This window comes from Lissotriton helveticus, chromosome 1_1 (genome assembly GCF_964261635.1).
Source record: "Lissotriton helveticus chromosome 1_1, aLisHel1.1, whole genome shotgun sequence".
NCBI lineage: Eukaryota > Metazoa > Chordata > Amphibia > Caudata > Salamandridae > Lissotriton > Lissotriton helveticus.
This window is the reverse complement of record NC_136057.1, coordinates 647,486,057-647,597,088: the sequence shown is the minus strand read 5'-3', so window position 1 is coordinate 647,597,088 and position 111,032 is coordinate 647,486,057. Positions and strand designations below refer to the sequence as shown.

The window sequence follows — 111,032 nt, the reverse complement described above, 5'->3', positions numbered from 1 at the left end:
GAGTCAGCCCTCACGGTCGTATTGAATAACATCCGCATGGAGGTAGACCAGGGACATTCCACCGTCCTGGTCCTTCTGGACCTCACAGCCGCCTTCGATACCCTTTCTCCCTCGGTTTTAACATCTCGCCTGAGGGAGATAGGGGTGGAAGGGGCGGCTTTGAATCTACTGGCCTCCTTCCTAGACCAGAGGGTGCAGAGGGTTAAGCTGGGAGATTTTCTATCTCCATCCCTACCTGTGCAATGTGGGGTCCCACAGGGGTCGGCATTAAGTCCGACCCTGTTCAACATCTACATGACCCCTCTTGCCAGGTTAATTAGATCGTTTGGGATGGAGGTAGTCTCCTACGCAGATGACACACAGATCTTGGTGTCCCTTTCCCACTCTGGTGACCCGCCCCCGGTCAACTTTAGGAACTGCATGCACGCAGTGTCCCAGTGGATGATTTACAATTCTCTAAAGTTGAACGGGGAAAAGACCGAGATCTTGGTGTTTGGGTCTAATAGTAACATCTGGTCTCCTGAATGGTGGCCACCATCGTTGGGGTCATGTCCCACTCCTGCGGGATCAGCGCGGAACCTGGGGGTGCTGATCGAGCCAGCCCTTTCCATGACCTTGCAGGTTAACAGAACTGTCGCCACCTGCTGGGGCATTATCAAAATACTCCGCAAAATAAAACACTATCTGTCCCCTCAGGCACGGAAGCAGGTGGTGGTGGCACTTATCGCGTCGCGTTTGGATTATTGTAACGCCCTATACATTGGCATGAACAAGAGCTTAATCCAACGTCTTCAGACTGCCCAAAATGCGGCAGCTAAATTTGTGCTTGACGCTCCTAGACTGGCTTCATCAACGGCAGCCAGGAAAGCCTTACACTGGCTTCCCATTGAAGCTAGGATCACCTTCAAGACGCTCTGTATGACCCAAAGTGCTCTTTCTGGGAGGGGTGCGGGAGGGGTCAAGAAGCTCCTGTTACCTTATGTTTCAAGCAGACTTTTACGTTCCTCCACTAAGAATCTGCTGGTGGTCCCTCGCTTTCGTAAGAGCAAATGGGGTGGAAGGGCTTTTTCTTCAATTGCCCCTAGGCTATGGAACTCTCTTCCATATGACATAAAATCTCAGGTTTCCGTCCTCGCTTTTCGAGAGGCATTGAAAACCTGGTTGTTCGCGAAGGCGTACCCGTAGATACTCTTCTTTTGTTTATATTTTTTAGGCGCCTTGACGCCTTCGGGCTTAGTCGCGCAATACAAGACTCTTTTCATTTCATTTCATTTCATTTATCCATTCATCTTTGCAGTATGTGTAGCAACAATCTATCTATAAGTATTTTAAAACCTTTGCCCACAAGTACGTTTTTACTTTGGGAAAGAACAATCACAGCCAGTGCAGTGAATATGAGTTTTATTTTGGAAACAGCGTTTACAATGCTGTCTCCACAACGCAGTACCTTTTATAACATACTAGCTTACCCGTGGCGCGTGGCTGCGATTTCCAAAGAAAGGAAATTCAAGGAAACTCGTTATGATAACTTTCATTTACCTTTTGTCATTTTTATTGAAACGTATTTATTTTAATATGGAAAACATTTCAAAGTGTTGTTTTAATTCTATTTATTTATTTGAGTGCTTGTGGATACACGATTTGTTGTTTTTCCATCTGGTGCGTACATCAGTATTCAAAAGATTATGAGGGCCCTTGGGGGGCCAATATTTAAAAAACATTTTATGCCAGAAACCTTTACGGGAGTGTACTCAACAACTTACCAAATTTTCATGGCGATCGGATGAATGGTGTTTTAATTCTATTTATTTATTCGAGTGCTTGTGGATACACGATTTGTTGTTTTTCCGTCTGGTGCCTACATCAGTATTCGAAAGATTATGAGGGCCCTGGTGGGGCGATATTTAAAAAAAATGTATGCCAGAAACCTTCTCGGTAGTGTACTCAACAACTTCCCAAAGTTTCATGGCGATTGGACGAATGGTGTAGTAATGCATAAAGGACAGACAGACAGACCTCCTTTCGTTTTCATATATATAGATAAGTCACCCCCTAAGGGCTTCCCTAGGTGACCCAGGGTAGGGTGCCTTGTTATAAAATTCATTGAAAAATATTTTGTATATGCTGCGCTGAGGTATAAACTGCCAATTTCATTTTGCCCATTGTAGTGCTGCTAGCTCCATTGGCTAACATGGTAGGGCTTTATTAAGCTATAACATCTAACTTTTGACAGGAGAGAGCTAGAACAATAACTCCATGTTTCAAAATAACAGTTGCAATAAATTGAGCAACTTGCCAAGGTTAGATTTATTATAATTATTGCAGGAAAGCAGTTTTAGAACTTGTTTTTCATGGAGTTACCTAAAGCAGCCCTGTAGCAGACTATTCTGATTGGCCAGTCTTTGATAGCCTGAGCCAAGCTACTCCTGATTAGATATGATGTGGCCTGGACTGAGACAATGCAAACATCTGGTGGGAGGAGATCTGCTGCCTTTAGATGTCAGTAATAAAAGTGGCTGGGTAGCCAAATTGGTCTTGAAAGAGAAAAGCACTGTTAGCACAGGAACCAGGTCCACCCCCGCTTCCTGGACCCTCTAATTCTTTTAGGATAAGGGCTTGAAGGGAAGTGTAAGGAAAGGGTAGCCACACCTGTGAGTTGGGTTTGACAGACCTGAACTTCCAGTAAAGAATTTCTCCATTTTTATTTTTGTTGAGATGTGCATTTTGGACAGAACTTTACCACACATCTCAGGAAGTAGTCATCACAGAGGATGGCAACTTGAACCCAATTAGTTGGGGGGGCCTCAGTTCTTCACATTTGAAGAAGAAAGACTGCCCTACTGAACCCTTGCACTGCAGAAAGAGATGGCTGCAACCAGAAGGATTTCACACGCTGTACTCTTAAGGCTTTACAAAAAAGGACTTTGCCTGTCTTAAAAGATCAAGGAGTGGACTTCTTGATCAGAAACAGGAATATAAGTGTCGGAACAAGTTATCTGCATCAACTACGAAAGGACAAGCCCAGTTCACCAGCTTCACCTAGACTTTACTTGAATTAACCAGGTACATTGTGGGAACTGTAGTCCTCACACTCCGAGAGACAAATCAGAGTGAATGAACCATTGGCTTGTGTACCCTTCAAGACTCTCATAGGACTCTTTGTAAATGTTGGAGAACTTTTTTGAAAAAGCTCCATAATTTGACCGACCTCGATGACAAGCGTTAAGCCAGCAACGTCTAACTGTGACTCGGTCTGACCATGCAGGTTTGCTACACTGACAGCTCCAGAGCTCTTCAACATCAACGACAAATACAAAGACTCCAACATTTACAGAGGCATTGCGCTTCAGCAGGCTGCTATAGTCAAACTAAAATCTGGATTGACAAAGCCGATCAATCAAAGTTGAGAGAAAAAGCTCAAAAAAGTGACCAATTGAGAAGTTGAAAATTTGACCAGCCTCAACCATGTCATGCACTCACCTGGTCCTAAACATGGAGATGATCTGGAACATCTATCCCTCTAAGAGCAGCACAAGATTAACTGACCAAACTCCTTAGATCACATACGGCCCCCGGGGGGGGGAGGGATGATGGGATACAATAGGAAAAGCGAGATGTGCGGTATTGGATCGGCTCAGTGGCTGTTCTACACTGCGTAACAGGATTTGTCACTACTGAGACCTTCTGCATTTGTGAGTTAGATGTTCACTGGACCAGAACCTCTAGTTACTGTGATGATGCAATACACTGAAAATAACAAGAGGAGGCAGTTACCCTCATTACACTAACAGGTCTCTACATATGATGATGATGCACTAACATCAGTGACATACACTTACAGGTTTCATCAGCAGCATGACATGAGAACAGAAGACTAAAAGCACAGATTGGAGTGTTTCACTCCCAGGGATCAACTCGGAACACAGATTGGAGTTACTTGCACTCCCAAGGATATACTCGGAACACAGGTTGGGGTAAAACCTTCATGTAGAATCTGAAGTGCTATCTTTTGGCACTACTGTTCATCAGAAAAACACTGAGCTGAAGTCTTTAATTCTTGTGCAGTAACAATCCTAGTGCCAAGGTTGCAGGAAGGGTCTGGAGCATAAATACACCAAAAGAATTTAATAAATCACAGAGAGTGCATGGAGGAAAAGTCTATAGTCTTTGAAGACGCTGAAACTCAGTCCTGCTTACTACTATAGGAGGATTAGTGCGCACTAACCTGATATCAAGTACTTAGCCTAGTTCTTCCACTTGACTGAAGTTCTAAAGTATTTGAACCAGGTAGTTTGGGGGCTCCATAGTAACTGTGCAGGAGGGAGAGTGGATGAAGATGTCAAGTGGGCTGGAGCCACTGGAATGACTTGTTCACATGGATTTGAAGGAGTCTAGAGTCTAGTGTGGTTCCAGTTGGATTCTTCAGGTGAGTGGGAAGGGTGAAGCTTGTTTCCCAGGGAGCAAGACCAAGCAAAAACTCGGGGTTAGAGGGGTTTATTTACCCTATCAAAGGCTCAACAGATGTAGGTAAATCACGTGTGGCACAGGACCATCTGGAAGGTTCCAGAATGTTGAAAAAAACATGTATTAGTACACTTGCTTTGACCTTACAGAATGGGTAGGTGCAACTTGGTGATTGGAACCAAATAGCAGGAAACAAATGTATTGTTTTTGCTTGAACATGCTCAATGGAAAACACCAAGGCCCCAAAAAAATCAGGAACAAGGCTAGCCATTGCTCACCGGATGTTGGGGGCAGCTTGCAGGGATTCAATGGAAAACCACACCAAGGTTCTAGTAAAAGCAAGTGCAAATATTCTATTGGTTCATGGGTTTTGGGGGACACTTGCAAGGATTCAAGCGCAATGGAATTAACAGTCTTGGTGAACATCAGCCAAGGTAACTTTGAGTTGGTCCCAGTCCAGGGCGACTAGATAGCCTCAATGGACACTTTTCACTTTTAGGTACCAGAAAGCACAATTTTGCATTTAATCTTTAAATATTCACAGCTCGAGTTCCTCACATTGGAGTTTTGTCACTCTGGTGTAATTGTAAAGATAAAAATATTCTCCATTTTTATAAATTGTTGTTGGGTTTTTATTGTGTTTTGTGTCTTACTTATTTATTGTTTTGCTGATATTAAATGCTTTACAAACCTGCCTCCTAAACCAAGCCTGACTGCTCATCAGCCAAGCTACCAAGCGTTGACAAGGATTCATTTATTGAGACTTGACGGAACCTTATTTTTGATTGTGGTGTTATTATGAGCTGTAGATACCAATCTACCCTAACAAACCAGCTTCCAACACATGTGGGCTGCAGCCTTATTCACTAAAGTAAACACAAAAATATACAAAAAAGTAATGAATTAATCTCAGTCATTGGTAACCACTCTGGGTTGCATTCCAGTCCATCGTTATTTTGCAAACCATGCACCTCAGTTTTGACTCAGCCATATGCAAAACAGTCTTGACCCTGCTCCAATGGGAAGAGTCTAGACCAAACTGGCATGCCAGGTCCTTCCTGAACTGGAACACAAGCAAATCAGAACAGGATTCACCCTAGTTAGGGCCTATCATTCAGGTATAGCTTGATTCCAGTGACACGGTGTGCACAGGACCCACATCTGGGCATGCTTTTCCCACTTAGGGGGACACCTTAAAGTATACAAAATGTTATGAATGGAATGCTTGAATTAATTACAACCACTGGTAATTACTCTAAGCTGCATCCCAGTCCATTGTTATTTTCCACACCATGCTACCTCAGTTTGGACCCATACATTTGCAAACCAGCTTGACCCTGCTTCAATAGGAATACTGCAGTCCGAACTGCCAGGCCAGGCTCTCCTTAAACTGTAACACAAGTAAGCCAGGACTGGTTTTGCCCTAGCATGGGAACATCAGCCAGGTAGAGATGGGTTCCTAGAGTGCTTGTTTTTCGGTTTAGGCAGGCCCTGGCTTGACAGTTTGGTCTATTGTTCCTATTGGAGAAGGGTCAAGACTGATTTGCATATAGCTGCGTACACACTGAGATGGCATGGTGTGCAGAGTAATGATTGACTGGGTTAGCGCCTGAGTAATTACCAGCGGATGAGACTAATTCAAGTATAGTGTGCAGTCTTGTTCACAGCAGTTCAGAATCCCATTGGAAGGACTGAAGTCATGCTATTAAAGCACTCATGCAGGTGGAGTAACACAACACTCCAACCCACATGTGGCATTTAACTTTATACCAGTGGTGTTATCAATGCACCTTTGCACTATGGCCTTACCTAAAATGTATTCAGCTTAGTCTTTCACCATCTTTATGTGTCAGGGTATATGTTCTGGGAGGCCAGTAGCAAATATGATGGGACCCCCTCAAGATTCAATCAGGCCAGGGAAAGGAGGGGAATGAAATATCACAATGAAGAGAACAAATTTCCCTTAATGGCCACACAATTCTAATTCAATTGTATCTCTATTCAATAATAGGACATTGGTGACAAAAGCACAACAATCTCTTTCATTCTTTAACACACATCAATTTTATTTCATTTTCTCTAAATTATCATTCCTTTTTTCGGTGCATTGAAATCTCTTTACCAATTTTTTCACAAGTAAAGAATTACCATTTTTTTAATAAGAAGATTTTTTTATATACATGGAATTTTTTTTAAACATTGTGATATGTTCTGGGAGGCTCAATAACATTCTCACAGTTCCCAAAGCCAAAACATGGCAGTAAAGCCACTATCCCGAAATTAAACCTTTATGAGATCTTGCTATAAACTAAATTTCCTTCACTAACAAAAAATAAGCTACCTCAGCCCAAGCTTTGAGTTAACTAAAATCAATCTCATGTTGCTGTACTGCAATAGGACCACAGATGGATGTTGATTTTACAACTAACTCATCAAAGGGCTAATGTTAGTCTTGGCCCTCTATGCAGTGTCCTCCCCAAACCTTCTGCCTTCACAGCCCTCTTTTTGTAACCTGTTTTCATTGGTTTTGGACTGTGTGCACTTTACCACTGTTAACCCATGCTAAAGTGTTTGTCCTCTCCCACTTAAACATGGAAAAGTTGACCTCCATCCAATTGGCATATTTAATTTACTTATAAGTCCTTAACCGCATGCGTGCGGGCGGAATTCCGCCCGTACGCTGAGATTTTGAAAAGCGCACTTTACGTGACGAGCTGGGCTCGTCATGAGCGTGCGAGGAGGCTACCTCATGACGAGCCCAGCTCGTCATCAGCGTCGAAGGGGTTAATAGAGTGGTACTGCACATACCCAGGACCTATTCATTTACTGCTACTAGTGGTCCTGCAGCACTCACTGTACCACCCACTTAACTAGCCCTTTAAATATGTATCAGGCCTGTTATTGCTGCCTGTGTGGGCGGTTTTAAATTGCCACTTCGACCTGGCAAACTAAACCTGTTGCCAGTTCTAACCTTGCCTTTTCAATATACATGCATAATTCCTAGGGTAGGCCTTTGAAAGTCTATAGGGCGAAAGTCATGGGGAAGTGTGATATAAAACCTGGCAAAGTTGGATTTTAAGTCACAATTCTGAAAAGCTCCTTTTGAAAGTTGGCATTATCATGTCATATCCAGTTATTGACTTTAGCCTGTTCCTGGGTCACATGACTGGGTGTAGTTATCAGTTGGCCTTTCTGTATTTCTCCCAGACAGCTTATCAATAGATGGCCTGGGAGTTGGCAGGATGAGCCATCTCTGACAGGATGGGCCGCCACCTATCACACTTGCATTTCAAAGGCACTGGCTCAGCTCACACACAAATGACTTCACACTAGCCTATGGTGCCCCAAAGACAGAATGAGACCAGGCAGGGAGGCAGGAAATTCCAGATACCTCTATCAGGGAAAACTCCAGAAGGTTGTCCCACTTCAAAGATGACACTAGATTTACCAAGGAAACCCTCAGACTCTGAAGAAAGACTGCTCTGCTGCCCTGCTACTCTGCTGCAAAAGGGGCTCTGGACATCCTCTGCTGGTCTGCTGCCTTGATGCCTTGCCTGCAAGAGGGGCTACTATGCTACCCTGCTACCGGAAGAAAAAGGCTGGGCCTGCACCTTGAAATTAGGACCACCAAAGTTTCTTCAAGTTGTCCGGCCTCCTCTTTGAGCTACAGGGACACAACAAACTCCAACACCTTTGAATGCTGTACCTAGAGTCGACCTGATGCGAGTCCTAATCCCCAAGTGTTGCATACTCATTTCTTTACCCTTGGAAGCGGTGCTAAAGGTGCTCTGCCAGCCCAGGTATGTTCCCATCAGAATTGACACAACCCAACGCAGCCCATGTAGCTTCTCATCAGAACCAATGCAGTGCAATGCAACTCAATGTGGAATTAACATTGCAGACATCGCAGATCCTCTTTCGGAGTAGATGCACCTTAATGTGGAACCAATGTAGACCCATGCAACTCAACACAGGCTTTCCATTGCTCATCAGCATTGATGCTGCATGGCGCATCTAGACGCAGGACCCCCCATCGCTCCTCGGAAGTGCCGCTGCAGGGTGCAAAGCTATGCATCAAGGACATAAGGTGCAACTCACAGTGTGTCTAACCAGGTCTCTGTATCTAGCCCGCACTCTATCAGGTAAATTCGCAGGAGAGAAAAGCTCTTGATTATTAGCAGGCATGAGTAGAAATCACCATTGGCTGAACTATTCTAAATACCAAGTTCATCTGTAGATACATCACTTTGCTTGCATATCGATTCCTACTACTGCAGCACTTTCCATGATGTGGCATGGTTCTCCTCCACATCGGTATAAGTATAGCATTACTAGAACGGGGTTTATCTCTAAGCTCTGTGCTTTGAGCCAAGATGTGAGAAAACGTCACTCACCCAGTCCAAATCTCTATGGGTCTGCTATGTTTTTGCATGTGGGTCCAGCTGCCCCTGCTGAGGTGTGGGAACTGCAAAGAGCATTTTGCCTCCTCTACTCTGGAAACATGAGAATGCTCTTCTTATTTTTCATTACCACCTACTTCTTATTACCTTTCCTCCTCTACAATGGCCCTCCTTAAATGCCGATATGTCAGCTGACAGAGATCTTCAGTGTTCCTACAGATATCATAATTCCTAGAGGAGGTACTTTGGAAATAAGATGATTCTTGTAATGACAGTCTTTGTATCAACATATGAGCTTTACAACAGAATACCGCCACAAGCCACAACACAATTTCATCTGAGGATGGCAAGTCCAGGTCTGAGTCTGTCTACGGGACATCGTTTTCACTTTTCATTTATTATTTTTGCATTGTGATGCAGTGAATCTCAGTATGCTGAAGGGGATTGTCTCCTGCAATCAGGCAAATATACTCATTTTCAAGTTCAAAGATTCGCCATAATATATTATTCTTAACATGTAGTACAATCAGAAAGTATACATGATATTTGGAGAATTGCTCTTTTTCACTATTAATAATTTTCTAGGGAATGGTATGCATCGATTTATGCTGCTGCGAACAGACAATGAGCCCCCTTTGTTGGCAACAAGACAAAATTTCCAGTACAATGCTTTTGAGGGAATTCAAGATCCCACAGTGTTTCAACTCCTGATAGAAGTAACTGATGAGCAGGGAGGAAATACAGCTTCACAGCTGACCACCACAGCAACCATCATAGTACATGTAACTCCCTGGACAACAACAGTGCCAACTAAACCCTCCGCAACAGCTACAACCCCGGTAAGTACCTAAGGGAGGTATGTTTTCTATGAGTTGTTATGTGAGCTAATATTGCAATTATTGTTTACAGTAAATAGACGAATAAAACCTATGTAGCCCCTGAATACTCGAGTGCTACTGCTGGTCAATGCCCTAAACTCCTGCAGCTGGATGGTGGTAATGTCCCACTCCATGGCCTCTCAGAATCCACACTGGCAACCCCTTAAGTGCCTCCTACATGCTGCAGCACATCTCAACCAAGGCCTGAAGAAGTATGGTCACATCATCACCCACCCTGAAGGAACTCCGTTGACTCCCCTTGCCTGCCCGCACCATCTTCAAAACTATTAGCATCACAACACATTAACTATGCACAATTCAACTTCCTCTCCTATCAATCATGGACCTTTAGCTTGCTTTAGTCCATGTAACGTGTTCTGCTGCCTTTTGCTCGAGCTAAAGAATTACTATCTACATACATACCTACATATATTCTCCCCAAGTTTGAATAACATTGGCGATGCTAATAAAATGGTTATCTCATGTATCTCAATATCTGCATGGAGGTTAGACCTTATCAAAATGGAAAAAGGTCAATTCAGAACTGTTTGCTGTTCATGTACCTACAAGCATAAAAAACCTTCAGCCAGTATGTTCTATAAAATGACAATCAGTGATAATAGCAACATATTTACAGGTGTGTGAATTCATCTGATGCACTAGCAATCCGAATGGAGCCAAGCAATCCCTTTACAAATCTTAGGTATTGTATTTGCACATGAGCTCTGCTATATACTAAACAGAGTTTGATATGATCTATTATATGTTCCCAGCAAAGCAGAAGTATTGGCTGCACTAAATGCAGCGACACACTGAGCACATTGCTTATGATCTACCACAGTGACATGAATACTTTGGTCATTTGATGCAGCTTAACAGGATAGGGAAAAGATCAATAGTTTCAGTTGACTTTTGAGGTCATCACTAAACTGAGTGTTAGATTCATTCGATGGAAAAATGAGTTTTGCTATGTAGCCTGAATATTTTTTCTGGTTTTAAAAGATTTAGCCGAAGCTAGCCTCACACAGGATTTCGTATTAGACTACAACAAACCATAAACACAATGAATAATTAGTAAGTAAGCCTCTAAGCTCAAGGCTAAATAATATTGAAGTTTTGTTATACCTAGGATACCAAAATCGAAATATTTAGAGATAAGATGTTTTGCTAATGTTTCCTTTAAAGTGGCAAAATCTTGAAGCCATCAGTATGGCAAGTTTGGTTAATTCAGCCTCTGGTCACCAATGTGTAGGTATATAGTAATAGTTAGGTCAGAATTTCAATAGGAAAGGCATTTTCTAGTTGTTTAATCACGTTGGTGCAGTTTCACAAATCTACACAAAACGTATAGGGTAGGCTTTATAGTGTTTAAAGAGAGGTTCAGTGAGGCATGAATATGTATACCCTCAGAAAAAAAGTTAGAGATATCTGAATGGTTACTGCTACTTGAGTGCAGCAGAACTCAAAACATTAATAAAAATAAGTGCTTGTGAATTGGCCTTTGGAGCTTTTTCTCCCTTTGGCCATTAAGGTACTGTGGTACTGGTACCTCAGTACTAAAACGATCTCATTCGCTGGCCGCAACAGCTGAGGAACTGTTGCAGCCTCCATTACAGGGCTCAGAAATTCGTCCCCTTAGTCTTGGAAAAAACCCAGAAAGGGCACATAAGGGAATAGGGCTAGTATACCTTGACCCCAGGGGTCATGTGGGAGGAACCCAATGGGACCATACCTTAAGTTAGATTTAAAAAATAATTATTTTTTACGGTCATGGGCACCATAGTTCCAGCTACTGAAAATACTGTGGGGCAGATGTACAAGCCCCTTGCGCCACGTTTACGCCGCCTTGCGTCACGCAACAGCGGCGTAAACGTGGTGCATCCCTGCGAGGCATTTACAACGTGACGCATCTAGGGAGATGCGTCACGTTATAAAGCCCAGCACCACCACGCAGGGGGGGCGTTCCGGCGCCTGTGTGCCTCACAAAAGTGCCTGCGTGAAATCTACAAGATTTCACGCAGGCACTTCTGCGACGCTGCTACGTCAATTCCTTACGCCTGCTTGAAGCAGGCGTAAGAACTGACGCAGCATGTTAAGTATTGGGCGGCCCTGAGCATTGCTGGAGTTGCGTCGTGCTTGCGACGCGACTCCAGCAATGCGCCGCCCGTACACCACATGATGCGTCACGCATCTGCCCTTCCTTGCACCATGGTGCGCCGCATTGTAAATGCGGCGCATCTGTGGTGGCCCAAGGAGGGAATTGCATGACGCATCGGTGCTGGCGCATCCCTGCTGATTTGCAGAGATGCGCCAGAAGACGTAAATATGCCCCTGAACTCAGAAAAGCTGCAGTGTGGTTACCAAGGTGGGGATCAGGGCAATCCCACTGCTGTGCATGGCCTGAAGGCTGTGTGCAGTGAGAAGCTGACTGTCTGAGGGAGGCAGGCTAGCTGTCCATGGGGGATGGGCGCAGGATCTTTCTCTGCTGCCAACATCCGCTTCGTTTGGCCAAAGGCTGTGCACATCAGGCATTTCGCTGCCTGCAGAAGATTGGACAAAGGGCACTCCACTGCACCTGGCTAAAGACAATTCTTTCCAAATTGAAAATGCAGATTTTCTGAAAATCGGAGACAGTAGCCAGAAGTATATATATAGCCCTGAATAGACAAGAGTGTGCTCTTGCAAAATATGTACTGACAAAAAAAAATGTGAAAATGGCAGGCATTTTGCTGCCCAGACAGTTATTTGTTGTCATTACCATCCTTTTTCCTTTGACAGCTCAGAGATATATAAGAAAATAGAAAGTTGACAATGGACACTTCTCCAGGCAGAGACAATTTCATAACGCTGTTGACTAACCTAGCTCCATTATATCCCAAATTACTAATAGTTGTCTTTAGTTCTAGAAAGAAGAATTTTACTAAGAGTGTTAGGACGATGAGGCCAGTAACTCATCGATGTAACACAATCCCTTCAAAGCATTTCATAGTTTCTCTTCAGTACTAATCGACCTCACTAATTAGCCTTACTTCTAAATATGTGATTTTCTGAGTTTGGGCAATATTTAAATTATACTCTGATATTCTGCCAAGGGTTTCGGCCCCATGCTCACTGGCGTGTAGAGCCTCTTGAGCTGATAAAGTATAAATAACATTCTTCCCACAATCTTTGCCCAAATACCCACGAATTGAATAGATTGTATGGTTTCATTCCAAATAATTAAATATTAATAAGGCACACCATATATAGTAAGCAAAACGTGTGAGACAGAGCACACCTGACGTGTCTTTCTGGAGATCTGATCAGGCGTTGAAGCCAAATCTGTCATCACGATTCATGCCTCTCCATCTAGCGACTGCATCCAACATGAACTCAGTGCACACTTTGATAACAAGCATTGGCCATGCCAATTGGTCTCGGCATATTAATGAGTTTAGTGATTTAGTTGCTATTATAAATATATTAATATACTGTGTTTAGTATCAGATGAATAAGTTAGCAGGTTAGCAATGACTTCAGAAGTAGCAGAATAGTAATGCAGCAGTTTTAGTAGTAAAGCAGTTACAGTAGGAGCAATAAAGTAGTGATAGCAGTTAACATTAGTGCATTGCTAGTAGTGTTAGCAGTATGAGCAAAGTTAGTATGACAGCAGTGTCAGCAGATTGAGCAGTTTAGCAATAACAGTAATATAAGAACAAATACAATTTTAACAGGAGAATAGTAATAGGAGTAAGATCACAGAAGTAACAGTGGGACAGTATTGTGAGCAGCATTATTAGAGTAGAACTGCACTAACAGGAGTGACAGTATGCGCTTTATAAGTTCCTATTCAATTCAATTCAATTTTGAAAATTACGACACCGTTTTGATGGAAAATAATAGGAAATAAGCAGATAATCCGCAGGGAACTATTTTGACTTAGTAATATTACAAGAAAGAACTTACTAGGCGGTACATCTTTCAAACATTATGGAGCAGATATATAGCTTCTGTCAAAAGGACAGTTTTGGGTAAAGCGCTTTTTTTATGGCAGCACTCCAAAGCAGAAAAAAAACATGCATGTTGTTCACTGGAAGAGGTAAACTGCTAAGGGTAGCCTATTTTAAATTGCCCAACATCCTACATGTGCTGTGGCGGGAGTACCGGAACCTTTGACACTCTGTAAGCTGCACAACGTAGATATATGTGAGACTGGTGAAAAGCAGAATCTGAGAACCAAATGAAGACACATAGACCACATTATGGCAGGTGCGCTCACAATAGAAATTGCCATGGGTCAAAAGAATGGACAGAGATGAAGCAGATATAATAGCATTAACCATGAGGTAAACTAGGAGCGTTTGGGATGAGGTCAGGAGGTCCCCAAAATGTCCCTCACACACCAACAGGCCCCTTGGTGTCATGCTTCATCATTGGGGTCCTTGCACCCCTCTAACGGGATGCGGCGTGCTACGACCTACGACTACGCGGGAGCACTGAAAGTATAGACTATGTGTGGTGTGTGTGGTGCAAGTGATAGGGTATTTTAATGTGAGTGGTGGGATATAGTGAAGGTTTAAAAAGTACCTGGCTCGTAGGTATTCAGGAAAAAATTTGCATTCACAACCCCGGGCTGGTACTGTTAAAAGAAGTGCAGTTTGAGGTAGTTAACTGTCGTAACTATGGACAGTACCTCTGGTGACCGTCCGGATTCCATCGGATGCGGTCGCTCCTCCACGCTACTCCCTGCCCTGCGAGACTGTTTGATATCGTAGCGCCCACAGCCTGCCAGATTCTTGCCTGCATTGACTAATATTGCATTGCTCGTTGTGCCAGATCGAGTCAGAACGCCTTAATTAATTGCTCTATTGTTTTGCGCTGCTCTGCCGATTTCACGAGCGCTCATTAGCATAATATCGCGGCGCTAGTCTGCCAAAACGCGCTGCAACGCTCTGAATAATTGTGCTGCCTGTGTATTGGATTTTTGTGCCTCATTGTGCCTTGTGCCGGTTCCACTGACTTAGAGATCGCGTTTTGATGCTCATAGTGTGCCCCAACCCAATTTCGCTTTTGGGCTGACTGCCATTTTGTGTCTTCTTCTTGTTGTTGTTTTTGCCTCCCTGACCTGATCTCCGCCCCGCTCCCGCCTCCCAGCTGCTCCCCCCTCGCGCCTCCCCCTCTACGATCCACTTATGTCAGATGCTTTTACGCGCAGCGTTCACGCGCAGCAATCGTGCCGAAGGTGCGCCAAAGGTAAGCCCGTCTACGCCCGTCCGCGCCTGGCCTGCGCCCAGCGCCTGTCCGCCTGGCCCGCACCCAACCCACTAGATTAACATATGATGCCGCCACCCTCCTCGCCCTCAACCCCGAACGCACACCACAATGCTGCGAAGCCATCCCAGGACGTACCCACGGCCCATTCGCCTGTCTCTCCTGCAAGTTCAACTGCTTCAGGACCCTCACCAAATCCACCTCCTCCATTCACAGCTCAAACTCCAACCGCCTGAAGTGCATCCTGCTTAACACCCGCTCGGTCCACAGACACGCTACTGAACTCTGGGACCTACTCGACACTGCGTCACCGGACATCGCCTTCCTCACAGAAACTTGGATGAACACATCATCAGCACCCGACATCGCCATAGCCATACCGGACGCTTACAAGATCATCCGAAAAGACCACACCAATCAAACAGGAGGAGGCATCGCCATCATCCATAGAAACACCATCAAAATCTCGGCCAGCTCCGACGATAATCTTGCAACCGCCGAACATCTCCACTTTCAGATCCACACCGACCCCAGGACCACACTTAGAGGCACCCTCATTTACTGGCCTCCAGGTTCCCGCACTCAATTCATCGATGACATCACGGACTTCGACTGCCCACATGCCCTCGCCTCCGAAAACGACATTCTTTTAGGAGACCTCAACTACCACCTTGTAAACAAACACGACAGCAACACCTCCACCCTTCTGGATAACCTGGCCAATCTCGGACTTAAACAACTTGTTGACACCCCCACCCATGTAGCCGGACATACGCTCGACCCTATCTTCACCTCCAGCAAGCACATCTCCTTCGATCGCACCACAGCTCTCCACTGGACGGACCACAGCTGCGTCCACTTCAGCTACAAAACTACCCTGACCCACAACCGCCCACAACCTATCCCTCGGAGAAACTGGAACAAAATCACCTCCCACCAACTCCTCACATCACTCAACCAAAACCCTCCCACCTCTCACTGGACCCAAATCAAGCGGCCACCAATCTCAAGCAATGGATCACCCACAGTGCTGACGAATTAGCACCCCTAAAAAAGCACCAGATCAAATCAGCCAGCAAAAAGGCTCCCTGGTTCAATGATGACCTTAAAAATTCCAAGAAGCTATGCCGCACCCTGGAGAAAACATGGAGAAAAAACCCTACCACCAACAACATGGCCACCCTCAAGGCAGCCACCCGCAAACACCACCAACTGATCAGATCCGCCAAGAAATCAGCACTCAAGGATCATCTCGACAACAACATTCACAACAGCAAGGAACTTTTCAACATCGTCAAAGAATTCACCAACCCCACCGCAGCATCCAACGACATCACTCCCTCCCAAGACCTCTGTGATGAGCTATCCTCCTTCTTCCACAACAAAATTGCCAACATCCACAACAGCTCCGAGAATACTCCCAGCGATCAACCCTCCCCACCACCCTCAGATCCCATTCCACCAACTAACACCCTTAGCGCCTGGAACCCAATCACCACCAAAGACACCATCCGCCTAATGAACTCAATCCACTCTGGCTCACCTACCGACCCCTGCCCCCACCACATCTTCAACAAAGCTGACTCCATCATCGCACCCCACCTCCGTGATGTCATCAACTGCTCGTTCAACTCTGCCACCTTCCCAGAAAGCTGGAAACACGCCGAACTTAGCGCCCTTTTGAAGAAACCCACAGCAGACCCCTCTGAACTTAAAAACTACCGACCCATATCCCTCCTCCCATTCCCGGCCAAAGTCATTGAAAAAGCCGTCAACAGACAGCTCGCCGCCTTCCTTGAATCCAACAACTCCCTCAATCCCTCTCAATCCAGATTTCGAACCAAACACAGCACCGAAACCGCCCTCATTGCAGCAACAGACGACATCCGAACACTACTGGATAACGGAGAAACAGCGGCCCTCATTCTACTCGACCTCTCCGCCGCTTTCGACACAGTCTGCCACAGCACCCTCATACAACGCCTCAGCAACATCGGCATACAAGGAAAAGCCTTGGACTGGATCACCTCGTTCCTAGCTGGGAGAACTCAGAGAGTCCGACTCCCCCCATTCAACTCAAAGGCCACTGAAGTCATCTGTGGTGTACCACAAGGATCATCACTCAGTCCCACCCTCTTCAACGTTTACATGAGCCCACTTGCATCCATCGCGCGCCAACACAACCTCAACATCATCTCTTACGCCGACGACACCCAATTAATCCTTTCCCTCACCAAAGACCCTAACACCGCCAAAACCAATCTTCACAAAGGCATGAAAGAAGTAGCCGAATGGATGAAACATAGCCGCCTAAAACTCAACTCAGACAAAACGGAGGTGCTCATCCTAGGATCTTCCCCCTCTGCCTGGGACGACTCTTGGTTGCCTCCCGCTCTGGGCACAGCACCCACACCCACAGACCATGCACGTAACCTTGGCTTCATCCTAGACTCCTCTCTCTCGATGTCCAGACAAGTCAACGCAGTCTCATCCTCCTGCTTCAACGTACTATGTATTCTCAAAAAGATTTTCCGCTGGATCCCCCTTGGGACAAGAAAGACTGTCACTCACGCACTGGTCACGAGTCGACTGGATTATGGTAACACACTATACGCCGGAATCACAGCAAAATTACAGAAAAAACTACAACGCATCCAAAACGCATCAGCGAGACTCATATTGGACATCCCTCGCCAAGATCACATCACCGGACACCTAAAAGACCTTCACTGGCTTCCCGTCAACAAAAGAATTACATTCCGTCTCCTCACCCACGCACACAAGGCCCTCTACAATCAAGGACCCGAATGCCTCAACACTCGACTGTCCTTCTACAAACCTACTCGCCAACTAAGATCGTCCAATCCAGCCCTTGCCGCAGTCCCGCGCATCCGAAAATCCACCATGGGTGGCAGATCCTTCTCCTTCCTGGCTGCCAAGACCTGGAACTCACTCCCCACTCACCTCCGCCTTACTCAAAACCACATCTCCTTCAGAAAAGAACTTAAAACCTGGCTATTCGACAAATAAGGAACCCCTTCCCCAAGCGCCTTGAGACCCTCGGGGTGAGTAGTGCGCTATACAAATGCTTGAACTTGAACTTGAACTTCGTATGCGTCGACATGTTTCGGAGCTTGTGCTCCTTCAAACTGCACTTCTTTTAACAGTACCAGCCTGGGGTTGTGAATAAAAAAAAAATCCTGAATACCTACGAGCCAGGTACTTTTTAAACCTTCACTATATCCCACCACTCACATTAAAATACCCTATCACTTGCACCACACACACCACACATAGTCAATACTTTCAGTGCTCCCGCGTAGTCGTAGGTCGTAGCACGCCGCATCCCGTTAGAGGGGTGCGAAGACCCCAATGATGAAGCATGACACCAAGGGGCCTGTTGGTGTGTGAGGGGTATTTTACAAAACACTGAGTGTTCCCACATCTGTGGTCAACACTATCGTTGTCCACTTTGAGTAGGATTCCTTTTGTTTATGTAAACAGTGCCCGTGGAGTAAGAATCCTATCTCTGTACTCTACCTCCCCTCTGTTGTTATTTTCGGTCCCCAAAATGTAGCAGCAATTCGGAGCCTTTGATGGTGTTATTTTGGGAACCCATATTTTCACACTATCTTCTTTTGTGGAATCGGTAAAACGCGGCCTGAAGGAACACACGGCGCGCGCACTCTTTGTGTGCGAGTGCCTCATCCGTTATGTTGTGAGCCATGGTGTGCAAAGCAATAGGTCTCGCATTTACACGATTTTGAGCTATTGGCATTGTTAATGACAATGCCTTTTATTTACGTTTTGGTTTTTAAAACATAAATAAAAGGCATTGTCGTTTACAATGCCAAGTGGTACCTAATGGCTTTGCCAGTGCGAGTCAGTATTAGCAACAAGCACTGGCAAACCAAAAAGGATGCCTAACATCTTTCAAAGTTGAGAACTTGTTTGCTTGCCTAGCATTTTCTCCAAGTGCACCAGAAATAACAACCTGTACCCCCCTAACTGCATCCACAACCTGAAAAATTGCCCGCTCTGTGCTTGGAACTGCCGGGCACAAGATCAGATCGGTTCCTTGTGCTGGTGGGCACATAAGCAGCCATGTATGCCACGCATCCCCCTAGCAGCACCAGCCCTGTGTTTAATATTGTGGTGGGCAAAGTTGGCTACAGTAATATGACCCCTTGCAGCTCGCTTCGCAGTGAGTAACAAAGTGATGGGTAAAGATATGGCCAGAGGGGAACCCAGAGGCCTGGGGTTGATGGCAATGGAGAGTAGCGGGACATTGGGTAGGGTGCGGAGTTTGGAGTCAGAAGCTCTATGTTCGAAAACCAGCTCCCCCAAGTGAACACATTGTGTGATCCTGGGCTAATCACTTTATACACCAAACACCGGAGAGCTGTGTTTGTTGCTGGAGAGTCTAGGAGGACAGGCACATTCAGGTTAGTGGACACACAAGGGTAGCCACATCAGCACCTCCGCCCGGGTTGTGCTTTATAGTGGTAGGCACAATGGCAGGTCATCTTGCTCCCACTTGAAGCACAGATGCCCAATAGGATGATCATAAAAACAGCATAAAAAATACAAATACACATTGTCCCGTAATACATAAATAAGACATTTCATCAAATTTTGATTTTGAGACCCTGCCTAAAACAGATTCAATGTTATAAAATGTTTACTATTTACAGTTCTATATATATATATACACACACACAGACACAAAGTAATTTAAAGTTTTAAAGCAGACTGAACCAAGGCAGACTCTAGCCTATGGAACTGGCAATGTCTTTGGAGTTTCTCAATCATTCCCATTCACCTCTTTACAGCTCTCACTCGGATGTATGACATTACAACGCATGCTTTTACCATGCATGCTGTTACGACGCATAGCGCTTTGGGGTGCTGGATAGTGAATAGTTTAATTTACTATTCCAACTCCAGTCCCCGTGGATAGTAGGGAAGGTGTTGGATAGTAAATTAAATCTATTCCCTATCCTAGAGCGCCCCCCCAGCGCAATGCGTTGTAATGACATGCGTTGTAATGGTTGCGTCGTAAAGGCACTGAGTGGTAAAAGTTGCGTTGTGAAGGATGTTTCCCCTCTCACTGATTTCTGTTGTCCCTCTGTTAGATTTTTATGCTAATTTCTTCATTATCTTTCTGAAAATCTCCCACCCAATTTCTTTCCTCTAGATCACCATCTTCTCACTTTTTCTTGCGTCTTCCTTTACATAACTAATCCTCCCCCACACACAATGCGCCCACTCACCTGAATGCACGGAATTCTGTTTAACATTCGCACTGTCAGTATTTTGACAGCTGCGTACACCTTTCATGCGCATTCATATATATTCACAATTACAATATGCACCCTTGTCCATTGCGCGGTGTGCTCAGCAGAGAGGCCGAGCATTGGATGAGCATGTGTTCTGACTCCTTTATGACCCACAAGCAGCCACTCTGAGAAATTCCACTTTATTGGGCCTCAACTCCACAGCTCTACGTCATGACATACCCCGAACTCGCTCAATTTCATAAAGGCAATTCTGCATACTCCACAGCTCGTCATTGCACACCCTGAACTCGCACAACTTCATAAGGGCAATTTTGCATACTCCGCAGCTCTCAGTCAAGGCATACCCTGAACTCGCACAACTTCATAAGGGCAATTCTGCATACTCCACAGCTCTAAGTCATGACACACCCTGAACTCGCACAACTTCATAAGGGCAACTCTGCATACGCCACAGCTCTCAGACATGGCACTCGCACAACTTCATAAGGGCAACCCTGCATAAAAACTATGGAAGCACGCCATGCTGAAATGCGCAAGTACTCCTGGGATATGCAATAAAACGTGTAATGTAAACGGGAACAACAATGCTCTTCCTTCCCAGCCACAGTGGCTGGTCTTTATTTGGCTGTGGATGTCACTGGCAGTAAGACACATGGGGGTGCGGGACATTTACAGGTAGTGGACCGTCCCCATTAGTGCCCACCCCCTTCCATCGCCACCATTGTATTAAAGCAGTCGCTCTGTTGAGTCAGATGTTTAGCGCTTCACATGTCCCTAAATCACGCTACTCCTGTGATTCCGGCCAGGGTGAAAGCAATATGAGGGCGGGGAAACAAGCATTACGGGCCCCTTATTGATTGAACAGGGCACTGCAATTACTGCTCGATGCTATTTGGGAGGTGGGAGGGGTGTTATTCATTATTTAGTACGCACATTTTCGAAACAAGAGAGACTTGCCGAGGAAAAAAAGTTGTAGGATGCCTACTCACAGCATACCGCTTCTTATGCCCTGCAAGATTAAACACCAGCGCTGGTTTACTGAAAGACAATCTATGGTCTCTCTTTTAGATTAACAACACGGGTGCACGTGAACCTGCTGCCACTCCCGCTGCACTTTAATTTAAGTTAAACAATGCACCGTGCGCCTGTGTTAATCTAAGAGGGTGATTTTGTGGAGGTCTCACTCCAGCAGTAGAAAAAGAACTCGGAATTGTCATCTGATGCAAAATTAAACACGAACAGCATACGGGCGCCTTATTAAATAAGTAACTAAAAGGCCATGGCGCAGGCAAGCATTTCGGGTGCCTTATTAATTAAATAATTAAATAACAGGGTACGGCAAATACTGCTCAATGCTATTTGGGAGGTGGGAGGGGTGTTCTTAATTATTATTTAGTATGCACCTTTAAAAAACGGGACCCATGTGCGGCCGGTGCCTTTATTTCAGCAGCTGATGCGTGTGTCCCAACGCAGGGCCCGGAGATAAAACGGCGTGGAGAAAATGGATTTTGCGCTGTTGTTATTGGCTGTGTGCGTGGGAGAGGGCCCGTACCTGTTACCAGGCGAGTCGGGAGGAGGGATGTCTGCGTGCGGAGGAGGCTCTGCAGCTGCCAGGCGCTGTGTGTCAGATGCGTCTGAAGTTATCACACGCTCCTCTACCTATGCACACCAGGAAGAGAGCACGTCATGGCGTGCCTGCTATTGTGATTAGGCTACGCACCAGAAGAAAGGCGACGAAGCTACGCACCAGAAGAAAGGCGGCGAGTAAAGGGGCCACTAGCCTTGGAAGGATACATATGACGATGTAATCGTCATGAGGAGGGACTAACAAGCCTTAAACCAATGGAAAGCCAGCATTTACTAACCGAAGCAAATGACAAATATGGGCGGAAAGTGGGTGGAGCTTCCCCCACTATACTGTATACAGCATCTCTCTGACGAGACAGCGCATGCGCTGCCTAGTCCGAGACCTAAAAATGAAGGAACTATTCCAGTATTGGCAGTAGATCAGAGGCCAGCTGTCCAGTGTCATCTTTCATAGATAAAGGCCTACCAGAATAATTTTTTTCCTATGATTTAAAAGTATCTCTGACCTACGGACTATGTGTACAGTATGAAATGGCGACCCTCTGTCACATACATTAGTGCATATGTGTCTTCTTACCAGTGGTTAGGAGATAGGTTTTGTTCTGCCTAGTCATTTACAAACATATTGAATTAGCATGATCTGCCTCAAGTGTGGGATTTCATAGTGGTATCTCCCGCCCCAACCAAACTATTTATTCCTGCTCACTGTACACTGTAATGTTGCCCCTCAATAGAAGACTTCAGTGAAATCACAGACCAATAGTATGCATGTCACCCAGTGTTTACATCTAAAAATGAGTTTATATGTTGCACCATAGTACTCCTGATCTTTAAGCAGTGCTTTCGTCAGTGTCCACAGACGCATCATATTTTGAACGTAAGGTAGTTGAATAGAAAAACTTAATGGAATATGGATGAAGGAAATCTTGAAAAATATCCACTGAAAAATCTTGGAAAAATATCTATATATGATCTCTGCCAAAACTAAAAACATTGATGTGTGAATATAGTTGATAGGCACAAGAGTAGCAGATACATCCCAAATCTTTGCCCCTACTACACCTCTAAACGAAAAGTTCTGTAAGCCTACAAGAGCCCTGCGAACAGTTGGCTTTCGTTTGGAGCTGAGAGTTGGTGGTATTTAATTTGGACTCAAAAAGAAACAGAAAATCCCCACAAAGGATAATTTGCCCTGCCCTCAATGAAAGTTCAAAAGCAAATCTATTGAGCATAGTGGGGTAATCAGTTTGCACCATACATTGAACATATCCTGGGATTCTAGCCACTCTTGTGCTATAGCATCACACACTGACCAAGTTTATTCTGCAGCTGTCTTGGTAACATTTTCTATGTGAGGCCAAATCTTAATTGCTACTTCCCCTGTAGATACTAACTAAGTAGAGCATCCCACTACTTTGTACTCATTCTGTCCCAAGCACCAGATATCTCTTAAAGCATATGAGTCAATTAGTCAGCTGATTAAACTGGCCTCATTTTCACAGAGTTCTGCTCTTATCACCCACTGTTTAGAGGACCTCTTCAAACTTTGTATATTCCAGCTTAGAATATGAACATTACTCACAATTTCTATTATTATTTATTAATATAATTGTTACTTGTTATTTGAATTTGAATTTTTGAATTTAAAAACATTTATACAGCACACTTTTACCCAGCGGTTTCATGGCGCTATTTAGGTTGCGATGGACGGCAGCAGTTAGAGGGGGTTTAGATGGGGTAGGCTTGCGCAAATAAGAGGGTTTTGAGTTCCCTCCGAAACTGAGTGTAGGAGGGCGTTGTGCAAAGGCCAACAGGAAGAGAGTTCCAGAATGCTGGAGCCATGACAGCGAACCTCGCTCCACCTGCCTTCTGTTTTTTAAAACGGGGGGTGACTAGGAGGGCCGAGAGGGAGGAACGTAATTCTCTGCCTGGAAGGTAGGGCACAATGGCAGAGCAAAGAAATTCAGGGGCGGTGCCTGACCTAGCCTGAAAAGTGAGGCAGCCAAGCTTGAAAAGGGCACGCTCTCGCACCGGCAGCCAGTGTAAAGCTTTAAGTAGTGGGCTGGCCCGATGGTATTTAGGGAGGCCATGAATCAGGCGGGCAGCCTGATTCTGCACCAGCTGCAGACGATGGATCGCGTAAGCTGGGGCCCCATTGTATATAGCATTGCCATAATCAATACGGGACAGTACCATGGCCATGACAATGATTTTCAAAGCCGGGAGGGAGAAAAAGCGGGAGACTTTCCTAATTGTTCTTAGGGAGAAGAAGCAAGAAGAGACAACCGAACCAATGTGTGAATGGATAGAAAGTTGTGAATCCAAGAAAATCCCTAGGGTTTTAACTTTGGAAACGGGAAGTGGAGGGACACCGAGTGAGGGGGGCCAGAAGGAAGGGGACCATGGACTGCAACCACCTCCGGTCAAGACCAACTCGGTCTTGTCTGGATTGAGTTTGAGGTGGTTGCAGTTCATCCAATCTTGGATAAATGTCATGACTGACTGGACATTCTGGGCAGATGAAGGGGAGTGGGAGAGGTTAAAGATTAGCTGGAGGTCATCAGCATAATTAAACACTGTGACCTCCAGCTGCTGTAACATAAAAATGAGGGGGTAGATGTATAAATTAAACAAAAGGGGGGAAAGTGACGATCCCTGAGGAACCCCGCACTCCACCTTGCGGGAGGCCGCGGCGAAGCCGGCCAGATGGACCACTTGAGTTCTCCCCACCAGGAAGGACTCGAGCCACGAGAGGGCCAAGCCCTCTATGCCCGCCGCCCTGACACGGCTGAGGAGGATGGAATGGTCCACCGTGTCAAAAGCGGCGGACAGATCTAAGAGTATCAGGGCTTGAGGTACGTTGGTATCAATACCCTCCCGCAGCTTGTCCATCACAGAGATTACCACCTTCTCCGTGGAATACAGGGGCCTAAACCCAGCTTGGCAGGAGGAGAGGCAATGGTTTGCCTCTACGTGGGTACTCAGGGTGGTTGTGATGTGAGTCTCAAGGACTTTAGCTAGGTAGGGCAGAAGGGAAATAGGACGGTAGTGGGAAGGGGAAGATGAATCGGCGCCGTTTTTTTTTAGGATTGGGACGACAACTGCTGATTTTTTTAGGCTGGGAACGGTGCCGTTAGTGAGTGAATCATTGAGAAGGGTCAAAGGCGGGATAGGGCAGTTTAAATAAATTTCCCTAAGAATGTGGGCTGGGGCGAAATCCAGGGGAGATCCTGATTTGACTCGGTCCAACAGCGGTGAGAGAGTATTAGTGGTCAACAGAGGAAAGGAAGACAGTTTGGAAACCGTGAGGGGAGGGGAGGGGTTTGTAAATGCAGGGGAAGGGAGGGGGATGTTAAGTTTAATTTTTGCAACTTTGTCGATAAAGAACTTGTTGAGTGAGTTGCAGAGGGACTGGGAGGGAGGAATTGACGCTGTGGCTCTGCCGGATGATGCGAGTTCATGGACAGTCGAGAAAATTTCTTTAGAGTGAGACTCGGCTGCCATTCCTCTGCTCGTGTAGAACTCAGTTTTAGCATCCAGAATGCCCTTTTTGTAAGTTTGTAGTACAGACAGGTAAACTGCCTTTAACCCTCCGTGCAGCCAGTTTCTTAGCTTTTAGATCCGAGGTGAACCAACGGTTGGCTGCATGGGCTCGCCTGACTGTGAGTCGCCTTAAAGGGGCAAACTCGTCGCCTGCCAAAGTCAGCCAGTTGTCGATGGCGGACAGCTGGGAATTGGCTGTAAGGCCAGATAGCTCGGGGCAGGTTTTGGCCAGAGTAGAGCAAAGGGACGGCATGTCAGTTTTTCCCCATTTCCTGACCCAGGTGTTCTTGGGAAGTTGGGGTTTGGTCAGAGGGGCTAAGGCGAGGGAAAAAGTGATGGTAAAGTGGTCCGACCAGGAACAAGGGGCTATTATGGGGGGTGTGAACGGGATGTTTAAAGCCCAGATTTGATCTAGTACGTGGCCATGCGATTGAGTCGGGCTGTGAACCAGAGGTGAAAAGTTTAAGCTGGTCATAAGGTTGGTAAACTCCCTAGATTGAAGGCTCTCAGCAGGATCATTGGGCCAAAAGTTGAAATCCCCCAGGACCAATACTGAAGAATTATTGATCACCAGGGTGGCCAGGAGAGTCTGAATACTGGGAAGGAAAGAAGGGGTAAGCTGGGGGGGACGGTAAATTAAAACAAAAGTGAAGGGGGCCTGATGTGAAGTCGAGCGGGCTAGAAGGTAATCTATGTCAGGAATGGGAGGGGAAGGGAGAATCTGAAAATTAAAATTAGTGCGAGCGATTAAAACCACTCCTCCTCCTCGCCTGCCGTCAGAGTGATGCGCTCGGATAACCGAGTGGGTAGGTGGCCTCCAGGTTCCCGCACTCAATTCATCGATGACATCACGGACTTCGACTGCCCACATGCCCTCGCCTCCGAAAACGACATTCTTTTAGGAGACCTCAACTACCACCTTGTAAACAAACACGACAGCAACACCTCCACCCTTCTGGATAACCTGGCCAATCTCGGACATAAACAACTTGTTGACACCCCCACCCATGTAGCCGGACATACGCTCGACCCTATCTTCACCTCCAGCAAGCACATCTCCTTCGATCGCACCACAGCTCTCCACTGGACGGACCACAGCTGCGTCCACTTCAGCTACAAAACTACCCTGACCCACAACCGCCCACAACCTATCCCTCGGAGAAACTGGAACAAAATCACCTCCGACCAACTCCTCACATCACTCAACCAAAACCCTCCCACCTCTCACTGGACCCAAATCAAGCGGCCACCAATCTCAAGCAATGGATCACCCACAGTGCTGACGAATTAGCACCCCTAAAAAAGCACCAGATCAAATCAGCCAGCAAAAAGGCTCCCTGGTTCAATGATGACCTTAAAAATTCCAAGAAGCTATGCCGCACCCTGGAGAAAACATGGAGAAAAAACCCTACCACCAACAACATGGCCACCCTCAAGGCAGCCACCCGCAAACACCACCAACTGATCAGATCCGCCAAGAAATCAGCACTCAAGGATCATCTCGACAACAACATTCACAACAGCAAGGAACTTTTCAACATCGTCAAAGAATTCACCAACCCCACCGCAGCATCCAACGACATCACTCCCTCCCAAGACCTCTGCGATGAGCTATTGTCCTTCTTCCACAACAAAATTGCCAACATCCACAACAGCTCCGAGAATACTCCCAGCGATCAACCCTCCCCACCACCCTCAGATCCCATTCCACCAACTAACACCCTTAGCGCCTGGAACCCAATCACCACCAAAGACACCATCCGCCTAATGAACTCAATCCACTCTGGCTCACCTACCGACCCCTGCCCCCACCACATCTTCAACAAAGCTGACTCCATCATCGCACCCCACCTCCGTGATGTCATCAACTGCTCGTTCAACTCTGCCACCTTCCCAGAAAGCTGGAAACACGCCGAACTTAGCGCCCTTTTGAAGAAACCCACAGCAGACCCCTCTGAACTTAAAAACTACCGACCCATATCCCTCCTCCCATTCCCGGCCAAAGTCATTGAAAAAGCCGTCAACAGACAGCTCGCCACCTTCCTTGAATCCAACAACTCCCTCAATCCCTCTCAATCCGGATTTCGAACCAAACACAGCACCGAAACCGCCCTCATTGCAGCAACAGACGACATCCGAACACTACTGGATAACGGAGAAACAGCGGCCCTCATTCTACTCGACCTCTCCGCCGCTTTCGACACAGTCTGCCACAGCACCCTCATACAACGCCTCAGCAACATCGGCATACAAGGAAAAGCCTTGGACTGGATCACCTCGTTCCTAGCTGGGAGAACTCAGAGAGTCCGACTCCCCCCATTCAACTCAAAGGCCACTGAAGTCATCTGTGGTGTACCACAAGGATCATCACTCAGTCCCACCCTCTTCAACGTTTACATGAGCCCACTTGCATCCATCGCGCGCCAACACAACCTCAACATCATCTCTTACGCCGACGACACCCAATTAATCCTTTCCCTCACCAAAGACCCTAACACCGCCAAAACCAATCTTCACAAAGGCATGAAAGAAGTAGCCGAATGGATGAAACAAAGCCGCCTAAAACTCAACTCAGACAAAACGGAGGTGCTCATCCTAGGATCTTCCCCCTCTGCCTGGGACGACTCTTGGTTGCCTCCCGCTCTGGGCACAGCACCCACACCCACAGACCATGCACGTAACCTTGGCTTCATCCTAGACTCCTCTCTCTCGATGTCCAGACAAGTCAACGCAGTCTCATCCTCCTGCTTCAACGTACTATGTATTCTCAAAAAGATTTTCCGCTGGATCCCCCTTGGGACAAGAAAGACTGTCACTCACGCACTGGTCACGAGTCGACTGGATTATGGTAACACACTATACGCCGGAATCACAGCAAAATTACAGAAAAAACTACAACGCATCCAAAACGCATCAGCGAGACTCATATTGGACATCCCTCGCCAAGATCACATCACCGGACACCTAAAAGACCTTCACTGGCTTCCCGTCAACAAAAGAATTACATTCCGTCTCCTCACCCACGCACACAAGGCCCTCTACAATCAAGGACCCGAATGCCTCAACACTCGACTGTCCTTCTACAAACCCTCTCGCCAACTAAGATCGTCCAATCAAGCCCTTGCCGCAGTCCTGCGCATCCGAAAATCCACCATGGGTGGCAGATCCTTCTCCTTCCTGGCTGCCAAGACCTGGAACTCACTCCCCACTCACCTCCGCCTTACTCAAAACCACATCTCCTTCAGAAAAGAACTTAAAACCTGGCTATTCGACAAATAAGGAACCCCTTCCCCAAGCGCCTTGAGACCCTCGGGGTGAGTAGTGCGCTATACAAATGCTTGAACTTGAACTTGAACTTGGTATGCGTCGACATGTTTCGGAGCTTGTGCTCCTTCAAACTGCACTTCTTTTAACAGTACCAGCCTGGGGTTGTGAATAAAAAAAAAATCCTGAATACCTACGAGCCAGGTACTTTTTAAACCTTCACTATATCCCACCACTCACATTAAAATACCCTATCACTTGCACCACACACACCACACATAGTCTATACTTTCAGTGCTCCCGCGTAGTCGTAGGTCGTAGCACGCCGCATCCCGTTAGAGGGGTGCGAAGACCCAAATGATGAAGGATGACACCAAGGGGCCTGTTGGTGTGTGAGGGGTATTTTACAAAACACTGAGTGTTCCCACATCTGTGGTCAACACTATCGTTGTCCACTTTGAGTAGGATTCCTTTTGTTTATGTAAACAGTGCCCGTGGAGTAAGAATCCTATCTCTGTACTCTACCTCCCCTCTGTTGTTATTTTCGGTCCCCAAAATGTAGCAGCAATTCGGGGGCCTTTGATGGTGTTATTTTGGGAACCCATATTTTCACTCTATCTTCTTTTGTGGAATCGGTAAAACGCGGCCTGAAGGAACACACGGCGCGCGCACTCTTTGTGTGCGAGTGCCTCATCCGTTATGTTGTGAGCCATGGTGTGCAAAGCAATAGGTCTCGCATTTACACGATTTTGAGCTATTGGCATTGTTAATGACAATGCCTTTTATTTACGTTTTGGTTTTTAAAACATAAATAAAAGGCATTGTCGTTTACAATGCCAAGTGGTACCTAATGGCTTTGCCAGTGCGAGTCAGTATTAGCAACAAGCACTGGCAAACCAAAAAGGATGCCTAACATCTTTCAAAGTTGAGAACTTGTTTGCTTGCCTAGCATTTTCTCCAAGTGCACCAGAAATAACAACCTGTACCCCCCTAACCGCATCCACAACCTGAAAAATTGCCCGCTCTGTGCTTGGAACTGCCGGGCACAGGATCAGATCGGTTCCTTGTGCTGGTGGGCACAGAAGCAGCCATGTATGCCACGCATCCCCCTAGCAGCACCAGCCCTGTGTTTAATATTGTGGTGGGCAAAGTTGACTACAGTAATATGACCCCTTGCAGCTCGCTTCGCAGTGAGTAACAAAGTGATGGGTAAAGATATGGCCAGAGAGGAACCCAGAGGCCTGGGGTTAATGGCAATGGAGAGTAGCGGGACATTGGGTAGGGTGCGGAGTTTGGAGTCAGAAGCTCTATGTTCGAAAACCAGCTCCCCCAAGTGAACACATTGTGTGATCCTGGGCTAATCACTTTATACACCAAACACCGGAGAGCTGTGTTTGTTGCTGGAGAGTCTAGGAGGACAGGCACATTCAGGTTAGTGGACACACAAGGGTAGCCACATCAGCACCTCCGCCCGGGTTGTGCTTTATAGTGGTAGGCACAATGGCAGGTCATCTTGCTCCCACTTGAAGCACAGATGCCCAATAGGATGATCATAAAAACAGCATAAAAAATACAAATACACATTGTCCCGTAATACATAAATAAGACATTTCATCAAATTTTAATTTTGAGACCCTGCCTAAAACAGATTCAATGTTATAAAATTTTGACTATTTACAGTTCTATATATATATATACACACACACAGACACAAAGTAATTTAAAGTTTTAAAGCAGACTGAACCAAGGCAGACTCTAGCCTATGGAACTGGCAATGTCTTTGGAGTTTCTCAATCATTCCCATTCACCTCTTTACAGCTCTCACTCGGATGTATGACATTACAACGCATGCTTTTACCATGCATGCTGTTACGACGCATAGCGCTTTGGGGTGCTGGATAGTGAATAGTTTAATTCACTATTCCAACTCCAGTCCCCGTGGATAGTAGGGAAGGTGTTGGATAGTAAATTAAATCTATTCCCTATCCTAGAGCGCCCCCCCAGCGCAATGCGTTGTAATGACATGCGTTGTAATGGTTGCGTCGTAAAGGCACTGAGTGGTAAAAGTTGCGTTGTGAAGGATGTTTCCCCTCTCACTGATTTCTGTTGTCCCTCTGTTAGATTTTTATGCTAATTTCTTCATTATCTTTCTGAAAATCTCCCACCCAATTTCTTTCCTCTAGATCACCATCTTCTCACTTTTTCTTGCGTCTTCCTTTACATAACTAATCCTCCCCCACACACAATGCGCCCACTCACCTGAATGCACGGAATTCTGTTTAACATTCGCACTGTCAGTATTTTGACAGCTGCGTACACCTTTCATGCGCATTCATATATATTCACAATTACAATATGCACCCTTGTCCATTGCGCGGTGTGCTCAGCAGAGAGGCCGAGCATTGGATGAGCATGTGTTCTGACTCCTTTATGACCCACAAGCAGCCACTCTGAGAAATTCCCACTTTATTGGGCCTCAACTCCACAGCTCTACGTCATGACATACCCCGAACTCGCTCAATTTCATAAAGGCAACTCTGCATACTCCACAGCTCTCTGTCATTGCACACCCTGAACTCGCACAACTTCATAAGGGCAATTTTGCATACTCCGCAGCTCGCAGTCAAGGCATACCCTGAACTCGCACAACTTCATAAGGGCAATTCTGCATACTCCACAGCTCTAAGTCATGACACACCCTGAACTCGCACAACTTCATAAGGGCAACTCTGCATACGCCACAGCTCTCAGACATGGCACTCGCACAACTTCATAAGGGCAACCCTGCATAAAAACTATGGAAGCACGCCATGCTGAAATGCGCAAGTACTCCTGGGAAATGCAATAAAACGTGTAATGTAAACGGGAACAACAATGCTCTTCCTTCCCTGCCACAGTGGCTGGTCTTTATTTGGCTGTGGATGTCACTGGCAGTAAGACACATGGGGGTGCGGGACATTTACAGGTAGTGGACCGTCCCCATTAGTGCCCACCCCCTTCCATCGCCACCATTGTATTAAAGCAGTCGCTCTGTTGAGTCAGATGTTTAGCGCTTCACATGTCCCTAAATCACGCTACTCCTGTGATTCCGGCCAGGGTGAAAGCAATATGAGGGCGGGGAAACAAGCATTACGGGCCCCTTATTGATTGAACAGGGCACTGCAATTACTGCTCGATGCTATTTGGGAGGTGGGAGGGGTGTTATTCATTATTTAGTACGCACATTTTCGAAACAAGAGAGACTTGCCGAGGAAAAAAAGTTGTAGGATGCCTACTCACAGCATACCGCTTCTTATGCCCTGCAAGATTAAACACCAGCACTGGTTTACTGAAAGACAATCTATGGTCGCTCTTTTAGATTAACAACACGGGTGCACGTGAACCTGCTGCCACTCCCACTGCACTTTAATTTAAGTTAAACAATGCACCGTGCGCCTGTGTTAATCTAAGAGGGTGATTTTGTGGAGGTCTCACTCCAGCAGTAGAAAAAGAACTCGGAATTGTCATCTGATGCAAAATTAAACACGAACAGCATACGGGCGCCTTATTAAATAAGTAACTAAAAGGCCATGGCGCAGGCAAGCATTTCGGGTGCCTTATTAATTAAATAATTAAATAACACGGTACGGCAAATACTGCTCGATGCTATTTGGGAGGTGGGAGGGGTGTTCTTAATTATTATTTAGTATGCACCTTTAAAAAACGGGACCCATGTGCGGCCGGTGCCTTTATTTCAGCAGCTGATGCGTGTGTCCCAACGCAGGGCCCGGAGATAAAACGGCGTGGAGAAAATGGATTTTGCGCTGTTGTTATTGGCTGTGTGCGAGGGAGAGGGCCCTTACCTGTTACCAGGTGAGGCAGCCGGCGGGATGGGGATGCCATCGTGCGGAGGAGGCTCTGCAGCTGCCTGGTGCTGTGTGTCAGATAGGTGTTCTTCATTATTATTTAGTATGCACCTTTAAAAAAAACGGGACCCATGTGCGGCCGGTGCCTTTATTTCAGCAGCTGATGCGTGTTTCCCGCCGCAGCGCCCAGAGATAAAACGGCGTGGGGAACATGCATTTCGCGCTGTTGTTATTGGCTGTGTGCGCGGGAGAGGGCCCGTACCTGTTACCAGGCGAGTCGGGAGGAGGGATGTCTGCGTGCGGAGGAGGCTCTGCAGCTGCCAGGCGCTGTGTGTCAGATGCGTCTGAAGTTATCACACGCTCCTCTACCTATGCACACCAGGAAGAGAGCACGTCATGGCGTGCCTGCTATTGTGATTAGGCTACGCACCAGAAGAAAGGCAACGAAGCTACGCACCAGAAGAAAGGCGGCGAGTAAAGGGGCCACTAGCCTTGGAAGGATACATATGACGATGTAATCGTCATGAGGAGGGACTAACAAGCCTTAAACCAATGGAAAGCCAGCATTTACTAACCGAAGCAAATGACAAATATGGGCGGAAAGTGGGTGGAGCTTCCCCCACTATACTGTATACAGCATCTCTCTGACGAGACAGCGCATGCGCTGCCTAGTCCGAGACCTAAAAATGAAGGAACTATTCCAGTATTGGCAGTAGATCAGAGGCCAGCTGTCCAGTGTCATCTTTCATAGATAAAGGCCTACCAGAATAATTTTTTTCCTATGATTTAAAAGTATCTCTGACCTACGGACTATGTGTACAGTATGAAATGGCGACCCTCTGTCACATACATTAGTGCATATGTGTCTTCTTACCAGTGGTTAGGAGATAGGTTTTGTTCTGCCTAGTCATTTACAAACATATTGAATTAGCATGATCTGCCTCAAGTGTGGGATTTCATAGTGGTATCTCCCGCCCCAACCAAACTATTTATTCCTGCTCACTGTACACTGTAATGTTGCCCCTCAATAGAAGACTTCAGTGAAATCACAGACCAATAGTATGCATGTCACCCAGTGTTTACATCTAAAAATGAGTTTATATGTTGCACCATAGTACTCCTGATCTTTAAGCAGTGCTTTCGTCAGTGTCCACAGACGCATCATATTTTGAACGTAAGGTAGTTGAATAGAAAAACTTAATGGAATATGGATGAAGGAAATCTTGAAAAATATCCACTGAAAAATCTTGGAAAAATATCTATATATGATCTCTGCCATTGATGTGTGAATATAGTTGATAGGCACAAGAGTAGCAGATACATCCCAAATCTTTGCCCCTACTACACCTCTAAACGAAAAGTTCTGTAAGCCTACAAGAGCCCTGCGAACAGTTGGCTTTCGTTTGGAGCTGAGAGTTGGTGGTATTTAATTTGGACTCAAAAAGAAACAGAAAATCCCCACAAAGGATAATTTGCCCTGCCCTCAATGAAAGTTCAAAAGCAAATCTATTGAGCATAGTGGGGTAATCAGTTTGCATCATACATTGAACATATCCTGGGATTCTAGCCACTCTTGTGCTATAGCATCACACACTGACCAAGTTTATTCTGCAGCTGTCTTGGTAACATTTTCTATGTGAGGCCAAATCTTAATTGCTACTTCCCCTGTAGATACTAACTAAGTAGAGCATCCCACTACTTTGTACTCATTCTGTCCAAAGCACCAGATATCTCTTAAAGCATATGAGTCAATTAGTCAGCTGATTAAACTGGCCTCATTTTCACAGAGTTCTGCTCTTATCACCCACTGTTTAGAGGACCTCTTCAAACTTTGTATATTCCAGCTTAGAATATGAACATTACTCACAATTTCTATTCTTATGTATTAATATAATTGTTACTTGTTATTTGAATTTGAATTTTTGAATTTAAAAACATTTATACAGCACACTTTTACCCAGCGGTTTCATGGCGCTATTTAGGTTGCGATGGACGGCAGCAGTTAGAGGGGGTTTAGACGGGGTAGGCTTGCGCAAATAAGAGGGTTTTGAGTTCCCTCCGAAACTGAGTGTAGGAGGGCGTTGTGCAAAGGCCAACAGGAAGAGAGTTCCAGAATGCTGGAGCCAGGACAGCGAACCTCGCTCCACCTGCCTTCTGTTTTTTAAAACGGGGGGTGACTAGGAGGGCCGAGAGGGAGGAACGTAATTCTCTGCCTGGAAGGTAGGGCACAATGGCAGAGCAAAGAAATTCAGGGGCGGTGCCTGACCTAGCCTGAAAAGTGAGGCAGCCAAGCTTGAAAAGGGCACGCTCTTGCACCGGCAGCCAGTGTAAAGCTTTAAGTAGTGGGCTGGCCCGATGGTATTTAGGGAGGCCATGAATCAGGCGGGCAGCCTGATTCTGCACCAGCTGCAGACGATGGATCGCGTAAGCTGGGGCCCCATTGTATATAGCATTGCCATAATCAATACGGGACAGTACCATGGCCATGACAATGATTTTCAAAGCCGGGAGGGAGAAAAAGCGGGAGACTTTCCTAATTGTTCTTAGGGAGAAGAAGCAAGAAGAGACAACCGAACCAATGTGTGAATGGATAGAAAGTTGTGAATCCAAGAAAATCCCTAGGGTTTTAACTTTGGAAACGGGAAGTGGAGGGACACCGAGTGAGGGGGGCCAGAAGGAAGGGGACCATGGACTGCAACCACCTCCGGTCAAGACCAACTCGTTCTTGTCTGGATTGAGTTTGAGGTGGTTGCAGTTCATCCAATCTTGGATAAATGTCATGACTGACTGGACATTCTGGGCAGATGAAGGGGAGTGGGAGAGGTTAAAGATTAGCTGGAGGTCATCAGCATAATTAAACACTGTGACCTCCAGCTGCTGTAACATAAAAATGAGGGGGTAGATGTATAAATTAAACAAAAGGGGGGAAAGTGACGATCCCTGAGGAACCCCGCACTCCAACTTGCGGGAGGCCGCGGCGAAGCCGGCCAGATGGACCACTTGAGTTCTCCCCACCAGGAAGGACTCGAGCCACGAGAGGGCCAAGCCCTCTATGCCCGCCGCCCTGACACGGCTGAGGAGGATGGAATGGTCCACCGTGTCAAAAGCGGCGGACAGATCTAAGAGTATCAGGGCTTGAGGTACGTTGGTATCAATACCCTCCCGCAGCTTGTCCATCACAGAGATTACCACCTTCTCCGTGGAATGCAGGGGCCTAAACCCAGCTTGGCAGGAGGAGAGGCAATGGTTTGCCTCTACGTGGGTACTCAGGGTGGTCGTGATGTGAGTCTCAAGGACTTTAGCTAGGTAGGGCAGAAGGGAAATAGGACGGTAGTGGGAAGGGGAAGATGAATCGGCGCCGTTTTTTTTAGGATTGGGACGACAACTGCTGATTTATGTAGGCTGGGAACGGTGCCGTTAGTGAGTGAATCATTGAGAAGGGTCAAAGGCGGGATAGGGCAGTTTAAATAAATTTCCCTAAGAATGTGGGCTGGGGCGAAATCCAGGGGAGATCCTGATTTGACTCGGTCCAACAGCGGTGAGAGAGTATTAGTGGTCAACAGAGGAAAGGAAGACAGTTTGGAAACCGTGAGGGGAGGGGAGGGGTTTGTAAATGCAGGGGAAGGGAGGGGGATGTTAAGTTTAATTTTTGCAACTTTGTCGATAAAGAACTTGTTGAGTGAGTTGCAGAGGGACTGGGAGGGAGGAATTGACGCTGTGGCTCTGCCGGATGATGCGAGTTCATGGACAGACGAGAACATTTCTTTAGAGTGAGACTCGGCTGCCATTCCTCTGCTCGTGTAGAACTCAGTTTTAGCATCCAGAATGCCCTTTTTGTAAGTTTGTAGTACAGACAGGTAAACTGCCTTTAGCCCTCCGTGCAGCCAGTTTCTTAGCTTTTAGATCCGAGGTGAACCAACGGTTGGCTGCATGGGCTCGCCTGACTGTGAGTCGCCTTAAAGGGGCAAACTCGTCGCCTGCCAAAGTCAGCCAGTTGTCGATGGCGGACAGCTGGGAATTGGCTGTAAGGCCAGATAGCTCGGGGCAGGTTTTGGCCAGAGTAGAGCAAAGGGAGGGCATGTCAGTTTTTCCCCATTTCCTGACCCAGGTGTTCTTGGGAAGTTGGGGTTTGGTCAGAGGGGCTAAGGCAAGGGAAAAAGTGATGGTAAAGTGGTCCGACCAGGAACAAGGGGCTATTATGGGGGGTGTGAACGGGATGTTTAAAGCCCAGATTTGATCTAGTACGTGGCCATGTGAGTGAGTCGGGCTGTGAACCAGAGGTGAAAAGTTTAAGCTGGTCATAAGGTTGGTAAACTCCCTAGATTGAAGGCTCTCAGCAGGATCATTGGGCCAAAAGTTGAAATCCCCTAGGACCAATACTGAAGAATTATTGATCACCAGGGTGGCCAGGAGAGTCTGAATACTGGGAAGGAAAGAAGGGGTAAGCTGGGGGGGACGGTAAATTAAAACAAAAGTGAAGGGGGCCTGATGTGAAGTCGAGCGGGCTAGAAGGTAATCTATGTCAGGAATGGGAGGGGAAGGGAGAATCTGAAAATTAAAATTAGTGCGAGCGATTAAAACCACTCCTCCTCCTCGCCTGCCGTCAGAGTGATCCGCTCGGATAACCGAGTGGGTAGGTGGTAAAGCGGCTAACACGTTAGGTAGGGAGTCGTCCTTGAACCAAGTTTCGGTTAAAAATAAAAGGTCTGGATCATAAGAATCGATATAGTCGAAAAGTTCATACTGGTGAGTGACCGCAGACCTGGTGTTTAAAAGCGTAGCAGAGGTACTGAATACCGGGTCAGGGGAAACCAGAGGTAATGAGGGGGCAGGCAAGGTCGTGTTGGGAGGTAAAGCTAGAGAGACTGCTCTCTCAGGAGCTGATCCGGAAGAGGTAGAGGACACACCTAGATGCTTTAGACGGGCTGATGTAAGGGGATCGATGTTCCCATGTACCCAGTAGGAACAGAGCTGGGAGGGGGAATATGTGATTAAACGGACAGCGTCCAGTGCCCCTAGCCCCGGCCGGCCGCGGACGGGCGCAGACAGGCTTAACTCTGGCGCAACTCCGGCACGCAGCCGGCGCTTCGCTGCGCTCGTCCGCTGCGCTGACGCATGAGGAGCGTTTAAGTAGGCGGATGACGATGGTGGGGGGCGGAGTCAGCAGGGCGGGTTGGGAGGCGATTTTTAAAAGTAAAGAACAAGCCAGCCGCTCATAATCAGCGGGGCGAGGGACTGCTTGTCTTCAGCAGGAAGGAGGTAAGTTAAAAACAAATGCGCCAGCAGTCTCGCGCTAGCCCTCTGCCACCGGGCTCCACGCAACACTGAGGCACAGGGAAGAGAAGCCTAAGTAGGCGGATGACAAGGGTGGGGGGCGGAGTCAGCAGGGCGGGTTGGGAGGCGATTTTAAAAGTAAAGAACAAGCCAGCCGCTCGTAATCAGCAGGGCGAGGGACTGCTTGTCTTCAGCAGGAAGGAGGTAAGTTAAAAACAAATGCGCCAGCAGTCTCGCGCTAGCCCTCTGCCACCGGGCTCCACGCAACACTGAGGCACAGGGAAGAGAAGCCTAAGTAGGCGGATGACGAGGGTGGGAGGCGGAGTCAGCAGGGCGGGTTGGGAGGCGATTTTAAAAGTAAAGAACAAGCCAGCCGCTCGTAATCAGCGGGGCAAGGGACTGCTTGTCTTCAGCAGGAAGGAGGTAAGTTAAAAACAAATGCGCCAGCAGTCTCGCGCTAGCCCTCTGCCACCGGGCTCCACGCAAAACTGAGGCACAGGGAAGAGAAGCCTAAGTAGGCGGATGACGAGGGTGGGGGGCGGAGTCAGCAGGGCGGGTTGGGAGGCGATTTTAAAAGTAAAGAACAAGCCAGCCGCTCGTAATCAGCGGGGCGAGGGACTGCTTGTCTTCAGCAGGAAGGAGGTAAGTTAAAAACAAATGCGCCAGCAGTCTCGCGCTAGCCCTCTGCCACCGGGCTCCACGCAACACTGAGGCACAGGGAAGAGAAGCCTAAGTAGGCGGATGACGAGGGTGGGGGGCGGAGTCAGCAGGGCGGGTTGGGAGGCGATTTTAAAAGTAAAGAACAAGCCAGCCGCTCGTAATCAGCGGGGCGAGGGACTGCTTGTCTTCAGCAGGAAGGAGGTAAGTTAAAAACAAATGCGCCAGCAGTCTCGCAGTTACGCTCCAATGATTCATCCTCTGCGCTGTTTCACACCACAAAAACTCATATCAGAATTAAAATGTACAAAAATTCAAATCTAGAAAAGCCAGGTTTTCAGGGATTTTTTTTAAAGGAACTAGATCAGAACATGAGTGTAGAAGCATGGGTAGCTGGTTCCAATATTGGGGGGCCAAAAATGAACAAGAATGGCCCCTGTGCCTGGCTGTGCATATACATCAAGGGTGCAAATAAAAATTGATTACCAGACCTAAGGTTGTGTATTGTAACGTAAAGGTGTGGCCTGTTTTTCAGGTAGGGTGGACCACTTCTGTGTACCTCTTTGTGTACCAAATCTCGAAACCTAAAGACGGCATGCTTTTTTATGGGTAGCAAGTGCAAGGATTTGAGCTTCAGTTCTGCAGAGGCTCAGGGTGGCAGATTACAGACCAGATGGGCATCCGGATTCTGTACAACATGTAGTTTGGCGAAAAGACACTCATTCATTGCTACAATTAAGGCATCACCATAATCTAGGTGACTAACAATGAGTACCTGGGTAAGTGATTTCCTGGTCTGCAGAGGTAGCCATTGAAAGACTTTCCTAAGGAGGCGCATCAGGACAAATCAGTATCCAAAGCTCAACTGTACATGTTTTTTCATAGTGAGATTCTCATGAGTCAAAACTCACAGGTTTCTGACTACCTTTTCTGGAGTAGGGAATCAACCCCACTTCCATGGGCCACCAATTTACATTTCTACTATTTTCTCAATACTTTTTGGTTTTGATTGATATGGCACCCCTGCCTGTGACCTCCCTTCCACTCTGACCTTCCTCTTAAACAAAATAAATTTGCTCTTTGGCATCAAACATGAAGATATTCTATTTCTTCTAGTGAGAGTCCAATGCTACACACTTTCCCTCCAACTAATTTGATGGCTAAGCATAAATCATGTCGGAAAACATCAACTATAGTTCCTGATTTGCAACAGCTCTCCTTAAATCTAGGGACTAGGATCCAACAATGCTGATTTTCCACAATTTTAATCAGAAGAAAATCATGATTTTATTAAAGACCTGGAGGCTACTATTATTTAACCCTGGGCAGAGTTCGCGAAGTAGAGCTACGCGAAACTATGCGAAGTGCACTTCGCACTACGCGAACTTCACGTAGCACTACACGAGCTGCGTAGTAGCATGTTCGCACTGTGCAAGATGCATTTTCAATGATTGCACAGTGCGAACAAGCATCCGGCACTGTGCAATCATTGAAAACGGCATCTTTCACAGTGGGAGCTGTAGTTTTCTGCCGCTCGAGTTGATTTTTACTCGAGCGGCAGCTTTCTCAACGCGAACTGGTAGTTTCTCATCGCGAGAGGTCGCGAGCATGCACGACCACTCGCAATGAGAAACCTGACCTCCCCGCGTTGAGAGTCTCGCCGGGATGTCATTTTGCTTGCTCGCCGTCGCGAACAAGCAAAAAATGACCGCTGCACTACGCTACGCTGCGCTACGCATGTTCGCATTGTGCTACGTGCAGCTCGCGTAGTGCGAAGTTGCGCAAACTTTGCAAAGTACGCGAGCGCAGCGTAGTGCTTCGCCCAGGGTTACTATTATTGACTACCCTTTTATTACCCTCATACACAGCAACAACAAAGAATTTGGAATTAGAATAAAACATCCTTAAAATTCTGGAACTCTTTAGACATGCATAATAACATAGAACACATAGTCATCTTCCTTCAAACTTCATCCATTGCCATCCAAGCATATCTCTTCTGATGCCAAAACTCTTTTCCACTGTTTTCTCCTCAGTTCTGTCCTGGAAAAAAACAATAGAAATCAAACACATCAAAAGGGTAGGGTACTCACTCGAAGGATAATATTAGCCTCCATGTCGTCAAGAAAATGTTGTTTTTCTTCCCATTAGAACTGTGGAAAATCTGCATTTTATGGCAAGGCATAGAGGCCAAAATTATGCATGTTTAAAGCTCATCCATAACTCTATGAACAATATTTTTCACAGTTTTAAAGTAAAAACGCATAAACATTGATTCACTTAACCAATCTGCTGCCTTCATAACAGAACTTAAAACTTCCACCTATCACATAGGTTTTTCTTTCCATTGCACCCCTCAAAGAATGCACTCCAAACACACTCACATCTCCTCCTGCCAACTTCATAAACTCCTTCATCCACCTTGCCAATGTGGGCACAGATACTACTCTGAAAGATTGCATATAAGACATTAACAGATGTGACCATCTTTGCTCTCTCAACCTCATCGTTCTATACTCATATTGTTTAAGACATCATACCACACAGCAAGTCATGCCCCTCCATCCTTGGATAGAAAATAATCCTTGACATAGTTTTGGTGCACTTATGTAACTCAAAACATACACCCTCAGGCTGACAATTTCTAGAAGTCACCTCCAATGCTCTTATATCTGATTCCCTCCTAAAAGACACCAAACACACTTCCATGAGAATATCGTCAATACATCACCTCCTTATTTCCCCATCCTGCGACTCATTTCAACATCTTCGACACATCTCATAAAGATTAATACTTCACCTATGGAGGAAACTCCATTCCTACCCCATATTCTTTTAACCAAAGTATGCTACCCTGTTGGAATTCCATCCACTAACTCATGCCCTGTTGAAATAGCTAATCCACACAAATTCATGGAATTGTACGCTAAACCCTTCCTAAACTATTCTGATAAATGAGTTACCACCTCTACCACAGCTGCTGGTACGGGATCCAAATTCCTTGCAGCACACCAACATGACCTTCTTTTCTAAACCTACCTGTACGCCTTTGAAGTTCCTGGTGCCCATGACTCCACAATAGGCTCTGATGCCTCCTACGATAACCCAGACACTTGCCAGAGTCTCCGGAAATCAGCCATCCCATCATAACCAGCTGACTGCCTGTTCCCAACTCATGATAATTCCCTTGGGTATCCACCGTAAGCTGTGGAAACTAGGTAACAGCACTGTATTGTCCATCAACATACTCATCACATCCAGAAACCACACCCATGACTGTCAAAATATAGTCATTAACACTTACTCCAAACTCTCTCGTCTGACCTTCATGAAAACCCACTGAATTAATGAGAAAGGTGGGCATGCATACAGCCTTCCTTTCCCCAAATCATTAAGGAAAGCACCCACTCCGTATGCCTCTGGATCTTGTCTGAAAGTGTAAAACTTCTGAAGTTGTGTATTCAGTCTCTGCGAATAAGCCCATCTCTAGTGGACTCCATTTCTGATCCAAACTTACAAATACCTCCCTGGTTCATCCTCCATTTGCTTGCATCCTGAAGATTCCTTGAATACCAGTCTGCCTCTACAATGATCTTTTCAGGAATATGTGGAGCCTGATCCACAATATCCCTGTCCAGGCACTAACTCGTAAGCTCTTGTTCCAACTCTGCTAAACACCTCGATCATGGTCCTACTCTAGTGGTACACTATGTCCAACTTGTGGACATAGTGTACCACTGAAATATTGTCAATTTTTAGAAGCACAGAACAGCTTACCAGATTCTTCACAAAACTACACACAGTTAACACACCTGCTGGCAACTCCAAACAATTGATAAGTATCTCCTTCTCTTTCTCTGACCAAAGGCCTCCCGTTATCACCGTTCTGCACCTTGCCCCCGAAACATACAGACTTGCATCTGACTCTAGCATGACCACTGGGACTTCCCCAAAAATAGCCCTTCCGTTCCATGCCTCCATGTTCATTAACCACCAATAAACCTCATGCAATCCCTCCTGACTCATCTCTATCTTCTGTGAATACATTACTCCCATGTGTAAATTATAACCTTTCAATCTTTTAGGAGCCCAATAATGCAGGTGTGCTAGAAAAATCTCCTGAATGGAAACAGACAAGAGACCCAACAACCTTGTCATCTGACGCACAGATGTTTAAACTGATTGCCTCACTCTACTCAATTCCTCGTGTATCTTCTTCACTTTTCTATAGGTATTTTTGACACACCCTCCAAGGTCTATATCTGGAAATCTAAAAATCTTATCTCTTGCACTGGTACTAAATGAGATTTCTCCTTGTTTATCACAAATCCCAGATCCTCTAACATCCTCATAGTCAACTCCATCTGATTCACTGCAGTGCCAACTTCCTTTTTTCTGCCATTATTAGCAAATCGTCCAAATAAACAATCAACCGTACCCCTCTCTATCTCAGCCAAGCCATCACAGGTTTCATGACCTATGTACAATCTGAATGGTAGACTTTTGAATCTCCATTGTTTCCCTTCCCATCTGAACTCTAGGTCATCTCTGAGCTCTACACACACCGGGATTGTAAGATGAACATCATTTAAGTCCAACACTGTTAACAACACTTTTCGTAACAAGTCTCTCAACATGTGTATCCCTTCCATCTTGAAGTGATTGTAACATACCTGATCATTTTGATCTCTCAGATTTATTACCAGCTTTATGCTTTTGTCCTTTTTCTCCACTAAAAGATATTGCTTGTAAAGTGAGTCCACCACCTGTTTTACAAACCTCTTCTGCTCATTTGAGAAACACAGAAGCTTTGGAAAGCTTTCCTGTACTGATATCCCTACAAAGGATGTAAGACATTACAACGCATGCTTTTACCACGCATGCCTTTACAACGTGGTTTTTACAACGCATGCCTTTACAACGCATAGGAGCTTTGGGGCGCTGGATAGTGAATAGTTTAATTTACTATTCCAACTCCAGTCCCCGCGGATAGTAGGGAAGGTGTTGGATAGTAAATTAAACCTATTCCCTATCCTAGAGCGCCCCCCAGCGCAATGCGTTGTAATGGTTTGCGTTGTAAAAGTTGCGTCGTAAAGGCACGGCGTGGTAAAAGTTGCCTTGTAAAGGATGTTTCCCCCCTACAGAATATATATGACACCCTTAAACAGTCCTTATCATCCAAGCATGCTGTGTAATATTTCTCCATCTCGTAAAAAACTGAGCTAGTCTGTCACCCAGTTCTACAAGGGTAGATGAAAGGTCATCTATTAAACTCAACCCTCTCTTGCTCTCTTAAACTCCACCTCTTCCCCTTCTATCACTCCATGATCCATGCATCCTGGCTCTCTTTCGCTGAGGGTAACAACTTTCTTGCTCAGATCTATACTCATACCCATACCCATACCCACATCCACATTAACACCCATACCCACACACACATCCACAGGATCTGAAACCTCATGTGAATGAACCACGAGTGATCTATTGACCCCAGCCAAGAAATCAACCCTGCATCCTCCCAGCTCCACCAAAAACTTAATAAGCCCTTATTCGTATCCCAAGGTCTGACTCTGCCACCTTTTACCATAAAATGGTTACTCACCAAAAAAATCCTTTCAAAACCTGCATTCATACCCATATTCTTCATGGGGAAAATGTAAAAATCCTTCCTAAGCATTGCCTTCCCATAACTAATTTAATCACCATAACGAAGTGCGACGCACCCGGAACTACAATCCCTGATGCGCTTGACACTCCCTCAAAGCCCCCATCAACCAGGGACTTGTACCATATTTCCTTTTACTCACTTGCTAAACTCTGATAAAAAACAGTCCTATGTTTACTCTGTTAAAACGCTCCTCTCCGTAACTCCATGTTATATGAATAAACTATAAACCCATACCACATGCTCCACCTGAGTACATCAACAACATACCAAGATTTAACTCTCTAACCAAATGCTTTCCCTTATTCAGCCATTTAAAACACAACTCCTCTTACATCCTAGAAGTAACTTGAATTGGTACTTGTACTTTGTGGCTAAAGTTCCCTAAGCTTTTAGCTTTCTTCCTCTGCCATTTTCCTGTCATAAGAGTGCCACTTTAAATACTTTGGGTACTTTGTCACTGCTGATCAGTGTCAAAGTACAAGTGTTTCCTGTGTAAAGTGGAATGGTAATTGGTTGACTATGATTGGTATGTTTGCCTTACTGGTAAAGCCCTAGTGATGTGCACTGTGTTGTGACGGGGCTAGTAATGCAAAGGTGTGCAGAGAAGGAAACTCTGGCTTGAAGTGCAGTTTGCTAAGTTAGCATGTTGTCCTGACAAGTGCAACCTCTTGTCAGGCCTAACTTTCCCTTTTTCATACACTTTGGGCACCCCTGTGGTAGGTCCCGGGTAATCCCTGGGCAGGGTGCAGTGTAAGTAAAAGGCAGGATATATACTATGGTGTGTGTCATGTCCTGACAGTGAAAAACACTCCATTTCGTATTTCACTGCTGAAAGGCCATCCTGCCTATAGGACAAAATGGGGGAGACAGAGTGTTGTGTTTGTTAGCCTAGTTTCCTAGAAGTTTAAAATGGAGAAGTGAAGTTTAGTATGTATGAACTCATAGTGTCATAACATATCTTTCTATGAAAGTGTTTTTGTCACGATGTGTTCAGAAACCACTCTTTGAGAAAGTGGCTGAGTTTTGTGTTTTAAGCATTTCTGTGTGTCTCTGCTGAATGTGGATTGACTGTCTGGATCTGAGAGTTGAGAGGAGCTGAGAGAGGACTTGACCCAGGGAGGGGTTGAGTTGGCAGCAGGTGGCCCTGCATCTGGAGAGTATGAGGAGGAGAAGCCTGGGCGGTGAAAAGGCCTGGGCTGGTACTTTAAACCAACTGACCCATCTCCTGCTGAGTGATTAAGGATCCAGCCCCTGGTATCAAAGTGAGAAAGGTGACTGTTCAAGTAGGTGACAAACAGAAGTCAAATTTGAAGGTAAAAATTGCTTTATTGTAGTTTTTTCATCAGACTGTGCTCCTACACACCTGCCTCAGCAACCGCCACTCCTAGAATGAGCGGAGAGCCTGGAACAAACTAAAGTTCCAAGGATGACCTGTCAACCTCGCGCGGCAGGTCAATGAGGAAAGAGAGAGAACCATCATAACATATCTTCTTTTCTTACAAAAAACAAAAAGAAACAAAAATAAAATAAAATTAATGCATAGTACATAAAATATTGTAATAATCAAAACATGCAAAAGAGAACAAAGCAGTATACCAAATGTGAAAAGATAACATTTTATATCAATAAAACAATATAAGTAAAAATATAGAATAAACAGTTTATGATAAATTTATCATGAATATATGAAACATCTTCATCCCTAAAGAACTAGAAAAATGAGAAGGCAATACCTAACAAAATCATCATATTTCCTCGGAAAACTACTCTCTCATACTGGTTTCGCTTGTTTAATCTCATAAAAGTTTTTGCAAGACATAGATTGTTGCAAAGGAGGCCCTTCAAAACAAGTACCAGCATCCTTCTTGCAATAAAGAGCAATCCTCCGAATATTCAAACATTGGCCGTTTTCTAAAACAGCACCTGTGAACCTCTTTAACTCTAAAAGGATCAGAAAATGTATTCAACCGATGCTCTCTTCTACCTAATTTGACTTTGACAAGATCACCCACTTTCACTCTTCCAGTTTTACTAGTAGGACTTTCGATAGGAAAAGCGGTGTTCTCTTCATGCAGCCAATGAGGAATTACCTTGGTTTTTGCCACTCTACCCCGCATTTTCTCAAAAGGTGCAACATTGGTCACACTATGGACAGTGGCAATATATGACCACAACATATCATCCACAGCTCTTAGAATTCGACGTCCACCCTGAACAGCTAAATGAATAGTACCTTTCACCATTATATTCATGTGTTCCACTATGCCGTTACCTTGTGGATTATTCAGTGAAGTACACATGTACCTGATTCCATGATTGGAGAGGAAGTTACACATGGCCAATGAAGACTAAGTCTTGCAAATCCAAAATGCTTGAATTTAGTTTTCATCATGTTCCCCTAAACTTTGGAATGCTCTGCAAACGTTTAGACACTAATTGAAAACCAGACTGTTCAACCACGTTTTGATTTCTTTATTACTTCAGCCTGAACTTGGGTGTCAGTTTTTCTTTCCTATGTGTGGTGATGATCTAGCAATCTATTGGTGACAACAAAAATATCTCTTAATGTAGCATAAGACAACCCTCAACCCAGATGGACTCCCAACCTACAACCACTCAATATTGCCTCTTCTGGGTGCCTCTGAGCACTCAACAAGCTTGGCACTTTAAGCCTATCTGTAAAGATCAGTTTTATTAATACCAGCTAAGCCTTGAAGCATGCAGTGCTATCAATTGCCTCTTATCTCACTACAACTCCATGCAGCTGGCCTAACCAAGATATGGGTTGAGAGAGCTCTAAAGTTTCCCTTGACAACCCCTCTTCTGTGTCACAATATTCATCTAACGAGAAGAGAGAGGGCAAGAAAGTATGAGTGGCTCCCTTAACCCATACATCATAGAAACGCTTTTGCCAAAACATCAATCAACCACCACTGCTCTCTTAGAGCAGGACACTACTGTTGTTGCATAAGTTATGATGGTGGCATAACTATACAATGCGTGCTTTCCCACACATGAGTGACATGGGTGAACTTGCGCTAACGTGCAAGACAAGTGATTGTAGCCCCACAAAACACTATTCAATGTGTAATTGACCTGCAAGTACTACTTTCAGGTTACTTACAACACCATTAAGGAATCAAGGGCATCATAGAAACAGCAACTAACTTTATTTTGTTATTCACATTATCACACACAGTGTACTAAGAAAAATGAACACCTTTAAGTTAAATGTATTTATCAATACAGGGACAATCTGTTTCTTAGGGCCATATGTATCAAGATACCAATTAGCGATTCTGTAATAGCGATTTTTAAGAAATCGCTATTTCAGAATCGCTCATTGGTATGTATCAAGAAAATCGCAATTTTTTAGCGATTTCTTGATATTCCTTAATTGCGAATTCGCAAATTACAAATTCGCAATTAAGGAATACTTTCCCATTCATTTCTATGGGCCTCCTGGCCCATAGGAAGGAATGGGAATTGTTTCGCATTTTGCGCTTCGCAATTTGCAAATCGCAAATTGAGAATAATTTCAAGGGTGCAGGGGTGTCCAAAGGACACCCTGTTGCACCCCTGAAATAAGTATGGGTGCACATGTGGTGCACATACATGCCCCATGGCACTTTGGAAAATGCTGAAATGTGCATTTTTCAAGGAAATCGCAACTTACCACCAACTAGCAGTTGGTGGTAATTTGCGATTCCTTAAGGGCATTTTGGAATTCTTTTTTTGCTTAATACATTGCATTTAAGGAATCGAAAAATGTGCCATTCCTTAAATGCAATCGCAAAATAAGGAATCACACATTTTGCGATTCCTTATTTTGCACCCAAATTCCTTCATACATACCATTTTGCGAAAATGAGTTCGCAAACGCCGAAATTCTGCGAATTTCGGCGTCTGCGAACCCATTTTGCCTTGATACATATGGCCCTTAGTATGTCTAAATCAACTACACAGAATATTATAAAAACAGCAACAAGACAATAATGAGAACAAAATGGACATTTCCGGCACTGTTAACCCCTTCGCTGCTAGGCCTTTTCCCCTCCTGTGCTGAGGCTTTTTTTGGCGTTTTGGAGTAGTGCGCGCTTAGGCCCTTGTAACTTTTTGACCACATAAGGTATCCACGCCAAATTTGCGTCCTTTTCTTCCAACATCATGTGGATTCTAAAGGTGCCCTGGGTTTGTGGATTCCCTTGGAGGGGGCCCAGAAATTTAGCAAAATATAGTGATTTTTTTGTTTTTTTCAGAAAAATGGGAAAAACGGGCTGCAAATGAAAGCCTCTGGGTGTTTCCCTGAAAATGGTATCACAAAAAGGTTTGTGGGGCTGAAATCTCCATTTTCTCAGCTTTCAGGGAATGACAGACTTTTGTCAGAGAAACGAAATTTTTCACTCAGTTTTGGCATTTTTCTGGGACATAGCCTATTTTTGCTATTTTTAGAGCTTTCCACCTCCTTCCAGTTAATGGTAGAAATGAGTTTGAAAGCAATAATGGATCCTGGAAAGCTTTACATTTTCGAACAGTAGACAAAATTCTGAATTCAGAAAGGGGTCATTTGTCTAAATCCATGAAGGTTTCGTTATAGAAACTAACAGTTGAAAAAAACAGCCTTTTGTCTCAACGTTTTCACCTATAACTTTTTCTAATTTTGACAGCTCTTGGAAAGCAATATACCGTTACATCCGTTAGACCTTCCTGGTTGTGGGGACATATAGGACTTGTAGTTTCACCAAGAACCCGACGAACCCAGATCCAAAAACTGAGCAGCAACTTGCAATGGTATTTTTTCATTTACTGGGTATAGTGCACTTTGTCTTGGAAAATGTATACATGGAATAATCTGTATGAAAGACACCTATGTATTTCTGAATTGGGTACAAATTATAGACTTCAGAAACAGTATATAATTGCACATTTTCAAAGTTGGGAATACTCATACTAGCATGAGAATTATTGGTCATTTTTCATAAAAATTTTTTTTTTACTCAATGTCTTTCATTCAAAGGGAGAAATGCATGAAAGCTCAATTGGTAATAACAGTTGATTTACAAATCTGAATTACCCCAAGTGTCCCGATAAAAACGGTACCTCACTTGTGTGGGTCAGCCTTGTGCCTGCGACAGGAAACGGCGGAAAATGCAACGTGGTCACACCTAAATTTAGCAGTTACAAATTGACCCTTTTTTGGCAAAGTGCCTACCTGTAGTTTTTGCACCCTAGCTCTGCCGGAACCTAGGGAAACCTTGCAAACCTATACATTTTTGAAAAGTAGACACCCAGGGGAATTCAGGATGGGGTGACTCGACTGCCTACCACCAGGTTTTGTTACCCAGAATCCCTTGCAAAGCTAAGTTTTTCACAAAATAAACACATTTTCCTCACATTTCTGTGGTGGAAAGTTCTGGAATCTGCGTGGATCAACAAATTTCCACCCACCCAGCGTGCCCCCAGGTCTCCCGAAAAAAATGGTACCTCACTTGCGTGGGTAGGCATAGTGGCTGCGACATGAAACAGCGCAAAACGCAGCATGGTCGCACCTCAATTTCCCAGTGAAATTTAGCATGATTCGGACAAAAAGACTACCTTTTGTTTTTGCGCCGTAGCTCTGCCAGCACCTAGGGAAACCTAGCAAACCTATACATTTTTGAAAACTAGACACCCAGGGCAATTCAGGATGGGGTGACTTGCCTGCCTACCCCCAGGTTTTGTTACCCAGAATCCCTTGAAAACATAAAAATTTGACCAAAAAAACACATTTTCCTCACATTTCTGTGGTGGAAAGTTCTGGAATCTGCGTGGATCAACAAATTTCCACCCACCCAGCGTGCCCCCAGGTCTCCCAAAAAAAATGGTACCTCACTTGCGTGGGTAGGCATAGTGGCTGCGACATGAAACAGCGCAAAACGCAGCATGGTCGCACCTCAATTTCCCAGTGAAATTTAGCACGATTCGGACAAAAAGACTACCTTTTGTTTTTGCGCCGTAGCTCTGCCAGCACCTAGGGAAACCTAGCAAACCTATACATTTTTGAAAACTAGACACCCAGGGGAATTCAGGATGGGGTGACTCGCCTGCCCACCCCCAGGTTTTGTTACCCAGAATCCCTTGCAAACATAAGAATTTGACCAAAAAAACACATTTTCCTCACATTTCTGTGGTGGAAAGTTCTGGAATCTGCGTGGATCAACAAATTTCCACCCACCCAGCGTGCCCCCAGGTCTCCCAAAAAAAATGGTACCTCACTTGCGTGGGTAGGCATAGTGGCTGCGACATGAAACAGCGCAAAACGCAGCATGGTCGCACCTTAATTTCCCAGTGAAATTTAGCACGATTCGGACAAAAAGACTACCTTTTGTTTTTGCGCCGTAGCTCTGCCAGCACCTAGGGAAACCTAGCAAACCTATACATTTTTGAAAACTAGACACCCAGGGAAATTCAGGATGGGGTGACTCGCCTGCCTACCCCCAGGTTTTGTTACCCAGAATCCCTTGCAAACATAAAAATTTGACCAAAAAAACACATTTTCCTCACATTTCTGTGGTGGAAAGTTCTGGAATCTGCGTGGATCAACAAATTTCTACCCACCCAGCGTGCCCCCAGGTCTCCCGAAAAAAACGGTACCTCACTTGCGTGGGTAGGCATAGTGGCTGCGACATGAAACAGCGCAAAACGCAGCATGGTCGCACCTCAATTTCCCAGTGAAATTTAGCACGATTCGGACAAAAAGACTACCTTTTGTTTTTGCGCCGTAGCTCTGCCAGCACCTAGGGAAACCTAGCAAACCTATACATTTTTGAAAACTAGACACCCAGGGGAATTCAGGATGGGGTGACTCGCCTGCCTACCCCCAGGTTTTGTTACCCAGAATCCCTTGCAAACATAAAAATTTGACCAAAAAAACACATTTTCCTCACATTTCTGTGGTGGAAAGTTCTGGAATCTGCGTGGATCAACAAATTTCCACCCACCCAGCGTGCCCCCAGGTCTCCTGAAAAAAACGGTACCTCACTTGCGTGGGTAGGCATAGTGGCTGCGACATGAAACAGCGCAAAACGCAGCATGGTCGCACCTCAATTTCCCAGTGAAATTTAGCACGATTTGGACAAAAAGACTATCTTTTGTTTTTGCGCCGTAGCTCTGCCAGCACCTAGGGAAACCTAGCAAACCTATACATTTTTGAAAACTAGACACCCAGGGGAATTCAGGATGGGGTGACTCGCCTGCCTACCCCCAGGTTTTGTTACCCAGAATCCCTTGCAAACATAAAAATTTGACCAAAAAAACACATTTTCCTCACATTTCTGTGGTGGAAAGTTCTGGAATCTGCGTGGATCAACAAATTTCCACCCACCCAGCGTGCCCCCAGGTCTCCCGAAAAAAACGGTACCTCACTTGCGTGGGTAGGCATAGTGGCTGCGACATGAAACAGCGCAAAACGCAGCATGGTCGCACCTCAATTTCCCAATGAAATTTAGCACGATTCGGACAAAAAGACTACCTTTTGTTTTTGCGCCGTAGCTCTGCCAGCACCTAGGGAAACCTAGCAAACCTATACATTTTTGAAAACTAGACACCCAGGGAAATTCAGGATGGGGTGACTCGCCTGCCTACCCCCAGGTTTTGTTACCCAGAATCCCTTGCAAACATAAAAATTTGACCAAAAAAACACATTTTCCTCACATTTCTGTGGTGGAAAGTTCTGGAATCTGCGTGGATCAACAAATTTCCACCCACCCAGCGTGCCCCCAGGTCTCCCTAAAAAAACGGTACCTCACTTGCGTGGGTAGGCATAGTGGCTGCGACATGAAACAGCGCAAAACGCAGCATGGTCGCACCTCAATTTCCCAGTGAAATGTAGCACGATTCGGACAAAAAGACTACCTTTTGTTTTTGCGCCGTAGCTCTGCCAGCACCTAGGGAAACCTAGCAAACCTATACATTTTTGAAAACTAGACACCAAGGGGAATTCAGGATGGGGTGACTCGCCTGCCTACCCCCAGGTTTTGTTACCCAGAATCCCTTGCAAACATAAAAATTTGACCAAAAAAACACATTTTCCTCACATTTCTGTGGTGGAAAGTTCTGGAATCTGCGTGGATCAACAAATTTCCACCCACCCAGCGTGCCCCCAGGTCTCCCGAAAAAAACGGTACCTCACTTGCGTGGGTAGGCATAGTGGCTGCGACATGAAACAGCGCAAAACGCAGCATGGTCGCACCTCAATTTCCCAGTGAAATTTAGCACGATTCGGACAAAAAGACTACCTTTTGTTTTTGCGCCGTAGCTCTGCCAGCACCTAGGGAAACCTAGCAAACCTATACATGTTTGAAAACTAGACACCCAGGGGAATTCAGGATGGGGTGACTCGCCTGCCTACCCCCAGGTTTTGTTACCCAGAATCCCTTGCAAACATAAAAATTTGACCAAAAAAACACATTTTCCTCACATTTCTGTGGTGGAAAGTTCTGGAATCTGCGTGGATCAACAAATTTCCACCCACCCAGCGTGCCCCCAGGTCTCCCAAAAAAAACGGTACCTCACTTGCGTGGGTAGGCATAGTGGCTGCGACATGAAACAGCGCAAAACGCAGCATGGTCGCACCTCAATTTCCCAGTGAAATTTAGCACGATTCGGACAAAAAGACTACCTTTTGTTTTTGCGCCGTAGCTCTGCCAGCACCTAGGGAAACCTAGCAAACCTATACATTTTTGAAAACTAGACACCCAGGGAAATTCAGGATGGGGTGACTCGCCTGCCTACCCCCAGGTTTTGTTACCCAGAATCCCTTGCAAACATAAAAATTTGACCAAAAAAACACATTTTCCTCACATTTCTGTGGTGGAAAGTTCTGGAATCTGCGTGGATCAACAAATTTCCACCCACCCAGCGTGCCCCCAGGTCTCCCGAAAAAAACGGTACCTCACTTGCGTGGGTAAACATAGTGGCTGCAACAGGAAACGGTTCAAATTGTACGGTGGTGAATTTACATTACCTTATTGCAAAACTACCTTGATTTTGGGGGGGGGCATCTGAGTTTGTGGCCCGGGGCTCGGTGGTATTCTTTGCAAAGTAGCAAACCCAAACAGTTCTGAAAACTAGACACCCGGGGGACTCCAGGGAGGTATGGCATGCATGGGTCCCCCAATGTTTTCCTACCCAGAACTCTCTGCAAACCTTAAAATTAGGTAAAAATTGCACTTTTCCAAACTTTTTGGCGTGGGATCGCCGGGTCGGCAAAAAAGTCATACCACCCTGCGTTCCCCTTGTTCTCCCGAGTAAAAGGATACCTCACTTGTGTGGGTGCCCCAAAGCAGAATACGCCAAAAATGAATTTTGAAAAAAGTAGTTTTTACTCATATTTACGTTTTACAAACTAAGCACCCCAGCCTAAGTCACATGCCTTTGGCCCACCCACACAAGTGAGGTATCATTTTACTCGGGAGAACAAGGGAAACACTGGGTGGTAGGACATTTGTTCCGGCAGCGAGATCCCACCCAAAAAAGTATGGAAAAGTGGGTTTTTTGACCAAAATTTCAGGTTTGCAGGGGTTTCTGGGTAGGAAAACATTGGGGGACCCACGCATGCCATACCACCCTGGACTCCCCCGGCTGTCTAGTTCTCAGAACTGTTTGGGTTTGGTAGTTTCCAAAGATGCCTGCCAAGCCCCGGGCCAAAAGCTCAGGTGACCCCCTCAAAAAATAAGATTATTTGGCTAAAGGTAATGTTTTCGTCTCCACAGTATGAATTGGGCCTTTTCCTAAAGCAGCCGCTATGCCTACCCACGCAAGTGAGGTACCATTTTTATCGGGAGACCTTGGGGAACGCTGGGTGGGAGGTAATTTGTGTGTGCCCAGTGATGCCACGCTTTCCCACACTAAAACGTGTGAAAAAACTGATTTTTTACCATGCAAAAAATGAGGTTTGCAAGGCATTCTGGGTAAAGGAACGTTGGAGGATCCACGCAAGCCATACCTCCTTGGAAGCCCCCGGTTGTCTACTTTTCAGAAATGTGTGGGATTGGTAGGTTCCCCTAGATGGCTGTCTCGCACGGGGCCAAAAACCCAGGTAACCCCTCTTGCAAAAGCTGGTGGACTTAGGGGTTACCTGGGTTTCTGGCCCCGTGCGAGACAGCCATCTATGGAAACCTACCAAACCCACACATTTCTGAAAATTAGACACCCGGGCGCTTCCAAGGAGGTATGGCTTGCGTGGATCCGCCAACGTTCCTTTACCCAGAATCCCTTGCAAACCTCAATTTTAGCAGAAAAAAATCAATTTTTTCACACGTTGTAGTCTGGGAAAGCGTGGCATCACTGGGCTCACACAAATTACCTCCCACCCAGCATTCCCCCAGGTCTCCCGATAAAAACGGTACCTCACTTGCGTGGGTAGCCATAGTGGCTGCAACAGGAAAAGGTCCAAATCTAACAGTGGTGAATATAAAATACCCTGAAGCAATATAACTTTGATTTTTTGGGGGGGAGGCACCTGAGTTTTTGGCCCGGGGTGGGTGGTATATTTTGGAAAGTAGCAAACCCAAACAGTTCTGAAAACTAGACACCCGGGAGAGTCCAGGGAGGTATGGCATGTGTGGGTCCACCAATGTTTTCCTACCCAGAACTCCTTGCAAACCTTAAAAATAGGTAAAAATAGCACTTTTCCAAACATTTTGGCGTGGGATCGTCGTGCCGGCAAAAAAGTCCTACCACCCTGCGCTCCCCTTGTTCTCCCAAGTAAAAGGATAGCACACCTTTACAGAGTTACTCAAAAGTCAAACATTCAAGCACGGCTATCTATTCCTCAAAGACACACACATACAGGTTGGATTTGGCACGAGGGCGAGTGATGGTTCAGTACATAAAATTTTATTAACAAGATATTTCAAAAAAATGAAATGCTCTGTCAATAAATAAATGCATAAAAACTGAACCAGTGACTCGCAACTCGTGAGCTGTAAAGCCACGACAAGGCACCAACCGTTTTACAAGGGGCAAGGTACACCCTACTGCAGAAATAGAAAAAAAACAATTATTACTGCACACCCATCTAATCCGCAAGCACCGACAGCCAACTACCACTCCACACACACCACCAGCCAGTCTAGCCACTTCCTCCACCACTCCAAATCTTGGCACAATTGCCTGTTCCACTAGTACAAGGCTGCCTATTATAGTCTCCTGAAACTTAACAAAAGGCATCTTTGACTCAGGACAAGATTTCTGGAAAACAACAAAAGCATTAAAGGATGCCAAGTGGAAAAGATGGATAGCCAACTTCTTGTACCAAACGTAAGCCTTTCGAAGAGCAGCATAAGGTTCCAACCTCTGATCTACTCTGTCAACACCACCCATGTGCCTATTATAGTCTAAAATGCACACAGGTTTACGCACTTCAGCAGTCTCACCCCGAACTGGCAGAGCTTCAGTGCTTTCGTCATGGATAGTAGTCAGCATGTAAACATCTCTCCTGTCTGAAAACTTCACAGCTAGAAGCTTCCCACATCGCAATGCAGTAGACTGTCCCCGCACAAGCCTTTTGCGAACAAGTTCTATTGGAAAACCTTTCCGGTTACTGCGCATCGTGCCACATGCAACAGTGCCCACTTTGGCCAACTCCTTGAACAAACGCACACTAGTGTAGAAGTTATCTACATATAAATGGTGGCCTTTGTTAAATAATCGTCTACCTAGTTCCCACACAATTTTCTCAGTCACTCCAAAAGTGGAAGGACAAGCAGAAGTGTTAATGCTGGAATCCTTACCGGTGTACACCCTGAAATTATAAACATATCCAGTCTCACTGTCACACAGCATATACAGTTTGATGCCATAGCGTGCCCTCTTACTAGGAATGTATTGCCTAAAAACCAAGCAGCCCTTGAACAACACCAAAGACTCGTCCACAGCTATTTCTCTTCCAGGTGCAAACATCTCAGGAAAACGATCAACAAAGTGATCAAGGACAGGCCGAATCTTAAAAAGACGGTCACAATCAGGGTGATCGCGTGGCAACGCTAAATCATTATCAACAAAATGCATCATGCGAAGAAGAAGCATATATCGATCACGAGTCATAACTGCTGGAAATATAGATGTTGCCATCAAGGGACTAGTGGACCAATAAAAAATGAAATGCTCTGTCAATAAATAAATGCATAAAAACTGAACCAGTGACTCGCAACTCGTGAGCTGTAAAGCCACGACAAGGCACCAACCGTTTTACAGGCCATTCACGCACCTTTCATACCTGATACAAACCAGACCATTGACACCATCCGAATGGAAAAGCAACACATAACAACAATCACAATAAGGGGCAAGGTACACCCTACTGCAGAAATAGAAAAAAAACAATTATTACTGCACACCCATCTAATCCGCAAGCACACACACATACTGGTTGGATTTGGCACGAGGGTGAGTGATGATTCAGTACATACAATTGGATACGCAAGTAATTTCATCAAAAATGAAATACACTGCGTATAATTGAAAGTATGATAAACTGAACCACTGACTCGCAGCTCGTGAGCTGTAAAGCCACGTCAAGGCACCAACCTCTTTACAGGCCATTCATACACCTTTCGTACGCGTGACACATACAAAACATTCACACCGCCAGCCGCGGACCCATCACATTTCAACCCTCACACCAGCAAACAGCGCCATTCAAGGGCCCATCACTTTCACACGCCCACATTTCTGACACTGCAACTACACAAAATGATGGACTGTGTGGAGTGTCACTCAACTAGCAGTGTGTGTAGTGACCAACAGAAAGTAACTACTCACACACCGCCTGCCGAGCGCCAGTCCACCCACACCACCATCCAAGCACCAGACCATGCACACTGCCAGCCAAACACCACTCAGCGCACACCGACAGCCAACTACCACTCCACACACACCACCAGCCAAGCATCACTCCACGCACACCACCAGCCAAGCGCCACTCCACAAACACAACACCATCCAAGCACCACTCCACACACGCCGCCAGCCAAGCACCACTCCACACACACCGCCAGCCAAGCACCACTCCACTCACACCGCCAGCCAAGCACCTAACCATACACTCCGCCAGCCAAGCAAAAATCCACGCACCCCCCCAGCACAACTCCAATCCATGCACTATGCCAGCCAAGCACCAGACCACGCACACCACCAGCCAAGCGCCATCCACTCACACCACCAGCCAAGCACCTAACCATGCACTCCGCCAGCCAAGCAAAAATCCACTCACCCCCCCCAGCACAACTCCAATCCATGCACTATGCCAGCCAAGCACCACTCCACACACACCGCCAGCCAAGCACCACTCCACTCACACCGCCAGCCAAGCACCTAACCATACACTCCGCCAGCCAAGCAAAAATCCACGCACCCCCCCAGCACAACTCCAATCCATGCACTATGCCAGCCAAGCACCAGACCACGCACACCACCAGCCAAGCGCCATCCACTCACACCACCAGCCAAGCACCTAACCATGCACTCCGCCAGCCAAGCAAAAATCCACTCACCCCCCCAGCACAACTCCAATCCATGCACTATGCCAGCCAAGCACCAGACCACGCACACCACCAGCCAAGCGCCTGTCCACGCACACCAACAATCCAAGCACAATCCTGCACACACCACCATCGAAATTAGAATTTTTTAAAGAAATACCACAAATCAAATGTAGAAACCTACAAATCTGCTAACACAAATTCAAAACCTAAATGCTTTGCACTAATGCAAACCTAAAAGCAAACAAAAAAATATTACAGAAAACAAACCAGACAGTACACTTACAAGCTCAATGAAACTCCCAAAACTTCTTTTGTGTGCGGTACGATTTAAAACAAGCTGGCACACACAATCCAGGATTTGAAGGACAGTCAGGACAGTGCATACGAGACTCCCTCCGCACTTCTCTTCGCCAACAGACTCTACATCTTTTAGTGGGATTGTCTTTTGCAGTTGTGGGAGGAATGTATTCTGGAAAGTGGCGATCTTTCAGTCTAGCCACTTCCTCCACCACTCCAAATCTTGGCACAATTGCCTGTTCCACTAGTACAAGGCTGCCTATTATAGTCTCCTGAAACTTAACAAAAGGCATCTTTGACTCAGGACAAGATTTCTGGAAAACAACAAAAGCATTAAAGGATGCCAAGTGGAAAAGATGGATAGCCAACTTCTTGTACCAAACGTAAGCCTTTCGAAGAGCAGCATAAGGTTCCAACCTCTGATCTACTCTGTCAACACCACCCATGTGCCTATTATAGTCTAAAATGCACACAGGTTTACGCACTTCAGCAGTCTCACCCCGAACTGGCAGAGCTTCAGTGCTTTCGTCATGGATAGTAGTCAGCATGTAAACATCTCTCCTGTCTGAAAACTTCACAGCTAGAAGCTTCCCACATCGCAATGCACATCGACTGTCCCCGCACAAGCCTTTTGCGAACAAGTTCTATTGGAAAACCTTTCCGGTTACTGCGCATCGTGCCACATGCAACAGTGCCCACTTTGGCCAACTCCTTGAACAAACGCACACTAGTGTAGAAGTTATCTACATATAAATGGTGGCCTTTGTTAAATAATCGTCTACCTAGTTCCCACACAATTTTCTCAGTCACTCCAAAAGTGGACCGACAAGCAGAAGTGTTAATGCTGGAATCCTTACCGGTGTACACCCTGAAATTATAAACATATCCAGTCTCACTGTCACACAGCATATACAGTTTGATGCCATAGCGTGCCCTCTTACTAGGAATGTATTGCCTAAAAACCAAGCAGCCCTTGAACAACACCAAAGACTCGTCCACAGCTATTTCTCTTCCAGGTGCAAACATCTCAGGAAAACGATCAACAAAGTGATCAAGGACAGGCCGAATCTTAAAAAGACGGTCACAATCAGGGTGATCGCGTGGCAACGCTAAATCATTATCAACAAAATGCATCATGCGAAGAAGAAGCATATATCGATCACGAGTCATAACTGCTGGAAATATAGATGTTGCCATCAAGGGACTAGTGGACCAATAAGAAGACATTGATGGCTTCCTTAGCAAGCCCATCAAAAAAGTTAATCCCAAAAACTTCTTCATCTCTTCAACATATGTGGGAGACCAATGGGTAGCTCTGGAATGGGGCTTAAGGCTGGCACTGTGGTCCCTCAAATACTGCTCTGCATACAAATTAGTTTGCTCCACAATCTCCTGCAAAAACTCATCGTCAAAAAACAATTGAAAATATTGAATTGGCAAAAAATTGTCAGTATCCACTCTACACCCTGGAACACCAGTGAAGTCTGGCAATTCTGGCTGCACCATGCCAGGGGCAACCCAGACGTCATCACTAACATGAGGAGAAGAAGCCACCCTAGCCTGCAGGCCAGATGCCTCTTGCTGCACTACATCAACGGGAACACTAGCATCCCCAGATGCCTCTTGCCTCACTACACCAACAGGAATACTAGCATCCCCAGATACATTTTGCATCTCTTCACCAACAGAAGAACTCACATCCCCAGCTGCCTCTTGCATCTCAACATCAACAGAAGAACTCGCATCCCCAGATGCCACTTGCTGCTCAACAACAACAGAAAGACTAGCAGCACCAGATGCCTCATGCTGCTCAACAACAGGAAGACTAGCAGCACCAGATAACCTTTGGCGCACCACAGCAATGTGTAACCTTTTGGGCGCAGCCTTTACCACACTTGCCTGTTCCTGACGAGAAAAAAAGGGAAACCTTGAGGACCTAGGCTGCCGCTCACATGGCTCTTCCCTCTCTACCGGCACATCAATGTCCCTCTCTACCACAGGCACTTCATCAGCACTAGAAGAAGAATCATCATCCGATGATACCATGCGAAGAGAAAACTCACTGCCTGAATCTTCTGCACCTAACTCAAGCTCCGAATCGGAGTCAGTGTCTGGACCATGGTCAGAGGAAGACTCAAAAAGCAAACTAACAACCTGCTTAGCAGTAATCCTGCGAGCAGCCATTATCCTTACAAATCAAGAAGACTACACACACAAGTGAACAACAACCTACACTGTGCAAAGGAAGAAGTAAACAAGGTAGAGTCTTCACACAAAAATCAATACACTCAAAAACAATTCAAATCTAACCAAATATAAGAAGACTCACCAGCACCTACTCTGCTGAAACACAGCAAAAAGAAAGGAAATCCCACTGGAAAGAAAAAAAAACAAGTATAGATTAGACAAAGTACACATCAAGCAGCAATACAAAAAAAAAGTTAACAATCAAGAAACACAAAGCCACACAAACAGCAATAACTTCACTTTTCATAACAACACATTTATCTAGGAAAAATAGTACAAAAAACATTTACTTACCAAACACATGCAACTACACAAGCTGCAAAACCAGCATTAACCGAACCACAACCTACACCAATACAAACAGCAAAAGCCTGGATCAAAAACAAAGAAGAAAAAAAATAATTTAATACTACATTTCACAAACAACATAACAAATGAATAAACAATACACAAATTTACCCCCAAAATCACATCCACACAGATGGGCCATCAAAAAGGGCAAAACGGACAAAAGTACGGGTTGATTTGCCCACCGGGGGGGGGAGGCCAGAAAATCTAAATTTAAAATCCGACCCACCTGAAAGCGACCCTTGCACAATGGGTCACTTCCTGCAATCTAAAATAAAATCCCTGGTGCTAGTGGGGGCATTTCCACCGCACAATCGCAATGCTGTGCGCGACCGTGAGCCAGAAATGCCCTGCAAAGAGACATCAGAAGAGAGGAAAATCACTTACCTCTCCCCTGATGCCTCTTTGCAAACCCCCCCAAATATCTCAAAACCAACCTAACACCTCCAGGCGCAGGAAGCAAATGGCTTCCCGACCGCCTGGGAATCCCTGAAGATGTTGGCGCGTGCTGTGCGCGCTGACATCATCAGGGATTCTCATGGGGAGGGGGACAACAGAATTACTGTGGTTAACTGCGATGCTGGACAGAGGCACTTGCATCCTTGATTTTCACAAGCGCAATCCTAAAACAGTTCCTATGACCAGGAGCTTCTTTCTCCCCATCTGCTGCTCTCAACAGTCTCTGACCATTTATACACATAAGAGGCATGTGAACTCACACAGAAGATCCCCTATTGGCAACGCCCACCAACTAGCGGAGTGCACCATCTTTCCTAAATTTACCCACTATGATGGACAGCTCACTCAAGGGACCTGTGCACACATTGGTGCGATGGCATAGTAACACACACGGACACTGGAGACAAAGCAAGCGCTCGAGTTGCAGCACAAATTCAGGAAAACATTAATCAGCCCAAAAACATTTGTGACCTTCCCACTATGATTCACAGCTCACACAAGGGACCCCTGCGCACATCTGTGCAATTGCATAGTAACGCACACATGGACACTGGAGACAAAGATGGGGCTCGAGTTGCAGCACAAACTCAGGAAAGCAATCATCAGCCCAAAAACATTTGTGAACTTCCCACTATGATGAACAAATGGTCTCTGTTTCCAGATACCTAAGAGCCTTGCTAGTTTATTCAGATAACAACCAACACACACTGGGGTCGATTGTGAAAATATGGTATTGTGTACAAAAAAGGGGAGAAATGCTCCTCTTTTAGGTGTCCCCTCACTCACCAGGGTTGCCCCACGGTGACATGCTTCATCATTGGGGCCATCCCAGTCCTCTACGGGCTGGGGCGTGCTGCGACTTGCGAAAGTTACGTAGGAGCACTTTATTAGACTATGTGTGGTGCATGTGTATTTGAGGAGTGGACTATGTGATGTGTGAAATACCTGCCCAGTAGGTTTACAATAAACTTTATTCTTGCCTCTAGGTGGTAATAAACGGGGTGGAAAGATAGGCTGCCCTAAACGTAATGTGTCCAGATGTACCTATCAACTCCTATCGTCGACATGTTTCGTGCATACACCAAGCACTATGATGGACAGCTCACACAAGGGACCCCTGCGCACATCTGTGCAATTGCATAGTAACGCACACATGGACACTGGAGATGGCGCTCGAGTTGCGGCACAAACTCAGGAAAACAATCATCAACACAAAAACATTTGTGAGCTTCCCACTATGATGGACAGCTCACTCAAGGGACCCCTGCGCACATTTGTGCAGTTGCATAGTAACGCACACATGGTCAATGGAGACAAAGATGGCGCTAGAGTTGCAGCACAAATTCAGGTAACAATCAACAGCCCAAAAACATTTGTGAGCTTCCCACTATGATGGACAGCTCACTCAAGGGACCCCTTCGCACATGGCATAGTAACACACACATGGTCACTGGAGACAAAGCATGTGTTTGAAAAGCAGCACACAAAAAAAAACATTCATCAGGCCAAAAACACTAGTGAGCTTTGCCTAGGGAGCACAGGTGTGTTTTTTAGCCACTTCAGAAACACACATCAGTATAAGTAATGAAGGACAGAGGCACTTGCATCCTTCATTACAATAAGCACTATCATTTTACTTTATAAATGACCCCCATCAGCATTTTTGTACAAAAAACGGCCTTTCCACAACATTGCAGCCAAGAGAAGACTTCATAGATAATGTTCCCCCAACAAGGGGAGCGACCCTTCCCCAAGGGTCCGCTCCCCGAACTAAGAAACTGATCACAAAACCAAAAAAAAAAAAAATCCCTAACATTCCTGCTGCACGATCGCACGATCGTGCAGCAGGAAACCTCTAAAATGCCACCGAGGGAAAGGAAAAGCCTTTCCTTTCCCTCGATGCAAGTTGCATCACAATCCCCCCCGCCCCAGCCGCAAAACGAACCTCTTTGTGCAACGACGCGCAGGAAGCAAATGGCTTCCCTGCGCGTCTGTAAACAAAGGAAGCCTCCGGTGACGTCAGCGCGCCTCGCGCGCTGACGTCATTGATGACGTGGGCGGGGAGGGCGGGGGGAGGCAGGGGAAGGTCTTCCCCTGCCATCCCCGCAAAAACAAAAAAAATCAGGCAGACTCGGAGGGAGCGCTGGCGCTTCCCCCGAGGGTGGGGCTCATGACGAGCTGGGCTCGTCATGAGCGTGCGAGGAGGCTACGCCATGACGAGCCCAGCTCGTCATCAGCCCCGAAGGGGTTAAAATGTAATTTAAAATATTATCTAGAACTTAAAACCCTAATTCCTACTTCTATGCACTATACACTGAAAGCCTGACAAGTGTCTTAGGGAGAAGAGACACACTGCATACCTTGTTGAGAGTAAAGACTATCTTTATCAGTGGAGACATGAAGGCAGAACAGAAACAGAACAACGGAATCATCCACATATCCAGAATATTGTGGTATTCTCCAATGAGCCTCTCTGTCCTGCCTCTTGTTCAGCATGTATTAATGCTCCACACCTCAGCTTCTCAAACGTATTAAATACACTTCCAAATGCACACAGAAGACACACAAATCAATTTCCATATATGTAACAACCTAAACAAGTCTTGAAAAATTACCCGGTGCTTAGACAATGTCATTCACTGGATAAAAGATGACTTTGCTATGCATAAATGGACCCAAGACTAATATTGTCAATAATGGTGAAAGCAAGAACATCTCCTTTCTATTTATCTCAGAGTCTTGAAACACACCATTGAACACCATACAAGCCAGTAAAATGTGAATTCTGTTTGATTCTAAATTATTATAGACGCCATGACGAGGTCATAGGGATGAATCTCTACCACTGTCTCCCCTGCAAAATCCCATTACTCTGAACCGACTATTAGGTCGAACTAGCCAAATCCCTCCTCATATATCACCTGGGCACCTGCAATTTCATTTATAGTGGTTTCTGGAAAACACTGATTTGAAAGATACACAACAAGATTTCCCAAATATACATCAATGTATGCAAGTGTGAGCACTTAAAGACTGCTCAGACAGCTCTTTGCTGGCTACCACTCAAAGAGGATTAAATGCAAGATTGTTTGTGCCATTCACACAGTGTTCTGGATATAAGTTCCAAAATACCTTCAGAAGATAAATACATGCTAAACCCCAGATAGAAACCTTCACTTGTCTGCTGCTAACTTGATCCACTAATGGTCTTTTAAATACATGGAGGGATATCCCTGGGAGTACAAGGTACAAGACCGTTGCAAGTCCTGGGCACCTCCCTGAGAGCTGAATAAAATGATTTCCATTAAAAACTGAAAAATTCAGATTCACTTCATAGAAGAGCCTTTGAGGAGACCAAGGGTCCTAATCTCATATTGTCAGCTATGTGAACCTTCCTTACCAAAGTGACATACTCACCCTTTATTTGCCTTTGTCTCCATCTGGACTATTTGTCTAACTTCGTTTGTACTCTGAAGTTACAGAAGGGTTACTTGCAATGTACTGTTAAACCGCAAAATTAATAGATGTAATAATTGTCCATGATTGAAAAACAGGGGTTAATGTGGTTTTCTTTAGTACATGAGTAACTTTGAAGATTGTTTTCCAATGAAAAGAAGTGAAACTAAAATTTGCTTACTTTTATATCTTGCATAGGATTTGTTTTTTGCAATATAAATGCTTAATTTTTTTAGACCAACCCATGAAGCACTAAAATACTTTCTGATTTTTTTTACACATACCAGTCAGAGTTCACAATCTTCATATAGTTTAGTGGAACAGTGAGGTTACGTGCCAACATTCTTTATTTATTAACATATGTTTCTCTTATTGACAGGTGACTACATCAGTGGTGTTCAAGTATGCATATGTTTGGAATCCTGAAAGCTGGTTTCCTGCACTTTTAGCAGTAACAGGAGTTCTTCTATTATTGTGCCTGTATGCACTGGCATGGGGTATCTTAAAAGAGTAAGTTTCACTTTTAGTACTAAACATGTATTTGGAAGGTATTATAAGAATAATGTGCTGTTCGTATGTGCCGGATGTGGCCCAAATTACCTATTTAAAATGGTGTCACACTCAGACAACTGGAAAATAAAGTCCAAATATGCAAGGGAAACAGCTACAACATTAACACTGTACATCACAACTTTAAACTTGTGCCTGAAGCTATAGATATCATTGTGAAGACAACAGTCTTTTCATATGCTTGGCCGTTGGCCAATTCATTATGTTAAAATGAACTCAGCATCCAAATTGTTGTACACTATTCCCCTGGATTTAACATGTACTGAAAAACTTACATGACCAATATGTTAAGTGGGAGGGTGCATACATTATATCTTCCTAATATATTATCAAATATCTCCAAGGTGAAACCTGATTATCTGGTAGATCTGATTTTTCAGAAATGTGTATTACTACTTCAAGGACTCCTTATGGTAGCTTTTTCAATTCTTAGAAACATTTTTTACAAAAAGACCGTCACACCCACAGACATATTGCCTTAGAAGGATCTATGATAAATTAGGAATGTAAAAACCAGGTATCAAGTCAAGTGAACCTTGCTGGATCCATTTCGCCTCTCATCTGATGGTAATTCCGAATCTCTTCTTATCCTTCGGTGTCATTTCAGCACATTGGAACGAAGGAGAAATTATCCATCGTCTCAATTAGTACTTAATTGGTGCAGAGAAGAACTTTTACTAAACTTCTCTTTATGGTGAATATTCTTGAAAGAATTGTGACCAAACAGTTTCCCATCTTTTTGGAAGCTTTCCATTGTTTTTAACCAATGGAAATTACTTTTCACTAGGAAGGGAAACAGAAAATAATAACAGTCATTAAAAACTATTGTGGATGATTGGGACACAGTGGGCATGATCCTATTGAATCTGTTCTCTGTGTTCAATATGATGGATCGTTACATTCTTGAGACCAGGCTCAGGGAGGTGGAAATATTAGACACAGTCGCTGCTTGGCTTTCTTGCATTTGGACATCCACGTTCACTCTGTGACCATACCACCATTTCAAACATGAAAAGAAGTGCGAGATCTCCAAGGCTCCTCTCTGTCCCTAATACTTTTACAAGGCTCGTGTAAAAGCACTGCAGATGAGAATTAATTGTTTATCTTGGCCAAACTACACTGCAATTAGTTTCAAAATCCTCGCTGTTATAGTGCAGTAGATGAACAGTAACTTTTTAAAACTGAATTAGGGCAAAAATGAACAATTAATCACCGAAAAACATCACTGGCACTATGCAGTTGCCAACTGTCAAGTTAAATCTCCTGGTGCCTTGCTGGATCATGACCTTTTTCTGGTGGCAAAACTTATTGGTATGCCTGCATTACTTGTCATATGGTACCACTTCAATTTAAAATGTGGACTTTCAACCCAGAATTGTCTCACGCTGAAGTCATCTTCATCATCAATCTTTATTAGCAAATTTATGCCATAATATACAAAAATAATTATAAATCTTTCCAGTTACACAAGCTATATCAATGAAATCCCATTAAAATCAGTCCCAATTAAGTGAGAGTATATTTGATCAGTAGGCATAGTAATGACTCTGTGCTCTTCCTGTGATGGACCAGGCTCCCATAATGTAACCTGACATAGACGTGTGCAAGGCTCATAATTCTGCTCTGGTGCTAGTGCGTCTGTACAAGATCAGATTGAAAATTGTTTAAACAATGAGATTAGCCATTTAATATTTAAATGCTTAATCTTAGTACAAAATAACATAAAGTGCATTATTGACTTCGTGCCACTTACTTTGCCATCACAGAGTTCAGAGTTGATGTAACTGCCTAGATGGAATTTTAAGTATAAATGTCTTATAGGGCTGATGCCATTCAGATATTGCTCCATGCCCAGGGTGTGTTTTGTGTGCAGATAGTTGCAAGTTCAAATGGACGAGTATGCTGTGCCAATACCAGCCTTAAGTTTAGCGTGCAAAAATGTTTATTTTTCCATGTCAGCAATGGTACTAGCCAAATATGCTCAAGGCCAAGATTTTGGAGGCAGTTTCTCACATAGCTTGTCCAGGGATTATGGTTGATTTTCCACTCAGAGGACACTTCAAGCATTGCTCTAAGATAGGACTCTCTAAGGTTATTACAGTTTAAGTATAACCAATACAGGACCAGGGCTAGAGCTAAAGCTAAGAGCTAAGAATTAGGGACCAGGCCCAGTTCCAAATACAGCGGAAGAAGTTCTGTTCCATGGCTCCGATGTAATAGAAATTTCACGAAAGTCATTTCCATCTTTTGATGCTGTTTGCTCTTGCCATATCCCTTTAATTCTGCACCGTAACTTGCTGCTGCCTCTGCTTTTTGCTTGTATACTTGAGGAGCGACGCTCAGTAAGCAGCAGCAGATCTTGAGCCTCAGGATTGCATTGGCAGACCATTGCAGAGTGGCAGCTGCCTTATCAATGTGGTCACACCAGTACAACGTGTTGTTAAGAGATCGCCAAAATAGTCATAGACCTTAACTGCATTACTGTATGATCTGCAAACAGGAGGATAACTATTTTTTAGTTAGTCAGATTCGGCAAGTCTGTGTCCCCCCTGAGAAAGGAATTCTTTGGCATTGTTGGAGAACAATAGTGGGGAGAGGGCACATCCCTAATGCACCTCTGAGCAGATGTCACAACAGGGAGTGCATTTTCCGCTACTTTCTTAGCAAATACAAGCATGTGTGTCTTTATGCAGTATTTTGATGGTTTGCAAGAGATGTTTCTCAACTCCTTACTCGCTTTCGCATAATTTTTTTCTGTTCACCAGATCGTAGGCTGATTTGAGAATGATAAAGTACAAATAGAGCGGGCGCTTTAGTATCTTTGTCTATTTGAACCATACTAGAAATTGTGTTATTGCTTGATAGATTGTACTATTGCCCTTGTGTAACCCAGGCTGAACATCAATGAGGACAGTATTGTTGCCCACCCAAACCTGCAGTCTGTTCAGGAGGACATGCCCCAAAATGTTCCCAGCCCTGGCCAAAAGCGATACTGGCCTGTAATTAGATGGTAGCAACATACTTCCTTTTTTGTGGAAAGGGATTATGATGTCAGATCACCATCAATGTAGAACATTATTTGATCTTGGGACAGCGTTGAATATCTTGGTCAGGGCCACAGACCAAGCTTTGTTGTCCAGGAGAAACATGTTGACAGTTATGCAGTCTGGACCGGGTGATTTATTGGCCTTCTGGTCCAGGATTGCTTTTCGTAATTCTGGGCACAGAATGTTTAACTGCTCTGTTAGTGGGGGGACATTGCAATTGACTAGAGCTAGTGTATAGTCACCACTGAAACAAATATGGTCTTATAATGGTCTGCACAGGTCTGTTCTGAATGTGGTTTTCCTGTGGTTCTGGACCTTCTCTGAATATTCCAGTGATTTTCCTCCCAAAGGATGTGGTATCCTTTTTTTCTGCTGCCTTGATCAGGTCTTGCCACAATTCTCACTGATAGTTCAGTTTCCTACCTCTGAGTAGCGCTTTGTATTCTCTCCTTATGACCCTAAAAAGATTGCTCTTCTCCTTTATAGGTATGCCACTCATTGTACACCCATTTCAGCGTATTCTTGGCTGCCCTACACTCTTTATCATAACAGCTTTTGTTGAGATTCCTGTAAATACTCCTTGCTACCCATGGTGTAGACCACTGGTGCATACGTTTTTGTGAGAGTTTATTACAGTTTGTTGGTATTCCCCCATGCTCACCGCTATCTGTAATGCAGGTCAAAATATTTTCCAGACACCCATTAATGAAATCTCATTGTTCGAATAGTGCTCTTTGTTCTATTTTACTGCTCATCTGCTGTTGTTTGGGATGATACTGATAGTAAAGTGTTTAACCTTTTTCCGCTCAGTCAGGATTGCAAACTTAAAGCTGAAGTAATCTCAACATTTACCTAAGACTGACTATTGTAACACCACTATCTGGGTCTCCACGAGTCTCTGCTGTTTCAACAGATCTTTGCTTTACTGACTGCCCATAAAACAAAGGATACTCTTTAGAACACAGAGGGCATGATAACGATCTTGACAGATGGGGTTCTCAGTTACAAACATTACAGACATCCTGTCAGCCGTATTACAAGTTCCATAGGATATGATGGAGCTTGTAATAAAATGGACAATATATCCATCAAATTGGTGACAGAGTATCCCATCCGCCAAGATCGTAATCAGGCCCTGAGTCTCATACATGACATTTGTTTTACTAGATTGGAAAATTCTGTCTGTAATAAAATGGGTTACTCTTTAGGGAGGGTGTGAGTCCTTCCTAAGTAATACATTCAAGATCTTGTTGTGTTCAACGCACAAATTCAATAAATAATGCTGGACACAGCACCTGGCAGCTATGTCACAGATTAGTCAAGCTTAATTTAAGAAAAAAGTGTGTAAAGTATTTAGCATTATCAAAACAATAAATTAAAACACAACACAAAAAAACACCCATATTAGAACTGGGGGTCTTTAGTTAGCAGAGGTAGGTACCTTTGACCAAATAGGGACACTTGCTTCTAGTCAGGATAAGGGGGTTACACTTCTATAATAAGCCCTGGTCCCCCCCTTGGTAGCTCGGCAAGAGCAGACAGGCTTACCTCAGAGGCAGTGTGTAAAGCATTTGTGAACACATACAGTAATACGTGAAAACACTACAAATGGACACCACACCAGTTTAGAAAAATTAGTAATCTTTACTAGATTTAACACAAGACCAAACGACAAAAATCCAGAATACTGTAATAAAAATATGACTTCAAAATGGTAGAAATAGCTTAGTTCAATGTAGATGGTAAATGCACCACTTTACTCTCAAAGTCCCTTAGATGAGTCACACAAACAAACAAAAGGGTTGCAGAGAAGTTGGTGCACCATTTCATACACTCAGGGGAGTGGATGTATTGGTTCCTTACTGCTGCACAGGGGAGTCTAACTAACCTGGACATCAAAAGTCAAACCTTCGTCAAATGTGACCACCAGATTATTTTTCAATTTTGACTGGTACAGGAAGGGGACCGCAATCTGCAGGCCACCAGGTATTAGAGCTAGATGGAATTCTGTGATCTGAAGACTAGCACCTCGGTTTTGTCCACATTGAACTTAAATGAATTGTCCTTCATCTAGCATATAATGCTGGACATACATTTTTTTTATTCATTTTGTTATTGTGGCTTTTCATAACGTCTTATACAGTTCACACCTTGTACATAGAAGGAAATGATGTCAAATATCAAAATCCAAAACAAATACATCACAACCAAAAACCTGTGACTATATCTTACCAAATAAAGAGGCAGATTCTGTATAGTTATGCCACTTTTTAAATTTTGAATTGATGTTTCTTTCATGTATTGATTGTCTTTTTATACATTTTATTAATTTGTTGATTAATAACTTGTGTCTAGTTTCATGATTTGTATGATATAATTGATATGATTGATTTTCTCTGTTGATATATTGTATAGCACTGATTGTATTTTTATGCCTTTATTAATTTGTTACAAAATATTGTGTCTATGATTTTAAGATTTGAATTATATATTCCGTATGATTGACTTTTCTTTGTTTATATAATTCATAATAAAAAATATTTTAATTAGACCTACTCACACTATTTCGCTTTATATGATTATTCCATTGTGATAAAAACAGTTGGTTGGTTAAAGTGCCCTGGTTGTTATCTCTCATGCTAGTTATGACTGCCATACATCATATACATTAACTCTGTTCATTAGTGACGTAGTCACAGTATCCTGTCTAGGTGGTCAGTCATCTGTGCGTAAATAAATCAGTAAAGGCACCCAAATATCATTCAGACGGGAGGTCATAGGCAACTCCTCCGCATATAGGACTAAGTTCTCCCTGCAATATATCAAGTCTCTAATCCACAGTTCAGGCATGGGACTTCTTCTGCTGTTCCACGTCATCGCCACTTGCCGCTTAGCAATAAGCAGTGCTACACATGCCAGCTTTCCCTTGCCCCTTTTAAAAAGAGGAGTAAACCCAATAAACACACCTGTGGCATGCAGGGCACAGCCACCTCAAAGATTTTTGACAATGTAATGACCACCGCAACCCAATATGCTCTCACCTGCCCACAAGCACAGGATAGGTGCCGGGAGTCTGCACTCAATGCACCACATTGCATACTTGTGTCTGTGTCACGTAAACCAAACCTAAAAAGTCTGTGAGGCGTATGGTAAACCTGATGAAGGAATGTAAAATGTATAATGAGCAAATTCCCGTTGGACGTGAGAGCTCCAGTCAGGCTACAACAGCACCCCCAATCGTGCTGTGAGATTGGGGGGTCCAGATATTCGTTCCATTTTTCCAGACTTTTATCATCAGGAAGGGCCCTGTCTTCTCTAACGGTGCAATATAATTTAGTGACAAGTTTGTTTCGAGTGGGACTAGTAAGTAAGACATGTAATGCAAGGGATTTTGGAGGCTCCGCGGGGAACCTTGGATAAAAGGCATGTGCTGCTGCTTTCCTCAGTCTGTGTATCAAGAATGTGAATAGTAGAGTCTGATGCTGAATATAATCTGTGTCATCAGATGTCAAGAAAGTGCCATTGGGGTATAGATTCTGCATTTTATCAATGCCTGCCTGAGCCAGTATATGCTTAGCTTCCTTCTCATGCTTCACGGACAGGTTCTCATGATAGGCAATAGGTAGTAGCGGAGAGTACACTGGTAGTTTCCCGGCCAATCTCGCCAGTGCCTTCCAGGCTGCGATTGTGGTGTTAATAGTGTTGAAAGTAGTGTTGGAGTGAGTCTGCTCTTGTGCGTTAAAATGGAGCTTAATGGGATTGGATGCGCATCCCAGTGTTCCATCGCCACATGTGGGATGAAATTGTGATCAGTGAACCAAAAATGAGTGTATGGTGCGTGTGCGCACAGATAATAGACATAGAGATCTGGCACCCCAAATCCCCCATGCTTATAATATAGGGTTAGTGTACGCCAGCTTACTCGGGCCTGTCTTCCACCCTAAATCAGACAGAGAAGTAGCGAGCGTAGTGTTTTTAAAAATGCTGGGAGAGAGGGATTGGTATGTTATTGAACAGATATAGAAATTTAGGCAGTACCACCATTTTTATTATTGCAATACGATCGGCGAGTGAAAGCGGTCGTCAAACCCATCTGTCAATTTGTTGGTCCAGCAATGTGACAGTGGTGCCATAATTCTCACAAATGACCCTGTCTGGATCGCAGTGAACCCAGATCCCCAAATATTTAACCAAGTCCATTGCCTACTCAAGAGGAAGTTCCAGCTCATGCAGGTGTGTGGTTTTGGTCAGTGGTAGTACCACCGACTTAGACCAGTTGATGTGTAACCCGGATAATCTGGCATACCGTATGTACTCCCGCAGCACTGATGCCAGATGAATATGGGGCTCTCAAATAAAAAGCAACATATCAGCCGGATACAGTGAGATGATGAGTAGACGGTCGCAGATCCTAAGATATTGGCCAATTATCGTCCAATCTCATTACTGCCTGCTTTTTCTAAAATTTTGGAGAGGCACATTCATAAGGCTCTTTCAACTTATGTGGAAAATAATGACCTTCTTCACCCGTCCCAGTCTGGGTTTAGGAGTGGTTACTCCACTGAGACGGCCCTGCTCGGGGTCACAGAAAAGATTAGGGAGCTCATGGATGATGGCCAAACGGTAGCATTGGTCTTGTTGGATCTAAGCGCGGCCTTCGACACTATTTCTCACTCCAGACTGCTTGGCAGGCTGGGGGAGAATGGTGTCGAAGGCAAAGCACTGAAGTGGATTAGATCATACTTATCCCTCCGCACCTTCCAGATCACCTCTTCGGAGGCATGCTCTGAGGTATTTCACTCTCCTCATGGTGTACCACAAGGATCGATCCTGAGCCCTTTATTCTTTAATTTGTACTTACGACCACTGGCCAACCTTGCAGAAAACTTTGGTCTCATTTTAATGACCTATGCAGATGATTCTCAAATCCTGTTTTCACTTTCTAAATCTGACTCATCTGCTCCATCTGCATTAAAAACAGGCCTTCATGAAATATTTAGTTGGATGTCGGCTAACCAACTTAAATTAAATGGGGAGAAAACAGAGGTTCTCCTCTTAGGGAATAGTAAAGATCTCTGGAGTGATCCCCATTGGGCGTCGTCATTAGGTAAACTTCCATCCCCAGCTTCTCAGGTCAGAAACCTTGGGGTCATCATAGATGACAGCCTATCTATGACACAGCAAGCCAACAAAGTGGCAGGCATATGCTTTACCATTCTTAAATGGCTACGCAAAATTGTCTGGATGTTACCATCTACTACCCAGAAGACCGTAGTCAATGCCTTAGTGACATCTCGGCTTGATTACGGTAACATCTTGTACCTGGGCTCAAACAAAGCAGTAATAAGACGTCTGCAACTGGTGCAAAACGCTGCTGCCAGACTGCTTTGCAGAATCCCCAGATCCGCTAGGATCACCAAACATCTCAGGGACCTGCATTGGCTCAAGGTTGAAAACCGGATTCGTTTCAAAACCCTGAACTACCTATTTAAAATCAAAGCTGGCATTGCCCCCAAGTACCTACAAAATCTTGCTAAGCCCTACCTCCCCAATCGCAGCCTTCGTTCATGTACAGCAGCGATTTTTGCGGTGCCGAGGTTTAAACGGCCTAGAATGGGTGGGAGATCCTTTTCCTATTTGGGCCCAACTCTGTGGAACACATTGCCCATTCACATTCGCAAGGAAGAAAACTATATGAAATTCAGAAAAAGTGTAAAAACCTGGTTATTCGATAAATAAGTGCCTTTGATTGTTCTCTATCCAGTTGTGTTTTGTGTTTTGCTAGTCCGGCGCCGGGAAACCCTTTGTGGGTAGCTGTGCGCCTTACAAGTGCTATAAAATAAATAAATAAATAAATGGTGATGCAAACTAAGAGCTGCGTGTTTGTGAAGTTGCCTGATGAGGCATGCCAACGGTTCCAGCGTTAAGGCAAAAAGGAGGGGCAAAAGGGCGCACCCCTGCCTGGTGCCCCTGGTGATAAGAAAGGGTTCCGATGTGTGCCCACCCACCCGGACCCGCGCTGAGGGTCGTGCATACAGGAGTCGCACCCAGTTGACAAAAATGGGGGGAAAGCTCATCCGCTGGAGAATAAAGAACAGATAGCCCCATTCAATTGCTTCAAATGCTTTGGCAGCGTCAAGCATGACAGTTGCCGCTGAAAGGTCAGGAGAGAGTGTGGAAAAGGGCAAATAGTGTGCGAAGATTGTGGGAGGTGGAGCCTGTAGGTATAAACCCAGACTGGTCTGGTAGCACCAGATTTTGCATGAGTGGTTGAAGGCGGGTGCAGATTATCTTCGCCAAGATGTTTACATCTGTGTTTATGAGCGACAAGGGGCGGTTTGAATTACGAAAGGTCAGGTGATTTATCTTTTTCAATAGGGTAATGATGAGAGCCTGATGAAGGGAAGGGGGGAGCACGCCTGAATCATGTGCCTCTGTGTACATTTCTATCAGGAAGGGGGTGAGCTCCTCAGCATATGCCTTGTAGAATTTGTTTGGAAATCCGTCCGGGCCTTGTGCTTTTTGTTAGGGAGAGAGGCTATCGCCATACGAATGTCTTCCACTGTGATAGGCTGACTGGGATATTATCTCTGTTCATCCGACAGCCAAGCAATGTCTACGTGTGACAAATAGCCATCTAGATCCTCAGCAGCTGTATCACACCGCAATGTGTACAGGTTCATGTATGTTTGTCTAAACTGTTCCAGTAGAGCCGTTACGCTGAAATGGTCCCGTGCAGCCCCATCTGTGATCTTAATAATAACGTTGTAATGCATGCAGTGTTTAATCTCTGTGGCCAAGTGATGTCCCGGTCTCCCACCCTCTCCATACGAATGAGCCACATCACGTTTCAATATGTATTGAAGCTCTTTATCTGCTAGTCTAGCGTGTTCGAGAATAGCTTTTTTAATGGATGCTAAGGTAGCATCGCATGGTGTGCGTTCATAGTCACATTCAAGGCTGGACAGTGTGGATTTGACTTTGGTTATTTGTCCCTTTGAGTCCTTTAAAATACCAGCAGATGTACTGATACAGTCACCTCGAATGGTAGCTTTAAACCCCTCCCACAGCACCCCATCGCTATCAACAGACCCTTTGTTCTGAGCAAAATATCGGACAATGGCCTCGCGAATAGTTTCCAAATAAAGGGGGTCCATTAGTGCCTCAGTGCAGAGCCACCATGTGAAGGCCTGGGGAACCTGTTGAGGGATGTTAATAATGAGGCGAACAGAACAGTGATCTGAGAGTGTACACGGAATATGCTCCACCCCCACCACCCAGCCCACCACCTCCTCACCCACCAGTCAGTAATCAAGACGAGACCAGCTGACATGCGCTGTGGAAATGTGTGTGCCCTCACGTGTCTCCGTATGTCTATGACACCATATATCAAGCAATCCAAATTCCGCCATCCCACTGCCGATCACATGGGCTGCACCAGGGGAGTGCACCTCTTTGCCACTAGACTTGTCCTTGCAGGGGTCCAAGTGGGTGTTAAGATTGCCCCGCCGGAGAATCGCAGGGTCTGGCCAGTTGCGCAGTACCACGAGCAGGCTCTCGAATAAGCCAGGGTCGTCTATGTTAGGATCTTTTGAATTCACAATGGTGATCAGCTTGCCTGCCAACGTCCCGTGTACCATGGCATACCAACCTGCAGAGTTGACATGGGTGTGATGTGCTGTGAAAGAAAGGCCTTTCTTCACTAATGTGAGAACCCCCCGGCCAGAGGAGGAATTTGAGGAGGCCAGATGATAACCAGCCCAGCGAGTCCCAACCAGCATGTCTGTATGTCTCGTTAGATGAGTTTCTTGTAGGAGGGCGATATTAATTCTATGGCGTTCAAAATGAGCAATCAATTATCGGATTTGTTTGGGAAAATTGAGCACCTGCAGGTTCCATGTGAGGCTAGACATTGTCAAACCACTCCTGTGCATTTCAAGAGTAACATATGTGGAAAAAGGAATCTACCTATGTCCAATATGTGAACAAGGTTGTGTGGGCAACACCCAGCTGGATAGCAAAAATATATAGCCACATAAACAAACCCCAGAGCAATACCCTCCTTCCATCAACCCCCCTCCCACTTTAGCAATCCCAACATGCCAAAGCACCAGGGAAAGAACCATTTATGGGGAACACCCATGAAGGGGGTCACAAGAGCACAAACTCCCTCCCGATAAATGTAGGAGGTGGCCGAACCATCGTCCAGTGCCCTTCCCAGGCCCTGCAACCAAATATCGTGTGAACACAGAAGGAAAATCCCCCCAACAATGAACAAGATAATACATTATAGGAAAATATGAAATCAAAGATTCACAGAACCAGTAGGCAATAATAATACTCATGTACCATCCCAGTCACTCGTCCAACCTAGGCGGTTCTATTACAGAGTCAACCCAGGCCACGTGCTAATTCACCAAGTTCAGTATCTTCATCATTGTCTGCATGCCTGGGGGAGCAGTTTCGGTGGGAGACAGATTTGTGACGTCCAATGCTGATTTTGGGAATGTGAAGATTTTGTACTTTCCATTGTCCTCCACTCGCAACCTCGCCGGGTGTGCATGGCATATGGTATGTGCGCGGCCAGCAGCAATTTCTTGGTGGGCTGATATTCCCTGCACTCCTCCTGAACCAACATGGTGAAGTCTGGATTTCTTTATGAAGAATGGTACCCTTCTCCCTCGCGAGATGGAGCACTGCATCCCGGTCTCTAAAGTTTAAAAGGCGAGCAATTATGGGGCGAGGTGGGGTACCCGGAGGAGGACGTGCAGCCAAGGAGCGATGTGCCTGCTCTACAATGAGAACCTGGGACAGCTGCTCCGCTCCAAAGATGTCTCGCAGGAGTTTCTAGACAAAGGTCTCTAGGCAGCCTGTGTTCGTAGATTCTGGAAGACCATTAATGCACACATTGTTATTCCGCGATTCGCTTCTAAATCTTCATTACAGGCCTGTATGACAGCCAGAATCTTTTCCATGGAGGCGCCTTATTCGTAACTTGCTGTAAGCCATCCTCAGTGTCTGAAATGCATGTCTCTGCCTCCCCTAACCCATGAGCATCCTTGTCTAGTTTAGACGACATCTGATCCATTTGAAGATTAAGATGATCAATTTTACCATTGATGGATTGCAAACTGGCCTGTACAGCAAGAAGAGTTTTATCAATAGTGATAAGGTGGTCATTTGGCAGGTCAGCCTCAGAGTCCGATGCTGCATGCTGCGTGGCTCTGCCAGTTTTTCGGGGCCCGAAAGTGAGTTGCGGTTGGCTATGCTCACTTTTCATAAATCAAAGTTTGGGGAGAAAGAATGAGTGATCATTCAGTTTCCTTGGGTATATATCAACTAATCAGAGAGGAGAATGATCACTTGTCCTGCATAACCAGGGTATGCAGTTTGCGTTCTTGCCAGTCCCAATTTAACCCTCATGCACATGTGTTTGATGGTCGTACGAGTGGTTTATCTTGATTCTCCGCTGTCCCTCACACGTGTGTGCATAATCATTGGGTCTTTTTTGTTTTATGCACCCTCCACCAGGAGGTTGTACCCTTGGTTAGGATCAGTAGTGATCAGTGAAAGGTAAGTGAAGGTGAAGTGAATAAGGTAAAGTTAAAAATCTCTCTTTCCCAGAATAACGTATTTATTGGTTCTGGTTTGGAGATGATAAAATTATTAACAGGTGATAGAGAGTGATTATGACTCTCTCACATTAACAATAGTGGGATAGGTCGACATGTTTCAGCCCTTTATTGCCTGATGGTCAGTGGGCTTTCTTCAGGACCAGTGTGAAGTAGGGGTGAGGAGACCATGGGCGTCTCTCTGTAAGTGAAGCAATACTGGAGTTTCCTAGTTTGCTATTGTCTAATTATGAAACGTTATCCATAATGACTTCATGAAGGTCTTTATGTACCTTCCTTTTCGGTTTAAATTACCTCAGCGGGTTTACCAGGGTGTCAGAGAGGCCTTATGCGGTCTCTGTCGGCACGACTTGTGCTGACTCTACTCACTGGACCCGGATGCCAGTGAGTAGAGTCAGCACAAGGTACATAAAGACCTTCATGAAGTCATTATGGATAACGTTTCATAATTAGACAATAGCAAACTAGGAAACTCCAGTATTGCTTCACTTACAGAGAGACGCCCATGGTCTCCTCACCCCTACTTCACACTGGTCCTGAAGAAAGCCCACTGACCATCAGGCAATAAAGGGCTGAAACATGTCGACCTACCCCACTATTGTTAATGTAAGAGAGTCATAATCACTCTCTATCACCTGTAAATAATTTTATCATCTCCAAACCAGAACCAATAAATACGTTATTCTGGGAAAGAGAGATTTTTAACTTTACCTTATTCACTTCACCTTCACTTACCTTTCACTGATCACTACTGATCCTAACCAAGGGTACAACCTCCTGGTGGAGGGTGCATAACACAAAAAAGACCCAATGATTATGCACACACGTGTGAGGGACAGCGGAGAATCAAGATAAACCGCTCGTACGACCATCAAACACATGTGCATGAGGGTTAAATTGGGACTGGCAAGAACGCAAACTGCATACCCTGGTTATGCAGGACAAGTGATCATTCTCCTCTCTGATTAGTTGATATGCTCACTTTTCCCCATGTTTGTTGCACAGACCAGGGTTATCCTGCGTACAGGTGTAGCAGCACTGCACAGGCCTCTCAGAGCCGTAATCTGAAACCAACCCACCTTGCAGCAAAGATGTGGTGTAAGTCTGCGATGATGACCACCACAGTGACAGCCAGGCCAACCCATCCAGAGTACATGCAAGGCCCAAGTTGTAATAGCAGCAATGCAACACAGAGTTCAATCCCCGCAGCACCACTCACAACGGGTGACTCTGAGGGCCCGGGAGACACAGCTGTGATGCTGCAAGGCAAGGATATCACTGCACCTGGTGTGGGAAGGCTCTTCAGTACTGAAAGGGCTAGGGCAATAAGTCACCAGTAAGGCTTTCACTTTTTATAGGCCAGGGCGAGGGTAAAAAGCAGGCCCAACGTAGCACCAGTATGGACACAACCTTCGAGGGTGATGTCAGAGTCCCCTTGAGCCCTAAGGTGGTAGGAGCAGGCCGATATCCTCGTTGCCCCCCCACAGTGGGAATCACAGGTGCTGGTAAGTGTCCTAGCCGCACATTGCCCCCAGACACCGGGTGCAGGAAAGATGGCCTTCAAGCGATAGAGGGAGGGCAGGGGGGGCTCTCAGGTACTGAAAGTCGAGGCTGCAGCATGAAGGCAAGGGTCTCAGCCCCAAACAGGGTCACCGAAAATTGCTACACAAAGGGTCCCCACTCCAGTTGTGAGGACAGCCCATCGCAGCACGGGTTCAGCCGGCACGGCAGGCTACCGGGAGTGGGCGAGTGCAGAGGCACCCATTGACACAGCCCGACCACCAGCAAACCAGGAATCAGGCCCGCACCAGCCAGGCAGGCAGCCACAATGCCAAAGGACACCGCCCGTCCCTCTGTTTGAGACCCGTGTCCGCAGGCACACAGACACAGACAGAGACCCAGAGGCAGCACGGCCCCCCAATCACCCTGCCCAGCAATCGGAGAGTAGCCACCAGCCCCCTAGGGTGTGCTGTACTGCTTACCAAACATCGGGCCTGATGAGCCAGGCAACCCCCCCCCCACACTCGCAGCCCAGCTCTAGGTCCAGTCGCGGCCTACCTCACTCATCTGGCCCATGCACGTCCGGATTCGCAACGTTGCCTGCGGTTGGCCCAGAGCCCCTCAGCCTGTAACTACTGCACGAGAGAAGTCCACCCATGCGAATTAAACAATGGCTCATAAAGAGTACACTTATTTTACATTACAACATGGAGCTCACCACAGGGTGACATAGAGGTCACAAAGTAACATGGATTACCGATATTGATATAAGAAAAGTCTTTATTTCCTTTTTCACATTATTTAATTTGTATATTTTTTATTCAAAACATTAGATTACATAAAACATCAATAAATAGTTACACACACATTACATAAATAGATACACATCATACCGATCCCCCACCTCAACCTCTCAAAAACACACTCTACTCATTCATTCAGTCACACACAGACATCCACAGATATACCATACTAAATACACATTCCTCAACGTAATCCCCAGAGTGACACAAGGAGGGGACCCTGCAGGACCTTCGTGGCACACCGCCAGGAAGCCCAGATCGATAAGGCAGGATCCAGAATTCGAATAACGCCAACGCGTGTTTCGGTGCAAGGCCCAGATCAACGGGCGCACCTTCGTCAGGTCTTTCACGCCGAGGGAGAGGCGAAGACACGACACATATAAGACACACCAGTGACCAATCTATTATGAAAAGAAATAAAATTTAGATTCAACAGTCAAAATCTAAAGTTTACTGGTTTACAGTTTCTATACTCAATAGAACAAATACACAGTGGAGAAAAATGATTTTTATAGTTAATGCACTTTTCATTTGATCAAATTAAATAGTCATGTACAGATCAACCAATATCATTTTGCTTCGAATAATCTCCACCCATACCAGGTGAGCTCCAATGTTGAGAATAATATAGTGAATGAACAATAATTATAAATCAAAACCACCAGAATTAATCTGCAGAAATCCCTAGATGCAAGAACAATCAAACATCACATTTCATCACATAAAGAACAGGACAGCAGACTTTCCATGTACATTCTATCAAGGTCATATGGCTACCCCAAGAGAGAAGGTCTCCTCCTTCATTAGCCCGGGTAGCAATTCAGGTTTTTATTTAAATATAAACTCTGTTCCTCTGGGGGCTCTACTATTTACACACTGCTGTAGCCCCCCCAAATAGGTTCGAATTAAAGGTATCAAATGAAAAGTGCATTAACTATAAAAATCGTTTTTCTCCACTGTGTATTATTGGCCTGTGTACCCAGCCCTGTGCAGTGGGGTGTTCGTGTGTGAGTTAATCTGAAACCCTAGATGTTTGAACTGACTGTTATGTACGTTATGACGTGGTGTGTAGTGGTGTTGCTCTGAAGGGTCATTTTGGCTGGACTGAAAGGGAGGGGCCAACTCCTTCTGTGTTATAGCGATCGATCCTAATTCCTGCCCCCTTTTTTCCGAGAATGGAGAGCATCAAAACCTTCGGATTCTCTGACGATGATTTTGCGCAAATGATTGGCGCTACGGAGGAAACTGGCAGCCACTTCACCCTTTCGAAAGGGTTAGAAGGTGAGTGGAACAAACTACTCAATCTTAAAAAGAAATCCATTCGCACTGAGGCTCATGCGAAGTTTATGCTAGATTACCTGAAGCGCGGAACTATTCCTATCGGCCTCAGGGTGAGGAATATTCCGGGATTATTTGTTGAGCTCCGGCACTTTATTGAGAAGTGGACCTTGATCTCTAATAGATGCTCGCGCGATTACATGATGCTCATTGTAGAGACGGCGCGCGAGGTCCTGGCATCTCTAGCCAAAGAAATTGAGGAACTTGAGGAGAAATTGAAGAGGGATAACTATATGGACTTAGGCAAAAAGAAACTTGAAGAGATTGGCTTAGAAGTTGATTCTTTTGCAGAATATCTGCTCAAAAGAAAGATGGAAAAATTCAGAAAGGATGTACGTCTATTCTCCCAAGAGAAGACCTATCCTTATTTGAACCCTGAATTTTATGCCAACTCAGACAATGGGAGTGGGTATCAGTCTAACTCTAGAGGTAACAATAGGAAAGTTCAGACTTTCTCCGACACCACTGACTCGGATGGGGAAAGCGGCCCCAATCATGATTCCCATTATAACATCGGCTTTCAACAACGCCAAGATCAGTTTGAAAGAGCTAATGGCCAAGATCATTTTTTATACAATCGAGGGGGCAATCACAGACCCAGAAATCGGATACCTCAAGGGCCACAATTCAATCAAGGCCAGGGCCGTCCTCAGAGGTACATTCAGACCAGAAATACCCAGTACTGGAGGCGATGAGTAATATCCCAGTATTTAATCTATCAGGAACTGAGATTCCTGTGGAGTCCATGGCCCTCCTTTCTCATGGTCTATCCTTTGTACCCACCACTAATTTGAACAGATTTGAACTAATGAAGGATGTTCAAACTTTTTTTAGAAAGATTCATCTAAAGAAGTTCTTTCTTTCCCAACCTGCCCCGGACGGGGCTGAGAATGCCTCTGGTTTGAAGCCCCCTTCCAACTTCACTCCCAGCCTAGATGCCATAGGACCTGAAGTAGGGGTGTTCGAAAAAACTGTTACTAACAAACTGAACAAACTTTTGAAATTTGTTCCTCACCCCACCAGTAATCTAACTGGTGTTGAAAACCTGGCATTGAGAGAACTTGGCAAGTGTCCTGAACTTACCATCAAGCCGTGCGATAAAGGTGGGGGGATTGTGGTGTTCAAGACTTCCATCTACATCGAGAAAATGAACTCTCTTCTCTCCTCTGATTCCCATTATCGTCGAATCCTTAGGAACCCCGAGGAAGCCTTGAAAAAACGTATTCTTCGTTTGGTCACACAGGCTGCTGATGTGGGGCATATATGTACTAAAGAGGCTGAATTCCTTACGCCATCCTTTACTAGAATGCCCATTATTTACGGGTTGCCAAAAGTCCACAAGAACAGCAAGGACCCCCCTATGCGCCCCATTGTTTCCACCATCGGGGCTGCCACTGAACCTTTATCAAAGTATATTGATAAATTTCTCAAACCTTTGGTCAGCGAACTTCGATCTTTTGTTAGGGACACTGGCCACTTTATTTCTAAGGTTGAAAATCTTTCCTTTGACCCTAACAATGAGTTGCTAGTAACCATGGACCTTGAGTCCTTATACTCCAATATTCCTCAGGAGAGAGCTTTGACTGTTGTGAGGGAATTTGTTACTGAAGTGGCTAACCTCCCCAATGCAGATACTATTATCTGCTTTCTAGAAATTGTTCTCCGTGAGAATTATTTTGAGTTTAATGGACAATACTTTCACCAAGTTAAGGGAGTCAGCATGGGGGCCTCATGCGCCCCCAGTGTAGCTTGCCTGTATATGGGCCACTTTGAAGCAATTAACATTCACAATGAAGTGGCTCCCTTTTATGAAAACATACGAGCCTGGTCGCGCTTCATTGACGATATTTTCTTCGTCTGGAGTGGCGACCAGGCTTCACTGGATTCATTTGTGGCCTGGGTCAATGCTGCCGACCCTAATATGCATTTCACTGCTAACATCAGCTGCTTACAAGTGGAGTTTCTTGATGTGTGGGTAAGGCATGCGGAGGGTTCTCTTTATGTCTCCCTCTACACAAAACCTACGGCAAGGAACCTGCTCCTTGAGTATGGAAGTTTCCATCCTCTCAGTCAACGTGATTCTATCCCCTTTACCTTTAGTCAATTTCTCCGAATGAGGAGAAATTGCTCTTTGTTGAGTGATTTTCTCGCTCAGTCTGACATTTTGAAAGAGAAACTGTCATTTAGGGGATACCCTCGCCGCCTGATTAGAGATTCGTTCAAGAGAGCGAGGTACTTCAACAGGGACAGTATGTTCCTTGAGCATAACCGTACCGACTCCGACTGCCTTGTATGCATTACTAAACACTCGGCGATGAATAACAAAATCCGACAAGTTATCAATTCATCGTGGCATATTCTTAATGCCAATGACCGGGAAGAACAGCTATCCAGACCCATCTTTGCATTCTGGCGCAATAAGAATCTGCGCAACCACCTGGTTAGAGGAATTGTAGGGAATACGATTGCCCCCAAACAAATCGGAGTATTTGATCTTCCCCCGGTGATTGGGAACCACCGTTGTGGGAATTGTCATGCTTGTCCGCAAGCCCTGACGAGCAGCACGTTACAGATCGGTAACCGAACTATTAAGCTGAATGACATGAGCAATTGCCGGACGAGTAACATTGTTTACATTATTGTGTGCCCCTGTGGGCTCCCCTATGTGGGAGAAACTGGACGTGAGTGTAGGTTTAGGATGAGTGAGCACAAGTCCAGTATCCGAAATCTGAACAGCGGGGCTCCACTCGTAGCCCACTGGTGCACTGCTAACCATTGCAAATCTGATCTTAGATGGTCTGTTCTGGAAAAGATTCGTGCCATTCCTGGCAAAGATGTGATGGCCATAAGAAAGAAAAGAGAGGTTTTCTGGATTTTTCTTTTGGATGCAGTCAAGTCCGGGCTGAATGACTGGTGTCCCTGGGAAAATGCTATCCAGGGAATTCTTCTCTGTTCTTATTGTACACTTTCTCTGGAGCTGCCCTTATTTATTTCGTGGGTCTATTTGGCCCCTCTCATATGTCCTCCGTCGCTAAATTTGGAATTGCCTGGGGGCATTTGCTAGCCTACTGTATACCTGGATCCCCCGGAGAAATCTGTTTAATCTGGCGTGTCCAATCTCCGCTTATTTCCCAATATGGGAGATGCCCTTTAGGAGATGCATAACTATGAAAATCATGTGGGCGCCTAATGGTGGTTTTTTTCTCTGTATTGCGGTCTGATGTCCCCCGGTTGTGCGGGTTTGATTTTGGCATCAAGTTTTTATGCCATGGAAGGCTTGATATCCATCCCCTCAGTGTCAGTGTACGATCTGCATTCCGCTTTCAGATTAATGGAGTGTGTGGGTTCTTAATGTGACAAGCGTTTAGATCCGCGCCGGGTTTTACATTGTACCACCAGGGCCTCTAGGTGGGAGATCAGGTGATTCTACCTTGGATTTAGAGGCGGGCCCTATATCATTTATTAACAGCCAGAAGACGCGAGGTTGGGCTGCTCGGTATTCACTGATTGCCTGGAACCGTCAGGCGAGAGGAGAGTCACGCTTACGGCTCGTTATCTGAGGTGAGACGGACGCGCTATAGATAAGTGGGTTAATCTCTTGGATGGTTATTTTGCTAACCACTGCACGCCTTCGGTTTATTTAATGAAATTGCTGTTTATACTTAGAAGTATGATTTAACTCATCTTGAATAATCTTTTCGACCACAAGAGAGTAAATTATTTAGAGATGTGGTTGTTTAGCACTCCGTTTGAAGGTATGACGTTTGGCTGTATCCTCATCGACCTTCCGCGCTTTTTTTTTTGTTTCTTACAGAATACAAAAAGAATTCTATCTGTGAGCGGAAGCGTTAGAAGACTTTCTTCTCAGCTGTGGGCGGGGATTTACGACCCCGTCGCATTATACCTAACGGTATGTACTGAGCAGGAATCCCTTCGAACTATGCGTTTGCAAACTATTCGAACCAGCCTCCGTCAGTCTTCCATGTGTGATTCTATGCTCCCTAGCCTATTTTTATAATTTAACCTAACTCGTCCTCTGTCTTCAGGTCTTTGGACACTTGTGGATCGTTATGCACGAGCAGGAATCCCTTCGAACTATGTGTTTGTAAACTATTCGAACTAGCCTCCGTCAGTCCTCCATGTGTGATTCTATGCTCCCTAGCCTATTTCTATATTTTAACCTAACTTGTACTCTGTCTTCAGATCTTTGGACACTTGTGGATCGATATGCACGACTCATTGATGTACTCTTCTATTTAGATGTACGTATCAAGGATCGTTTGAAGCAGGAATAATTCAAGATCGTTAGAGGAATTAATATTATTAGCGGGTAAGCCGCTGACGATATGTTGGGTGCGGATGGCCATGCGTTTGAGTTGAGCCCCTTGAAAGCTGTGACATTTGACTGAAATATTTCCATTTCTAATTATATTTTTAATTCCATTCAGATTTCGAGTGGATGTCTATCTACCTGGTTGGACCAGTGACTCTCCTAACTGTGACCCCTTGGATCCACTAATTGTGGCTGAGGTAAAAATTGGGGACCCTTTAATTCGAACCTGTTTGGGGGGGCTACAGCAGTGTGTAAATAGTAGAGCCCCCAGAGGAACAGAGTGTATATTTAAATAAAAACCTGAATTGCTACCCGGCTAATGAAGGAGGAGACCATCTCTCTAGGGGTAGCCATATGACCTTGATAGAATGTACATGGAAAGTCTGCTGTCCTGTTCTTTATGTGATGAAATGTGAAGTTTGATTGTTCTTGCATCTAGGGATTTCTGCAGATTAATTCTGGTGGTTTTGATTTATAATTATTGTTCATTCACTATATTATTCTCAACATTGGAGCTCACCTGGTATGGGTGGAGATTTTTCAAAGCAAAATGATATTGGTTGATCTGTACATGACTATTTAATTTGATCAAATGAAAGTGCATTAACTATAAAAATCGTTTTTCTCCACTGTGTATTGGTTCTATTGAGTTTAGAAACTGTAAACCAGTAAACTTTAGATTTTGACTGTTAAATCTAAATTTTATTTCTTTTCATAATAGATTGGTCACTGGTGTATCTTATATGTGTCGTGTCTTCCCCTCTCCCTCGGCGTGAAAGCCCTGACAAAGGTGCGCCCGTTGATCTGGGCCTTGCACTGAAACGCGCGTTGGCGTTATTCGAATTCTGGATCCTGCCTTATCGATCTGGGCTTCCTGGCGGTGTGCCACGAAGGTCCTGCAGGGTCCCCTCCTTGTGTCACTCTTTGAGGAATGTGTATTTAGTATGGTATATCTGTGGATGTCTGTGTGTGACTTAATGAGTAGAGTGTGTTTTTGAGAGGTTGAGGTGGGGGGTCGGTATGATGTGTATCTATTTATGTAATGTGTGTGTAACTATTTATTGATGTTTTATGTAATCTAATGTTTTGAATAAAAAATATACAAATTAAATAATGTGAAAAAGGAAATGAAGACTTTTCTTATATCAATATCGGTAATCCATGTTACTTTGTGACCTCTATGTCGCCCTGTGGTGAGCTCCATGTTGTAATGTAAAATAAGTGGACTCTTTATGAGCCATTGTTTAATTCGCATGGGTGGACTTCTCTCGTGCAGTAGTGTCATTTTCCCCTGACATCTGCCCTTATTGGTTGCAGGGGGCCCCTCTATTATTGGCCCCTCAGCATTGTAATCCTTGTTGCGGCGATGTACTGGTCCACAGCACCCGACCAGGTCAGTTAGCAGGCCCTGAGGGTAACATACTTGGCAGTTTCAGCAGGGTGTGGGGTGGGATGGCGAGGTTAAATGTCGGATTTATATCTCGGCCGGCGGAGCAGCTCTAAAGAGCGGCCATTTTGCTTTGCACCCTTTAGCCCCCCACCCCATGCTGGACATACATGATTACATTTTAGGGCAATTGATTGCAAATCATTTGTTGTGGAATCAATGATTTGTGTGTCTTCTGCGTAGGAGAGCACCTGGAAACCGAACGATTTCTCACCAACTCCAAAAGAAGAGTGACATAAAGGTTAAAGATAGTTGGGCTAAGCGAGGATCCCTGGGGGACTCCACAGCTGACTATGTGAGTTCTGCCAGTTATGAAAGAGTGGGGAAACTGAAGGGCCCTTCCAGCAACTCTTGCTTACCCGAAGTTGCTGGATCATGCACATTGGGGAGATGGTATCGAATGCCGCTGAAATGTCGAGCAAAATCAGCACCGCAGAACCCCCTTGGTCAACCTGCTTGCCGATACAGTGGGTGGCTGCGATTAGGGAGGTTTCTGTGCTATGACCATCATGAAAAACTGTCAAGGATTTCCTGGAATTCAATGTGTTTCATCAGCTCAACATTGAGGAAATTCTCCAGGATGTTCGCCGGAGCGGGGATAAATCTGGTCATACCCACAGCGCTTTGTATGTGACCTTCAACAAAGCCCTACACCCAGTCTGCCTGCCTGCAGGTCATGGCCATGTATCATTGTTCTCAGAGTGCCAGGTGCACAGCCTTTAGCTTCAATCTATGGATATTTGTTCCATACCCTGTACCCAATGGGCATTTGTCTTTGGCCATAAAAATAAGAAAAAGGGTACAAGCCATGTCCATTGGAAACATCCAGTGCCAAGTGCTATGATTCTAGCAAGTATTGGATACAGAGGGCCCAGTTCACAAAGGACCTCCACACTCATGGTAGAGGCCCCGCAGGCATGGCGGGGCCCTACACTCGGTACGGTCCCTCAGAAATAGGCAACTACAGTATGCCATGAGCGTGGGACCCCAGCCACGAGTATGGAGGCCCTTTGTGCACTGGGCCTAGAGCGTGGCCAAACTCACATCCTTCAGTGCCAACACTCAACAATAAGTTCTCACTGTGCATGATGCATGCGTGTGCTTAATGAGTACATGAATACTGAGCCAAAAATGTGGGCTTAGGCCTCACTCTAACTACTCTATGCACTGTACCACCCACCAGAACTCATTGGTCAGAACCTTCAGAGTAGGACCATTGGTTATGAAATGTGTGCAGTTCCCTTATCTTTAAGTTACCTCTAGTACAGAGGGGCATGGTCCTCTCGCAAAGATTTGCATTCCCACTTACTACTAAATACCTCTCTGCAATTCATAGGAACAGGGTCTCCCCTGTCAGTGTCTCCTCCTTTGGCCAATGTGCATGAACCCTTTCTAGATAAATCTTAAGTGAGGTTATTTTGTTTTTCCCATGATGTACCAAAATTATGAACAATGCAAATGTTTTTATTTTTTCCACTTATATTATATATATTAAGATTATTAGTACTTTAAGTTAACATCTATATTATCACTATAACTGTGTAAAAGCAATCATATGTCCAGACATAATTTATCTAGGTTTTATCCAGCCCATGTCTTCCAGACACAACATGTTAAGTAATATTATAAGTTATTAAAGTGAAACAAATCCATAGTTTAATGTATGTGTTTTTTAGTCATAGGTGTTCAAAAGCATTTCAGTTTCACTTATAAAAGGGATATCCTATTTCTAGTGATGAATGTTCGAACTTCTACGTCATTCATATTCAACATGTACCAGTAATGACAGTACAAGATGGTATTGTAAATCAACGTGAGACAGTATATAAATTCGATTGTGGCAACAGTCAGTTCTTAATTTGAGCCAGTGGTTGCAGGGTGGGCCTACCAGCATTCCTTTTTGGGGACTGTCACTTATTTTTCCTCAGCAAACATTGACCTAGATCAGCAGAGCGAAAAAGACAAAAGGAGGAGGAAGAGAGACAGAAGAACAGTTACAAAGGAAGAAAGAACCTGCAAGACTGAGATAAAAACACAGAGGGGGTCATTACAATGTTGGGCAGAATCACTTCCGCCCGACACCGCATCGGTTATGGGACAGATCAAGACCCGGCCGGCTGTGCCGCCTGCCCCAAAACAATGCAACCGAACACTGGCCGCAATGCACTCGCCCATAGTAAAATGGGAGGTGCGGTTCATACTTGCACCCCGTGGCAAGCACCTCAAGCTGCCTGCCACTCGCCCCCTCCTGAGCGCGCAGCGATCGCGCGCAGGAGAGCCGAAGACAACGCCGAAGACTAGCCAAAGAGTGGCCCGTCTGCGCCCGTCCGCGACTGGACGGGGCCAGGGGCCAACCACTCTGCCCCTTGTTACTATGGACTGCTCTATGACCGCCCCTTGTATCAGGTATTCACCTCATGCTCTTCTGGCGCTACAACCCCAGGGGAAACATAGTTGCACTAATAGAACGCCAATATGTCCCGAGGGTCCTTTTTCCTGCATTAAGTGCGGATTCCAAGCTACTCACTCCAACATCATTGTTGGACACCCCAGAGACAGTATACACACCCAGGGAGGCTGGAAAAGCTTTCTGTTAAATGTTAGGTCACTCCCTAAACATCATATGCAATTATGGGACACTATTCATAGCATTCAGCCTGAGATATGTTTCTTGACTGAAACATGGCTGAAACCCCATACTATCCCCACTATCACCTTAGGGATACCTATGGGATATAAAATCCTTCGTCAAGACCGCCCTGAGAAGGTAGGAGGCGGGACTGCCATAATATATAGAGATGCATTGAATATTAGAATTTTAGAACAAGTGATGCTACCTACCATGGAAGTGATGATCTTTCATCTAAAAATCAGCCCTAAAGTACACTGGAAAGGAGCATTAGTCTATCGCCCGCCTGGACCCAACGCTGGGTTCTCCCTTGCCCTTACTGAACTGTTAGCCCCCTACATGAAAGTTAACGGAAATTTTATTTTACTTGGAGATTTTAATTTTCACACCGATATTGCTGATCACTTTGATACGAATGTATTCTTGACAGATCTTGCACTTTTAGGTCTGCATCTCCGAAATAGTGGACCCACTCACTCAGGTGGTCACACCCTGGATTTGATTTTTACCTCCCATTCCAATGTTCACTGTCACCCCCCTAAATACATTTATTGGTCTGATCATAAAATGGTAGATTTCTCCTTGCTACATTTACCTAATCCCACAAATCACCCCTTCACGCAGTCCACTAAACGCAGACCATGGCATAAAGTCACCCCTGCCAGGTTCACACAAACCTGGAAACAGCCGATATTCTCAAACTCAGATAACATCGAGACTGCTCTTTCAAAGTTCAACTCCACACTGACGGTAGCCATTGACATCCTGGCTCCCCAGAAAAATGTAAAAAAATCTACCATAGCTAAAAGGGAAGCATGGTATACTGAGGCCCCTAAAATAGAAAAGCAGGGATGTAGAAAGTTGGAGAAACTTTGGAGGCGGACAGGCAATGGGGAAGATAAGAATCGGCTATGACCACTTACTATAAAAATATAAAAAAAGCAAGGAAAATAAGCCTCACCTCCCAAATTGCAGAGGCGGTCAACTCTACAAGAGAACTATTTAAAATCATACAGACCTTCACTAATCCTGTGATGTGTGAGAGCCCAGATACTTTCACTCAAGATCTTTGTAATGAAATATCTAAGTTCTTCGAGGATAAAATAGAAGGGATATACAAGAAAATTATCTCAGTCTCAGGTCCCTTGGATGTCGAGGTCCCTGAAGTCTCCCCAATGGTGACTTCTGGGAAAACCCTTCATGTAATCCCTGATATAACCATCAAAGATCTGACTGCACTTATCAATCAAATGAAGACCGGCTCTCCTACTGACCTGATACCAGCTAAATTAATCTCCCCTCTGAGCGAGATATTAGGACCCTCCATTCAGAAATTGCTGAACCTCTCCTTTGCCGAGGGACAACTCCCACAATCCTGGAAGGAAGCGGTAGTGAACCCTATACGCAAAAATTCCACCTTGCCCTGGTCAGAACTCTCCAGCCTTCGCCCAATTTCTCTCCTCCCTTTCATCAGCAAACTGGCAGAGAAACACGTTAATACCATCATCTCCAGCTTTATCGAGGCGACAGGGGGCCTGGACCATTCTCAATCTGGGTTCAGGCCCAACCACAGCACTGAATCAGCCCTTCTCTCTGTGACAGATAAGATCAAAATGTCACAGGATAGAGGCGGTTCCATGATCCTAGTGCTGTTGGACCTGTCCGCAGCCTTTGATACCGTGTCCCATAATATCCTTCTCAGCCGTTTGCAGGGAGTAGGAATTGGAGGCTTAGCTTTATCATGGTTGGAGAGCTTTCTCTCCGGGAGATCACAATCTATCAGCTTGGGCCCCTTTCGTTCCATCTCAAGGGTGCTCACGAAGGGGGTGCCACAGGGCTCATGCCTTAGCCCCACATTGTTTAATGTATATGTGGCCCCCCTTGCTGAGATTGTGCGGAAGTATGGGTTCATACCAGTCTCCTACGCTGATGACACCCAGCTCCTCTACCCTTTCAGCTCCCTTGGCCCTAAAGTCAAGGAGAACTTTGCTGAGGGTATGAGGGCAGTGTCACATTGGATGGCTGTGAATTGCCTCCAATGCAATGTGGGGAAAACAGAGGTTATGCTCTTTGGCAAGGCGAGTCTCCTCTGGTCCCCAGACTGGTGGCCATTAGATTTGGGCCCAGTACCCACATCCAAACCTCATGTTAAGAATCTAGGGGTGAAGTTGGACCAAAAACTGACCTTAAAGGAATACACCAATTATATCGCAGGGCTGTGTTTCCACACCATCGGCCTTCTTAGACGTGTCTTCCCGTATCTCCCTGCCACCTATAGGAAGACACTTGTACAGGCCTTGGTCACCAGCCGCCTGGACTACTGCAACGGCCTGCTGACATTAGCAAATGCAGATGCAGTAGGTCGTTTGCAGGTAGTCCAGAATACAGCGGCAAGATTGGTCATGAGTGTACCGGCCAGAACTCCCTCTAGGCCCTTGCTGGAAGAGCTACATTGGCTCCCCATACGACAGCGCATCAACTTTAAGATATGCTGTACGGTCCACAAGTGCCTATACGGAGCAAGCCCTAAATACCTGTCACAATCTCTTGAGCTGTATCAGCCTAGCAGGTCTCTCCGTTCAAGCAATCAAGCCCTCCTCAAACCCCCTGCTACAAAGAAATCCAGACAAGGAGACCGTGCTTTCTCCTCGGTTGGACCTGCCTTATGGAACAAGCTCCCCACCGATGTAAGAATGACCACCAACCACCTGTCTTTTAGAAAGACATTAAAGACCCTTCTTTATCAAGAAGCATTCCTGTCCTCTTAACTCCTGTGTCACACTACCTGATGATCCTATGGCTGGCAAAGCGCGGAGATACCCTTACGGGATTGATTCCAGCGCTATATAAGAAATTAAAATAAAATAAATAAACAAGGTGCAGGGATCAACTGGGCCTCCAAAAGGAGGCCATATACCCAAGGTGGCCCTGCTGGGTGCGCCCAAAGACACTATCCAACATGGTTTCCATTTTGGACAGGTCATCATGGAAACCATGTCATAAAGCGTCATTGTAAACTCAAGGGCGGAAAAACCTGCCCTTGAGATTACTTTGTGTATTCAGCCCAACAGATGGTCCCTCAGAGCCTGTTAGAAGCTAGCAGGGATGACCGCCCGGTTTTGTTTCTGATTGCCTCCATCTTAATGAGGCGGCCGGAGAGGAGACTGAATTGCCCATTATGATGCGGCTCGTAAAGGCGCCAATTGTAGGTCGGAGCCTTGCCGCATCTTAACCAGCCCCAGAGTGTCTGGTGATTAAAGAGGCATACGGTGTAATTAAGACTATCCAGCCTTGGCAGTGGGAATCTTTGATTGCTCAGGCTTCTGGACAAAACTTTGGCAATTATTTATTTATTTATTAATGGCATCTCACCGAAAGTTGCTTTGAAAGACACAATTGTCATATTGTATATGAACTTCTTGATTAAACTTCAGGTAATTTCCATTTGTGCATGATAATTACTATCGCAGTTAGATTTGTCTACCAGCCTTTCTATCTATGCAGTCTCCCTGCAACACTCTGACTTTGAGCTTGTCATTTTATGTACAGTGAGTGAAATTCGCAAACACAACATGATGGACGGAGTGCTGAAACTTTTCAATCACTCATCCACAAGTCAAGTGATGTTAGTTAAATCCATTGGTCTTTTGCTCACCATGCCTCCCCATTTTGGACTGAGCCATATGGAAATCAGTCTTGACCCAGCTCCATGTAGGAACAGTCCAGTCGGCACTGCCAGGCCAGGTGCTCCCTGCAACAGAAACAAGCATGCTGGGACCTCTTTTCACGGAATCTCCCCTCATCTGCCAGACAAGCTTCAATCAAATGGCACATTGAGCAAGGGGCCCACGTCTAATCATAACCTGACCACTTGAGGTGAACATAGTAAACATAGCTTGAATCAAGTGGCACAGCGAGTGGCTTGGCCTAACTTTCATTGGTTGACGTTTATGCATCCTTACAATCCAGGCCCTGTGCATGATACCCCAGTTCTTTGTACTTGATGGATGCGTCTTTCTGACAAATGGGGTTTAATACACACATAAACAGAGGACTGCTAGATTGGATACCCATTGTCGGCTTCGAGCTCCCATTTTATTCCTAAGAGGTAAGAAAAAGTGAACATTTCTAGAACGGGCAACCTCTGCATCTCTGCCGTCAGATTTTTACAGGAAGATAAAAACCCTACTGTTTTACTAAAATCCTTCCCTGGCACAGTTTCTTTTTTCAGCCCTAATACCTATGTGCATATATGTTTTTAATAAATAAATAAACATTTCTAATTGTATTCTTTACCACTAAATACGTCTAGTTCATTGGGCATTTTTCACAAGAATAGCAAAACCAGTTTTGGAAGCATATGCCAATGAAACCCAAACCTTACAGTGGACTTAAAAATGTTTCATCACTGTTTACTTATTGAAATGCCACTGAAAATGCCAGATTATCCCACAACTGGGTATAATCTAATTAAGAAAATGTAAATTCAGAGGAATCGTGTAACATACTGGTAAATTGAGTAAGAGGTGCATTTAAAGTTTGGTGAAATGTGAGCTCCCTCATTAAATAGCAGAGCTCCTGTGCTGCTAAACTGTGGTTCATCCACCTCATTTATAAATAACCCTGGGCGTTGGGCTACGCTACGCTTGCAGAGTGTGAGTGGTTTGCGCTACTACACACTACGTGAATTGCATGTAGCACAGTGCAAAAATGAGCAGTGTAGCGGGCATTTTTTGCTTGCTCGCGGTCCTCAATGTCAAGTTGGCGACCACAAGCGGGCAAAATCAACATCCCGGCGAGACATTTTCCTCATTCGCGATCAGCAACATCAAGTTTCTGATCGCGAGTGTGGAAAAAAACCTCCCGGCGAGATTCTCAACACGGGGAGATCAGGTTACTCATTACGAGTAGTCGCGTATGCTCGCGACCACTCGCGATGAGAAACTACCAGTCCGTGTTGAGAAAGCTGCCGCTCGAGTACAAATCTACTCGAGCAGCAGAAAATGGCCGCTTGCACTGTGCAAGTTTCCATTTGCGATAATTGCACAGTGCGGACAAGCATCTGGCACTGTGCAATCAGTGCGAATAGCATTTTCCCTACCCGAAACCGGTCTTAGGATGCTTGTTTCCAGTCCAGGGATGACCTGGCTTGGCAGTTCGGGCTGGACTGTTCCCCCTGAGGCACAGGGTCAAGACTGATTTGCATATGGCTGGGTTCAAACTCGAACGGCACGGTGAGCAAAAAAACGATGGATTTAGGCCCAGATCACTGTACTGAGATGAATGTATGACATTGTTCTGCATTCTGTCCATCAACTATTGTTTTTGCATTTGTCACCCCGAGTGGGACGGGTTTGCGCTGAAGTGGGTCCTGTGATCTCCATGCCACTGGAATCAAGCTATCCTGGCTGAAGAGGGGTGAAACCCTGAAACCGGTCCTAGGATGCTTGTTTCCAGTCCAGGGAGAACCTGGCTTGGCAGTTCGTCCTGGACTGTTACCATGAGGCACAGGGTCAAGACTGATTTTCATATGGCTGGGTTCAAACTGGAATGGCATGGTGAGCAAAAAAACGATGGATTTAGGCCCAGATCTCTATACTGGGGTGAATATATGACATTGTTCTGCATTCTGTCCATCAACTGTTGTTTTTGCATTTGTCACCCTGAGTGGGACGGGTATGCCCAGACTTGGGTCCCGTGTTATCCATGCCTCTTGAATCAAGCTATCCTGGCTAAAGAGGGGTGAAACCCGAAACCAGTCCTAGGATGCTTGTTTACAGTCCAGGGAGGCCCTGGCTTGACAGTTCGGACTGGACTGTTCCCTTGAGGTACCGGGGCAAGACCAATTTGCATATGGCTGGGTTCAAACTGGAATGGCATGGTGAGCAAAAAAACGATGGATTTAAGCCCAGATCTCTGTACTGGGGTGAATGTATGACATTGTTCTGCATTCTGTCCATCAACTGTTGTTTTTGCATGTGTCAGTGGAAGCAGCACATTCAGAACTGAGCCACTATTGCAGCAGTCCTTCAAAATAACACTGGTGGATTGCCGAAGAAATGGCAGAGACTGGGCATCCACCACCTGACAGCCTCTATGTACAGTCCATAAAGTCAAAATTACCCCCTAAGGTGTTTGGCCTCCTTGAACATTTGAAATACTAGATTAATCCACAAATCCAGATCTATGAAAACTAACACCATATAATAATCCTTCATGTCGGAATGCCAGTTAACTTTAGGTGTTATTTCTTTTTCCAAGTAAATCTAAAATCCCACCCCACAAAAATAAATAGATTGGAGCTGGCCTGTATAGTTGTTGCAAACGCTCAAAGTAATCATTTGAACATGCTTCCTAGATGCATATTTGTAATACAACATATTTCATACAAGCACTTTTAATCTCATGCTTTCATTTCTCTTTAGTAGGCACTAGAGGCCTAATAAGGATGTTGGTCGGACAAGCATTCGACCGGCATCACAGCGGAATGGAACCGCCCGACCATAGTTCGGTGATTTCAGACGCTGTGTTTGGATGTGACCGCCCTATGGATGGTCGGAAATATCCATTTTACATTTGCTGCTTGTGCAGCGGGCGGAAAGGACCCACAGCATAAGCCAAAACTTAAACATTGATGTTTTTAAACACACGCGGTGTAGGGATGTTTAGGGGGGCACCACAGGTTCCCCCCAGGCGCCATAGCGGAGGGCCAGAGGGTTAGGGGGACACCAATATTTGAAAAAAAATCTCGACAAATAGAGTGCTGGTTAGTTGTAGAGAATCTACTGAGAGGGGTTCCAATGTTCTCTCCATAACCTTTAGTATTAAATATAGGTGCATGTTAGTGGGGTGGGGTGGTACTATGAGTTGAATGGAGCGGAAGGGAAGCTGGTCCCATCAGAGACCCTGCAGTCATCTAATTGGAAAGAACTTTCTGCAATCTTAAAAGCACTGTAAGGTTTTGTTTATCAGGTGGAAGGAAAATCAATGATGGTCTGCACAAAAAACCAGGTAATCCAAGGCTATGTGAACTGACAAGGGAGAACAAATGTCAGGTCCTTGGCGTATCCAGGTCCCTTTGCTCATTGTCTGAATGCCACTTGGTATTCGTGAAAGCAATGTACATTCTGGAAAAAATAAATTTCCATCCAGCAACATAAAATTCTCTGTAGGTTTTCACTGGAGAAAAAATTATTCCAACAGACCAAGCAGTTCTTCGCCAACTGTGGCTGAATCTGCTTGTGTCTCCAACGAATGCTCACCTTCCTCAGTTCTGCATACAACCTTGGTCCCCACAGGCTTGCAGGATGTATTCTCTTGTGCTTCAACAGGCAGAGGGACTCGTATATGCATTTCTTCCCATTCACCTTCTCCCAAGGTGCTTCATAAGATTCAAGAGAAGGGGGTGACAGTGATTCTATTTGCCAGCTTCTGTCCACACCATCTCAGCAAAGCACTTTTCTTCATTTCCTGCTGCAATCATCAACCCTCAACTTTATACAGTTGATTCTGAAAACTTGGGACAACCTTAACTACTGTCCTGGGAGTGGAATGCCATTCTCCAACAATTAGGATGTTCCAGAGCAGTAGTTATTTGCATCCAAGATTCTAGAGATCCTTCTTCTCTTGCTTCATACACAAAACATTGGATTAAGGATTAAGTAGCCATATCTCTTAACCCTTTTCAAATCCTAGAATTTATAAAAGAAGGATTTCAAAAGAGTTTTGCTTTTGCCACTATAAGAGTTCAATAGTCACCTATCAGAAGGGTTCAGGGATCCCTGGAGAGATATTTCAAAATCTTCAAAAACTAGAATTCTGTGTCCTCCTTTCAAGCTAGAATCAGCTTTTATTGCATGTTAAACAGCAACATTTTGCTTTTTAATATCAGTAAAATAAGAAAATTGATTAGACGAGTAAGGACCATTGGTTTTTATTTTGTTTCTTCTGAATTTTTAGAGTGAGTCTACTTCTGAATCCAAAAAGAGTTGTCTTGCTTTTAAATGGGTGTTGTCTTTAATATTACGTTAGGTTTGTATGTAAGAAAGGCACTTTTGAGATCTTTGGACATGGCAAATGACTTAAAAACTTCGGAATCGCTATTTGTGTCCTATGTTCCAACAAACAAACAGAAAAATCCATCAACAGCGACGTCGAGAAGATTGGTATGTCAGGTTGTTGCTCAGGAATATCTATCAGAGTGAGCCTATCACAGGAAACATCCAAGGTGAATCTACTAGGATTTGCCTACTTCATGGGCAGAGGCAAATAGAGTTTTTCTGGAAGAAGTTTGTAGATGAGCCACATGGTCTAGTTCCTATAATTGTTTCCAAACATATTATCATTTGGATGTCTGTAAAAATAGTATATTTTTGGGTTCTGATGTTTTGAAAACTGTTGCTGGTTGATTTAAAAAAGGAGTATTTATTTTAATAAACACTAGCATATTACAAGAAAAGTGTAGTATGTCTATTTTTTGGGTGTCTGCAGAAAATGTAAACTTGCTTATGCCCTCATGTGTTTATGACAGGACACGGAAGTCAAGTGACAGGGTAATCATTCTGTTACTTACCAGTAATCTTTACTCTGAGCTCCAGTCTTCCCCTTTCACAGTCCTCGTCACTCCCTACCGTCTTCGGTACCTGAATTACCTGGGTTATTGCAGGATGTTGATAGAAGGGGGTGGGAGGACATAGGGTATAGTAATAGAAATAAAAGGAACATACTCAAAAAGTGCTTGTTTCACTGTCTCAGGGAGTGAGGCCTCCTCATATGGCCAGGGCTGCTATGGATAAGACTAGGGCTCAGGATAACGAAGATTACCGGTTAGTGATACAATCATTTTCTATGGGAACCATTTTGGGGCTGCCACCTATTTAGAACCTCTATGAGACAAAACTATAATGCAATCAAGGATATTTTACAAAGATTACGTTATAAATGTAACTGAAATACTCGCTGTCATCTATATATCAAAGGCTTGTCTAACACTACAACCATAACATGACCCTTTTCTTCTTGCAGTGTTCCAAAATATGCAAAATTCTTTCCTCGGTGTCATGGATGCAGAAAGGGACCGCGATATAACACTTTTGGGAAAGGAAAGACTGGCATGAGGTAAGGCATGCAGAAATAAATGAATATGACATCTGTATAGATTAAGATTTAGATTTTTGTTACAATTTAGCACCTTAGTGCTGTAGATTTCAAAGATCCACATACCGCATCTCATGCAAGGGATTTCACTTTTGGTATTTTCTTATTGATAGTGGAACCAAATGTATTTCAGTGACAGTCGCGTTGCTTGAGCTTGATCCTATATAACTAAATAAAATATAGTTCAGGTGTCACATTGTCGGCTTTGCACCCTGTTGTTGAGTTGTACACATTAGCTGAGCTCCAAATGTATTTTCACTTCTTCTATATTAAGGGAGAAAATAAATGTCAGAGTTGAAAGGAATCATCAGGACATGTCATATAGGACAGGTGATGATAAATATGAACTCCATTATTTCTGGACAGAGCTCTGCTGCCTCTAGCTGTTCAGGACTCAGTTTACATCGATTTAAACGGGAAAGGAATATAAATTATCCAGACACAGTATAGGGTACTACTATTCCCAAGTGACCAATGGCTGAAGAGAGGAGTACGACTAAGGGTTTGCACAAGGTGCAGATTTAGTGGAAATCTGATTCACGAGTGACCAATGGCTGATGTTGATTAAGGGAGAAAATAAATGTCAGAGTTGAAAGGAATCATCAGGACATGTCATATAGGACAGGTGATGATAAATATGAACTCCATTATTTCTGGACAGAGCTCTGCTGCCTCTAGCTGTTCAGGACTCAGTTTACATCGATTTAAACGGGAAAGGAATATAAATCATCCAGACACAGTATAGGGTACTACTATTCCCAAGTGACCAATGGCTGAAGAGAGGAGTACAACTTAGGGTTTGCACAAGGAGCGGATTTAGGGGAAATTTGCACATAAAGTATTTTGTGGATTGGCTGCAGTACTAACAGCAGAAACAGGTTTATGTTTCTCTCCATCTGGAACCAGTCACTACAGTGTATATACATAATGAAGAAGGAAAAGCAAGATGAAGACACTGAAGGGCTGATTTAGAGTTTGGTGGGCATAAGTCACTCTGTTGATATGGCAGGGGATGCTGCCTCTTGGTGCTCAGCCCCCGAGCACCGAAACACACGGGAGAGGTATCATTGGAAATCCTAGTGGATCACTTTTTGGGGATCCACCCACTAGGGACCAGGGAGGGAGGTGCAGCCCCTTGGGTAAGGGTTTTTGCTCCCCCCATATTTAAATGGGCGTATTTAGTGTTTCTGCCCCACCCCCCCGGAGGGGCAGAAAGCACCCTAGACACCAGGGAATCTTGTTTTATAGTTCTGGAGTGGGGGCTACCCAGAATGGGCATGCCAATTCCCCCTCCCCCCCACAAAACAGTTTGCTACAGTGTGCGATTGCCCCGGGGGGCACAGAGCCAACTAGGCGCTAGGGATTATGTTGTATTTTAAAAAATACGGGTGGGGACTGCCAGAATGGGCATGCCACTGCCCCCAACCCCTATAAAATGGCTACAGTCTTTCCGTCCCCCCCTCCTTGGGGGCATTTCGGGGAAATAGCCCGCATTCTGCCACCCCCCTAAGGCGGCAGAAAGCCCACTAGACACTGACCTTTTTTGGGAATGTGCTTATCTGTGGATTTTGGACACTAGCACACCCAGCACCTAGGGGAACCAAGCAAACCTGTGTATTTTCAGAAATTAGACACCAAGGAGAATCCAGGATGGGATGACTTGTGTGGCTCTCACCAGGTTGTATCACTTTTTTCCAGTGAAAACTGCCCCTTTGTGCCTAGCTAAGGAAATGTTACACCTGGCACCTTGGTGTGGGTCTCCCTTCCATTTTTTTGCAGTTACCTCATGTGTTTTGCTGGTGTTAGATGCTTTGGGCACTGTGCCACTGCTGTCCAGTGCCACAGGGCAATTGCTCCCTATTGTAAATAGATGTATGGATTAGTGATTCCATGATTGGCTGATTTGGTTTACTGGTCAGACCTTAGTACAGTGCACTGAGTGTGCCCAGGGCTTGTAAACCAAATGCTGCTAGTGGGCTTGCAGCACTGGTTGTGCCACCCACTGAAATCAATGAGATAGTGATCCATGTGAGAGATGATACAGGGACACGAAAAAGCGTGTTTTAAACACAATCTTGTATCACCTTTGTTTTTGAGTGCTTGATGGATGTTATCTAGAGCGGGCCTCATTGACTGGAGCTGGTGCCGGGTGAGGTGAGCTCAAGTCCTCGTACTCTACGGGTGAACCTTTTGAGTTTTCATTCCTTTGTGATGTTTTCTCCATGTATGAGGTGCTTTTTTTGGCTTTAAAGTCTAGATGCACTTTGACTGAAGTTGTAACCTTATTGTTTTACAGATGTCCTATACATCTTGTAGATACAGAGGATCAGCATAAGACAACAAGGGTACACTAAACCCAATTTGTATGTATATTTGAAATAAAAAAAAAAAAACATTTATTTTCACGTTATACACAATCCAGTAGCGAATAAATTTATGGTGAGGTTCTGAGGAAAGTTGGGGACAGTTGTCCCATTGGCTGAAACATGTCGACCACTTGGATGCCGTAAACTCGTTGAACTGCTTTTTTTCTGCACTGTTTTTACTTAGGAATGCAATTTAGAGTATAAAAAAGTAAAAAAAAATTCTCCTCTCTTGGTAATCCTATTTTAATTATGCACTTTTCTTCTTTTTTGTACTGCACTTTTCTAATTGGAAATATACCTAAGGGCCAAACACAAGCTCTGACCTGACTCTACGCTTTCTCCTTTCCCTCTGAAAAGATCCAGTAGAGGAAACAACTAACTCAGTATTCCTCTTTGAATAGTGAGGACAGAGGAGAGTTTGGTTGGAACCCCAAATTATAACAATGGTCACTTCGGTGAATGATGGGATTCCAACAATCCTGAATGGGTCCTTTTCCTTTCTGTTTACTAATTTTTGAACGCTTGATCCTTTTTTGGTCACACTCGGCCTGAGAGCATTTTTGGCGCACTTTGTTATAGAAATTTATCTAGATTAGCAGATTGCAGTCTGGTACTGCCATGTTGACTGGGCAAGTGCACCCACTTGCCAGTCCCTAAACCTTACCTTTTCTTCATATCAGACACCCCTATTATAGGTCAAGAGCAGGGTGCATTGAAAGTATAAGGTAGGACCAGCCCTGATGTGTGTGGCATGTCCTAATAGTGAATTACAGCCATTTATGTGTTTCACTATTGCCATTTCCTGTCATGGACACTAGGCCTACCCATACAAGTGAGGTACCATTTTCATCGGGAGACTTGGGGAAATGCTAGGAGGGTGGAAGTTTGTGGCTCCACGTAGATTCCAGAACTTTCCATCACAGAAATGTTAAGAAAATGTGATTTGTTTACAAGGTTTGAAGTTTGCATCTGATTCTGGGTGACAGAACCTGGTGAGAGCCACACAAGTCACCCCATAATGGATTCCCCTGGATGTCTAGTTTTAAAAAATGTATTGCTTTGCTAGGTGTCCTTTGATGCTAGCAGCACTAGGTTCCAAAATCCACAGCTAGGCCCATTGCAAAAAAAGATGCAGCTCAGTTATTGGCTCTGGGTATCTTGGGTTCTTGGTGAACCTGCAAGTCCTATATATCCCCGCAAACAGTAGAGTCCAGCAGACGTAATGGTATATTTCCATACTTAGAAGAAGTTGTTACAGGTTAAAATGTTGGCACAAATGGTTGTTTTTTTAACTCAATTTCAATATTTTTTTATTTTAATTGTTAGTTTCTATAGAAACTATGGAAGAGGTGTGGCGCCGCAGCCAGGGCGACTGACGCTGGAATCTGGGGATCACGGTTCGATCCCCGGATCCGGCGGCAGGTTAGCCCAGCACCATGTGACTCTGGGCAATAGCTCGCTTAATCTTCCCGACGGCCCCCAGCGCCTAGAGACCCTTTCGGGTGATTGTGCGCTTTACAAATGTGGACTTTATAGAAAAACCTTGAAAGATCTACACAAATGACCCTTTGCTGAATTCAGAGGTTTGTCTAGTTTTCAGAAATGTATAGATTCATTATTTCTTTCACACCCATTTCTACCACTAACTGGAAGGACTTTGAAAGCACAAGAAATAAGAAAAATAGGCTATATCCCAGTACAGTGCCAAAACTGTGTAGAAAAAGTTGGTTTGCTGACAAAAGTCTGCCTGTTCCTGAAATCTGGAAATCTGGTGATTTTAGTACCACAAACCCTCTGTTGATATCTTTTGCAGGGAAAAAACAGACGCTTTCTTCTGTAGCACCTTTCTCCTATTTTTCTGAGAACATTTAGTGTATTTTGGAAATTTTATCAGTCTCCTCTAGGGGAATCCACAAACCATGTGTACCTTTAGAATCCTCAAGATGTTGAAAGAAAAGGATGAAAATGTGACATGGATAACCTATGTGCCTATGCAACAACCCGGAAAACAGCCAAAAACGGCTTAGCACAAGGGGGAGAAAAGGCTTAGCAGTGAAGGGGCTAAATAGCCAAACATGTGGACATTTGTAAAAAAAATATCGTGCCTGTTTTGCTTACTTAGACAGCTGGCCTAGGTGTGGTCAATTTCCAGTAATCTGAGTCACTTCTCATCTAGATTTTTGGGCTGTCAGAATGTGTTTATTTTTAAATATCACATATTTCTTAGTAACTCTTTGTACATATACCTTAAAGAATTGCAGAACATAACTAGGTTAAATGACAACATTCTTGTATGAGTAACCTCATACATTTCTGATATTCCATGTCTATGAGAAGATAATGTTCAAATGTCCACCATTTGACCTGCTTATGACCTAGGCATGACTTTATGGACATTAACATAGGTATGTTATCAGAGGTGACATGAAGACATATTTCTATGTAAGCATATTGCAGAATTGCAAACAATAAAAAGGCCTTATCTATGCAATACTAGTGTTTGTGAACACGGGAATATTATATATAAATCCAGACTCACAATCTTTCATAAATCCCTGTAGGTAAGCCAACACATGTACTTGTGTTGTCCTAATTAAAGCATTTCTTATATGCTGCATTCAAGCGGATGGCCTAGAATTTCTGGTATCAATATTGCAGTCAACAATAGAATTGAATGTACTGACCAATATTATTTGCCTTTCACATTCAGGCAGATTGGGAGCAAGAAAGTAAAAAATGCATGGATTTTCAGTATTTGGGCAATATGGCGCAAACAACACATGGTTTGTTATCGCACAAAAACTGAGCAAACACCTATCGTCCACCGATACCTACCGAAGGCAGGCTTTATCCCTTTTGCATCCCCATTGTATCCAGACTCGCCACCTCTCAGATTAACATCTGCTGCGTGGTACACACAATCAATTTATACCCCATTTGCCTAAATAGAGCACAGTATTTAAAAGAAATGAGAGTTTCAGGTAGATAGACAGTGCCCGGCGAGTACTGAAAAAAACTCTCCCTGTATCATCTGTCACTCACTATGTGGTTATGGCCTCTGACATTTCAGTTTAGGATTATCAAAATAATAATTGGACAAACTCTCCTTATTGTGGGTCCTTGTCGCTTGTACCTCATGCAATTTCTGCAAACATATATATCTGTAGCCATGCTTGGCCCTTCTGATCCTCCCATCCTACAGTCCTTCTATCTCACCCCCTTGTCACATAGAGATCCCGCTTTAGTCCCACTCTTTCCCCTGCTGGGACAATAAACCCAATTCTAGCTGTCAGAGGGGATGACACCCTAAACAAGAAATGGTAAATGCATTAGGTTTTGCCTATGTTATTATTAAGCAGTTTTTTTGCTGTTAGCTGTAGATTGATGAATAGTTGTGCAATATAAGTTACTGAAACTCCGTTCGGGTTTTATGGCTTCTTTATGAATTAGTAATGTAAAGAATATGTATTCTTTGTTTTTTGTGGGGATAGGAGATGTAGTATGCTGAGGTACTTGTAATGTATTTGTATTATGTACTGGTTATTTATTTGTATTATGCTTTTTGTATGTAAATGTGTTTGGCTTTTATTGTTCTGCATCTGTCTGCCTTGGGACGTCTTGTGTATTGGAATGGTTTGGAATGTGGAATGGAAGGTGGTACGGATCCATAAGGGAGATAGTTTCATGGACAGACTGAGCGGAGGATGCAGGATGGTAAAGGGCTTTTAAATATGTAATAAACTAAGTGGATTCAAAGTATACTATTGTCTCAAGAAGGAATTTGAAACCTGGGTCTGTGGTTATGCCCAAGATATCACCTTTGGGAGAGGTGTTGAAAGCTGGAGAAATCTGTTTCAGTGTTTGAGAGAGTTGTGTACCCTCCACCCTGCCAGTGCTGCCAATGATATGCCAACATTAGAAATATCGAATCCTTATTTTGATGCGCAACATATCGCAATTACGAAATCGCTATTCTGAATTTTGTACATCTAGCCGGAAGTTCCTTGATTTTAGAAAGAACACTAACATCTCTGCACAACCATGTGAAGTTAGAAAAGTAAGTCAACTAATTAGGAAATGGGGTAAGGTTTGATGCACAAATGCAGTGTGTGGATTTCATCCCCTGTCCCATCGGCTGAGTGACCTGGCTATTAGCATTTAGTGTTGTGGTCTTCGGTAAGCCTATTGGGATGCCATTTGGAGGAAGAAGTTGGCGATCCAGTCTAGTAGGTTCTCCAGCTATTTTAACACTACTGTCCAAAAGAGATCATTTCTGCCTAAAAGAAAAGACCAGAGTGTATAGCAAAAACTACCAAATAGGAGACATATCGATTAACTTTAAAGTTACAGTTCATAGAAATGGTTTTGTGAGTGAGGAGTGGGAGCAAATGTGTTTGAGCCAAATAATGCAGGTCACAACTGACATCATCGTAGCCTTGAGAAGACATGGCAGGAAAAAAGTTATATACAAAATACAATGATTTTCTATGAAAAAAATATGTCAGTCATCCTGGTGCAGACATTTCGAGGCATGGTGTGGTGTGCAGGTTGGAGGCTACGGTACCAGGAGAAATTAGGTGTACTCATTTGACCAGATTTGAGTGACTACGGGTAGTATCCCGCACATCCTTGTGGTGGCAGGTAAACTCCACCATACCACTGTGTTATATTAAATTTGGCTTAGTAGCACGTTTTACACCCCACTTGATAGCTTGACAGTCGCCTCTCCTTACTACTTTTAATCAGGCAGGGATACCCTAGAATAAACTTGCTCTAAGGATTCCCAACTTGCTTTAATTTTAACTATCCAGAACATCTACATGCACACTAGGCCCCTCACACCCATGGCACACATACGGCAGGAAGAAAAGATCTCCTGCAAAACCCCTTTATGGGTGCCCATCGGGTATTGCAGTGCTGACCCGATGAGGATTAGGCCCACATGATGAAGCATTACACCGAGCTTGCTGGGTGTGTGAGGGCCCTAGTTCGGAAAGGAGGATTCCCCCTCCTCCCCCACCTTGGGTGCCTGGGACACGACCTGCACACTGACCTGCATTCTGTAGGTCCTACACGTACATGTTGAGGAACTACGCACCTCTTTTTCTTTAAAACTTTGATAGGGCCAGTACGCTGGACCTCTATAAAAAGCCCTCAGTCCCCCTCTTCTTTTGAAACCGCTATCCTTCTCAGATTCCCTTCCCTTCTGCAGGTCCCTGGCTCTCCTGCAGAGTACATCCTGCAGGCCCCACTCCTGGCACTCCTGCACAGCAGGTCCACTATCCTGCACCCAACGCAGCTATCCCTTCTTCCCATAATCCCTTCCTTCTTGCAGGTCCAACTCCTGGCTAGGGGTGGGCACTAAACTTCACTCCACTAGTGGAGTTTGTGGCGTTTTGCCACTCAGTGCTCAGTTTGTGGCAGAGTTCACAAAAACTGTCAACTGCCAGACGAGCCGAGTGTACTGGCATGCTCACTCCTCTCAGCAGTCCCACTGTGAGGGACTTACTGGTGGTAACTGGAGGGGTTCTTGGCTTACAACATCCCTCAGCGTCCAAGGGGACTTCATCCCCTAGCCAGTAGTTCGCCAAGAGTGTTAAGAATGGAGGCGAGGCCTCAGGTGAGCTCTCAGCAATCCAGCGGTGTGGGAATTACTGGTGTGAACAGGAGGGGTTCTTGGCCCCCAACCCTCAGCATCCTAGGAAACTTCATCCCCCAACCAGTAGTTTGACAGGAGGGGCTTTTGCAGAGTGGTGGAGAAACGAACTCTCAGCAATCCCCTTGTGTGGGACTTACTGGTGGTAACAGGAGGCTACTCCTGGCCCCCAATAACCCTCAGCATCTAAGGGGATTTCATCCTCGAAAGAGTAGTGCGCCAGGAGGCTTGCTTGTAGAGTGGATGAGAAACGGGATGGGGCCTCTTAGTAGCTCTTAGCACTCCCACTGTGTGGGACTTACTGGTGGTAGCAATATAGTTTCTTTTTGGTCCCCAATGACCCTCAGCAGCCAAGGGGACTTCACCCCCCAACCAATAGTGCACAAGGAGGCATGCTTGCAGAGTCATGGAGAAAGGGGGCGGGCCTCCAACGAGCCTCAGCATCCAAGGGGGCTTTATCCCCCAAGCAGTAGTGCTCCAGGAGAAGCGTTTGCAGAGTGGTTTAGAAAGGGGCGCGCCTCTGGTAAATTCTCAGCAGTCCCATTGTGTGGGACTTACTGTTATTACAGGGGTTCTTGGCCCTCAAGACCCTCAGTATCTAAGGGGACTTTATCCCCAAAGAGTGTTGCGCCAGAATGTGAGTTTGCAGAGTGGTTGTGAAAGGGGTGGGGCCACGACTAACTCTCAGCAGTCCTGCTGTGTGGGGCTTACTGGTAGTGACAATAGAAGTTCTTGGCCCCCAACGACTCTCAGCAGCCAACAGGAGATCATCGACAAACCGGTAGTTTGCCAGGAGGCGCGTTTGCAGAGTCATGCAGAATGTTGGGTGGAGCCTCCAAACGAGCACTCAGCAATCCCTCTGTGCAGGTCTTACTGGAGGTAACAGAAGAGGTTCTTGGCCCAGAACGGCCCTCAGCATCCACAGGGAATTATCCCCCAATCAGAAGTGCACCAGGAGGTGAATTTGCAGAGTCATGGAAGACGTTGGTGGGGCCTCCAATAAGCTTTCACCAATCCCACTGTTTGGGACTTACCAGTGGTAACCGGAGGGGTTCTTGGCCCCTAGCCGCCCTCAGCATCGAAGGGGATGACTTTATGGGTGACCGAGCAATACTCCGCCTGCTCACGTAATTTGGCAGAGTTTTTTGGTAACTCTGCAGAACTGCACGGAGTGAAATTCTGCGAGCTCCACTGAGACTTAACTGGCTCTCCTGTAGAGGACCCTTTCCCCCCTGCAAGTCCCCTACCTGGCTCTCTTGCACCACAGTGCACAGCTCTCCCTCATCCTATTTACCGCTTACTTCCCTCTTGCAGGTCGCACTCCTCGCTCTCCTGCAAGGTAACTCCACTATCCTCCCCCCTGCTCAGCTCTCCCTTCTTCCCAGAACCCCCATCCTTTCCTTCTCCAATTACCACTCCTGGATGCCCTGAACAGATTTCCTATCCTCCTTCAGGTCCCACTCCTGGCTTACCTGCACAGCACCTCTGATCTCCTGCACACTCCACGGCTCTCCCTTCTTCCCAGAACTCCTTCCCTCCTGCAGGATCCACTCCTGCCTCTCCTGCACAGATCCTCTTCCCTCCTGCAGGTACCACCTCTGCTCTCCTGCACCCTCCACCGCACTGCCTCGTTCAAGGGATCCCCATCCTTCCCTCCTGCAGGCCCCACCCTGGCTCTCCTGCTCAGTACCTCCGCTCTCACCCTCCTTCCTCCACCCACTGCCTCCGCTCCTGCACAGTTCTCCCATCTCCCACCCCTCGGTTCTGCCTCCGCTCCTGCACAGCTCTCTATTTCCCCACCCTCGTGCTGCCTCCGCTCCTGCACAGCTCTGCACAGCTCTCCCATTCCCCCACCCCTCTGTGCTGCCTCCGCTCATGCACAGCTCTCCCATCACCCACCCCTCGCTACTGCACAGCTCTTCCTCCTTCCTACACCCCCTTCCTCCGCTCCTGCACAGCTCTTCCCTCCCACACCCTCCGGTGCTGCCTCCGCTCCTGCACCCTGCACAGCTCACCCTCCTTCCTGCACCACCTGCCTACGCTCCTGCACAGCTCTTCCCTCCCCCCCGGTGCTGCCTCCGCTCCTGCACAGCTCTCCTGCACCCTGCACAGCTCACCCTCCTTCCTGCACCCCCTGCTCCTGCACAGCTCTCCCCTCCACCGTGCTGCCTCCGCTCCTGCACAGCTCTCCCCTTCCCCCGTGCTGCCTCTGCTCCTGCACAGCTCTCCCATCCCCCACCCCTCAGTGCTGCCTCCGCTCCTGCACAGCTCACCCTCTTCCTGCACCCCCGGCCTCTGCTCCTGCACAGCTCTCCCATCCCCCACCACTCGGTGCTGCCTCCGCTCCTGCACAGCTCACCCTCTTATCTACACCCCCTGCCTCTGCTCCTGCACAGCTCTCCCATCCCCCACCTCTCGGTGCTGCCTCCGCTCCTGCACAGCTCTCCAATCCCCCCACCCATGCTGCCTCCGCTCCTGCACAGCTCTCCCCTCCCCCACCCCCCGGTGCTGCCTGTGCTGCCGTCCCGGCTGTGCAGCGGATGCACCGATTCCCCTGGGCAGCACTAATGGCCCAATTCAATTACACGGAGTTGATGGCACTTTGAGTGCATTAAGGGCCGAGGCTCCGGGAAGGAAAGTCAGGGAAGTGGGGGGGTGGGGGAGGGCAGGAAGAGACCAGCAGCCGCGCTCCCCCCTCCCGCCTCTCCCCGGGCCATTCACAAGAGCCGCAGCATCTCCTACATTCACAAAAGCGCCTGCAGCCTGGGAGCAGCTGAGGGAGGCACCCTGGCCTGGGCATCGGACGCAGGGTCCGCAGTGGGTGCAGGGCACAAGCTGATCCCCTTGGAGCAGGGCAGGGAGCGCCCTGGCCACCGAGAGCAGGGCACCTCTGCAGCGCGCATGGACTCGACATGGGCAGCAAGGACGCGCCTGCACATCTGGATCAGCGGCTGTGCCCTCCGCGGGAAATCGTGAGCTGGGCACGTGCCTGGAGACCCGCTGTGGGGGCAGCCGGGCCAGGGTGCATCCTGTGTACCAGAGGCAGAGTGCGCGTGCCTGTACATCTGGAGCAGGGATGCGCGTGCCCTGAGCACGGCACTCCCCTTACATAGGAGCACGACATGCCATGGACTTCGGGGCACGTGCTTATACATTTGGTTCAGGGCCAGGGCGTACCCCTGGCATAAGGAGCAAAGGACGTGCCTACAGATGTGGAGCAGGTGCAGGGCATACCCTGGACATCGCGAGGGGGGCACGTGCCATACAGCCAGATTCATGAAGGTACCAATCTGCGATTAGCAAATTGCGAAAATTTGCGATTCGCAGTTTGATAATCGCAGAATGCAATTCATGTATAAATGCGATCAAAAAATTCGATTCGCAAAAGATCGCAATTGCCGATTGCGATCTTGCCGCAATCGCAAAATAATCGCAGATTCGGTAATTTTTGATGTTAAAATTGCGATATCGCTATTTACGATCTCGCTAACTGCGAGATCGGAAAAAAGGGAAGTTGCATTTCGAGCCCACTGATGACATCACAACCAGGAAGTAGGCTCACCACACCCACAAACAGAACACAGAGCCAGGGAGTGGCAGCAGGAAACTGAGGAGCACCAACACCAACACTGTGCAGCACCCCAGCCAGAAAAAGTTTGCCAAGATGTCCCAGGATGCAGCAGGCAGCAGTGGGCAGGAGAGAAAGAGGAAAATTAAGTTTTCCGAATTAGAACTGGAGCACCTAATTGAGGGGATCTGCAAGGATTATGCCCGGCTCTTTGGAAAAGACTCCCGGAGGGTGCCAGAGGCAGAGAAGCGCAGGATCTGGCAGCGCATCCGCGCGAAGGTCAATTCTGTTGGTGTGACCCAGCGCACAATTGACGAACTAAAAAAGCGCTGGTACGACCTGAGAGTTCGTTCTAAGGAGCAGATTGCTGAGAGGCTTGGGGAGCCTCTGGCCACCGGTGGAGGGGATCCTGTAGCCACACCGAACACCCCATTGGAGGACCTGATTGAGGACACCATTGCGCCTGAAGCCTGCGTGGGGGTCCTTCAGCTGGACTCATGTCGACCCAGCCAACAACCTGAAGG

The 111,032-nt window shown here is 45.4% G+C and overlaps 1 long non-coding RNA gene across 1 annotated transcript; it reads left to right on the top strand.

Annotated features, from left to right (window-relative positions):
* The first annotated feature begins 9,646 nt into the window (after positions 1–9,646).
* On the top strand, positions 9,647–98,879 carry LOC144770426 (uncharacterized). Its single transcript, XR_013598892.1, has 3 exons — positions 9,647–9,703; positions 64,843–64,973; positions 98,787–98,879. It is a non-coding gene; the product is annotated as an uncharacterized LOC144770426 (long non-coding RNA).
* Positions 98,880–111,032: the final 12,153 nt, after the last annotated feature.